This window comes from Papio anubis, chromosome X, assembly GCF_008728515.1.
Source record: "Papio anubis isolate 15944 chromosome X, Panubis1.0, whole genome shotgun sequence".
NCBI lineage: Eukaryota > Metazoa > Chordata > Mammalia > Primates > Cercopithecidae > Papio > Papio anubis.
Genome location: NC_044996.1, coordinates 73,977,357 through 74,115,678, shown reverse-complemented (window position 1 = coordinate 74,115,678; position 138,322 = coordinate 73,977,357). Strand labels below are relative to the sequence as shown.

General features: G+C 38.5%; 1 protein-coding gene across 5 annotated transcripts; it reads right to left on the bottom strand.

Annotated features, from left to right (window-relative positions):
* Positions 1 to 46,348: 46,348 nt before the first annotated feature.
* CYSLTR1 (cysteinyl leukotriene receptor 1) lies at positions 46,349 to 117,353 on the bottom strand. Of its 5 annotated transcripts, none has more exons than XM_031660739.1 (4): positions 116,840 to 117,353; positions 58,591 to 58,896; positions 56,780 to 56,866; positions 46,349 to 49,957 (listed from the first exon to the last, which is right to left on the bottom strand). In XM_031660739.1, exon 4 carries the CDS (start codon positions 49,928 to 49,930, stop codon positions 48,917 to 48,919), a length of 1,014 nt encoding a protein of 337 aa, XP_031516599.1. In that variant the 5' UTR covers positions 49,931 to 49,957; positions 56,780 to 56,866; positions 58,591 to 58,896; positions 116,840 to 117,353; the 3' UTR covers positions 46,349 to 48,916. The 5 variants fall into 5 exon arrangements, with proteins under 5 accessions (XP_031516599.1, XP_031516600.1, XP_031516601.1 ...); XM_031660740.1 differs by having other exon boundaries at positions 58,612 to 58,896; XM_031660741.1 differs by lacking the exon at positions 58,591 to 58,896 and adding an exon at positions 50,113 to 50,210.
* Positions 117,354 to 138,322: the final 20,969 nt, after the last annotated feature.

Below are 138,322 nucleotides of genomic sequence, written 5' to 3'. Positions count from 1 at the left end.
CCCCTGGCTAGGAAAAGGGATTCCCTTCCCCCTTGCGCTTCCCAGGTGAGGCGATGCCTCGCCCTGCTTCAGCTCTCGCTGGTCGGGCTGCAGCAGCTGACCAGCACCGATCGTCCGGCACTCCCCAGTGGGATGAACCCAGTACCTCAGTTGAAAATGCAGAAATCACCGGTCTTCTGTGTCGCTGGCGCTGGGAGTTGGAGACTGGAGCTGTTCCTATTCGGCCATCTTCTAGATTATTTTCCTATAGAGTTGTTTGACCTCCTTATATTGTCTGGTTATTAATCCCTTGTCAGATGGGTAGTTTGCAAATATTTTCTCCTATTCTGTGGGTAGTCTCTTCACTTTGTTGCATCATTTGCTGTACAGGAGCTTTTTAACTTGATGTGATCTCATTTGCCTATTTTTGCTTTGGTTGCTTGTGCTTGTGGGGTATTACGCAAGAAATCTTTGCCAAGATTGATGGCTTTTGGAGTTTCTCCAATGTTTTGTTTCAGTAGTTTCATAGTTTCAGGTCTTAGATTTAGGTATTTAATCCGTTTTGATTTGATTTTTGTATATGGCAAGAGATGTATGAGTCTAGTTTCATTCTTCTGCATATGGATATTCAGTTTTCCCAGCATCATTTATTGAAGAGAGTGTCTTTTTCCCAGTGTATGTTCTTGGCACCTTTGTCAACAATGAGTTCACTGTATTTGTGTGGATTTGTTTCTGGGTTTTATATTTTGTTCCATTGGTCTATGTGTCTGTTTTAATGCCACTACCAGGCTGTTTTGGTAACTGTAGCTCTGTAATATAATTTGAGGTCAGGTAATGTGATTCCTCTAATTTTGTTCTTATTGCTTAGGACAGCATTGGCTATTCTGGAGTTTTATTGGTTCTATAAACATTTTAAGATTTTTTTTTCTGTTTCTGTGAAGAACGTCCTTGGTATACTGATGGAAATTTTATTGAATCTGTAGATTGCTTGTACCTTACAGATCTCCTGGCCGATAAGGTTTTCTCTGAAAAGTTTCGTGCCACATGTATTGCAGCTCCATTGTATGTTATTTGTTTCTTTCCTCTTGCTGCTTTTATGATCCTTTGTTTGTCCTTGACCTTTGGGGTTCTGATGATTAAATGCCTTGACATAGTCTTCTTTGGGTAGTGATATGGTTTGGCTGTGTCCCCAACCAAATCTCATCTTGAATTGTAACTCCCACATTTCCCACGTGTCATGGGAGGAACCTTGTGGGAGGTGATTGAATTATGGGGGTGGGTCTTTCCTGCACTGTTCTTGTGAGAGTGAATGAGTTTTATGAGATCTGAATGTTTTAAAAATCTAGGGTTTTTCTGCACAAGGTCTTTCTTTTTCCCTGCTGCCATCCATGTAAGATGTGACTTGCTCCTCCTTGCCTTCTGCCATGATTGTGAGGTCTCCCCAGCCACGTGGAACTGAGTCCAAATAAACCTCTTTCTTTTGTAAACTGCCCAGTCTCGGGTATGTCTTTATCAGCAGTGTGAAAATGGACTAATACAATAAATTGGTACCAGAAATGAGGTGCTGCTGAAAAGATACCCAAAAATGTGGAAGTGACTTTGGAACTGGGTAACAAGCTGAGGTTGGAACAGTTTGGAGGGCTCAGAAGAAGACAGAAAAAATGTGGGAAAGTTTGAAACTCCCTAGGGATTTGTTTAATGGCTTTGCCCAAAATGCTGATAGCAATCTGGATGAGAAAGTCCAGGCTGAGGTGGTCTCAGATGGAAATGAGGAACTTGTTGGGAACTGGAGCAGAGGTGACTCTTGTTATGTTTTAGCAAAGAGACTTGGTGTAATTTTGCCCCTGCCTTAGAGATTTGTGGAACTTTGAACTTGAGAGAGATGATTTAGGGTATCTGGCAGAAGAAATTTCTAAGCAGCAAAGCATTCAAGAGATGACTTGGGTGCTGTTAAAGGCATTCAGTTTTATATGGGAAGAAAAGCATAAAACTTTGGAAAATTTGCAGCCTTACAATGCCATAGAAGAGAAAATCCCATTTTCTGAGGATAAATTTAAGCCCACTGAAAAAATCTGCATAAATAACAAGGGGCTGAATGTTAATCCTCAAGACAATGGGGAAAATGTATCCAGGGCATGTCAGAGGTCTTCAGGGCAGGCCCTCCATCACAGGCCCAGAGGCCTAGGAGGAAAAAGTAGTTTTGTGGGCCAGGTCCAGGGTCCCAGTGCTGTGTTCAGCCTAGGGACTTGGTGCCCAACATCCCAGCCACTCCAGCCATGGGTGAAAGGGGTCAATGTAGAGCTTGGGCTGTGGCTTTAGAGGGTTCAAGCCTCAAGCCTTGCCACATGGTATTGAGACTGCAAGAGCACAGAAGTCAAGAATTGAGGTTTGGGAACCTCTGCCTAGATCTCAGAGGATGTATGGAAATGCCTGGATCCCCAGGCAGAAGTTTGCTGCAGGTGCAGAGCTGTCATGGAGAATCTCTGCTAGGGCAGTGTGGAAGGGAAATGTGGCATTGGAGCCTTCTCATGGAGAACCTCTTGCTAGAGCAGTATGGGAGGGAAATGTGGGGTCAGAGCCCCCACAAAGAGTTCCTACTGGGGCACCACCTGGTGGAGCTGTGAGATGAGGGCTACTGTCCTCCAGACCCCAGAATGGTAGATCCACTGACAACTTGTACTGTGTGCCTGGAAAAGCTGCAGACACTCACTGCCAGCCTGTGAAGGCAGTTGGGAGGGAGGCTATACCCTGCAAAGTCACAGGGCTAGAGCTACCCGCTACCCAAGACCATGGCAACTCATCTTTTGCATCAGTGTGACCTGGATGTGAGACATAGAGTCAAAGGAGATCATTTTGGACCTTTAAGATTTGTCTGCCCTGCTGGATTTTGGATTTGCATGGGGTCTATAGCCCCTTTCTTTTGGCCAATTTCTCCCATTTAGAATGGCTGTATTTACCCAATGCCTGTACCTCCATTGTATCTAGGAAGTTAGTAGCTTGCTTTTTATTTTTCAGGCTCATAGGCAGAAGGGACTTGCCTTGTCTCAGTTGAGTCTTTGGACTGTGGACTTTTGAGTTAATGCTGAAATGAGGTAAGACTTTGGGGGACTGTTGGGAAAGCATGATTGGCTTTGAAATGTGAGGATATGAGATTTGGAAGGGGCCAGGGTTGGAATGATATGGTTTGGCTGTGTCCCCACCCAAATCTCATCTTGAGTTGTAACTGCCACAATTCCCACGTATTGTGCGTGGGACCCAGTGGGAGGTAATTGAATCATGGGGGCTGGTCTTTCCCCTGCTGTTCTCACAATAGTGAATAAGTCTCAGGAGATCCGATGGTTTTATCAAGAGGAGTTCCCCTGCACAATCTCTGTCTTTGCTTGCTGCCATCCATGTAAGACATGACTTGCTCCTTCTTGCCTTCCACCTTGATTGTTAGGCCTCTGCAGCCACGTGGAACCATAAGTCTATTAAACCCCTTTCTTTTGTAAATTGCCCAGTCTCGGGTATGTCTTTATCAGTGGTGTGAAAATGACTAATAGACCTTCTTAAGTTAATTTTTAGGTATTTAAATTTATTTGTGGCAATTTTAAATAGGATTACTTTTTTTGTTTATTTCTTATTCACATTGTTTACTGTTGGTATATAGAAATGCTACTGATTTTTGTGTGTTGATTTTGTATTATACAACTTTACTGAATTTGTCAGTTCTGATGGTTTTTTGATGGAATCTTTAGATTTTTCCAAATATAGGATTATATCATCTGCAAACAAGGATAATTTGACTTCTTCCTTTTCAATTTGGATGCCCTGTATTTCTTTCTCTTCTCTGATTGCTCTAGCAAGCACTTCCAGTACTATGGTGAATAACAGTAGTGAAAGTGGGCATCCTTATCCTGTTCCATATCTTAGAGGAAGGGCTTTAAGTTATTCCCCATTTAGTATGATACTATCTATGGATCTGTCATATATGGCTTTTATTATGTTGAGGTATGTTCCTTCTATACCCAGTTTTCTGATGGTTTTTGTCCTGAAGGGATGTTGAATTTTATCAAATGCTTTTTCACCATCAATTGAAATAATCATATAGTTTTCATTCTTTATTTTGTTGCTAAGATCTATCACATTGATTGATTTGTGTTTGTTGAACCAGTTTTTCATCCCAGGGATAAATCCCACTTGATCGTGATGAATTATCTTCTTAATGTTTTGTTTAACTTGGTTTGCTAGTATTTTGTTGAGGATTTATGCATGAATATTCATCAAAGATATTGGCCTGTAGTTTTCTTTTTTTGAAGTGTCTTTGTCTGGTTTTGGTATCAGAGTAATACTGGCCTCGTAGAAAAGAGTTTGATGGTGTTCTATCCTCCTCTGTTTTTTGAGAATAGTTTTAATAGAATTGGTATTAGTTCTTTAAATATTTCATAGAATTAATCAGTAAAGCCATCAGGTCCTGGGCTTTTCTTTTGTGGGAGAGTTTTTATTATATCTTTGATCTCATTAGACTAATATTCTAAGTGAAGTAACTTAGGAATGGAAAACCAAACATCATATGGCCTTTAATTATCATTGACCTTAAAGACTGCTTTTTTTTTTCATTTTCCTTTAGACAAGTCAGACTGTGAAAAATTTGCTTTAACTGTAACTTCCATTAACAATTCAGCTCCTGCAGCTAGATATCAATGGAAAGTTTTACCTTAAGGAATGATTAACAGTCCTACTATTTGTAAGTTGTTTGTCGGTACTGTGTTACAACCTATCCAACAGACTTTTAAAAATAATTACATTCTTCATTATATGGATGATATACTGATTGCTGCCCCCACTAAAGATGAATTAATTCAATGTTTTACTTCTTTAAAATTAGCTGTTGCCAATGCAGGACTCCACATCGCTCCTAATAAAATTCAACAAGCCACTACTTTTCTGTACTTAGGAATGCAGCTAGAAGCTCACTCCATTAAGCCCCCAAAAGTCCAACTTTGTACTGACAATTTAAACACCTTAAATTATTTTCAAAAATTACTAGTGACATCAACTATCTCAGACCAACCCTAGGCATCCCTACTTATGCATTATCTCATCTATTTGCTACTTTATCAGGAGATACAGATTTAAACAGTCCTCACTGTCTATCTGAACCAGCAAAACAAGAGTTGTCTTTTGTAGAACAAAGAGTGAGAGAGGCACAAGTCTCTCGTATTGACCCAAATTTGCCTTTACAATTTTTAGTTTTTCCTTCCATGCACTTTCCTACGGGACTTACAGTACGAGATGATTCTCTAGTCGAAAGGGTATTTCCTCCTAATTCGGCCTCTAAAACTCTTTCATTATATCTTGATCAAACGGCCACTTTGATTGGGTTAGGATGTAAACATATCACTAAAATTTCTGGCTTTGATCCAAACATTATTGTGGTCCATTTGTCAAAAAATGAAGTTAAAACTGCCTTTTCTACATCTTTGTGCTGGCAGACTAATCTGGCTGACTTCACTGGCACTATTGATAATCATTTGCCTAAGTAAAAATTCTTTCAATTTCTGTGAAACACTTCCTGAGTTCTACCAAAACTTACTAGTTCATCACCACTAGAGGCAGCTGTTACAATTTTTACTGATGGATCCAGTAATGGAAAGGCAGGGTATGTAGGACCAAAAGATAAAGTCGTTTCTACTCCATTCACTTCTGCTCAAAAAGCCGAGTTGTTTGCTGTTATCTCTGCATTACAGGATTTTGATCAGCCTCTTAATATTGTCTCTGACTCAGCTTATGTAGTCCATGCCACTAAGGCAATAGAAACAGCTACCACCAAAAGTATTACTGATACTAATCCATTTTCCTTGTTCCCTTTGTTACAAAAAAAGTCAGAAACTGAAATCACCCTTTTTTCATCACTCACATTTGATTTCATACTAATTTGCCTGGACCTTTATCCAGTGGTAATCATAACGTTGATACTATAGTTTCTCTAGCCATTATAGATGCAGAACAATTTCATCAACTAACCCATACTAATGCCTCAGGTCTTAAACATAAATATTCTCTCATTTGGAAATAAGCTAAACAAATTGTACAACACTGTTCTCAGTGTCAGGTTCTTATCTTACCCACATAATCTCCCGGAGTTAATCCCCAAGGCCTTTCTCGTAATGCTATTTGGCAAATGGATGTTACTCATGTTCCTTCTTTTGGAAAATTAGCTTATGTGCATGTCGCAGTTGACACCTTTTCCAGTTTCATCTGGGCTACCTGTCAAACTGGAGAAGCCACTTCTCACATTAAAAAACATGTTTTCATGTTTTGTGGTTATGGCAATTACTAGTGAGCTCAAAATAGACAATGGTCCAGCCTATTGCAGTAAAGCTTTTAAAAATTGTCTTGATCAGTGGCATATTAAACATATTACTGGTATCCCTTGTAACCCACAGAGCCAAGCTATTGTAGAAAGAACTAACAAAACTTTAAAATTACAATTACTGAAACAAAAAGAGGGGAATAAGGAGTTGTCTATCCCTCACATACAACTAAACTTGGAATTGCTCACATTAAATTTTCTTAATATTCCTAAATCTAGTTCTGTTACTGCTGCTGAAAAACATTTCTCTGGTAACTGTCCCACGGTAAACCAAGGAAGGGAAGTATGGTGGAAAGATGTTCAATCTAATATGTGGTCAAAAGGTTCTATTTTAACGTGGGGAAGAGGCTATGCTTGTGTTTCCCCATGTGAACATTAATCTCCTGTTTGGATTCCTGCTAGACACCTGAAATTGTGTCCTGAAGATGCATGCAACAACAAGACAGAGAAATTTGCTGAAAAAAAATGCCACAGCAGGAAACAACTAACACATCCAATCGTCAAAAAGAAGAAAATGACCACGCTAACTCCTTTACAACAGACAATCCAGTCAGTCATCCTGAACAACTTGTCTGCAGCGATCCAGGTCTGGCTCAACCTCTGCCTCCTCCTGATGACACTGATCCTTCTACCATCTGTCACCGCACAGACTGTTGAAAACCATACATATTGAGCCTGTATTCCTTTTCCTCTTCTTATTCGAGCCATGACATGGATGGACGCCCCTATCGAGGTCTATGTTAATGATAGTATTTGGATGCCTGGTTCTGTAGATGATCATTGTCCTGCCCAACCTTCAGAATAAAGAACCCCTTTCAATATCACTTTAAGTTTTAGGTATCCACCTTGTGCCTGGGACCCACTAATGGATGTCTCTCATTAGATATTCAAATTTGGGCAGTTACACTACCATCTAGTCACTCTGTCCCTCCTTTAGGACACTTGGTATCAGGGCTCTCATTAAAACCTCTAAGACGGATCAAAATAAGAATCACTGATTATATTCACACATCCCAATATGAGCCTTTAGGACCTGCGTGTCCCCTGAACTTGTCTTCAAATGCTGACAAATTAATATGGAAGGATTGTGTTAGTTCAGAAGGAACTGTTATTTAATTCTTCTCACTATACCATTGCTGATTGGGCTCCTAAAGGTCATATTACTAATGATTGCTCTCAAAGTCACAGAGATTATCAACATTTTCTCCATGATATTACTTATCAAAAAAGTAATGATAATCCTCCCCTATTATATCGTATGTTTAACTCCTTTTTTCCTTTTAAGTGGAAAGGGGCAGGGGTTGCCCCTCCAAAGCCAAGGCTCGTTGTTCCCCACTTAGGACCTGAACATTCAGAATTGTGGAGATTAACCATAGCTATGACTGGTATGAGACTTTGGGCTGGAGAAAGTGCTATAAGTAAATCCACCTTGTCACCTTGAAAACTAAGACAACAGATTGATTTACACTACTATTTACACACAGCCAAAAATATCACTATGGCAGTCATCAAAAGGTCAATTCAAAGATGGGACAGTAAAGATTATGAGAACTTCTACCCCCCTGTTGCTAATGTCCCCCCACCACCTCTCATTCAACCTATTCCCCCCACTCCACATTCACAAAAAAGAGTACCATCCCAAAATATATATACTCTCTATATGGAGTCCAATAAAACTATCCCACTTAAAAGTTGTGTTAAACCACCATATATGTTATTAGTACAAAAGATGCATATTATTTTTAAAAAAATTACCTGTGTTAATTGTTACTTGTATACTTGTATTGACTCATCCTTTAATCAATACCATAGTATTTTAATAGTCAGAGTCAGAGAAGGTATTTGGCTCCCTGTAGCCTTACATAGGCCTTGGGAATCTTCCCCTTCTATCCATGTTATTAACAATATTCTACAAAAATTTCCTAAAAGGAGTAAATGATTTATTTTTACATTAATTGCAGTAATAATGGGCTTGATTTCTGTTACTGCGACTGCTGCTACTGCTGGAGTTGCATTACATCAATCTATTCAAACTGTTCATTTTGTGGATAAATGGCAAACAAATTCTACTCAAATGTGGAATTTTCAGTCAGGTATTGATCAAAAATTGGCCAATCAAATTAAGGACCTAAGACAAGCTGTTATATGGATGGGAGATAGAATTATGAGTTTAGAACATAGATTAAAAATGCAATGTCATTGGAATACTTCTGGTTTTTGTATAACTCCATTTCAATATAATGAGTCTGTTCACAATTGGGAATTGGTAAAATGCCATTTACAAGGAAGTGAAGGTAATTTAAGTTTAGACATAAGCAAACTAAAAGAACAGATTTTTGAGGCCTCTCAAGCACACGTAACTGCTTTACCCAGTGCTGAAGTTTTAGACGGTATCTCTGAGGGGTTATCTAATCTCAACCCCATTCAATGGGTAAAATCTTTGGGAGGATCCACTATCGTTCATTTTGTTCTGTGTATAATTTGTGCTATTGGTTTATTGTTCATGTGTAAAATTGGAAAAAGTATTCTTCAATCTAGTCGTAATCATGCCAAGGTATGATTGCTATGGTTCATTTAAATCAGAGAAAAGGGGGAGATGTAGGGATACCCCCCTGAAACTATTGCTACGGAATAAAAGATGAAATGCTCCTGATTGTTGTAAATACAAAATTGAATGCAGGACTGTGTAAAGACAATGCCAGGTTGGACTGCCAGAATGAGCCAACAGCACATGATGTGCTTTCCCCTGCAGAGAGCCTGTGAACGGACGTGCAGTCAGGGAGGTTTCACATCACTAAGATTCCTATCCCAGAAAAGCAGATGTTCATAGCTCTGGGAATGGAATGTGACCCTTGTGGAGAGCTTATAAACACACGCATGAGAGGCACCTGTCCTTATGGATAAGCTAGGGCTATAAATGCCCTCATCTTGCCACGGCTCTTCTAGATCTCTTTAGGGTTAAGGCATACTCCCTTCTGAGAATTTCTGGTCTAAATGGTTGTCTAGCTTCACATCCTGTTGCTGTGGATTGTTTGTAACCAGCTTTTGCTGTAACTGTTACTGCTGATTAATATCTGGCTAATCATAGGTTATGGAAAGACTATGTTTCTGTTTTAAGTCTCTGTTAGAAATTATTGATGTACACACTATATTGTAAATTCTTATCTCTGTATACTTTACTTCTGCATACAGATGTTATGTTAAAGAATTACTTCATCCCCATGTGACCATCTAACCTCATAATCAAATGACCCTAAATCCCTCACTAACCTACCCCCGCCCTTACTGAATATAATAATAAATGCTGGTATATCCAGTGCATTGGTGGCACCATGGGACCAGAAGGCGGTGACCCCCCTGGACCCAGCTTTCACTATCTTGTGTGTGTCTATTATTTCTCGACCTGCCGATCCACCTGGGAACAAAGAAAGAGCCCCGTTGCATTGCAGGCTGCTGGCCAGATCCTGCAATATTTAGTCCCATCCAGGTTGCTGTGAATGCCATTAATTCATTCCTTTATGGCTGAGTAGTATTCGATCATATACATATATACCACAGTTTCTTTAACCACTTGTTGATTGTTGGGCATTTGGGCAGGTTCCATATTTTTGCAATTGTGAATTGTGCTGCTATAAACATACTGAAATTGAGTGTATTCAGACAATTTCACAGGCTGATAGTTAACTCTAAAAATAGAATATGGGCTCAAACAAATGTTAGTCCTCAATGGAATAAGTGAGGTTGAAACTCGGTCTAATGTATAAGGAAATTATACCATATGAATGACCTAGTGGTTTAAAATAATTAAAAAAAAAAATTTCCATAGGTTATTGGGAAGCAGGTGGTGTTTGGTTACATGAATAAGTTCTTTAGTGGTGATTTGTGAGATTTTGGTTTACCCATCACCGGAGCAGTATACACTGCACCCTATTTGCAGTTTATCCCTTTCCCCCTGAGTCCCCAAAGTCCATTGTGTCATTCTTATGCCTTTGCATCCTCATAGCTTAGCTCCCACTTATAAGTGAGAATATAAGATGTTTGGTTTTCCATTCCTCAGTTATTTTACTTAGTATAATAGTCTCTAATCTCATCCAGGCCTTGATATTGTTTTTTTTTTAGAAATATCCATACTGTTTTCCATAGTGGCTTTAATAATTTGTGTTTCTACCAGCAGTGTATGGAGTTTACTTTTCTTGAGAGACGGTGGATCATGGCAGATGAGAGGCAGGAATAGATTGCAGCTCTGGATACAGCAGCATTGTGGAGGCTTGCATTGTGAATTTTAGCTCCAGATCGACTACAAGGACAAAACAGCAATCCTGAGAGGACCCACATACCCTCTGAAGGAAGCAGACTGCTCCTGCAGGACCTGGGAGACACCCCAAATACTGTGAGTGCCCCAACTGTGGAACTGGGAAAGGGAGACCCTCCTTTCTGGAACACACACCCCCAGTGGAGAAGTTGAAGGTCTGTTAGTGAGAGACATTCCGGACTTTATCTGGAGGTGAGTCAAGTTAGCAGAGCCGAGTGAAATACAGGGTGGAGGAGGCAGCAGGGAGGCCCGGGGAGCTCATTGAATCCCCAAGCAGCCTATTCCTGCCTGACACCACAGGGATCTATCAGGAGGGAGGCCAGAGGAGCAGGGGGTAAAACCCCACCAGGGAGAAGGACTTCCCTAGCTGAACTCTGTAACAATTTGAATGTGGCAAGAGTTCTCCTAGCCAGAACTCAGGGGAGAGCGTGAATCTGGCTTACAGACTTCACAGACTAGGGGAAGAACTAAAGCCCTTTTCTTTGGCGGCTGGGAAGTCGAAAACCTCGGGCAAGCTTTCAAGCCTGCACTCCGCCTGGAAACAGACCTGGGGCTGTTGTGGGTGGCACGGTGGGGGTGAGACCGGCCTTTGGTTTGGGTGGGAGCTGGGTGAGGCCTGTGACTGCTGGCTTTTCCCCACTTCCCTGACAACCTGCATGACTCAGCAGAGGCAGCCATAATCCTCCTAGGTACACAACTCCAGTGACCTGGGAATCTTACCCCATCCCCACAGCAGCCACAGCAAGACCCGCCCAAGGAGAGTCTGAGCTCAGACACACCTAGCACTGCCCCCACCTGATGATCCTTCCCTACCCACCCTGGTAGTGGAAGACAAAGGATATGTAATCTTGGGAGTTCTAGGGCCCTGCCCACAGCCGGTCCTTTTCCACACTACTACAGCTAATGCTTTCTGGAAAGCATCACCTCCTGGCAGGAGGTCAACCAGCACAAAAATAGAACATTAAACCACTAAAGCTAAGAACACTCACGGAAGGTTCTTGCAACCTTCACCACCTCTACTGGCACAGGGGCTATTATCCACGGTTGAGAGACTCATAGATGGTTCACATCACAGGACCCTGTGCAGAAACCCCCAGAACCAGCCAGGAGCTGGGTAGACTCGCTGGGTGGCTAGACCCAGAAGAGAGACAATAATCACTGCAGTTCAGCTCACAGAAAGCCACAACCACAGGAAAAGGGGGCGAGTACTACATCAGGGGAATACCCTGTGAGACAAAAAAATCTGAACAACAGCCTTCAGCCCTAGACCTTCCCTCTGACAGAGCCTACCCAAATGGAAAGGAACCAGAAAAGCAGCCCTGGTAATATGACAAAACAAGGCTCGTTAACACCCCCCCAAAATCACACTAGTTCAACAGCAATGGATCCAAACCAAGAAGAAATCCCTGACTTACCTGAAAAAGAATTCAGGAAGTTAGTTATTAAGCTAATAAGGGAGGCACCAGAGAAAGCAAAGCCCAATGCAAGGAAATCCAAAAAATGATACAAGAAGTGAAGGGAGAAATATTCAATAAAATAGGTAGCTTAATTTAAAAACAAAAATTCAGGAGACTTTGGACACACTTTTAGAAATGCAAAATGCTCTGGGAAGTCTCAGCAATAGAATTGAACAAGTAGGAGAAAGAAATTCAGAGCTCGAAGACAAGGTCTTCAAATTAACCCAATCCAACAAAGACAAAGAAAAAAGAATAAGGAAATATGATCAAAGCCTCCAAGAAGTTTGAGATTATGTTAAATGACCAAACCTAAGAATAATTGGTATTCATTAGGAGGAAGACAATTCTAAAAGCTTGGAAAAACATTTTGGGGGGATAATCAAGGAAAACTTCCCCAACCTTGCTAGAGACCTAGATTTGCAAACATACAAAGCACAAAGAACACCTGGAAAATTCATCACAAAAACATCTTCACCTAGGCAAATTGTTATCAGGTTATTCAAACTTAAGACCAAGGAAAGAATCTTAAGAGCTGTGAGACAGAAGCACCAGGTAACCTATAAAGGAAAACCTATCAGATTAACAGTAGACTTCTCAGCAGAAAGCCTACAAGCTAGAAGAGATTGGGGCCCTATCTTTAACCTCCTCAAACAAAACAATCTTCAGCCAAGAATTTTGTGTCCAGCAAAACTAGGCATCCTATATGAAGAAAAGATATAATTGTTTTCAGATAAACAAATGCTGAGAGAATTTACCAAGCCACCACTACAAGAACTGCTAAAAGGAGCTCTAAATCTTGAAAGAATCCTGGAAACACATCAAAACAGAATCACTTTAAAGCATAAAGCACACAGGACCTATAAAACAAAAATTCAAGTTAAAAAGCAAAAACAATGTCCAGGCACGGTGGCTCATGCCTGTAATCCCAGCACTTTGCAAGGCTGAGATGGGCAGATCACGAGGTCAGGAGATCGAGACCATCTCCCTATAATAATAGAAACTTCCTGTCTCTTTAATTAAAAATATATAAAATAGCTGGCGTGGGAGGCCTGAACCAGCCATTAACGGATAGCTGAGGCAGGAGAATGGATGAACCTTGAGGTGAGTGGAGGATCTGCGGGCTTAATTGCACCCAGAGGCCTGGGCTTATGACCCGCAAAAAGCAAAAAACAAAACAAAGTACATAAGTAATAAAGAGCATGATGAATGATGAACGCAATGGCACTTCCACTTCATTATCTATGGAATGTATTCTAAAATGTTCTCGATTTAAAGATGAGGAACTGCAGAATGGATAAGAACTCACCAACCATCTGCTGCCTTCAGAAGACTCACCTAACACATAAGCACTCACATAAAGTTAAAGTAAAGGGGTGGAAAAAAGCATTTCATGCAAATGGACACCAAAATTAAGCAGGGGTAGCTATTCTTATATCAGACAAAACAAACTTTAAAGCAACAGTGGTTAAAAGAGACAAAGGGGGACATTATATAATGGTGGAAGGCCTTATCCACCAGGAAAATATCACAGTCTTAAACATATATGCACCTAACACTGGACCTCCCAAATTTATAAAACAATTAGTAATAGACCTAAGAAATGAGATAGACAGTAACACAATAATAGCGGGAGACTTCAGTACTCCACTGACAGTACTAGACAGGTCATCAAGACAGAAAGTCAACAAAGAAACAATGGATTTAAACTATACCTTGGAACAAATGGACCTAACAGATATCTACAGATCACTTCATCCAACAGCCACAGAATACACATTCTATTCAACAGCTCGTGGAACTTTCTCCAAGATAGACAATATGAAAGGCCATAAAATGAGCCTCAATAAATTAAAAAAAAATTGAAAGTATATCAAGCACTTTCTCAGACCACAGTGGAATAGAACTGGAAATCAACTCCAAAGGGAACCCTCAAAGCCATGCAAATACATGGAAATTAAATAACCTGCTCCCGAATGAGCATTGGGTCAAAAACGAAATCAAGATGAAAATTAAAAAAATTTTCAGGACAGGTGCGGTTGCTCATGCCTGTAATCCCAGCACTTTGGGAGGTAGAGGCGGATCACCTGGGGTCAGGAGTTCTCAAGACCAGCTTGACCAACATGGTAAAACCCCATCTCTACTAAAAATACAAAAATTAGCCAGGTGTGGTGGCAGGTGCCTGTATTCCCAGCTACTTGGGAGGCTGAGGCACGAGAATTGCTTGAACCTGGGAGTCGGAGGTTGCAGTGAGCCGAGATCGCACCACTGCACTACAGCCTGGGCAACAGAGTGAGACTCTCTCTTAAATTTTTTTTTTTTCACACTAAATGACAATAATTACACAACCTATCAAAACCTCTGGGATACAGCTAATATGGTGCTAAGAGAAAAGTTCATAGCCCTAAACACCTACATCAAAAGGTCTGAAAGAGCACAAACAGACAATCTAAGGTCACACCTCAAGGAACTAGAGAAACAAGAACAAACCAAAACCAGCAGAAGAAAGAAAATAACCAAGATCAGAGCAGAACTAAACGAAATTGAAACAAAAAAAAAGTATGAAAGATAAATGAAACAAAAGGCTGGTTCTTTGAAAAGACAAATAAGATTGATAGACCATTAGCAAGATTAACCAAGGAAAGAAGAGAGAAAATCTGAATAACTTCACTGAGAAACGAAACAGGAGATATTACAACTGACACTACCAAAATACAAAAGATCATTCAAGGCTACTATGAGCAGCTTTATGCACATAAACTAGAAAACCTACAAGAGATGGATAAATTCCTGGAAAAAATACAACCCTCCTAGTTTAAATCAGCAAGAGTTAGATAACCTGAACAGACCAATAACAAGCAGTGAGACTGAAATGGTAATTTAAAAATTACCAACAAAAAAAAGTCCAGGACCAGACGGACTCACAGCAGAATTTGACCAGACATTCAAAGAAGAATTGGTACCAATCCTTTTGACACTATTCCACATGATAGAGAAAGAAGGAACCCTCCCTAATTCATTTTATGAAGCCAGCATTACCCTAATACCAAAACCAGGAAAGGATACAACCAAAAAAGAAAACTATGTGCTGATATCCTTGATGAACATGGATGCTAAAATTCTTAACAAAGTACTAGCTAACCGAATCTGACAACATATCAAAAAGATAATCCACAATGATCAAGTGGGTTTCATACCAGGGATGCAGGGATGGTTTAATACACACAAGTCAATAAGTGTGATTCACCACATAAACAGAATTTAAAACAAACATCACATGATCATCACAATAGATGCAGAAAAAGCATTCAACAAAGTCCAGCATCACTTTATGATCAAAACTCTCAGCAAGATCGGCATACAAGGGGCATACCTTAATGTAATAAAAGCTATCTCTGACAAACCCACAGCCAACATGATACTGAATGGGGAAAAGTTGAAAGCATTCCCCCTGAGAACGGGAACAAGACAAGGATGCCCACTCTCACTACTCCTCTTCAACATAACACTGGAAGTCTTAGCCAGAGCAATCCAACAAAAGAGAGATAAAAGGCATCCTAATCAGTAAAGAGGAAGTCAAATTGTCCCTGTTTCCTGATGATATGATAGTTTACCTTGAAAACCCAAAGGACTCCTCCAGAAAGCTCTTAGAACTGATAAAAGAATTCAGCAGACTGCACGCGGTGGCTCATGCCTGTAATCCTAGCACTTCGGGTGGCCGAGGCAGGTGGATCACCTGAGCTCAGGAGTTCGAGACCAGCCTGGCCAACGTGGTGAAACCCTGTCTCTACTGAAAATACAAAAATTAGAAAAGGCGTGTTTGTGCACACTTGTAATCCCAGCTACTTGGGAGGCTGAGGCAGGAGAATCACTTGAACCTGGGAGGAGGAGGTTGCAGTGAGCTGAGATTGCACCACTGCACTCCAGCCTGGGAGACAAGACTGAAACTCTATCTCCAAAAAAAAAAAAAAAAAAAAAAAACCAGCAAAGTTTTTGGAAACAAAAAAAAAGAAAAAAAAACAGTAACCCTCCTATACACCAACAGTGACCACGCAGAGAATCAAATCAAGAACTCAACCCCTTTTACAATACCTGCAAAAAAAAAAAAAAAAGGAATATACCTAACAAAGGAGCCAAAAGACCTCTACATGGAAAACTACAAAACATTGCTAAAAGAATCAGATGACACAAACAAATGGAAACGCATCCCATACTCATGGATGGGTAGGATCAATATTGTGAAAATGACCATACTGCCAAAAGCAATCTACTAATTCAATGCAATCCCCATCAAAATACCACCATCATTCTTCACAGAGTTAGAAAAAGCAATTCTAAAATTCATATGGAACCAAAAAAGAGCCCGCATAGCCAAAGCAAGACTAAGCAAAAAGAACAAATCCAGAGGCATCACACACACTTACCTGATTTCTGCATATACCATAAGGCCGTAGTCACCAAAAACAGAAGATGATATTTGACGATTGATGGGTGAAGACATAGAGATATAATCTGCATACACACCCACATGTACCCCTGAACTTAAAAGATAATTAAAAATACACACATAGACCAATGGAACAGAATAGAGTCCAGAAATAAAGCCAAATTTTTAACGTGATGACATATTATACTTGTGGGTTGTAGGGTACATGCATAACATGCAGGTTTGTTAAAGACATATGCATTGTGCCATGTTAGTCTGCTGCACCCATCAACCTTGTCATTTACATCAGGTAGCACCCCAATGTAATCCCTCCCCCTCCCTCCCCCTTCTCCCCCTGATAGGCCCGTGTGTGTGATGTTCCCCTTCCTGAGTCCTAGATCTCAAGGCTGTTCAGTTCCCACCATGAGTGTGAGAAACATGTGTGCTTGGTTTTCTGTTCGTGATAGCTTACAAGAATGATGGGTTTCCTGGCCAGAATTCATAAACCCTGCCAGCATTCCAAACCTAACTCTTTTATGGCCGCATAGTATTCCATGGTGGTGCATATAAAAAGCCACATTTTCTTTAATCCAATCTGTATTACTGATGGACATTTGGGTTGATTCTAAGTCTTTACATATTAGGAATAGTGCTGCAATAACATAATGTGTGCATGTGTCTTTGGAGTAGCAGCATATCTATAATCCTTGTATATCCCCTCTCAGTAATGGGATGGCTGGGCCTATGGTACACTAGTTTCTAGATCCTTATGGGAGGAACGCCATAATTGCTTTCCATAATGGCTGAACTAGTTGTAATCCCACCAACAGTGTGTAAAAAGTGTTCCCATTTCTCCACATCCTCTCCAGCACCTGTTGTTTCCTGACTCCTTTAATGATCGCCAATTCTAACTGGTGTGTGAGATGGTATCTCATTGTGGCTTTTGATTTGTATTTCTGATGGCCAGTGATGATGAGCATTTTTCATGTCTACATGTATGAATGTCCTTTTGAGAAAATGTCTGTTCATATCCTTTGCCCACTTTTTGATGGGGTTGTTTGTTTTTCTTGTAATTTGTTGGAGTTCTTTTGTAGGGTTCTTGGAGACAGTCTTGTCAGATGAGTAGACGTAAAAATTTTTCTCCCACCAGAAGTTGCCCACCACTCTGATGGTGGGTTTCTTTTGGCTGTGCAGAAGCTCCTTTAGTTTAATTAGATCCCATTTCCACACTATGCTTTTTGCCGCTGTTTTTGGTAATGTTTTAGATGATGAAGTCTTTGGCCCATGCCTATGTCCTGAATGGTGCCTGCCTAGGTTTTCTCTCCCTAGGATTTTTATGGTATTAGGGTCTAACATAAGTCTCTAATCCATCTTGAATTAATTTTCGTGCTATGAGTAAGGAAAGGATCCAGCTTCAGCTTCTACTCTCTATGTACAAATAATTTTCCCAGCAGCACCATTTATTAAATAGGAATCCCTTTCCCCATTTTGTTTTTCCTTGTAGGTTTTGTCAAAGATCAGATGGCTGTAGATGTGTGGTATTATTTCAGAGGACTCTGTTCTGTTCCATTGTCTATATTCTCTGGTTTTTGTACCAGTACCATGCTGTTTTTGCTACTGTAGTCTTGTAGTATAGTTTGAAGTCAGTAGCTGCGATGCCTCCAGCTTTGTTCTTTTTGACTTAGGATTGTTGTCTTGGAGATGCGGCTCTTTTTGGTTCCATATGAACCTTGTAAAGCAGCTTTTTCCAATTCTGTGAAATAAAACTCATTGGTAGTTTGATGGGGATGGCATTGAATTCCATAATCATCTTTGGGCAGTATGGCCATTTTCAATGATATTGACTTCTTCCTATCCATGAGTATATATGAGTATATGTTCTTTCCATTTGTTTTGTGTCCCTTTTATTTCACTGAGCAGTGGTTTGTAGTTCTCCTGAAGAGGTCCTTTATACCCTTTGTAAGTTGGATTCCTGGGGTATTTTATTCTCTTGAAGCAATTGTGAATGGAAGTTCATTCATGATTTTGCCTTCTGTTTGTCTCTGTTATTGGTGTATAAGAATGCTTTTGGTATTTTTGCACATTAATTTGTATCCTGAGACCTTGCCAGTTGCTTATCAGCTTAAGCGTTGAGATACTTTTGGGCTGCAGAGGGACAATGTTTTCTAAACATACAATCATGTCATCTTGCAACAGGGACACAATTACTTGGACTTTTCCTAACTGAATACCCCTCTGAGTTTCTTTTCTCTCGCCTATAATTCCTCTGCCCCTAGCTGAAACTTCCAGGCAACACTATGTTTGAATAGGAGTGGTGAGAGAGGGCATCCCTGTTCCTGTTAGCTAAAGGAATTTTTCCAGTTTGCCCATTCAGTATGATATTGGCTGTGGTTTGGCCACAGCAAATAGCTCTTATTATTTTGAGGTAATGCCCATCATCACCTAATTTGGTTGAGCTGCTTAGTATGAAGGGCTGTTTGAATTTTGTCAAAAAGCCTTTTCTTACATCTATATATTGAGATAATCATGTGGTTCTTTGCCTTTGGTTCTGTTTATAAGTGCTGATTATGTCATTGATTTTAATGTTGAATCAGCCTTTGCATCCCAGGATGAAGCCCAATTTGATCATGGTGGATAAGCTTTTTGATGTGTTGTTGAACTGCTTGTCAGCATTTTATTGATAGACTTTTGGGATCAGTATGTTCATCAGGGATATTATCTAAAATTCTCTTTTTGTTGTGTTCAGGCTTTGGTATCAGGATGATGTTGGCCTCATAAATGAGTTAGGAGGATTCTCCTTTTTCTATTGATTGGAATAGTTTGCATGGAATGGTACCAACTCCTCCTTATACTTCTCTGGTAGAATTCAGCTGTGAATCATCTGGTCCTGACTTTTTGTTGGTAGGCTGGAGTTAATTATTGCCTCAATTTCAGAGCCTACTATTGGTCTATGATCAGGGATCTTGAACTTCTTCCCCGGTTTACACCAAAGAGTGTATGTCCAGGAAATTATCCATTTCTTTCTAGGTTTTTGGTAGTTTATTTGGCGTGAGGTGTTTATATATAGTATTCTCTGAGCAGGTTTGTATTTCTGTGGGGTCGGTGGTGATGTATTTCCCTTTACTTTAGACTATGCTGACATTCTTTTCTCTTTTTCTTTATTATCTTGTTAGTGGTCGTCAATTTTGTTGATCTTTCAAAAACCAACCCTGGGATTCATTGATTTTTGGAGTGGTTTTTGTGTCTCCCCCATTCCTTCAGTCTCACCATCTAGTTATTTCTCACTCCTCTTAAATAGCTTGGAATGTGTTTGCTCTTGCTTCTCTAGTTCTTTTTAATTTACATGTTAGAGTGTCAATTTTTGATCTTTCCTGCTTTCTCTCTCTTAGGCATTTAGTGCTATAACGCATTTTAAATGTGTCCCAGAGATTCTGGTATGTTGCATCTTTACTCCCCTTCATTGGTTTCAAAAAGAACATCTATTTCTGCCTCATTTCATTATGTACCCAGTAGTCATTCAGGAGCAGGTTGTTCAGTTTCCATGAAGTTGGATGGTTGATTGAGTTTCTTAGTCCTGAGTTCTAGTTTGATTGCACTGTGGTCTCTCTCTCTGAGAGACAGTTTACAGTGCAATTTCTGTTCTTGGTACATTATGAGGAAAGTGTTTATTTCCAATTATAAGGTGGTCAATTTTGGGAGTAAGGTACGATACATGGGGAAAGCTGAGAAGAATGTATATTCTGTTGATTTGGGGTGGAGAGTTCTATAGATGTCTATTAATCTGCTTGCTGCAGAGATGAAATACACCCCTGGACATCCTTGTTAACTTTCTTGTCTCAAGGATCTGTCTAATGTTGACAGAGTGTGAGTGTTGAAGTCTCCCTATTATTATTGTATGGAGTCTAAGTCTCTTTGTAAGTCTCTAAGGACTTTGCTTATGAATCTGGGTGCTCCCTTGTATTAGTATATATATTTAGGGGATAGTTAGCTCTTCCTGTTGAATTGATCCTCATCATTATGTAATGGCCTTCTTTGTCTCTTTTTGATCTTTGATATTAAAGTCTGTTTTATCAGAGACTAGATTGCAACCTCCCCCTGCTTTTTGTTCTCCATTTGCTTGGTAAATCTTCCCTCCATCCCTTTTATTTCTGAGCTCATGTATGTTCCTGCGTGTGTGAGATGCTGGGTCTCCTGAATACAGCAGACTGATGGGTCTGGCTTCTTTATCCAGTATGCCAGTCTGTGTCTTTTCATTGAGCATTTAGTCCATTTTACATTTCTATGTTAAGATTGTTATGTGAACTTGATCCTGCCATTATATGAGATATTAACTGGTTATTTTGCTCTGCTAGTTGATGCAGTTTCTTCCTAATATCGATGGACTTTACATTTGGGTATGTTTTTGCAATGTATGTGGTACCGGCTGTCTTTCCATGTTGAGAGGCTTCCTTTCAGGGTCTCTTGTAAGGCAGGTACCTATGGTGACAAAATTCTCTAAGATTATCTGTAAAGGATTTTATTTCTCCTCACTTATGAAACTTAGTTGCTCTATTGATAAGAAATTCTGGGTTTAAAATTTCTTTCTTTAAGAATGTTAAATATTGGCCCCCACTCTCTGGGTTGAGAGTTTCTCGCCGAGAGATCTAAGCTGTGAGTCTGATGGGCTTTTTGTAGGTAAACCATCTTTCTCTGGCTGCTCAAGAAATGTCTTTTTCCTCATTTCAACTTGGTGAATCTGGCAATTATGTGTACCTTTGAGTTCTTCTCTTGAGGAGTATCTCCTTGTATGCCTTCATTTCCTGATTTGGGAATGTTGGCCTGCCCTACTAGGTTGGGGGAGCCTCTGATGATATCCCATAAGTGTTTTCCAACTAATTCCATTTTTCTCCCCCATCTTTCAGGGCACCCCAATCAGACGTAGATTTGGTCTTTTTACATAATCCCATACTTTGCAGGTTTTGTCTATTTTTCTTCTTTTTCTTTTTGTTTCTCTTTCTCGCTTATTTATCTATTTGGATTAATCACGATACTCTTTCTTCCAGTTGAATTAGAAGCTCGTTACTGAAGTTTGTGCATTTGTCACGATTTCTCGTGTGGTCATGAGCCATCTCTTTCATTTCTGTTTATGACCTTCTCTGCATTAATTAGCCTAGTCATTAATTTTCCACTTTTTCAAGATTTTAGTTTCTTTGCTTGCACAATGAATTTCTCCTTTAGCTCTAAGAAATTTGATGGACTGAAGCCTTCTTCTCTCATCTGCCAAAAGTCATTTTCCGCCCAGCTTAATCTCATATACATGTATGTGAGGCCATGCCTTGGGTCGGGGAGATGTGCTCTTATTTTTGAATTTCCAGCTTTTCTGCCCTGCTTTTCCCCCATCTGTGGTTTCATCTGCCCCTGGTCTTTTGAGTTTATTGGTAGGATGTACTGATGGGGTTTTGATGTAGGTGTCCTTCCTGTTTGAGGCTTTTCCTTCCCTAACAGCTTCCGGGACCTCCTCAGCTGTGTGCAGGTCTTGTTGGAGTTTGCTTGAGGTCCACCCCAGCTGCTTGTTTGGGTATCAGCAGCAGAGGCCACACGCTGCAGAAGAGTGATAGAATATTTCCTGGGAACACAGTGTACCTTGTCTGATTCTTGCTTTGGCCTCTTAGGGGGTATACTCACCCCAGAGGTGTGGGGTGTCAGGACTGCCCCAGTGGGGGATGTCTCCAGTTACTACCAGGGGTCAGGAACTTAATTGGAGCAGGCAGTCTGTCCGCTCGTAGAGATCTCACAGCCTCCGTGTTGAAGATCCACTGCCTTCTTCAAAGCTGTCAGACAGAGTCAGCTTCAGCGCCTGCAGAGTTTTCGCTGCTTTGGTTGCTGTTGGGTGGTGGTGGTGTGGCTGTGCCCTGTCCCCTGAGGTGGAGCTCCACAGAGACATGGAGCTGCTGTGAGCCCACCCGCTGGAGCTTCCCTGGCAGCTTTGTTTACCTACTGCAAGCCTCACAGTGCCTCCCCCAGCCTGCTGCTGCTTGCCGGTAGATCACAGATCAAGCTGTGCTAAAGGCGAGAGGGAGGCTCCATGGACCCTCCCGGCCAGGTGTGGGATATGATTCCTGTGTGCCTGTTTGTCAGTGCTTAGCCAATATTATTGTGTGGGAGTTACCGATTTTCCAGGTGTTGTGTCTCAGTTCTGGCTAGAGCAGGGTGATTCCTTCCCCTTGGCGCCTTGTAGGTGAGCGATGTCACTCTCAAGGCTTCAGTTTCCCGCTGGTCGGGCCGCAGCAGCTGACCAGCACGATCGTCCGGCACTCCCCAGTGATGGAAGAACCCAGTACCTCAGTTGAAAATGCAGAAATCACCGGTTTCTGTGTCGCTGGCGCTGAGTTGGTGACTGGAGTCAATCTTATTCGGCCATCTTGTTCGTACGCTTCCTAAAGCCAAATTCTTAGCAGTCAACTGATTCTTGACAAAGCAACAAAAGCATAACGTGGGGAAAGAATCGCTTTTTCAACAAATGCTGGTTGAGATAATTACCATGGGGAGAATGAAACTGATCCTAGTTTCCACCTTTATACAAAAATCAACTAAGATGGATTAAGGATCAAACCTAAGACCTGAAACTATAACAATTCTACAGGATAACATTGGAAAAACCCTTCCAGACATTGGCTTAGGCAAGGATTTCATGACCAGAAACTTAAAAGCAATTGAAAAAAAAAAAAATAGCTGGGACCTAAGTAAACTAAAGAGCTTTTGCATGGCAAAAGGAACAGTCAGCAGAGCCCAGCCTGATTTTGAACTCCTGGGCTCAAGGAATCCTCCCACCTCAACCTCCCAAAGAGCTGGGATTACAGGCCTGAGCCATCAAGCCTGGCCTTCTTTGTCTTTTTAATGATAGCCTTCTGACTGGTTTAAGATGATATCTTATTGTGGTTTTGATTTGCTAATGTTGAGCATTTAAAAATATACCTGTTGGCCATTTGTATGTCTTCTTTCATCCCCTATCCTTTGGGCTATTGCAATGACATCCTAATTAATAAATATGTATTGTGAGAGCATTTTTTCCAACACAAAAAATAGTGACACCCAACAAATCTGACAAAGGATTTTTTTTTAAAAAGACAACTTTCAGTTATGAAAGGCAATCTGAGGGATAGACATTAGATATCAAGTATCAGTGTTCAGGTTATGAATCTTACAGTTCTAGTAGTTAAGAAGAGGAAGAGATCACTTCCATTTTGCTTATCAGGAAAACATTTATACAAGAGCTTGATTTTAAGGAACAAGATAGGCAGAGAGCACAGTATGAACAAATGCACATGGCATATTTGTTAGTGGTTATTGCCGAGTAGACTTGTTTGTTTGGAATGGAGAGTTCATGCAGTTTTTCCTAATTGATGATAATTATGACTTTGGGTGCTTGTTAAATATACGATTAGCAAACCTCTGGATTAGAAATTTTGATTCAATAGGTCTGAGTGAGGGTATAGGAGTCAGTGTTTTTAACAAGCATATCAGATGATTCTTAGGTTCAGGGAAATTTGGGAAACACAGAACTGTAGAGAGAATAATGGCAGATGAAGGTGGAATGGAAAGTAGGTGCTAGATAATGTGAGACTTTCAATGCCAGGTGCAGGAGCTCAGAATGTTGCCACTGAATATGAGCAATATCTAACATTTGGAAGTCTGTGACTATCTCCTGCTTTCCATATTGGAAATGCTGCCAGTATTATGACTGTGGATAGCATAGGTTATGAGCTGTTGTCTTGTTTACATTGGAGGAACTGTCAGGTTTCCTTGGACTCTGCAAAAATATGTAGTTGCAGGAATGAGACCTTTAACTTCATAGCTCAAGCAAGGGCTTGTGTCAATCAAGTGCACTGATTTTTCAATTTGTCCCCACTCTAGCCTGTGATCAGTGATTTCAGCACCATTGCATACAGGAATGTGAAAGATGCAACAGACACAGAAATTGAGTTCTTTCTCTAGGTAGTCACTATACTAGATACTGTCAAGAGTTACAGCATGATCCTTTCAGTGTCAAAGCTTATAATCTATTAAATGCTATGAGATACAGACAAGTGTAGAAATAATTAAGCATAAGGCAGTATACTATAATTAACATTAAAAGGCTCAAATAAAACTAAGAAAAAGGATCATCTAATTTTACATATTAGATGAATGCCTTTAAAAATGTATTAAAATTATTTTTAAGTGAGTTACTTAAAAAAGAGCAAACTTACATATACTAATGTTGCTTTATATTACTATTGGTTACTGGGATGAAACACAAACCCCAGTATTCTCTGGCCTTTATACAGTGATACAGTGATACAGTGATGTAATCATACCTGTCATCTATTATTAAGACACTAAGGCTTTTTGTTAATGCTACACATACCCTGCTAGAGTCTGGGAAAAAGGGAAGAAAATTTTAAAGATACTTACATGGCTGAATAATTAGGCCTCTTTATTTTATTTTATTTTATTTTATTTTATTTTTTTAGAGCTTAGTTTGAATGTGAAAATATTCACATGGATGTAAAAAAGTTATTTTCTGTTTTTTTTTTTTTGGATGGAGTTTCGTTCTTGTTGCCCAGGTTAGAGAGCAATGGCGCCATCTTGGTCCACCGCAACCTCTGCCTCCCGGGTGCAAGTGATTCAGTGATTCTCCTGCTTCAGCCTCCCGAGTAGCTGGGATTACAGGCATGCGCCACCACGCCTGGGTAATTTTGTATTTTTAGTAGAGACAGGGTTTCTCCATGTTGGTCAGGCTGTCTTGAACTCCTGACCTCAGGTGATCTGCCTGCCTCGGCCTCCTAAAGTGCTGGGATTACAGTTGTGAGCCACTGCGCCCAACCAAAAGTTTGTTTTTTTTAAAGCTTCATTATCTTATAGCCACATTTCTTATGTGTCATACTGTATAGTTACATGCAAGCAAACATGACCAGAGATTTCCCAATGACGCTTTAAAAAATGCTAAGTTCTATAAATTGATTTAACTTTATCTCTTATTTTAGTTTTAAAAATTAAATTAGTGACCTATTGATATTCTACTTGGTTTTCCAAATGTATTACTTTCCTCAAATATAGGCTCTGTAGAGCAGGATTAGCATTGCTATAGCCTTCCTAGTACCATTAGTATTACATCCTAGGTGTGTTCCAGAAACCATGATCCAAGATTTGTGGGATTCTAATTCTAAACTCTGACTTCTTAGGGAGTTCCAGAGTTTCCAAAAAAGGTTCTAAAAAAATTACTGTGCTTTTATAATAATCATAAATTAATAACAATAAATTGATAACATACTCCCCAACTAACAACAACACAGTTTGGACCCTTTCAGGTTAGTACAGGTATACCACATTGAGAAGGAGGGCCTGGGACTGATGCGGTTTCACACTTCATTGAAAGATCCAAACTACAAACAAACAAATAAGCAAACATACAAATGATTGTGCAGGCATGATCACTTCCCACCTTGACGGGATGTAGCAGCATATATCCATCCAAAGTGAAATGGACTACAAATGGGACAACGTAACAATATAACTTCTCTATCCCTATTTGCTGTTTTTAACTAGAAATTGTGTATTCTACAGGAATTTGTTTACTCAATCTGTATTTCACTTCAGAGCCAGGGTGCCCTTGTGTGTCATCGTGGTTACCGTTTGCTTTTTTCACACATACAAGTGCTTCAGGGTTTCCATTAGCAACAGAATTTTCTATTAAAATATACAAAATCAAATTTAAAGTATTTTGTAAATAGTTTTAAAGGTGCTTCTCTAAAATTATACAAAATAATTTGAGAAGACTGTTAAATCACTTAAAGTAACAGAAGACTCAAAATATAGTAATCGTGTCAATTAATTTTTAAATTTTATTTACAGACTTAAAAAAATTTGTGGTTGCAATTACTAAGTAAGAAACAACTAGCCAGGCTCTGTGGCTCCTGCCTGTAATCTCAGTGCTTTGGGAGGCTGAGGTGGGAGGATCACTTGAGGCCAGGAATTCATGACCAGCCTGGGCAACAAAGTGAGACCCTGTTTCTTCAAAAAATAAAAAATGTAGCTGGACATGACGGTGTATGCCTGTAGTCCCAGCTACTCGGGAGGCTGAAGAGGGAGGTTTGCTTGAGCCCAGGGGTTCAAGGCTGCAATGAGCTATGATTACTGTCAGTGCACTCCTGCTTGGGTGACAGAGTGAGACCCAGAATCTAAAAAATGAACAAAGTAAAAAAAGAAACAATTGGCTGACCAGTATTTGATTATATACTAAAAGAAAATCACTCTTTCTGCTTTAATATCATTTAATATATAAAAAATCAAAAGTTACAAAACAGGAAATATAGGCTTAGTCATACAAATCATACAAAGAAGCCTCACTGCATAGGACATTGGTTTCTCTGGATTTTGTCTTACCATTCAAGGGTGGAGGACAGCATGATGCAGGAGAAAGAGTAGGTGTTTGAATAGTCAATATATCTGAAGGCTAAGAGAAAGAAAAAATACGTTATGACTGTACTGAATTAAAGTTCAGTTTTGTAAAACATTTAGTAATATGATACAGCTCATTTCAGTCTTCAGTTTAAAATGTTTTCCTTTTTTCTTTTCTCACCTGTCTGGACTATAAGTGAGTTACAAAAGACTCTCAGTTTATATGCAGTACCAGGTTGCAGGTGATTATATAGAAATTCCCTTTTGTTGCCACTGTAAATTATGTTCCAGAGATTCACTGAAGGGATAAAAGCAAATTTATTCAATTTATTTATGGGTAGCTTATCATTTAAAAAAATTTTTTTGAGTGGAGTCTTGCTCTATCATCCAGGCTGGAGTGCAGTGGTGCAATCTTGTCTCACTGCAACCTCCACCTCCCGGGTTCAAGCGATTCTCATGCCTCAGCCTCCCAAGTAACTGGGATTACCAGCCTGTGCCACCAAACCTGGCTAATTTTTGTATTTTTAGTAGAGACGGAGTTTCACCATGTTGGCCAGGCTGGTCTTGAACTCCTGACCTCAAGTGATCCACCCGCCTTGGTCTCCTAAAGTGTTGGGATTACAGGCATGAACCACTATGTCCAGCTTGCTTATAAATGTTATCGGTTTCCGTGATATCTCATCTATATACTAAGAAATAACAACTTTGGAAACGAAGTTGGTCCAGTTATCTATTTCAATAGTAAAATAATATATGCCCCGTGAATTAACCATAAAATCATAAGATATCAGTCAGTAAACATGATTTATTACTAAAAACTGCAGAAACTCAAGTAATTTCTTGGGTTTAGGTGATAGTATTATCCCAATGCCAATTTCCTAGTTTTGATAATTGTACTATGGTTATGTAAAATATTAATCTTAGGAGAAGCTGAGTGAAGATTCAACATGGGAACCCTCTATACCTTTTTTTTTTTTTTTTGCAATTTCTAGTGAGTCTAAAATTATTTCAAAATAAAATATTTTAAAAAATCATGATGCCTTACCATCTGAATTTTCACTAACTTCTAAACTGTAACTTGAAATGTATGTTCCACCATTATCTTTGGATGGTTCTGCAAAGAGAAATAAAATCAAAATTATTCTTGAATAAACTTAAAAGTCTCCCACTTGAATGTTATCTCATGAGTTAACAAAAATTTTTCACAGAGGAAAAAATGTAAACATGAAACAATAGTGTATTAATAACCAGACATTAATAAAGATAATAAAAACATAATTCAAGTTACATGCTTGGAATGTTGGACATGAAGCATTTAAATAAATATTGTAAAGTTATTTGCAAGAGACTGAAAAGCTAAGTATATGTGCCATAAAGTTGATTTCTCTAGTTTGGAGAGAAAATAATTTGTATGAATATAATTTCTTAAGCTGACGTTTATCACTGATGTGGCCTTCTAATTGTGGCCTCCATATTAGATGTAATCTTACTTAAGGACACATAAAGCTCAACAATTTGTTCATGTGCAAATTAATGAGGTAGCAAGAGAGAACTAGAAAAATAATATAGTTTACAACTAAACCCATTTATATGGCAGAATATCTCACATATAAATGATTAAGAGAACATTTTATAAAGCTGAGGACAATGAGAGGAAGATTTCTTCTCAATAGTTAATATTAAGACAGAGGGAAAATTTTAAATGCAAAAACATTACTTATTCCATCCCATTTTTACACTGTGTGCATGGATCTTTCCCTTTATATATGGTTTTCTAGGGGATCCAGTTTTATCTGGACAGGTAGTATATTTTACTTCTCCACTGGAGTTGCTTCTTCCTTCCATATTGCAGGCAAAGATCTGTTTAAATAAAAGAGGATGATGTGGCTGACCATGCAAATGAATGTCTGATTTGAAAATGTTCAGTTTGCAAATATAAAGTAAGTTGAGTGAGCATTTCTAAGAACTAAATACAAAATAAGGTTTAATTTCAAATAAAATACACTCATTTGTCTGGTGAAAAGTATAATTTTATATTAAAATATGACACAAATTTATAAAGTATAGCCACATACCCTTGTATGTAGTACTTCTCTGAAGACTTCTTATAGTGCATGAAAAGTCTTCTCCATTGTATTTCGGCTTAAAATCTAAACCCTAGAAAGACAATGAACTTTGGAACTGGACAAGCATGCATTACAACTTCAATTTATTTTCCATCTGGGTGATTCTGAGCAGGTCCCTTAGTGTCTCTGAACTTCAGTTTCTCTGTATAAAAAATGGAGATAATTTCTACTTTGACAGGCTCATTCCTTTGGGGGGATTTAATGAGGTAATGAATGTGAAAGCACTTAGTACGTTACTTGCAGCATAGAACACTTCTCAAAATTTATCTACTTTATGTAAACTGTGGTAAAATATACATAATATAATTTACAGCTGCTTTACAAATTTACCAGCCTATTCAGTACAGACTTGAAAGTTCAGGATGGAATGAAATAGTTGCCTGCCCTTATCAGGAATCCAGTGATAGGAACAAAGGGTAGAAATATGTTGAGGTGCTGAAGATTTATGTGACTATGCAAGGTTGTCTGGTATAGGCCCAAAGTTAAAAACTAACACAATTCTCTGAGTCTCTATGCTATTGTTATGGCTGCTGCTGCTTCTAGCTAATTTGCAGGGACTTGAGTAGTTTTAGATCTTTCTGTGCAGCATTGCCTAACCCCAGCTCTGCGCTGGCCCCATCTAGAACACAGGAAGTCAGGAGTCATGCAATTCCTGACCCAACCTAGGCTCTGTATTGGCTCCCTGCAGAACACAGGGGACTCAGGAATCATGCAATTCCTGAATGAATTGACTGAGTAGAAAGCAAATTGATTAAATTAAAACTCTTCTCAAGTGTGGAATCCATGTAACAAATACCTAAAACTAAGGTTGAAGATTAAAGCATATGAAAGAAAAATGTACAGATCCTGCTTCCTCCATTTCTAGTACATAAGTAGGGGTGTCATTTGGGTTTGTGTTGGGGCACACCAGTCTAATGACAAATAACGGATTCTTGCTTCTTTTAGCTTAGGAGGCGGAGGTGTTGGAGGCATAGTTCCTGATGTATGGAAGACTGCTGTTTAACTGAAATCACTGAAAAATAGATTAAGATGGAAAATTAGTCTCAGATTCTTATTGAAGTATAGATTTAAATATTGTAAACATTTAAATATACTTCAAGCCAAAGTTATTTTTGGCAGCTAATCTGAATGAGTATTTTGTAGAAACACTCAGTCCAAGGATCTTGTGCTGTTTTATGATACTCATATAGCAACTTTTGAAGTCTTCACCTTTGCCTTTAATAATAGACACAAAATATTAGAATATCATAAAATGCTACAGTTAACAACAAAAATTCATCATAGCATTAATAATCATCCACAATCAAGTGCTTTTTAAAAATAAAACTGTATACTTCATCCCATTCCAAAAGGAAACTGTTTATTTTGGAACGATTATCATTGGAACCCTAAAAATATTTTTAAAAAGTTATGAGGGGCAGTTTTTACATGGAATACATATATATATGCTAAATACATATATGCATATGTATATACATTTAAAGTTATATAAGTTACTCTAAAATTAATCTGCTTATATTTTGTTTATGAAGCAATCCAGATTTTAAAGCTAAAATGCACTTTTTACACTCTGCAAGACATTCTTAGATTCTTTGTGTTGTTATGTTTTCCAAATTGTATACAATGAAAAAAATTGGAACTTAAGCAAATTGAGAGGTATATTTATTGGTAACTACAATTATAAATAAATAAGTTGTAGAAATTGATACTCCAACTTTGTTAATTATTGAAATTCTTACAAACATTTCTCAATTTTCCTTGATGCTTGGTATACATAGAAGTGAAAGATTATTATGAAGAATACAAAGTGCTAGGGAAATAAGTTGAACGAGGCATGCATCATTCTATACAATTTAGGACACTGTAGGAAGAGTATTTTTAAATTATAAAAACATGTTCAGGTGCTTTTGATAGTAAAATCCTTACTTTCCACTGTAAATTCAGGCTGCTCTTGGATCTGTTAATCAGTCTGGGTGCAAGTGGAGGGTCCGGTTTGCAACTTGGGGTTATGAAACTAACCACTTCAAACACAGTTGTGTGTTCTGAGCCTCTTATGGTTGTTACTCTAAAAATGTAATAACAATTGTAAACTTTCAAATATTTATCCTGACATACATGATAAATTGCAAACTTGGGTTTCAGACATATTTCCTATGAGCTAAGTATAAGAAATTTACTAATAAAAATTTTCTAATAAAGCAAAGTTGAGTCCTTGCAAATAATGATTCTCAAAGCACTCTCTTACCTGTTCCAAATGAAAAAAAGTGAACTAATGCTAGATTTGGAGGAGCCTATTTGGAAGCTTGAAGGCAGGGTCACTCTGTTGGCAAATAGTAAGGCAGACTGAAGGAATTATAAGTAGTGACCGATACAGATTAGAGAGTCTGACTGGATATGGGGTGGTGTAGTCTGTTTAGAATGAAGTTCTTACCTTAAAAACTAGGCCATGGATGATTGTAGATCAACTAGGGTAAAGGTAACTCCATCACCACTGTGAAGATAATCTTTGTTTACAGTGGATCTCACACATATTTAAAAGCTAAGTAAGCAGTGTTAATCATATATATTCAACTGACAGAAAAAGAGAAGCACAATTGAAATTTGGATAACTTTAATCCATTTTATGTGCATGCAAAATAGTGATTTAATAATTCATTACACTTTATTTGCATGCAAAATTAATACAGCTTTAAGAAATGAAATTTTACTATTTTACCATTGCATATTCTTCACACTGCAATAGTGCAGACTTCTCTTTAACTAGTTTATTTTAAATAGTATAGATATGAAAATCCTCAACGAAACCATGAATCATGAAATTTATTCATTCAGTCATCAAGAAAAATTTTCCTGGGGTGGGCACCTATCTGCTACAATGAATAGAGTGACTGCTCCCAAACTGATGCCTTCCTGAGCAAACAGTCACAAGTACCTAGGTGTGTTCTACCACCTTAAGAAACTCCGTCAGGCTACAGACTCTAAAATGTCCTCCAAAAAAAGGTAAAAAAATTGATGCTTCTAAGCACAGGCCACTCAGGGTGACCAGAGGTATCAGAAATAATATTTTCAATTAAAAATAATAATTTTTGTAAAGTGCATACTAGACAAATACCACCATGCAAATTCATACAAAAGTCATTTTTACAAAGAGCTTTTCATCACGTCACACCTTCCCATCCCCCTATCCAATATAGAAGGTTACATATTGTAAAATTTAGACTTAAAAAATTTAGCTGCTAGTTATAAAAGAAATAAAACTGATCATTCAATGCAAATCAAAACCACAATGAGACACCATCTCATACCAGTCAGAATGGCTATTATTTTATTGTTTTTGTTTCTTAAATTTTATTTTTCCATAAGTTATTGTGGTACAGGTGGTATTTGGTCACATGAGTAAAATTTTTGGTGGTGATTTGTGAGATTTTGGTGCATCCATCACCTAAGCAGTATACACTGTACCATATTTGTAGTCTTTTATCCCTTGGCCCTTCTCACTCTTCCCCCCAAGTCCCAAAGTCCATTGTATCATTCTTATGCCTTTGCATCCTCATAGCTTAATTCTCAGATATCAGTGAAAATGTACAATGTTTGGTTTTCCATTCCTGAGTAACTTCACTTAGAATAATAGTCTCCAATCTCATCTAGGTCACAGCAAATGCTGCTAATTCATTCCTTTTAATAGCTGAGTAGCATTCTATCATATATATATCTACCACAGTTCTTTTTTCCATTTTATTTATTTTATTTATTTATTTATTTATTTTATTTTTTATTACTATTATTATTATACTTTAAGTTCTATGGTACATGTGCATAACGTGCAGGTTTGTTACATATGTATACTTGTGCCATGTTGCTGTGCTGCACCCATCAACTTGTCAGCACCCATCAACTCGTCATTTACATCAGGTATAACTCCCAATGCAATCCCTTCCACCTCCCCCCTCCCCATGATAGGCCCCAGTGTATGATGTTCCCCTTCCCAAGTCCAAGTGATCTCATTGTTTGGTTCCCACCTATGAGTGAGAACATGCGGTGTTTGGTTTTCTGTTCTTGTGATAGTTTGCTGAGAATGATGGTTTCCAGCTGCATCCATGTCCCTACGAAGGACACAAACTCATCCTCTTTTATGGCTGCATAGTATTCCATGGTGTATATGTGCCACATTTCTTAATCCAGTCTGTCACTGATGGACATTTGGGTTGATTCCAAGTCTTTGCTGTTGTGAATAGTGCCACAATAAACATACATGTGCATGTGTCTTTATAGCAGCATGATTTATAATCCTTTGGGTATATCCCCAGTAAAAGGATGGCTGGGTCATATGGTACTTCTAGTTCCAGATCCTTGAGGAATCGCCATACTGTTTTCCATGATGGTTGAACTAGTTTATAATCCCACCAACAGTGTAAAAGTGTTCCTATTTCTCCACATCCTCCAGCACCTGTCTGTTTCCTGACCTTTAATGATTGCCATTCTAACTGGTGAGATGGTATCTCATTGTGGTTTTGATTTGCATTTGATGGCCAGATGATGAGCATTTTTTTCATGTGTCTGTTGGCTGTATGAATGTCTTCTTTGAGAACTGTCTGTTCATATCCTTTGCCCACTTTTGATGGGTTGTTTGTCTTTTTTCTTTGTAAATTTGTTTGAGTTCTTTGTGGTTCTTGGATATAGCCCTTTGTCAAATGAGTAGATTGCAAAATGTTCTCCCATTCTGTAGGTTGCCTTGTTCACTCTGATGGTAGTTTTCTTTTGCTGTGCAGAAGCTCTTTAGTTTAATTAGATCCCATTTGTCAATTCTGGCTTTGTTGCCTTTGCTTTTGGTGTTTTTTTTTTAATTTATTATTATTATTTTATTATTATTATACTTTAAGTTCTAGGGTACATGTGCATAACGTGCAGGTTTGTTACATATGGTTTCCTGTTAGCGTTGCTGTAAGTTGCACCTATCAACTTGTCAGCACCCATCAACTCACATTTACATCAGGTATAACTCCCAATGCAATCCCTCCCTCCCTCCCATGATAGGCCCCGTGTGTGATGTTCCCTTCCTGAGTCCAAGTGATTCATTGTTCAGTTCCCACCTATGAGTGAGAAATACGCGGTGTTTGGTTTTCTGTTCTTGTGATAGTTTGCTAAGAATGATGGTTTCCAGCTGCATCCATGTCCCTACAAAGGACACAAACTCATCCTTTTTATGGCTGCATAGTATTCCATGGTGGTGTATATGTGCCACATTTTCTTAATCCACCCACCGATGGACATTTGGGCTGATTCCAAGTCTCTTGCTATTAGAATAGTGCTGCAATACATACATGCATGTGTCTTTATAGCAGCATAACTTATAACTTTTGGGTATATCCCCAGTAATGGGATGGCTAATATATGGTACATCTAGTTCTAGATCCTTGAGGAATCGCCATACTGCTTTCCCATAATGGTTGAACTAGTTTACAATCCCACCAACAGTGTAAAAGTGTTCCTATTTCTCCACATCCTCTCCAGCACCTGTTGTTTTCCTTGACTTTTTAATGATCGGCCATTCTAACTGGTGTGAGATGGTATCTCATTGTGGTTTGATTTTGCATTTCTCTGATGGCCAGTGATGATGAGCATTTTTTCATATGTCTGTTGGCTGTATGAATGTCTCTTTTGAGAAATGTCTGTTCATATCCTTTGGCCCACTTTTTGATGAGGTTGTTTGTTTTTTCTGTAAATTTGTTTGAGTTCTTTGTAGGCTCTGGATATTAGCCCTTGTAAGATGAGTAGATTGCAAAAATTTTCTCCCATTCTGTAGGCTGCCTGTTCACTCTGATGGTAGTTTCTTTTGCTGTGCAGAAGCTCTTTAGTTTAATTAGATCCCATTTGTCAATTTTAGCTTTGCTGCCATGGTGTTTTAGACATGAAGTCTTTTACCAGTTTTAGTGTCCCTGAATGGTACTACCTAGGTTTTCTCTAGGATTTCGGTATTATTCACATTTAAGTCTCTTTAACCCATCTTGAATTAATTTTCGATAAGGAGTAAGGAAAGGATCCAGTTTCAGCTTTCTACTTATAAAGGCCAATTTTCCTAGCACTATTTATTAAATAGGGAATCCTTTTTCCCATTTCTTTGTTTTTTTCAGGTTTGGTCAAAGATCAGATGGCTGTAGATGTGTGGTATTATTTCTGAGGACTCTATTCTATTCCATTGGTCTATATCTCTGTTTTGTACCAGTGCCATGCTGTTTTAAGTTAATTTTCGTAGCCCCTTGTAGTATAGCTTCGTCAGGTAGCTGATGCTCTCCAGCTTTGTTCTTTTTGACTTAGGATTTGGTTCTATATGGCTCTTTTGGTTCCATATGAACTTTAAAGCAGTTTTTCCAATTCTGTGAAGAAACCTATTGGTAGCTTATGGGATGGCATTGAATCTATGTAAATTTACCTCTGTGCGGTATGGCCATTTTCATCATATTGATTCTTTCTCCTATCCATGAGCATGGTATGTCTCTTCCATTTGTTTCAGGCCCTCTTTATTTCCACTGAGCAGTGGTTTGTAGTTCTCCTTGAAGAGGTCCTCACATCCCTTTTGCAAGTTGGACCTCCTAGGTATTTGATTCTCTTTGAAGCAATTGTCAACAAAGCTCATTCATGATTTGGCTCTGTGTTTGTCTGTTATTGGGTGTATAAGAATGCTTGTGATTTTGCACACACCTTTTGTATCCTGAGACTTTGCTGAAGTTGCTTATCAGCTTAAGGAGTATTTCAGCCATATACTGGGGTTTCTAAATATATACAATCATGTCATCTGCAAACAGGGACAATGACTTTTTCCTAACTGAATACCCCTGATTTTCTCTTGCCTAATTGCTCCCAGCGAACTTCCAACACTATGTTGAATAGAGTGGTGAGAGAGGGCATCCCACCCTGCCAGTTTTCAAAGGAATTTTTCCAGTTTTGCCCATTCAGTATGATATTGGCTGTGGGTTTGTCATAAATAGCTCTATTTTGAGGTACATTCCATCAATACCTAATTCATTGAGCGTTTTGCAGGGAAGGGCTGTTGGAATTTTGTCAAAAAGCCTTTTCTGCATCTATTGAGATAATCATGTGGTTCTTGTCTTGGTTCTGTTTATAGTTGGATTATGTTTATTGATTTGTGAATGTTGAACCAGTCTTGTATCCCAGGGATAGCCCACTTGGATCATGGTGGATAAGCTTTTTGATGTGTTGTTGAACTGGGTTTGCCAGTATTTTATTGAGGATTTCGCAATGATGTTCAAGTGAGGGGAGGATACTGGTCTAAAAATTTCTTTTTGTTGTGTCTCTGCCAGGCTTGCATCAGGATGATGTTGGCTCTATCAAATGAGTTAGGGAGGACTTCTTTTTCTATTGATTGGAATAGTTTCTGTAGCGAATGGAACAACCTCCCTATATACCTCTGGTAGAATTCAGCTGTGAATCCATCTGGTCCTGGACTTTTTGGTTGGTAGGCTATTAATTATTGCCTCTACTTCAGAGCTCACTATTGGTCTATTCAGGGATTCAACTTCTTCCTGGTTTTGTCTGGAAGAGTGTAAGTGTCCAGGAAATTATCCATTTCTTCTAGGTTTTCCAGTTTATTCGCCAGAGAGGTGTTTACACAGTATTCCCTCTGATGGTAGTTTGTATTTCTGTGTGGCTCTGTGGTGATATCCCTTTATCATTTTAATTAAGGCCGACGATTCTTCTCTTTCTTTCTTTATTAGTCTTGCTAGTGGTCTGTCAATTTTGTTGATCTTTTTCAAAAACCAACTCCTGGATTCATTGATATTTGGAAGATTTTTTTGTGTCTCTATCTCCTCTTCAGTTCTGCTCATCTAGTTATCTCTCTGTCTCTGCTAGCTTTGGAATGTGTTTCTACTTTGTTTAGTTCTTTTTAATTGCTATGTTAGAGTGTCAATTTTAGATCTTTCCTGCTTTCTCTTGTGGGGCATTTAGTGCTATAAATTTCCCTCTACACACTGCTTTTAAATGTGTCCTTGTAGAGATTCTGTATGTTGTATCTTTGTTCTCATTGGTTTCAAAGAATATCTTTTATTTCTTGCCTTCATTTCCTTGATGTACCTGTGTAGTCATTCAGGAGCAGCTGTTCAGTTTCCATGTAGTTGAGCGGTTTTGATTGAGTTTCTTAGTCCTGAGTTCTAGTTTGATTGCACTGTGGTGTGAGAGACAGTTTGTTATAATTTCTGTTCTTTTGTACATTTGTTGAGGAGTGCTTTACTCCAATTATATGGTCAATTTTGGAGGCACGATGTGGTGCTGAGAAGAATTTATGTCTGTTGGATTTTGGTGAGAGTTCTATATTTGTCTATTAGGTCTGCTTGCTGCAGAGATGAGTTCAATTCCTGGATATCCTTGTTAACTTTCTGTCTTGTTGGATCTGTCTAATGTTGGACAGTGGAGGTTGAAGTCTCCCATTATTATTGTATGGGAGTCTAAGTCTCTTTGTAAGTCTCTAAGGACTTGCTTTTATGAATCTGGGTGCTCCTGTATTGGGTGCATATATATTTAGGAGAGTTAGCTCTTCCTGTTGAATTGATCCCTTTACCATTATGTGTAATGGCCTTCTTTGTCTCTTTTGATCTTTGATCGCTTAAAGTCTGTTTTGTCAGAGACTAGGATTGCAACCCTGCTTTTTGTTCTCCAATGTTTGCAATCTTCCATCCCTTTATTTTGAGCCTATGTATGTCTCTCATGCAGAGATGGGTCTCCTGAATACAGCAGGACCACGGGCCCTTGACTTTATCCAGTTGCCAGTCTGTGCTCCTTTTCATTGGAGCATTTATCCATTTACATTTAAGGTTAAGATTGTTATGTGTGAACTTGATCCTGCCATTGCGATATTAACTGTTATTTTGCTCGCTAGTTGATGCAGTTTCTTCCTAGCCTTGATGGCTTTACATTTTGGCATGTTTTGCAATGGCTGGAAACGCTGTTCTTTCCATGTTGAGTGCTTCCTTCAGGGTTCTTGTGGCAGGCCTAGTGGTTACAAAATCTCTAAGCATTTGCTTATCTGTAAAGGATTTTATTTCTCCTTCACTCTATGAAACTTAGTTTGCTGATATGAAATTCTGGGTTTAAAATTTTCTTTAAGAATGTTGAATCTTTGGCCCCCACTCTCTTCTGGCTTGAGAGTTTCTGCCGAGAGATTTCTATTAATCTGATGGGCTTCCCTTTGTGGGTAACCCGACCTTTCTCTATTCTTAAGATTTTTCCTCCATTTCAACTTTGGTGAATCTGGCAATTATGTGGTCTTGAGTTGCTCTTTTCCTCGAGGAGCATTCAGGCGCTCTCTGTATTTCCTGGATTTGAATGCTATCTGCCCTACTGTTGTAGTTCTCCTGATGATATCCTGAAGAGGTTTTCCAACTTGGTTCCATTTTCCCTCACCTTCTTGTGGCACCCCATCGAGACGAGGATTTGGCCTTTTTACATAATCCCATACTTTGCAGGCTTTGTTCTATTTCTTTTTCTTTTTTTTCTTTTTGGTTTCTCTTTTCCGCTTCATTTCCTCGCTCTATTTGATCCCTCAATCGCTGATACTCTTTTCTTCCAGTTGATCGAGTCAGTTACTGAAGCTTTTGCATTTGTCATGATTTCGTGGTCAGGTTTTCATCTTTTCTATTTCGCTTATGACCTTTCTGCATTAATTACTTCCTAGCCGCCAATTCTTCCTTAATTTTTTTTTTCTGATTTTGAAGCTTTTATGCCAGTATGAATTTCCTTAGCTCGAGAAATTTGATGGACTGAAGCCTTCTCTCATCTCACAAGTCATTCTCCGCCCAGCTTTCATCCTGTTGTGCCATGCATGAGCTGCGCCTCCTTTGCCGGGGAGATGTGCTCTTATTTTGAATTTCCAGCTTTTCTGCTCCGTTTTTCCCCATCTTTGTGGTTTGACGCCTCTGGCCTTTATCATGGGTGATGTACTGGATGGGGTTTTTAGGTAGGTGTCCTTCCTGCTTGATAGTGTTTTCCTTCTAACAGTCAGGACCCTGAGCTGTAGGTCTGTTGGAGATTGCTTTGAGGTCCACTCCAGACCCTGCTTGCTCAGACAGCAGCAGAGGCTGCAGGAAGATAGAATATTTTACCACAGTGTACCGTCTGATTCTTGCTTTGGCTTCCTCCTCAGGGGTGTACTCCACCCCTGTGACGCAGGGGTGTCAGACTGCCCCTGCGGGGATGTCTCCCAGTTAGGGCTACTCAGGGTCAGGAGACCCACTTGAGCAGTCTCTCCGCTTCCTCAGATCTCAGCCTCCCGTGGCTGGGAGACCTCACCGTTCTTTCAAAGCTGTCAGACAGAGTCATTTTAAGGCCTGCAGGAGGCCTCGCCGCTTTGTTGTTGTTGTTGTTGCTTGTTGTGTAGCTGTGCCCTGTCCCCCAGAGGTGGAGTCTTACAGAGACAGGCAGTTTTGAGCTGCTGTGAGCTCCACCCAGTTGAGCTTCCCAGCAGCTTTGTTTACCTACTTAAGCCTCAGCAATGGCGGGAGCCCCCAGCTCCTCGGCTAAGCTGCTCTTGCCGGTAGATCACAGACTGCTGTGTTAGCAATGAGGGAGCCCCAGCGCGGGACCCTCCCGCCAGGTGTGGGATATGATCTGCTGGTGTGCCTGTTTGCCAAAGCCAATATTGGGGTGGAGTTACCGATTTTCTCCAGGTGTTGTGTGTCTCAGTTCCCTGGTTAGAAAGGGATTCCTTCCCCTTGCGCCTCCCAGGTGAGGGTGGATGCCCCTGCTTCAGCCTTGGCTGGATCGCTGCAGCAGCTGACTGTAGCACCGATCGTCCGCACCCCTCTTCTGCGAGATGATCCCAGCACTTCAGCGCTGAAATGCAGAAATCACCGGTCTTCTGTGTCGCTGGCGCTGGAGCGGAGGACGGAGCTGTTCCTATTCGCCCACATCTATTTTATGCCAGCAGGATGCTGCTATAATTACCTCTAGCTTTGAAGCAATTTGGAGTCAGGCGAACGGCAGTAGTTATTTTTTCTTTTTTCCTTAGGATGCTTTTGGCTATTTGAGTTCTTTTTGGCTCCATATGAATTTCTGGATTTGTTTTTCCTAATTCTAAGGATAAATGACATTGATTTTTATAGATTACTGCATTGAATCTGTAGATTTCTTTAGGCAGTATGTTCATTTTACAATAGTAATTCTTCTGATCCAATTAATAAGAATATTTTTTCCATTTGTTTTTTCACCTATAATTTCTTTTATCAGTGTTTTGTAGTTTTATTGTATTTCTTCAACTCCCTGATTAAATATATTCCAAGTATTTTCTGTAGCTTTAGCAAGGGAGTGCCTTTGAGTTTTTCATTACGGCTTATCATTGTTAGTGTATAGAAATGCTACTGATTTTTGCACATTGATTTTGCATCCTGAAACTTCACTGAAGTGATATACAAATCTAAGATTTTTTATTTTTATTTTGGCAGAGTTGTTATTAGTTTTATTATAAATAATTCATCAATAAGTGCGAGGATGAGACCATCTGTCGAGGTCTCCTGATTCTGTTCATGTCATTACTATTGATATACGCTTCGGAACCAAACTTTACCCTGGAATAAAACACTGATGGCAATATTCCTTTGGAGGCGCCGTTGGGATTCAGTTTGCAGTAATTTTATTGATAATTTCACACACCTGCCACAGAGATATTGGCAATGCAGCCTTATTTTTCTGCATGTTCTGTTCGGTTTTGGCAATTATAAAGTGATACCAGGCTTTTATGGAGAATTCCTTTTTTTCCTTGTGATTTTCTGAATATTTTTGAGGATTGTTATATTTTTCTTTTCATACTTTGCCAGGAGTGGCAGCACAATGGCACGATTGTTACATGCAGGTTGCATGCTGGTGTGCCAAATCTCACCTCAACCGGCCATTACACCGAGGTATAACCCCAATGCAACCTCCCCCTTCGCGATAGGCCCCGCGTGATGTCTCCTCTCTGAGTTCATGATTCTCATTGAGTCTGTTCCTAATTTGAGGGAATAGCAGTGTTTGGTTTTCTGTTCTGGCGATAGTTTGCTGAGAATGATGGTTTAGCTGCATCCATGTCCCTACAAAGGACACAAACTCATCCTTTTTTATGGCTGCATAGTATTCCATGGTGTATATGTGCCACATTTTCTTAATCCAGTCTGTCACTGATGGCATTGGTTGATTCCTAAGTCTTTGCTATTGTGAATAGTGCCACAATAAACATACGGTGCATTTGTCTTTATAGCAGCATGCTTTATAATCCTTTTGCGGTATATAATCTGTAATGGGATGTATAGTCACACGGTAATTTCTAGTTCTAGATCCTTTTTTGAGGAATCGCACGTTTTCCGTATAATGGTTGTTCTTAGCTGGCAACTCACCAACAGTGTGCGGCCCTTACCACATCCTCCAGCAATTCCGTTTCCTGACTTTTTAAATGATCGCCATTTAAATCTGTGTGAGATGGCATCTCATTGTGGTTTTGATTTGTACTTCTGGATGGCCAGTGATGATGAGCATCTTTTCATGTGTCTGTTGGCTGTATGAATGTCCTCTTTTGAGAAATGTCTGTTCATATCTCAACCAATTTTTGATGGGGTTGTTTTGTTTTTTCTTGTAAATTTGTTTGAGTTATTTGTAGGTTCTGATATTAGCCCTTTGTCAGATGAGAGTATGGCAAAATTTTCTCCCATTCTGTAGGTTGCCTGTTCACTCTGATGGTAGTTTCTTTTGCTGTGCAGAAGCTTTTTAGTTTAATTAGGATCCCATTTGCTTCACCTTGGCTTTGTTGCCATTGCTTTTTGGTGTTTTAGACATGAAGTCCTGCCCATGCCTATGTCCTGAATGGTATTGCTAATGCTTTCTAGGGTTTTTCTGGTATTAGGTCTAACATTTAAGTCTCTAATCCATCTTGAATTACACTTTCTCATATAAGGAGTAAGGAAAGGGTCCGTTTCAGCTTACTTGCAGCTAGTCACTTTCCCAGCACTATTTATTAAATAGGGAATTCTTTCCCATTTCTTGTTTTCAGTTTGTCAAAGATCAGATGGCCAGATGTGTGGTATTATTTCTGAGGATTCTGTTCTGTTCCATTGGTCTATATCTCTGTTTTTGGTACCAAAGTACCATGCTGTTTTGGTTACTGTAGACTTGTAGTATAGTTTGAAGTCAGGTAGCTTGATGCCTCTAGCTTTGTTCTTTGACTTAGGATTGTCTTGGAGATGGCTCTTTTTTGGTTCCATATGAACTTTTAAAGCAGTTTTTTCCCAATTCTGTATGAAGTCATTGGTAGCTTGATGGGATGGCATTGAATCTGTAAATTACCTGGGCAGTATGTATTTTCAATGCATACTGGATTCTTCCTATCCATGAGCATGGTATGTTCTCTTTCCATTTGTTTGTGTCCTCTTTATTTCACTGAGCAGTGGTTTGTAGTTCTCCTTGAAGAGGTCCTTTTTCCCATCCCTTGTAAGTTGGATTCCTAAATATTTGATTCTTTGAAGCAATTCAGAATGGAAGTTCATTCATGATTTGTCTCTCTTGTTTGTCTGTTACTGGTGCTTTTACTTCCAATTATGTGGTCACTTGAATAAGTGTGATGGTACATGAGGCCAGCCAGTATATTCTGTTGATTTGGGGTGGAGAGTTCTGTAGATGTCTATTAGGTCTGCTTGCTGCAGAGATGAGTTCAATTCCTGGATATCCTTGCTAACTTTCTGTCTTGTTGATCTGTCTAATGCTGACAGTGGAGGGTTGAAGTTCCCATTATTGGCTGTATGGGAGTCTAAGTCTCTTTGTAAGTCTCTATGACTTGCTTTATGAATCTGGGTGCTCCTGTATTGTGCATATATATTTAGGAGAGTTATCTCTTCCTGTTGAATTTAATTTTACCATTATGTAATATTTCAGCCTTCTTTGGTCTCTTTTGATCTTTGATGGTTAAAAGTCTTTTTTATCAGAGACTACTATTGCAACCCCCTGCTTTCTTTTTTTTTTTTTTTTTTTTGTTCTCCATTTGCTTGGTAGATCTTCCTCCATCCCTTTATTTTGAGCCTATGTATGTCTCTGCATGTGAGATGGGTCTCTCCTGGAATACAGCAGACTGGATGGGTCTTGACTCTTTATCCAGTTTGCCAGTCTGTATCTTTAATTGGAGCATTTTGTCCATTTACATTTAAGGTTAATATTATGTGTGAACTTTGATCCTGCCATTATGATATTAACTGGTTATTTTGCTCTCGTTAGTTGATGCAGTTTCTTCTTTAGCCAATGATGGTCTCTACATTTTGGCATGTTTTTGCAATGGCTGGTACCGTTGTTCCTTTCTTCCATGTTTAATGCTCTTCAGGGTCTCTTGTGGGCAGGCCTGGTGGTGACAAAATCTCTCAACATTTGCTTATCTGTAAAGGATTTTATTTCTCCTTCAATTTATGAAACTTAGTTTGGCTGGATATGAAATTCTGGGTTTAAAATTTTTCTTTTAAGAATGTTGAATATTGGCCCCCACTCTTCTGGCTTGGAGAGTTTCTGCCGAGAGATTCACAGATTCTGATGGGCTTCCTTTGTGGGTAACCCGACCTTTCTCTGGCTGCCCTAAGATTTTTTCCTTCATTTCAACTTTGTGAATCTGGCACCATGTGTCTTGAGTTGTTCTTCTCGAGAGTATCTTTGTATGCTCTCTGTATTTCCTGATTTGAATGTTGGCCTGCCCTACTGTTAGAAGTTCTCCTGATGATATCCCCGAAGAGGTTTCCAACTTGGTTCCATTTTCCCCACTTTCAGGCACCCTGTATCGAGACGACGGTCTTTTACATAATCCCATACTCTTGCAGTATTTTGTTCATTTTTTCCTCCTTTTTCTTTAGGTTTCTCTTTCCTCGCTTCATATTTCGTTCATTTGATCCTCAATCGCTGATACTCTTTCTTCCAGTTGATCGAGTCGGTTACTGAAGCTTGTGTATTTGTCCCGTGTTTCTCGTGTCATGGTTTTCATCTCTGTCCTTCGTTTATGGCCTTCTCTGCAATAATTTTTCTAGTTATCAATTCTTCCACTTTTTTCCCCAAGATTTTTAGTTTCTTTGTGCTGGGTATGGAATTCCTCCTTTAACTCTGAGAAGTTTGATGGACTGAAGCCTTCTTCTCTCATCTCATCAAAGCCATTCTCCATCCAGCTTTGATCCGTTGCTGGCAATGAGCTGCGTTCCTTTGGAGGGAGAGATGCGCTCTTATTTTTTGAATTTCCAACTTTTCTGCCCTGCTTTTTCCCCATCTTTGTGGTTTTATCTCCCTCTGGTCTTTGATGATGGTGACGTATTGCTGGGGTTTTGGTGTGAGTGTCCTTCCTGTTTGTTAGTTTTCCTTCTAACCGTCATGACTGTCAGCTGTAGGTCTGTTGGAGATTGCTTGAGGTCCACTCCAGACCCTGTTTGCCTGGGTGTCAGCAGCAGAGGCTGCAGAAGATAGAATATTGCTGAACAGCGAGTGCACCTGTCTGATTCTTGCTATGGAAACTTCCTCTCAGGGGTGTACTCCACCATGTGAAGTGTGGGGTGTTGGTCTGCCCCGAGTGGGGGATGTCTCCCAGTTAGGCTACTCAGGGGTCAGGGACCCACTTGAGCAGGTGGTCTTTCCGTTCTCAGATCTCAACCTCCGTGTTGAGAGATCCACTGCTCACTTTGAAGCAGTCAGACAGAGTCGTTTGTGTCTGCAGAGGCTTCAGCTGCTTTTTGTTGTTGTTGTTGTTGTTGTTTAGCTGTGCCCTGTCCCCAGAGGTGGAGTCTACAGAGACAGGCAGGTTTCCTTGAGCTGCTGTGAGCTCCACCCAGTTCGAGCTTCCCAGTGGCTTTGTTTGTCTACTTAAGCCTCAGCAATGGCGGGCGCCCCTCCCCCAGCCTCGCTGCTGCCTTGAGGCGAGATCGCAGACTGCTGTGCTAGCAATGAGGGAGGCTCCGTAGGCGTGGGACCCTCCCAGCCTGGTGTGGGATATAGTCTCCTGGTGTGCCCGTTTGCTAAGATCGTTGGTAGAGCACAGTATTCGGGTGGGAGTTACCCGATTTTCCAGGTGTTGTGTGTCTCAGTTCCCCTGGCTAGTAAAAGGGATTCCGTTCCCCCTTGCGCTTCCCAGGTGAGGCGATGCCTCGCGCTGCTTCAGCTCTCGCTGGTCGGGCTGCAACAGCTGACCAGGACCGATTGTGCGGCACTCCCCAGTGAGATGAACCCAGTACCTCAGTTGATAATGCAGAAATCAACTGTCTTCTGTGTTGCTCATGCTGGGAGTTGGAGACTGGAGCTGTTCCTATTCGGCCATCTTGCTCCCCCCCCCCCGCCGAATTTTCTAACTTTGGAGTCACTAAAGTGTTAGTAAGAAGTAGATATTGAAATATATATTTAATTTTCTTAAAAGGACAATTAAAATGCAAAATTATGTCACTAAGGTGAAAGGCTAGGAGGTTTTGACAACCAAGAAAACCAAAGTTTACAGTCTGAGTACACAGAACCATTTATGTTTATTTTGTAGGAGAAAATGCAGAGTATTCTTTCAAGATTTGAAATTTTTTTTGATATACAGAAACCATATTGGCTGAACAAAATAAAAAACTAAGTATATAATGAGAGTTTAGATAGCTGATAATATTTGAAAGGACCGTTTACAACCAAAAGAATGTGTGTGAAGGCCATTAGGAATCACAAATGCGAAGCTCCTTTTAATGTCAATGTTCTAGGATATAATATTCTATTTTTTTTGAGACAGAGGACTGCTCTGTCACCCAGGCTAGAATGCAGTGGTGCGATCTTGGCTCACTGCAACCTCTACTTTCTGGGTTCAAGCAATTCTCCTGCCTCAGCCTCCCTAGTAGCTGGAATTGCAGGTGCATGCCACCACACCTAGCTAATTTTTGTATTTTTAGTGGAGACGGGTTTTCGCCATGTTGACCAGGCTGGTCTCAAACTCCTGACCTTGTGATCCACCTGCCTTTGTCTCCCAAAGTGGTGGGATTACAGGCGTAAGCCACCATGCTGGGCCAGGATATAATATTCTTAAGATGTTCTTCCAACTAAAATAATAGGCTTTAGGTCATGGTTCATGTGTTTATATAATTAAAAAACATAAGCCTGTAGTTTAATTAAACCTAGTTTTTAAAATAAATGAATAAATAATTTAAACATCATTAAAAAATAAACTTTAATTTTCTATATTTCTCTTTCTCTCTGTATTTGTATATCTTTTACTGTGGTAAAAGCACCTAAGGTGAAATATATTCTCTTAACCAACTTTTAAATATATAATATTGTACTGTTAACTATAGGCTCAACGTTGAAAAACACATCTGTAGAACCTATTTCTCTCTCACAGCTGAAGCTTTTTGCCTGAAAATGGTCCAGCAGGATATTATAGCAAATTAAGAACATGGGTTGTGAAATCACACTGCCTGGGTTTTAACCTTGGTTCCAGTGCTTACTAGCTGACTGACTGAGCAAGTTACATAACCTCACCTCAGTTTTTAATTCAGCGAAGCAGGCATAATAATGGTACATACCTTGCAGGGCAGTTGTAAGCATAAAATGAATTGATATGGGCAAAGCACTTAAAATAGAATATAGTATATAGTTAGAGTTTATTAAATGTTAGACACTACCACTTAAATACATAATTTTCAACCTCAAGGAATTTATAATTCCACAAAGTGATAACTCCACTTTGGGAGACAATATTAACACGTGGAAAAATTGGTGAAAACATTAAGTACTATGCAGTATGGTAGAGGCTATAAATACATAAGACATGAAAAAAAAAGCAAATTTATGGTGGGCTTGCAAGTAATTGAAGATTTTATGGTATGTTGCTGTATGGGAGGAAGTGGGACTATGATTGGAAATGACAACATAGACAAAAGCCTGGAAGAAATAAATAACCCACAAGATTCTTTGATGTGGAGTAGGATTTAACTATGGCTATTTTTTTGTTCAAATTCTTTCAAATCTGAGAATTTATGTAGTAAATATGACTCAGTAATTTTAAGTAACAGAAGTACCACTAAATACTTAAAAATTATATCTTGTTACATATTTTTAAAAACTTTAACATTCCTGATCTCATTTGAGTTTCACAAATGCCCTATAAAAATGCAAGATAACTATTATTATTACCATTTTACAAATGAGGAAGCTGAGGATTAGAGTTTATGTCATTTGCTTAGAATTACATAACTAGTAAGCAATAGAGACCAGGTTAGCATCCAGGTCTTCTGGATTCCAATCTAGTGCTCTTCTACCATACTATGCTACTTGCTGAATAGCAGAAGGCCCAGTAAATGAGAAATGAGGATTGAATTTTGTGATAAATATTATGTTTGATCTTTGTCTCCAGCAAGGGAAAAATAGTATAGGGTAAGAGTATAGGGATGGCCAGGTCACAGGTATATTAAAAGTAAGTGGGCACAAGCTATTACTATGCCTTAGAAGTCCTTTCTGTTTATGTTTTGTAATTTTTTCCCCAAGGGACTACAACATTAGAAATGAAATAGAAATAATGTACCCATGGCAGATTCAGGTAGAAAATTTTCCCAAAGCTTTCTTTTTTCTTTATAGTTATCATTTATTTCCTCTGAGGTAATGTACCTCTTGAAAGGCAAAGCTAAAGGACACACTACACTTCAGCAAAAACTTGTCCACGAATATTATATTTCAGCCCTAGATGAGTTGTTGTGACTGTTTAAAGATCAAAGCGTCCACTGTAATATAAAAGTCACTGTAAATATATCCATGATATTCCTGTCAACATACCAATAAAAAGTAATAAAACAATAATAAAACTTATAGTGAACTTTCAGCCATAATGCATATCATAGAGGAAAATCTCTTACATAAAGTTGTTGAATACATATACATAAATGTATGCACTTCTTAAAATAATTTGTAACATGAACATTCACAATTTTCTTCATCAATCCCTTGTAGTTTATTTTGATCCCAGCAATTGGCATATAGAAAAGTAGATTCCTTTTCCTTTCCTCTTCTTCAGATAAATTTTTAATTACTTCTGTTTATATAAGGGACTGCCAGTTGTCTGGCTTCTTAAGGAAGAATTTTATGTCATGGATGGAGAGAATTCTCTACAGGAACCTCACGGAGCAGCTAAAACTCCACTATTCAATTTTGGGAGCCTGAGGCAAAGGCAGAAGAAAACTGGAGACAAACTGGCTTTTGACCAGATTTCTCCTGTTTCCATATTGAACATTGTATGGTGTCTTTAGGACCATTTAGCTGAATACTAGTCTGTTCTAGCATTTTTACATTCTCTTTTGGAAGAAATGGCCCTAATTTGCCCAGCTAATCAGTACTACAAAGAAAGCTGACAGTACATTTTATTTAGCTTCTGAGTCATCTCCAGTTCTCATCCGATGGCATGCATGCAAAGGAATATGTTAGAATGATTGAAAACTCTTTGCCAATTTTATATGTATTTTTATATTTTGTAACTTTTAGCTTACATATATTTTATATTGACTAATTTTATGTATTTTATCCTTTGTAATGCTTTTATTTGAAAAGGAAAACTTTAATATAAGACATATTTTATAGTGCAAACATACAAATATTCTCCAAATTCTGGTAAGTGGTCAAAATTATTTATAATTTAGTTCATAGTTGTGGACTGAATTTTTAGCACTTAAAATATCTATAAATATCTAATCATGTGAATGCAAAAATGAGATAGATTTGTAAACCCAAATAGTTAAGTATTTGTAAAATATTAATGAAAAATTGTATTTTTTTGTAAATGATTTGGGAAAATATTTATTTGGGAAACTATTTTCATTGGATTGGACTGGAAATGGGTTTAAACTATACTTTACATATTTCTTCTCCTTTTTCTGGCAAAGAGACCTTCTTTCTGGGTACATAAGTCACGCTGGACAAAGAATGCTTTCTAAATGTAGACAGCCTTTTCCTAAAGTTACCTCCAGAAAAGAAATATAGGAGAGGGTCAAAGCAACAATTTGATGCAGCCAGAGACAAGGTTATGACCACGGACTTCTGCATTCTAAGGACAGAATCACAGGGTTTAGTTTCATTGTGTAAAAAATGAAGGTGAATGGTACGTTGAATATGATATGGCATGAAACTGACTAAAAAGGCAGTGGTCACGACCACGATCATTCCTACAGCCTTTTTACGACTTGGCAGATTTTTTTTCATTGATTTTTTTAGTAAGGTCAAAATGATCATTGTGTAACAGACAATTATAATAACAAAAGGGATGATAAAGCCAACAAACAATGACACATAATGCAAGACCAAAACATGATTTTTAGTTTGATTGTCTTGTGGGGGCTCAAAACACTTGGTATTATTTTTCTCATCTTTTTGTGGTTTAGCCATTAGAAATGGAGAACTGGTCAAAATCACAAAAATCCAAATACCTACACACACAAACCTGGCTTTTTTCTGAGTAACCAAATTAATGTTCTGGACTGGAAAAACAATTGCAATGCACCGGAAAAAGCTCATGGCTGTCATAAAGAAGATGCTACAATAGAGGTTGACATACAAAGCATAGGTGCTGAGGCGGCATAGGAAATCACCAAAGAACCAAATGCCTTTGTGAACATAGTAGACCACACGGAGAGGCAGTGTGCACACACAAAGTAGATCTGCTACTGCTAAATTAATCATGTATACTTGGAAGGCTGACTTCTCATGATAGGTTTTTATGAGGACATAGAGCACAAAGCCATTGCCAAAGAAGCCTACAACAGAGATCATAGAGTACAAGGTGGAATACACTTGATTGCGGAAGTCATCAATAGTGTCGTGGCATGTGGCAGAAGATACTGTCACATTTGCGGTTTCATCCATGTTTCTCTAGGAATGTCTGCTTTGTGCCTACAATAAATAAAAAAAAATTTGTCAATTTTAACTAGACCATAAATTACAGGAAGTACTAATGTTTCATTTCATAGTGTCACTATGTATACTTTTTGGCCACAGCAGCAAGCAAGAGTAGTGAGGCATTGAAGAGGGATTCAGCTGTATCTTACCCTCTGGAGAAGAGTTTGCATCCTACAGGCATCCAAAAACATTTTTTGTCCTTTCCTTCCCATGTTTTTCTGATGGACTTCCTCTAAATCTTCAAGACCTAGGTAAAACAGCCCTCCTGTATTTTTTTTTTTTTTTTTTTTTGAGACGGAGTCTAGGTCTGTCACCCAGGCTGGAGTGCAGTGGCCGGATCTCAGCTCACTGCAAGCTCCGCCTCCCAGGTTTACGCCATTCTCCTGCCTCAGCCTCCGGAGTAGCTGGGACTACAGGCGCCCGCCACCTCGCCCGGCTAGTTTTTTGAATTTTTAGTAGAGACGGGGTTTCACCGTGTTAGCCAGGATGGTCTCGATCTCCTGACCTCGTGATCCGCCCGTCTCGGCCTCCCAAAGTGCTGGGATTACAGGCTTGAGCCACCGCGCCCGGCCAGCCCTCCTGTATTTTAAATCATATTACTCTAGTTTAATTTGGTAGGTTATCCTTTCAAATGAACTTGTTTTTCTATTAGAGAAAAGCTTTAAGATAGCAGTTTCACATGTATGAATGTATCTATATCTATATCTATCTATTTATTGGAAAATCTCTGAAATATTTTAGAGAATAAAATCTGGATGAAAATGCTTGGTTCCCTCAGGAAGAGGACTTCCTTGGTAATATCTGTTGAGTGCCGCCCACACCTGTGGAAAATAATCTAATTTGCTGTTAATGAAACTCCCTCCCCTGGGGGAGAGTATTAATCTAGAACATGGTTGACTCCACCTATAACTGCAGAACTCCATGGCAAAAGAAACCTTAGAAGCCATATAGTTGTTTTAATGATGAGAAAAATGTTCCAGAGTGATAAAATACATTTCTAAAATCTGCACCAGTATTTAAATCTCTGAAGAAAGATGTAGTATAAGTAGTTGGAATATACTTGTCGGGTGAGAAAAATGTAGCCATTCATTCTTGTTCTCTTTCTAAACTTTATAGACTTTACTGTTTAGCAATATATAGTTATTTCTCTTATAGGAAGAATTTCTCTTGTAGTTGATACTTGCTCTAGTCTATTTCAGCTATGTCACTGAGGGCAGTCAATAAGTTCTGATCAGAGAAGGCTTGAGGTGAGATATTGTAGTGTAGAAGTAGTGATGTCTCTCATGTTTCTCTAGATTATCCTCTTTTATTCTTTACAAAGGTTGAAGGGACTCAATATGTAACATGTCAGATAATCTTTGATTGAAGTCTGATGTTGTCCTTTTACACAACTCCTGCTCCCTTGTAAGAGAGGTGTTGGGGTTTGTAAGGTGGGAAGCCTGCTTGAGTATGCAAAAACTGCCAGCCATGAAGGGGACTGATCTTTACTAGGGATACAGAAACAGATAGCTATGGTAGTTGTTGCAGGTAGGACATAACTTCCCAGGTTTACTACTGCTAACAATTATATTTGCTGTTGAGGATGCAGTGTCCATCCGTCTAGCCATCCCAGCAAGTTGTTCCATTTTTCCCCTTTCATTAAAAAATGCCATTTGTATTATTGTTACCAAGAACCTTTGGTATAAGATAAACATTGGATGGATTATCTGAGCCAAGATGGCCAATTATATGCAGTCAGAAAGAGCTTCTTCCACCAAAAGACCAGACTGTGAAGAAGATTGGCACACTCCAAATTGATCCTTGTAAAAAAGGCATTGAAAGTGGACAGATGGAGGATGGAGACCCTGGGCTGAAAGGGGAGGAAGCTGAGAACACTGCACAGGGGTACCAAGTACTAGGACTCATTCCTGGCCCAGAGCAGCTCCTGGGGAAGAGATGAGTGAAACAGGCATGGAGTGCCGCAAGGACATGCGGGCCATGGACATTTGGAATCTTAACTGCAGGAGACCCCATGTTCTCCATGGACATTTGAGCTAGCAGGGAGAACTGCTCAGAGAGTTGGCAGAGACAGAAATCCAGCCTTCACAGAGCCCAGAGTATTTGGCACCAGAATGACTATAGTGGAGCATGGCCATGGTTACACATACCCCAAGGATCGCCATACTCCTATAAGTAGCTTCATCCTTTGTTGACTGCCAGACCTGGACAGAGCAGGGCTATCTTGCTCAGAGGATAGCGGTAGTCTGATCTGAGGATACCCTTGTCTGCTGGACTCTCCCAGGGTCCCTGCCTGGCCACACCTGCTTGCAGCACAGCCTCAGCTGCCCAGCCAAATAACTTGCTAGCAGCCACCACCTTAGCTCTTTCACCAGATGACCCTGCATAACAGTCAGAGAGCTTTTGTAGATAGACTGCCACTAGCATGCAATTGCCTGCATCCTCTCCCCACCACTTCACCAGTACATGTGCAAAGACCCCACTGCCACCCTCCACCACCCTGAAGTGGTTTTGCTGGCAGTCCCTATTGACGTGTTGTTGTCAGTAGACTGGGAACACCTTGGTTCCTCCAGCACAGCAGGTCCTTAATCTTGAAGGACCAGCGAAAAACTGTGGACCTGGTGCCAGTCCACCAAGGTTAAAACACACAGCTCAGGAGGACGGGGCTGAAACTTGGACCCCTGAAATTATCCAGAAACAAAGTCAATTGACTAAACTTAAGTTATACCACAGTCAAACCCTCAAGGGCATCAAAGAATATAAAAGCAAAAAGCCGTATGCAAAGAAGAGCAACTTCAAACCTTAAAGGGACATCAGCCCACACAAATAAGAAAGAACCAGTGGGAGAGCTCTGACAATTCTAAAATCCAGAGTATCTTCTTATCTCCAAATGACCACACTGGCTCCTGAGGAATGACTCTTAACCAGATTGAAATAGTTGAAATGACAGACATAGAATTTAAAAATCTGTGTGGCAACAAAACTCATTGAAATTCAGGAGCAAGCTGCAACAGAATTCAAGCTAATGAATCCAATAAAATTATACAAGAGCTAAAAGATAAAATAGCCATTTTAAGAAAGAAACAAACTGATCTTCTAGAGCTGAAAAACTCTCTTTAGGAATGTCATAATGCAAATGGAAATATTAACAGCAGAACAGACCAAGGTGAGGAAAGAATCTCAGAGCTCAAAGATCAGTTCTCAGAAATAACTCAGTCAGACAAAAATAAAGAAAAAAATAAAGAAAGAACAAAACCTCTGAGAAATATGGGATTATGTAAATAGACTGAACCCATGACTCATTGGCATCCCAGAAAGACAGGGAGAGAGAGCAAGCAACATGGAAAACATCAGGAACACAAGTCCATTCACAATAGCCACAAAAAGAGTAAAATTCGTGGGAATACAGCTAGCAAGGGAGGTGGAAGATCTCTACAATGAGAATTACAAAACACTGCTCAAAGAAACCAGATATGACATAAACAAATAGAAATACATTTTGTGCTCCTGGAGGGGAAGAATCAATATTGTTAAAATGGCCATACTGCCCATTTACAGATTTAATGATATTCCTATGAAACTACCAACATCACTTTTCACAGAATTAAGAAAATCACTTCTAAAATTCATATGGCACTAGAAAAGAGCCTGAACACCCAAAGCAAACTAAGCAAAAAGAACAAAGCTGGAGGCATCACACTACTTTAAACTACAGTACAAAGCTAGAGTAACAAAACAGCATAATGCGGGTATAAAAATAGACACATAGACCAATGACACAGAATAGGGATTCCAGAAATAAATCTGCACACCTACAACCATCTGATATTCAACAAAGTCAATAATAACAAGCCATGGAGAAGGGACTTCCTATTCAAAAAATGGTGCTGTGATAACTGGCTAGTGCCATATGCAGAAGATTGAATCTGGACCACATCCTTTCACCATCTACAAAAATAAACTCAAGATGAATGAAAGACTTAAGCATAAGACCTAAAAGTATAAAAACCCTACAAGAAAACTTACGAAATACCATTCTTGACACAGTACCTAGCAAAGATTTCACGAAGAAAATATCAAAAGCAATTGCAGCAAAAGCAAAAATTAACAATTGGGATCTAATTTTACTAAAGAGCTTCCACACAGCAAAAGGAGCTATCAACAGAGCAAACAGACAACCTATAGAATGGGAGAAAATATTTGCAAACTATACATCCAACAAAGGTCTAATATCCAGAATCTATAAGAAAATTAAATCAACATTCTGAAAACAACCCTGTTAAAAAATGGGCAATGGACATGAACAGACACTTCTCAAAACAAGACATAGATGCAGCCAACAAACATATGAAAAAATGCTCAACGTAACTATTCAGAGAAATGCAAGTCAAAACCACAGTGAGATGGTAATCTCACACCAGTGAAAATGGCTGTTATTCAAAAGTAACAAAAGTAATAGATGTCGGTGAGGTTGCGAAAAGGGAACACTTACACATTGCTGGTGGGAATGTGAGTTAGTTCAGCTACTATGGAAAACAGTTTGGAGATTTCTGAAAAGACTTAAAACAGAACTACCATTTTACCCAAACAATCCCATTATTGGGTAAATACCCACAGGTATATAAATTGTTTTTCTATAAAGACGCATATACTCATGTGTTCATTGCAGCACAATTCACAATAGTAAAAACATGGAATCAACTCAGATGCTCATCCATGGTGGACTGATAAAGAAAATATGGTATGTATACACTATTTGATACTAGGCAGCCATAAAAAAGCATTAAATAATGTCCTTGGCTGCACATTTATGCAGTTGGAGGCCATTATCCTAAGAAAATTAATGCAGGACCAGAAAATCAAATACTGCATGTTCTCACTTGTAAATGGGAGCTAAACATTGGGTATATATGGACATAAAGATGGGAACGTATATATTGGAGACTATCATAGGAGGTAGGGTGGAAGGGAGAGGATTGTGGACTGAAAAACTACCTATTGGGCACTATACTCACTACCTCAGGCCAGGCATGGTGGCTGACACCTGTAATCCCAGCACTTTGGGAAACCAAGGCAGGCAAATCACCAGAGGTCAGGAGTTCAATACCAGCCTGGCCAACATGGTGAAATCTGGTCTCTACCAAAAAAATACAAAAATTAGCCGGGCGTGATGGCAAACTTTCAATCTACCTTGCTACAAACCCTTTCTGGAATAATTCTTTACGCATTGTAGCTTTCAATTATGACATGTCTTCCTTAAAATCTTCAGTGATTTAGAATGCCTTCAGAATAACATCTAGACTTCCTGGCCTGATATTTAAGGCTCTCTATAGTCTGGGTGCAATTTACCTTTCCAAGTTTCTCTCTCACTGCTCTCTTTTGTACACTGTATAGTTAGAAGAAACAACTATTTCAGTATACCAGTGACATGTGCCATAAGCTTACCCACCTGGCTGTCTTTTTTCACTGTCTTTTTTCTTCTTGAATGGCCTTTCCTCCTTCCTGAAATGCCCTTTCCTCCTTCTTTGCATATACAAAAACTACTCATCATTCAGCTCAAATTACACTTTCTTGACTAAGTCTTCCCTCAGCCTCTTTCTGAAGTAATTTCTATCTTTGATGAACTTCTAGAGGAACTTAAATCAATCTTGCAAATCAATGATTTGTATAAATATCTTATCTCCCAGACTATCTGGTTGATATATAAAAAAGCAGCCCACACAGGGCCTAGCACATATGTACCTTGCCCATAAGCGCTCAGTAAGTGTTGAGTGAATACTAAATTAATGATAGGGCAAGTTTAACATTTGAAAGTATTATTTGTCATTTAAAACCATTTGGAGTTATCTTCTCATTCCAATATAAATTAAAATCTTTCCAATGTCAGAGTCTGAAGTTGCTGTGTAAGTAAAGTTGCTTCCCAATATATCAAGGAAAGTACTAAGTCACAAGGCTAACCATAATGTTAAAAAGCACAGATAATGTCAGTTGTGGTGGCACATGCCTGTAATCCCGGCTACTCAAGAGGCTGAGGCAGGAGGATTGCTTGAGCTCAGGAGTTCGAGATAAGCCTGGGCAAAACAGTGAGACCTTGTATCTAAAAAGCAAAAAAATCCCACCCATATCATTGATATAGACTAATCATTTGTCCATTACATGTTATAATTAAGTTTGAAATTCTCACATCTTTGAAAGATGCTAAATAAAACTGATAAATAACTATAAAAATATACAAAGAAGCAGATGGTCTCTAGTCTCATTAATAACGTCCCAGTCCTTGCAGACCAAAATAAACTTTTCTAAAAATCTAAATATTTAGATTCAGTTGTCTATTTATAATGAAGTCAACAATTTGTATTAAGCCATAAAAAGAAGATTGTAAAACTTTCAAGCAAGTGGTGAATCCTAGAGTGGTAGAGATCATTTAGTACAAGCCACTCTTTTCACAGATTATGGCTTTACTTGGCTGAAACAGCATTTAATTTGCTTTTTAGAATTTACTGTGATCCCCCAATAATGTTACCCTCCACTAGATGAATACAGAGAGTTTCTTTGGAAATCTAAGATACTTTAGACCTCATCCCTGCCTTCAAGCAGCTCATATTCTAGTGGGGGATAGGAATGATAACTTAGAAGTGTGAAGAGGTTACAATACAGCATTGTAAAAGCCGTCTTAGCAGAAAACAAATGGGTTAATAAAAGCTAGCAACAAACATAAATAGAACTGATTTTATTTCCGTGAGAATAATGAAGTAAGTTACTTTGTTAAGATAATTGCAAGTTGAAAAAGCAAAGTTCATTTGGAAAATTCAGGTATACCTCTTTCTGGCACTGGAGTACCTTCACAAATGTTCCTTCTTATGGTGATCAATGCTTTTTATGGTGTAATATCAGAGGAAGCCCACGCTGAAATCATAAGATTGAAAAGGAAGTTAACAACTGTAGAAGCAGTCCGGAAGGGTCATGAGAACTTAGCAACCTTATTTATAGATCCAGAGTGTGTAATGGGGCATCAAAGCTTTACTGACAGATTTAGGGCTAGTCACTGAATTCTGTGTCTCCTTCTTTTTTCTCCATCTGTTTTTACATTCCCAGGGGGAAACTTGGAATACAGACAAGGGTTGGTCACAGATATTTGCTGCTGTGTGCTTGTAGCTTCTCTATCTAAAATGAACACACTATTATAAAATATTCCTCTCTCTATGAAACCAGGGTATTTCCTCTATCTTCTCTTCTAAACACTTGGTTATAAAGTTAAGAGGGGAAGTAATTTGGAACTTTACATCCAGGGATCTGGATTGCTACGAATAGGTGTTAGAACATTAAAAATATCAAGTGTATCTGTCTGGGATGGCTTAGAAATAGTTTTCCTTAAAGGACGAATGGCTTAAAGAACCTTGCACTCTTCTCCTTATAAACTATAATAGCATGTAGTGCTTACATCACTAATTTGGCATATATTATATACTTTTGGAGATCAACTTTTTATATAGTTAACTTTTCATAAGCATATATCACTTCTCTTCAATTAAATTATACTCAATAATCTAAGAAAGTATAACAAATCTCCAAGAAATGAGCAGAGATGGGCTTTCTTGAAGGAGGAGCAACCTGAATGCTTTTCTTCTAAGTTTTTCTTGTCCTATGGCAACTTTAATTCCTGCCTGCAAGGCCGCCAGAGCCTAGCTACTATTCCTTTATCCGTGGTCCAAGCGCTAACAAAATAAACACTTTCCTTCAGTTTGTTTGTTTGTTTATTTATTTATTTGAGACAGTCTCACTCTGCCCAGGCTGGAGTGACTGGAGTGCAGTGGCATGATCTCTGCTCACTCTAACGTCCGCCTCCCAGATTCAAGCAATTCTCCTGCCTCAGCCTCCTGAGTAGCTGGGATTGCAGGCATGCACCAACACACCCAGCTAATTTTTGTATTTTTAGTAGAGATGGGGTTTCACCATGTTGGCCAGGCTGGTCTCAAACTCCCGACCTCAGGTAATCTGCTCGCCTCAGCCTCCCAAAGTGCTGAGACTACAGGCATGAGCAACCACATCCGGCCCCTTCAGTTTATTCTTAATCAGTAGAAATAGACTGGAACTTTCTAAAGGAACTCTACTAAAAAAAAAGAAAATCAAAAGGAAAATAAAAGAAATGCAAAAATGAAAAATATAGTCTAGTTTTAAAAGTAGAAACCTGAACCTACTGCTGCAATATTGCCATTTGAACCCCCATTGTACTCAGATAATAATTTCTTAGATCTTCTCCACTTTCTTCTCCCTCTCCAAATTGTTCCTTCTTCTCTAGGTAAGAAGTTGACATATGTAACCTACTACACTCTGGGTAAAGTGTGTGTTGCTGGTGCAAAATTACTCAGAGTTGTCTTTTATATTTTGTCAATCAGGCAATAAACATATTTTTTAAGTTTGTTTAGCTTGTACTGGGTCTCCGTACATCAATAAAAATCTAGTGACTGAATGTTGAATGTATAAAAATCCTTTCTGATCCTGAAATTATATGACTCTACTCATCTGTGAAGAAAATTAACTTGGCTCTGTCCTGGTTTTGTGTTTAGACAAAGCTTTTTTTTCCCCTAGTGTGGGACAAGAAAGAAAGTTTATGAATTTCTAAGACCCACCTATGAGAAGTTTAATATTACCAGCTTAATGCACTATCTGGTTATCCATTTCCATAGTGACTGTGCAATTACAATTTAGTCCAATCTTCACATACACAAGTGAGTAAATGTCACATTGTCTGGGCAACAATGTAGTATTTTTCAAGTTCAGGATTCTGAAGGGTCTTCTATGGTTCCTTTATGAATTAGCCTTGCACGTAGTAGGCACTCAATACTTTCACTCCTTCCTTCTCTTTCCTTTTCAGTTCCTTGAGGACTCTTGTCTCTGACAGGAGCTCTGCCAATATTGGGCTCTACCATTGTTATCTGGGTGATAGGGAGGGTAAAGGTGAGTTAATGAAGTCAAAAGTGGTTGTATGATTTTGATTTTAATTGTTTAATTCAAGAGCTACTCAGATCTTTTATTCAGCTCATGTTAAGACCAATTCAGTTCAGGTTAACAAATATTTAAGGAGCCCCTATTTTTATAAGGAAGAGGATACGTTTTCTGCATCAGCCCTTAGCATCTATTGAACCTATAACCTGGTCAAGCTCTAGTGTACAAGGTAAATAAGAGAGCCCAGAGGTTTTCTAAGAATATCAGACCCCAGGTTAGTTGTGTAATCCTAGTGCTTCGGGAGGGTGAGATGGGAGGATTGCTTGAGGTCAGAAGTTCGAGACAAGCATGGGCAAAACAGCAAGACCACTCCTCTACAAAAAATAAAAAATTGTTGCTGAATAGGATTTCATTATATAGATATACAAATTGTTTATACGCTTACTCATTGATGGACATATGAGTTGCTTTCAGGTTTTGACTATTACAAATAAAACTGCCACAAACATTTATGTACAAGTCTCTATATGGGCATGTTTTCACTTTTTTTGGGTAGCTGGATTATAAGGTAGGTGTATGTTAAACTTTTTAAAAAACTGAAAACTGCTTTTTAAGGTGGGTAATGTGGGTATACTACTTGGTATCCCCTCCATATCACCATATGCTACCACTTGGTATGGTCAGTCTTTTAAATTATATCCATCTAATACGTGTGTTGTGATATCTCATTTTGATTTTGATTTGCATTTTTCTAATGATGAATGATATTGAGCACCTTTTCATGTGCTTATTTGCCATACATATATTTCCCTTGGTGAAATGTTTATTCAAATATTTCACACATTTTTCATTAGGATGTTTATTTTCTTATTATTGTGTATGAGAGTTCTTTATATGTTCTGGACACAATACCTATATCAAATAAATGCTTTGCAAATATTTGCTACTATTTTATGGGTTGCGTTTTTACTCTCTTAACAGTGCCTTCCAAACAACAGAAGTTTTCATTGTGATGACATCCAATTCATCAACTTTTCTTTTATAGATTGTGATTTTGGTGCCATAGCTAAGAAATTTTTTCTTTACTCAAAGTCATGAGGAAGTGCTGATACATGCTACAACATGGATCAACTCAAGAATATTTGCTAAATGGAAAAGCTATATGCAAAAGACCACATTTTGCTTATTCCATTTATCTGAAATATCCCAAAAAGACAAACCTATAGAGATAGGTGATAGCTGCCTGAATCCACACGTGGGAGCAGGGAGTGATTGCAACTGGACACAAAGGATCTTCTAGGGGGTGGTGAAAGTGTTCTAAAATTGCATTGTGGTGATGACTGCACACTTCTGGAAATTTACTATAAATAATTGAATTGTACACTTACAATAGGTGAATTTTATGATGTATAAATTATACCTTGAGTTTTCGCTAAAAATGAAGAAATTATTGAAACAGTCAACAATGTGGATGAATCTCAAAACAATTATACTGAGTGAAAGAAGCCAGACAAAAAAGAATCCATACTGTGTGATTCCATTTATATAAAATTCTAGATAAACTAGTGCATAGTGATGAAGAGTAAATCAGCAGATCCCTGGGAATAGGAACAGGGTAGGAAGGGGAGAGCCCATAACTAGAGACAGGAGGGAGAAATTACAAAGGGGACACTTTGGGGTGATGGATATATTCACTATGTTGATTATGATGATGGTTTCATAAGTATATACATGTGTGAAAACTCATCAAATTGTGCACTTTAAATGTGTGCAGATTACTTCATGTCAGTTCTACCTCAGTACAGCTGTTTTTAAGGGACATGAATGGTAAGATAATTTTAAAAAATTAGTTCTCTCAGAAAAAACAAAGAACAAAAAAAATATGATAAAATAATTAGCCAAGTATGGTGGCATAGTGCCTGTAGTCCTAGCTACTCAGAAGGCTCAGGGGGGAGAATTGCTTGAGCCCATGAGGTCAAGGCTGCAGTGAGTCATAATTGTACCAGTGCACTCCAGCCTGGTGACAGACCAAGAGCCTGTCTCTTAAAAAAAAAAAAAAAAAAAAAAGGTGCCAACACATATACCATACAACTATATTGTTGCTGCAATAGAATTGTATGAACAAGAATCAATTATATACTATTGTGTTAAGTGAGGTCCAGGAACAGCTAGTGATCCAAAAGTGTCCCCAGGTAGTCCCCAGACTGGTATCTTCTACTAAATGAAATTGTAATAATACTTCTTTTTTGTTCCTAGTGAAATAGTAAGCCATTATTGATCCTTTTAACCCAATTTTACATTTCTCTCCTTTGAAATGCTACAGTATTTTGTCTGTACCTTTCTTGATAATTCCATTCATTGCTTCTCTGTGGTCATTCAATTTATGTTTTAAATTTTTTTTAATTTTTCATTTCTGTGGGGACATAGTAGCTGTATATATTTATAGGGTACATGAAATGTTTTGATACAAGCATGCAATGCATAAAAATCATATCATGAAGAATAGGGTATCTTTCCCCTCACGCATTTGTCCTTTGTGTTACAAACAATCCAATTTTACTCTTTTTGGTTATTTAAAATGTACAAATAAGTTGTTATTCACTATAGTCACTCTGTTGTTCTGTCAAATACTGTGTCTTATTCATTCTCTCTAATTAATGTTTTTGTATCCATTAACCATCCCCACCTCCTCCCCACTACCCTTCCAAACCTCTGGTAACCACCCTTCAACTGTCTATATCCATGAATTAAATTGTTTTGGTTTTTATATCCCACAAATAAGTGAGAATATGCAATGTTTATCTTTTTTTAAATTATTCTTTAAGTTCTAGGGTACATGTGCACAACGTGCAGGTTTGTTACATAGGTATACATGTGCCATGTTGGTTCACTGCACCCATCAACTCGTCATTTACATTAGGTATTTCTCCTAATGCTATTCCTCCCCTCCCCCAGCTCCCCACCTCCTGACAGGCCCTGGTGTGTGATGTTCCCCACCCTGTGTCCAAGTGTTCAATTCCCACCTACAAGGGAGAACATGTGGTGTTTGGTTTTCTGTCCTTGTGATAGTTTGCTGAGAATGATGGTTTCTGGCTTCATTCATGTCCCTGCAAAGGACACGAACTCATCCTTTTTTATGGCTGCATAGTATTCCATGGTGTATATGTGCCACATTTTCGTAATCCAGTCTGTCACTGATGGACATTTGGGTTGATTCCAAGTCTTTGCTATTGTGAATAGTGCCACAATAAACATATGTGTGCATGTGGCTGAATATGAAATTCTTGATTGAAAATTCTTTGAGAATGTTGAATATTGGTCCCCACTCTCTTCTGGCTTGTAGGGTTTCTGCTGAGATCCGCTGTTAGTCTGAGGCTTCCCTTTGTGGTTAACCCGACCTTTCTCTCTGTCTGCCCTTAACATTTTTTCTTTCATTTCAACCTTGGTGAATCTGACAATTATGTGTCTTGGGGTTGCTCTTCTTGAGGAGTATCTTTGTGGTGTTCTCTGCATTTCCTGAATTTGAATGTTGGCCTGCCTTGCTAGGTTGGGGAAGTTCTCCTGGACAATATCCTTAAGAGTGTATTCCAACTTGGTTCCATTCTTCCTGTCACTTTCAGGTACACGAATCAAACGTAGATTAGGTTTTCTCACATAGTCCCATATTTCTTGGAGGCTTTGTACATTTCTTTTTACTCTTTTTTCTCTTAACTTGTCTTCTCACTTTATTTCATTAATTTGATCTTCAATCACTTATATCGTTTCTCTCACTTGATTGAATTGGCTACTGAAGCTTGTGCGTGCATCACGAAGTTCTCGTGCCAGGGTTTTCAGCTCCATCAGGTCATTTAAGTTCTTTTCTACACTATTTATTCTAGTTATCCATTCATCTAAACTTTTTTCAAGGTTTTTAGCTTCCTTGTGATGGGTTAGATCGTGTTCCTTTAGCTCGGAGAATTTTGTTATTACTGACCTTCTGAAGCCTACTTCTGTTAACTCGTCAAACTCATTCCCATCCAGCTTTGTTCAATTGCTGGCAAGGAGCTGCCTTCCTTTGGAGGAGAACAGCCCCTCTGGTTTTTAGAATTTTCAGCTTTTCTGCTCTGGTTTCTCCCCATCTTTGTGGTTGTATCTACCTTTGGTCTTTTCTTTTTTATTATACTTTAAGTTCTAGGGTACATGTGCACAATGTGCAGGTTTGTCACATATGTATACATGTGCCATGTTGGTGTGCTGCACCCATTAACTCATCATTTATATTAAGTATATCTCCGAATGCTATCCCTCCCACCTACCCCCACCCATGACAGACCCTGGTGTGTGATATTCCCCTTCCTGTGTCCAAGTGTTCTCATTTTTCAATTCCCACCTATGAGTGAGAACATGTGTTGTTTGGTTTTCTCTCCTTGCGATAGTTCTCTGAGAATGATGGTTTCCAGCTGCATCCATGTCCCTACAAAGGACATGAACTTATCCTTTTTTATGACTACATAATATTCCATGGTGTATATGTGCCACATTTTCTTAATCCAGTCTGTCATTGATGTACCTTGGGTTGGCCCAGTCTCTTTGCTGTTGTGTATAGTGCTGTACAAACATACGTACCATGTGTACTTATAGCAAGTACGATTTATAATCCTTTAGTATATACCCAGCAATGAGATGACTGGGTCAAATGGTATTTCTAGTTCTGAGATCCTTGAGGAATGGCTCACCGTCTTCCACAGTGGTTTAACTAGTTTACTCCACCAACAGTGAAACTGTTCCTATTTCTCCACATCTCCAGCACCTGTTGTTTCTTGAGTTTTTAATGATCACCTGTCTTAACTGGTGTGAGATGGTATGTCATTGTGGCTCTTTGATTTGCATTTCCTCTGACGGCCAGTGATGACAAGCATTTTTCATGTGTCTGTTGGTTGTACATGTCTCTTTGAGAAATGTCTGTTCATATCCTTTGCCTACTTTTTGATGGGGTTGTTTTTTTTCTTGTAAATTTGTTTGAGTTCTTGTGGGCCTTGGATATTAGTCTTTCAGATGGGTAGATTGCAAAAATTTTCTCCCATTCTGCAGGTTGCCTGTACACTCCACGTAGCTTCTTTTGCTGTGCAGAAGCTCTTTTAGTTTAATTAGATCCCATTCGTCAATTTTGGCTTTTGTTGCTATTGCTTTGGTGTTTTAGACATGAAGTCCTTTGCCCATGCCTATGTTCTGAATGTTATTTTCTAGGTTTCCTTTCTTCTAGGGGTTTTATAGGTTTTCTGTCTAAGATTTAAGTCTCTAATCCATGTTGAATTAATTTCTTTTAGCAAGGTATAAGGAAAGGATCCAATTTCAGCTTTCTACACACATGGTTGCTGCTTTCCCAGCACCATTTATTAAATAGGGAATCCTTTTCCCATTTCTTTGTTTTTTGTCATGTTTGTCAAAGATTAGATGGTTGTAGATGTGTGATTTTATTTCCTGAGGACTCTGTTCTGTTCCATTGGTCTATATATCTCTGTTTTGGTACCAGTACCATGCTGTTGTGGTTACTGTAGACTTGTAGTATAGTTTGAAGTCAGGTAGTGGATGCTCCAACTTTGTTCCTATTTAGGATTATTCCGGCAATGCAGGCTCTTTTTGGTTCCATATGAACTTTAAAGTCATTTTTTCCAATTCTGTGAAGAAAGTCTTTGGTAGCTTGATGGGGATAGCATTGAATCTATAAATTACCTTAAGGCATGGCCATTTTCATGATATTGATTCTTTCAGATCCATGAGCATGGCATGTCCTCCATTTGTTTGTGTCCCTTCTTTTATTTCTTTTTATTTTTGTTTTAAATTTTATTTTATTTTATTAATTTTTTATTATTATTATAATTCTAAGTTCTAGGTACATGTGCATAATGTGCAGGTTTGTTACATATGTATACTTGTGCCATGTTGGTGTGTTTTCGTAACCATCAACTCATCAGCACCCATCAACTCAAGTCATTTACATCAGGTATAACTCCCAATGCAATCCCTCCCCCTCCTGCTGATAGGCCCCAGGTGATGTCCCCAAGTCCAAGTGATCTCATTGTTCAGTTCCCACCTATGAGTGAGAACATGCGGGTGTTTGGTTTTCTGTTCTCTGATAGTTTGCTAAGAATGTTGTCGCTGCATCCATGTCCCTACAAAGGACACAAACTCATCCTTTTTATGGCTGCATAGTATTCCATGGTATGTGCCACATTTTCTAATCCAGTCTGTCACTGATGGACATTTGCTGATTCCAAAGCCTGCTTGAATAGTGATCTAATAAACATACTGTGTATGCAGTTCTTATAGCAGCATAGTTTATAACTTTGGGTATATATCCCCAGTAATAATGGTTGGGTCATATGGTACATCTAGTTCTAGATCCTTGAGGAATTACAATTGTTTTCCATAATGGTTGAACTAGTTTACAATCCCACCAACAGTGTAAAAGTGTTCTATTTCTCCAACATCCTCCAGCACCTGTTGTTTCTGACTTTTTAATGATCGCTTATTCTAAACTGGTGCATGGTATCTCATTGTGGTTTTGATTTACTTCTGATGTACAGTGATGATGAGCATTTTTTCATGTGTCTGTTGGCTGTATGAATGTCCCTCTTTGAGAAATGTCTGTTCATATCCTTTGGGTCGTCTTTTGATGGGGGTTGTTTGTTTTTTCTTGTAAATTTGTTTGAGTTCTTTGTAGGTTCTGGATATTAGCCTTTTGTAAGATGAGTAGATTGCAAAATTTTCTCCCATTCTGTAGGTTGCCTGTTGACTCTGATGGTAGTTTCTTTGCTGTGCAGAAGCCTAGTTACTGAGATCCCATTTGCCAATTCTTATTTCTTTGCTGCCGCTTGCTTGGTGTTTTAGACATGAAGTCTTTGCCCATGCCTGTCCTGAATGGTACTCACCTAGGTTTCCTCTAGGGTTTTATGGTATTAGGTCTACTATTTAAGTCTCTAATCCATCTTTAAATTAATTTTCTATATGGAGTAAGGGAAAGGATCCGTGTTTCAGCTTTCTACCTATACATAGCCAATTTTCACAGCACTATTTATTAAATAGGGAATCCTTTTCCATTTCTTGCTTTTCCTAAAGTTTGTCACACTAGATGGCTGTAGATGTGGTACATTCTGAGGACCTGTTCTGTTCCATTGGTCTATATCTCTGTTTTCTGCATTCAGTACCATGCTGTTTTGTCCCTGTAGCCTTGTAGTATAGGTTTGAAGTCAGGTAGCGTGATGCTCCAGCTTTGTTCTTTGACTTAGGGATTGTCTTGAGATGTGCCTTTTGGTTCCATATGAACTTAAAGCAGTTTTTCCACCCCTGTGAAGAAACTCGTTGGTAGCTTGATGGGATGGCATGGAATCTATAAATTACCTTGGGCAGTATGGCCATTTTCACGATATTGACTTTCCCTTCCATGAGTGTATACTCCTTCCATTTGTTTCTGTCCCTCTTTATTCACTGAGCAGTGGTTTGTAGCTCCTTGAAGAGTCCTTGCTATCCCTTGCTGCTGGATTCCTAGGTATTTTGGCCCTCTTTGAAGCAATTGTGAATGGGAAGTTCATTCACATCGGCTCTGTTTGTCTGTTACTGGTGCCCAGAATGCTTGTGATTTTGCACATTAATTTGTATCCTGAGACTTTGCTGAAGTTGCTTACTCAGCTTAAGGAGATTTGGGCTTAGACAATGGGATTTTCTAAATATACAATCATGTCATCTCGGTAAAGAGGACAATTTGACTTTTCTTTTACTCAACTGAATAATCTCTCTATTTCTTTCTCTTTGCCTGATTGCCCTTAGCCAGAACTTCCAACACTATGTTGAATAGGGTGGTGAGAGAGGGCATCCCTGTCTTGTGCCAGTTTTCAAAGGGAATTTTTCCAGTTTTGGCCCATTCAGTATGATATTGGCTGGTTTGTCATAAATAGCTCTTGGCTATTTTGAGGCACGCTCCATCACCAATTTATTGAGCGTTTTGTAGTAGGAAGGCTGTTGAATTTTGTCAAAAGCCTTTTCTGTACCTATTGAGATACTCATGTGGTTCTTGTCTTTGGTTCTGTTTATATGCTGGATTATGTTTATTGATTTTTAATGTTGAACCAGCCTTGAATCCTTAATGGATAGCTTCCACTTTGATCATGGTGGTGATGTTTTTTGATGTGTTGCTGAACTGGGTTTGCCAGTGTTTTATTGAGGATTGTTGCATCATGTTCATCAGGGATATTGGTCTAAAATTCTCTTTTTTTGTTGTGTCTCTGCCAGGCTTTTGGTATCAGGATGATGTTGGCTCCCATCAAATGAGTTAGGAGGATTCCCTCTTTTCTATTGATTGAATAGTTTCTCTAGAAGGAATGGTACCAGCTCCTCCTTGTACCTCTGGTAGAATTCAGCTGTGAATCCATCTGGTCTCGAATTTTTTATTGGTAGGCTATTAATTATGGCCTCACTCTCAGAGCCTGCTATTATCTATTCAGGGATTCAACTTCTTCCTGGGTTAGTCTTGGAAGAGTGTAGTGTCCAGGAAATTATCCATTTCTTCTAGATTTTCTAGTGTATTTGCGTAGAGGTGTTTATAGTATTCTCTGATGGTAGTTTGTATTTCGTGGGTCGGTGGTGATATTTCTTTATCATTTTTTTATTAAGGCTTCATTTGATTCTTCTTTCTTTCTTATTCGCCTTTGCTAGCGGCTCCGTCAATTTTGTTGATCTTTTCAAACCAACTCCTGGATCTATTGATTGGAGGGTTTTTGTGTCTCTATCTCCCAGTTCTGCTCTGATCTTTAGTTATTTATTGCCTTCTGCTAGCTTTTTGAACAAGTGTTTTCTCTTGTGTTTCTAGTTTTTAAATTATGATGTTAGAGTGCTCAATTTTAGATCTTTCCTGCTTCTTGTGGGCATTTAGTGCTATAGCCCTCACACACTGCTTTTAAATGTGTCCCAGAGATTCTAGTATGTTGTATCTTTGTTCTCAGTGGTTTTAAAGAACATCTTCTATTTTGCCTTCATTTCATTATGTACCCAGTAGTCATTCAGGAGCAGGTTGTCTAGTTTCCATGTAGTTGGAGCAGTTTTGATTGAGTTTCTTAGGTCCTGAGTTCTAGTTTGATTGCACCGTGGTCTGAGAGACAGTTTATTACAATTTCTCTATTGTTGTACATTTGCTGAGGAGAGCCACAGAATAAATGGCATTAGTATGTGTTTATGAAGAATGCATTCCTTGTTGATTTTGGGAGGAGTTCTATAGATGTCTATTAGGGTCTGCTTGCTGCAGAGATGAGTTCAATTCCTGGATATCCTTGTTAACTTCTGTCTGCTGATCTGTCTAATGTTGACAGGAGTGTTGAAGTCTCCCATTATTATTGTATGGGAGTTCAAGTCTCTTTGTAAGTCTCTAATTATCACTTTTATAAATCTGGGTGTCTCACAAAAGCATATATATTTAGGATAGTTAGCTCTTCCTGTTGAATTAATCCTTTACCATTATGTACTGGCCTCTTTTGTCTCTTCTTTTGACCTGGATGGTTTAAAGTCTGTTTTATCAGACCAGGGATTGCAACCCCTGCTTTTGCCTCCATTTGCTTGGTAAATCTTCCTCCATCCCTTTATTTGAGCCTATGTAAGGCTCTCTGTAGATGGGTCTCCTGGAATACAGCAGACTGAGGGTCTTGACTCTTTATCTAGTTTATTAGTCTGTGTCTTTTTAATTGGAGTGCATTTAGTCCATTTTACCATTTAAGGTTAATATCATATATGTAACCATCCGTCATTATGATATTAACTGGTTATTTTGGCTCGTTAGTTGATGCAGTTTCTTCCCAGCCTAAATGGTCTTTACCTTTTACGTTGTTTTGCAATGGCCTGCACTGCTGTTCCTTTCCATGCCAGAGTGCTTCCTCTTCAGGGCCTTGTATGCAGCCTAGTGTTAATAAAATCCTGTGCCATTTGTTACCCGTGCTGGGATTTTATTTCTCCCTTCACCTCATGGTGTCTTAGCCACATGCAGCCCTCGGCTTTAAAATTCTTTCTTTAAGAATGCTGGAATATCGGCCCCCACTTCCTTTCTGGCTTGTGTGAGTTTCTGCTGAGATCTTGCTGTTCGCCTGATGTGGCTTCCCTTTGTGAGTAACCTGACCTTTTCTCTGGCTGCTCCTTAAGATTTTTTCTCATTTCAAACTTCTAGAATCTTAAGTACTATGTGTCTTTGAGTTGCTCTTCTCGAGGAGTATCTTTCTGGCATTTCGTACTGAATTGAATGTTGGCCTGCCCTTCTAGGTTGGGGAAGTTCTCCTGGATGATATCCTGAAGAGTGTTTTCCAACTTGGTTCCATTTTCCCCCTCACTTTCAGGCACCCCAGTGAGACGTAGATTTGGTCTTTTTACATAATCCCATACTTCTTGCAGGCTTTGTTCATTTCTTTTTCTTCTTTTTTCTTTAGGTTTCTCTTCTCTCTTCATTTCATTCATTTGATCCTCAATCGCTGATACTCTTTCTTCCAGTTGATCGAGTCGGTTACTGAAGCTTGTGCATTTGTCACGTATTTCTCGTGTCATGGTTTTCATCTCTTTCATTTCGTTTTTGACCTTCTCTGCATTAATTACTCTAGCCATCAATTCTTCCACTTTTTTTTCAAGATTTTTTGTTTCTTTGCGCTGGGTACGTAATTCCTCCTTTAGCTCTGAGAAGTTTGATGGACTGAACCCTTCTTCTCTCATCTCGTCAAAGTCATTCTCCGTCCAGCTTTGATCTATTGCTGGCAATGAGCTGCGCTCCTTTGCCGGGGGAGATGCGCTCTTATTTTTTGAATTTCCAGCTTTTCTTTCCTGCTTTTTCCCCATCTTTGTGGTTTTATCTGCCTCTGGTCTTTGATGATGAACGTGACGTACTGATGGGGTTTTGGTGTAGGTGTCCTTCCTGTTTGATAGTTTTCCTTCTAACAGTCAAGACCCTCAGTTGTAGGTCTGTTGGAGATTGCTTGTGGTCCACTCCAGACCCTGTTTGCCTGGGTGTCAGCAGCAGAGGCTGCAGAAGATAGAATATTGCTGAACAGCGAGTGTACCTGTCTGATTCTTGCTTTGTAGGCTTCCTCTCAGGGGTGTACTCCACCCTGTGAGGTGTGGGGTGTCAGACTGCCCCTAGTGGGGGATGTCTCCCAGTTAGGCTACTGAGGGGTCAGGGACCCACTTGAGCAGGCAGTCTGTCCCTTCTCAGATCTCAACCTCCGTGTTGGGAGATCCACTGCTCTCTTCAAAGCTGTCAGACAGGGTCGTTTGCGTCTGCAGAGGTTTCTGCTGCTTTTGTGGTTGTTTACTATGCTCTGTCCCCAGAAGTGGAGTCTACAGAGACAGGCAGGTTTCCTTGAGCTGCTGTGAGCTCCACCCAGTTCGAGCTTCCCAGCGGCTTTGTTTATCTACTTAAGCCTCAGCAATGGTGGTCGCCCCTCCCCCAGCCTCGCTGCTGCCTTGCCACGAGATCACAGACTGCTGTGCTAGCAATGAGAGAGGCTCCGTGGGCGTGGGTCCCTCCCGGCCAGGTGTGGCGTATAATCTCCTGGTGTGCCTGTTTGCTTAAAGCGCAGTATTGGGGTGGGAGTTACCCAATTTTCCAGGTGTTGTGTGTCTCAGTCCCCCTGGCTAGGAAAAGGGATTCCCTTTCCCCTTGCGCTTCCCAGGTGAGGTGATGCCTCGCCCTGCTTCAGTTCTTGCTGGTCGGGCTGCAGCAGCTGACCAACACCGATTGTCCGGCACTCCCTAGTGAGATGAACCCAGTACCTCAGTTGAAAATGCAGAAATCACTGGTCTTCTGTGTCGCTCATGCTGGGAGTTGGAGACTGGAGCTGTTCCTATTTGGCCATCTTGCTCCACCCCCCCTCTTTTATTTCATTGTGCAGTGGTTTATAGTTATCCTAAAGAGGTCCTTTACATCCCTTGTAATTTGGATTCCTAGGTATTTTATTCTCTTTAAAGCAATTGTAATGGGAGTTCACTCATGGTTTGGCTCTCTGTTTGTGTGTTATTGGTGTATAGGAATGTTTGTGATTTTTACACATTGATTTTGTATCCTGAGACTTTACTGAAGCTGCTTATCAACTTAAGGGGATTTTTTGCTGAGATGATGGGGTTTACTAAATATACAATCATGTCATCTGTAAATGGGGATAATTTGACTCCCTCTTTTCCTAATCAGATACCCTTTATTTCAATCACCTGCCTGATTGCCCTGGCCAGAACTTCAAAAACTATGTTGAAGAGGAGTGATGAGAGAGGGTATCCTTGTCTTGTGCCATTTTTCAAAGGGAATCCTTCGAGTTTTTGCCCGTTCAGTATGATATTGGCCCTGGGTTTGTCATAAATACCTCTTATTATTTTGAGATACATTCCTTCCATACCGAATATATTGAGAGTTTTTAGCATGAAGGGTTGTGGAATTTTGTCAAAGACTTTTTCTGCATCTATTGTGATAATCATGTGGTTTTTGTCTTTGATTCTGTTTATATGCTGGATTATGTTTATTGATTTGCATATGTTGAACCAGCCTTGAATCCCAGGGGTGAGGCCCACTTGATCATGGTGGATAAGCTTTTTGATGTGCTGCTGGATTCGGTTTGTCAGTGTTTTATTGAGGATTTTTGCATCGATGTTCATCAGGGATATTGGTCTAAAATTCTCTTTTTTTGTTGTGTCTCTGCCAGGCTTTGGTATCAGGATGATGTTGGCCTCATCAAATGAGTTAGGGAGGATTCCCTCTTTTTCTATTGATTGGAATAGTTTCAGAAGGAATGGTACCAGCTCCTCCTTGTACCTCTGGTAGAATTGGGCTGTGAATCCGTCTGGTCCTGGACTTTTTTTGGTTGGTAGGCTATTAATTATTGCCTCAATTTCAGAACCTGTTACTGACCTATTCAGGGATTCAACTTTTTGCTGGTTTAGTTTTGGAATAGTATATCTGTCCAGGAATTTATCCATTTCTCCTAGGTTTTCTAGTTTATTTGCATGGAGGTGATTATAGTATTCTCTGATGGTAGTTTGTATTTCTGTGGGGTCAGTGGTGATATTCCCTTTATCACTTTTTATTGCATCTGATTCTTCTCTCTTTTCTTCTTTATTCGTCTTGCTAGTGGTCTATCAATTTTGTTGATTTTTTCAAAAAGCCAGCTCCTGGATTCATTGATTTTTTTTTGAAGGTTTTTTTTGTGTCTCCATCTCCTTCAGTTCTGCTCTGATCTTAGAAATTTCTTGCCTTCTGCTAGCTTTTGAATGCGTTTGCTCTTGCTTCTCTAGTTCTTTTAATTGTGATGTTAGAGTGTCAATTTTAGATCTTTCCTGCTTTCTCTTGTGGGCATTTAGTGCTGTAAATTTCCCTCTACACACTGCTTTAAATGTGTCCCAGAGATTCTGGTATGTTGTATCTTTGTTCTCATTGGTTCGAAAGAACATCTTTATTTCTGCCTTCATTTCGTTATGTACCCAGTAGTCATTCAGGAGCAGGTTGTTCAGTTTCCATGTATTTGAGCTGTTTTGAGTGAGTTTATTTATTTATTTATTTATTTATTTATTTATTTATTTTTTCATTCATTTACTTATTTATTTTTTTTGAGACGGAGTCTCGCTCTGTTTCCCGGGCTGGAGTGCAGTGGCTGGATCTCAGCTCACTGCAAGCTCTGCCTCCCGGGTTTACGCCATTCTCCTGCCTCAGCCTCCCCAGTAGCTGGGACTACAGGCGCCCGCCAACTCACCCAGCTAGTTTTTTGTATTTTTTAGTAGAGACGGGGTTTCACCATGTTAGCCAGGATGGTCTCGATCTCCTGACCTCGTGATCCACCTGTCTCGGCCTCCCAAAGTGCTGGGATTACAGGCTTGAGCCACCGCGCCCAGCCAAACCAGAGACTTGAGTGAATTTCTTAATCCTGAGCTCTAGTTTGATTGCACTGTGGTCTGAGAGACAGTTTGTTATAATTTCTGTTCTTGTACATTTGCTGAGGAGTGCTTTACTTCCAACTGTATTGTTCAATTTTGGAATAAGTGTTAAGTGGTGCTGAGAAGAATGTATATTCTGTTGATTTGGGGTGGAGAGTTCTGTACGTGTCTCCTAGTTCCACTTGGTGCAGAGTTGAGTTCAATTCCTGGATATCCTTGTTAAGTTTCTGTCTCATTGATCTGTCTAATGTTGACAGTGGAGTGCTAAAGTTTCCCATTATTATTGTGTGGGAGTGTAAGTCTCTTTGTAAGTCTCTAAGGACTTGCTTTATGAATCTGGGTGCTCCTGTATTGGGTGCGTATATATTTAGGATAGTTATCTCTTCTTGTTGAATTGATCCCTTTACCATTATGTGATGGCCTTCTTTGTTTCTGTTGATCTTTGTTGGTTTAAAGTCTGTTGTATCAGAAACTAGGATTGCAAGCCTGCTTTTTTTTTTGTTTTCCATTTGCCTGGTAGATCTTCCTCCCTTTATTTTGAGCCTATGTGTGTCTCTGCACGTGAGATGGGTCTCCTGAATACAGCATACTGATGGGTCTTGATTCTTTTTCCAATTTGCCAGTCTATGTCTTTTAATTGGAGCATTTAGCCCATTTACAATTAAGGTTAATGTTGTTATGTGTGAATTTGATCCTGTCATTATGAGGTTAGCTGGTTATTTTGCTCATTAGCTGATGCTGTTTCTTCCTAGTATCGATGGTCTTTACAAGTTGGCCTGTTTTCACAGTGGCTGTTACTGGTTTTTCCTTTCCATATTTAGTGCTTCCTTCAGGAGCTCTTGTAAGGCAGGCCTGGTGGTGAAAAAATCTCTCAGCATTTGCTTGTCTGCAAAGGATTTTATTTCTCCTTCACTTTTGAAGCTTAGCTTGGCTGGATATGAAATTCTGTGTTGAAATTCTTTTCTTTAAGAATGTTGAATATCGGCCCCCACTCTCTTTTGGCTTGTAGAGTTTCTGCTGAGAGATCTGCTGTTAGTCTGATGGGCTTCCCTTTGTGGGCAACCTGACCTTTCTCTCTGTCTGCTGTTAAGAGTTTTTCCTTCATTTCAACTTTGGTGAATCTGACAATTATATGTATCGGAGTTGCTGTTCTCAAGGAGTATCTATGTTGCATTCTCTGTATTTCCTGAAATTGAATGTTGGCTTGCCTTGCTAGGTTGGGGTAGTTCTCCTGGATTATATCCTGAAGAGTGTTTTCCAACTTGGTCCCATTCTCCCCGTCACTTTCAGTTACACCAATCAGACATAGATTTGGTCTTTTCACATAATTCCATATTGCTTGGAGGCTGTGTTCATTTCTTTTTACTGTTTTTTTTTTTTTTTCTCTAAACTTCTCTTCTCGCTTCATTTCATTCATTTAATCTTCAATCACTGATACCCTTTCTTCCAGTTGATTGAATCGGCTACTGAAGCTTGTGCATGTGTCATGTAGTTCTCGTGCCATGGTTTTCAGCTCCATCAGGTCATTTAAGTTCTTCTTTATGCTGTTTATTCTAGTTAGCCATTCGTCCAATCTTTTCCCAAAGTTTTTAGCTTCTTTGCGATTAGTTCGAACATCCTCCTTTAGCTCGGATAAGTTTGTTATTACTGATCTTCTGAAGCCATCTTCTCTCAACTCATCAAAGTTATTCTCCATCCAGCTTTGTTCTGTTGCTGGTGAGGAGCTGCCTTCCTTTGGAGGAGAGGAGGTGCTCTGATTTTTAGAATTTTCAGCGTTTCTGCTCTGATTTCTTCCCATCTTTGTGGTTTTGTCTTCCTTTGGTCTTTGATGATGGTGACGTACAGATGGGGTTTTGGTTTGGATGTCCTTTCTGTTTGTTAGTTTTCCTTCTAACAGTCAAGAACCCTCAGCTGCAGTTCTGTTGCAGTTTGCTGGAGGTCCACTCCAGACCCTGTTTGCCTGGGTATCACCAGCAGAGGCTGCAGAACCACAAATATTGCAGAATGACAAGTGTTGTTGCCTGATCGTTCCTCCGGAAACTTCGTCTCAGAGGGGCACCCAGTTGTATGAGGTTTCTGTCAGCCCCTACTGGGAGGTGCCTCCCAGTTAAGGTACTCGGGGGTCAGGGACCCACTTGAGGAGGCAGTCTGTCCATTCTCCGATCTCAAACTCCATCATGGGAGAACCACTACTCTCTTCAAAGCTGTCAGACAGGGATGTTTAAGTCTGCAGAAGTTTCTGCTGCCTTTTGTTCAGCTATGCCCTGCCCCTAGAGGTGCAGTCTACAGAGGCAGGCAGGCCTCCTTGAGCTGTGGTGGGCTTCACCCAGTTCGAGCTTCCTGACCACTTTGTTTACCTACTCAAGCCTCAGCAATGGCAGATGCCCTTTCCCCAGCCTTGTTGCCGCCTTGCAGTTCAATCTCAGACTGCTGTGCTAGCAGTGACGAAGGCTCTGTTGGCATGCGGCCCTCTGAGCCAGGTACAGGATATAATCTCCTGGTGTGCCTTTTGCTAAGGCCATTGGAAAAGCACAGTATTAGAGTGGGAGTGATCCGATTTTCCAGGTGCTGTCTGTCATGGCTTCCGTTGGATAGGAAAGGGAATTCCCTGACCCCTTGCACTTCCCAGGTGAGGCAATACCTCACCCTGCTTCAGCTCAGTCCATGGACTGCACCCACTATCCCGCACCCACTGTCTGACAAGCCCCAGTGAGATCAACCCGATATCTCAGTTGGAAATGCAGAAATCATCTGTCTTCTGCGTCACTCACATTGGGAGCTGTAGACTGGAGCTGTTCCTATTCGGCCATCTTGGAACCTCTCCTACCTTTGGTCTTTGATATTGGTACCTGCAGATGAGGTTTTGGTGTGGATGTCCTTTTTGTTGATGTTGATGCTCTTACTTTCTGTTTGTTAGTTTTCCTTCTAACAGGTCTCTCAGATACAGGTCTGTTGGACTTTGCTGGAGGTCCACTCCAGACCCTGTTTGCCTCGGTATTACCAGTGGAGGCTGCAGAACAGCAGATATTGCAGAACAGCAAATATTGCTGCCTGGTCCTTCCTCTGGAAGCTTCATCCCAGAGGGGCACCCTCCTGTATGAGGTGTCTGTCAGCCCCTACTGGGAGGTGACTCCCAGTTAGGCTACATGGGGGTCAGGGACCCACATAAGGAGGCAGTATGTCCAGTCTCAGAGCTCAAACTCCAAGCAGGGAGAACCACTGCTTTCATTGGGCCTGTCAGACAGGGACATTTAGGTTTGCAGAAGTTGTCTGCTGCCTTTTGTTCAGCTATGCCCTGTCCACAGAGGTGGAGTCTATAGAGGCAGTAGGCCTTGCTAAGCTGTGGTGGGCTCCACCCAGTTTGAGCTTCCCAGCCACGTGGTTTACCTACTGAAGCCTCAGCAATGGTGGCTGCCCCTCCATCCACCAGGTGGAAGCCTCACAGTTCAATCTCAGACTGCTGTGCTGGCAGTGAGCAAGGCTTTGTGTGCGTGTGACCCACCGATCCAGGCATGTCAGAGAATCTCCCGGTCTGCCAGTTGCTAAGACTGTGGGAAAAGCACAGTATTTGGGCAGGAGTGTACTGATTTTCCAAGTACAGTCTGTCACAGCTTCCCTTGACTAGGAAAGGGAAATCCCCTGACCCCTTGAAATTCACAGGTGAGGTGATGCCCACCCCACTTTGGCTCGCCCTTGGTGGGCTGCACCCACTGTCCAACCGGTGCCAGTGAGATGAAACAGGTACTTCGATGGAAATGCTGAAATCACCCATCTTCTTTGTTGATCATGCTGGGAGCTGCAGACCAGAGTTGTTCCTATTTGGCCATCTTGGAATAGAACCAATGTTTATCTTTTTGTGCCTGGCTTATGTCACTTAAAATAATGATCTTCTGTTCCATTCATGTTGTTGCAAATGACAGGATTAAATTCTTTATTTTACGGCCGAATAGTACGCCATTGTGTATATGTACCGTCTTTTGCTTTATCCATTCATCTATTGATGGGCCCTTAGGTTGTTCCCAAATATTGGCTATTGTGATGGTGCTGTTACAAACAGAAGTGCAGATATCTCTTTGATATACTGATTCCTTTTTTTTTTTTCCAGCAGGTTGAGGGAGGCGGTAGTGTATATATCCAGCAGTGGGAGTGCTGGATCATATGGGAGTTCTATTTTTAGTTTTTTGAGGAACCTCCAAACTGTTCTCCATAGTGGTTGTACTAATTTACATTCTCATCAACAGTGTGTAAGACATTCCTTTTCTTCACATTCTCACCAGCATTTTTACTGCCTGTCTTTTGTATATAAACAATTTTAACTGGGGTGAGATGATATCTCATTGCAGTTTTGATTTGTATTTCTCTGATGATAAATGATGTTGAACCCCTTTCATATGCCTATTTACCATTTGTATGTCTTCTTCTGAGAAATGTCTTTTCAAATTTTTGCCCATTTTTGATTAAGTTATTAGATTTCTTTTCCTATACAATTGTTTGAATTCCTTATATATTATGGTTATAAATCTCTCGTTAGATGGGTAGTTTGCAAATATTTTCTCCCAATCTGTGGGTTTTCTGTTCACTTTGTTGATTGTTTCCTTTGCCATGTAGAAGATTTTTAACTTGATAGTATCCCACTTGTCCATTTTTTGCTCTGGTTGCCTGTGCTTGTAGGGTATTACTCAATAATTTTTTTTTTTTTTTGCCCAGAACAATGTCCTGGAGAGTTTCCCTAATGTTTTTTTGTAGTAGTTTCAAGCTTGAGGTCTTAGATTTAAGTCTTTAATCCATTTTGATTTGATTTTTGTATATGGTAAGAGATGGGGGTCACGTTTTTTTCTTCTGCATATGAATATTTATTTTTACCAGCACCATTCACTGAAGAGTGTGTCTTTTCCCCAGTGTATGTTCTTGGAAACTTTGTTGAAAATGAGTTCACTGTAGGTGAGTGGTTGTGTTTCTGGGTTCTCTATTCTGTTCCATTGATCTACCTGCCTGTTTTTACACCAGTACCATGCTGTTTGGGTTACTATGGTTTAATAGTATAATTTCAAGTTAGGTAATGTGATTCCTCCAGTTTTCTTATTTTGCTTAACAGCTTTGGCTATTCTGGGTCTCTTGTGTTTCCGTATAAATTTTAGCATTGTTTTTTCTATTTCTGTGAAGAATGTCATTGATATTTTGATAGAAATTGCATTGAATCTATAGATTGCTTTGGGTAGTATGGACATTTTAACATTATTGATTATTCCAAAACATGAAAATGAAATTTCTTTCTATTTTTTGGTATCCTCTTCAATTTCTTTCACCAGTATGTTATAGTTTTCTTATAGAAATCTTTCACTTCTTTGGTTAATTCCTAGGTATTTAATTTTATTTGTGGTTCTTGTAATAGGATTACTTTCAAAATTTCTTTTTCACATTGTTCACAGTTGGCTTATAGAAATGCTACTGATTTTTGTATGTTGATTTTGTGTCTTGCAACTTTATGGAATTTATTTATCAGTTCTATTGATTTTTTGGTGGAATCTTTAGGTTTTTCTAACTATAAGATTATATCATCTACAAACAAGGATAAGTTGACTTACTCCTTTTTAACTTACATACTCTTTATTTCTTTTTCTTTTTTGATTGCTCTAGCTAGGATTTCCAGTACTATGTTGAATAATTGTGGTGAAAATGGGCATCCTTGTTGTGTTCCAAATCTTAGAGGAAACACTTTTAGTTTTTAGTTTTTCCTCATTCAATAAAATTCTAGCTGTGAGTCTGTTGTAATAGGGCTTTTATTACTTGAGGCATGTTTCTTCTATACTTAGTTTTTTGAGAGTTTTGATCATGAAAGGATATTGAATTCTATAAAAAAATTTTCCAGCATAAAATTAAAATGATTGTATGTTTTCTGTCTTTTATTCTGTTTACATGATGTAGCACATTGATTGATTTGCATATGTTGAACCATGAATTCCAGGGATAAATCCCACTTGGTCAAGATGAATGATCTTTCTAATGTATTGGTCAAATTTGGTTTGCTAGTATTTTATTGATAATTTTTGCATGAATATTCATCAGAGACAGTGGTTTGTAGTTTTCTTTTTTGATGTGTGTTTGTTTGGTTTGGTATCAAGATAATACTGGCCTTTTAGGATAAGTTTGGAAGTGTTCTATCCTCCTCTATTTTTTGGAATAGTTTGAAGAAGATTGGTATGAGTTCTTTTGAAATGTTTGGTAGAATTAATCAGTAATGACTTCAGGTCTCAGGCTTTTCTTTACTGGTAAACTTTTTATTATAACTTCAAACTTGTTATTGATCTGTTCAGGTTTTGGGTTTCTTCCTGGTTCAATCTTGGTAGGTTTCGTGTGTCTAGCAATTTGTCCATTACTTCTGGATTTTCCAATTTCATGGCATATACTTGTTCGTAGTAGTCACTAATAATCCTTTGAATTTCTGCAGTATCAGTTATAATGTCTCCTTTTTCATTTGTGATTTTATTTATTTGGATCTCTCTCTTTTCTTAGTCTAGCTCAAGGATTATTAATTTTGTTTAACTTTTCAAAAAACCGATTTTTTTTGTTTTATTGATCTTTCATATTGTTTTTTCATTTCAATTTCATTTATTTCTGATCTGATCTTTATTATTCTTTTTCTTCTGCTAATTTTGGGTTTGCTTTGCTCTTCCTTTTCTAGTTGTTTAAGATGCATTGTTAGATTGCTCATTTGAAGTTTTCCTTTTTTATAATGTAGGCACTGGTAGCTATAAACCTCCCTCTTAGTATCAATTTTGCTATATCCCCTAGGTTTTGATATGTTGTGTTTCCATTATCGTTTGTTTCAAAAATTTTCTCAATTTCCTTCTTAATTGTTTCCTTGACAGACTGGTCACTCAGGAGCATATTGCTTAATTTCTATGTGTTTGTATAGTTTCCAAAATTCCTCCTGTTATGAATGTCCAGTTTTATTCCATTGTGGACAGAGAATATTCTTGATATTATTTCAATTTTTTGAATGTTTTAAGATTTGTTTTGTGGCTTAACATATGGTTTATCCATTAGAATAATCTACGTACTGAGGAAAATAATGTGTGTTCTGCAGCTCTTGGATGAAATATTCTGTGAATATCAGTTAGATCCTTTTAGTCTGTAGTGCAGATTAAGTCTGATTTTCTTTGTTGATCTTCTGTTTGGAGCATCTGTCTAATGCTGAAAGTGGGGTGCTGAAGTCTCCAACAATTATTGTACTGGGGCCTATCTCTCTTTTTATCTCTAATGATATTTACTTTATATATCTGGATGCTCCCTTGTTGGATGCATATATATTTAAAATTGCTATATCCTCTTGCTGAATTTACCCCTTTATGATAATATAGTGACTTTGTTTGTCTCTTATATTTTTAGGTTGAAATCTATTTTGTCTGATGTAAGTATAGTGACTCCTGCTCCTTTTGTTTTTTTATTAGCACGGAATGTCTTTTTTCCATTCTTTTATTTTCTGTCCATGTGTGCCTTTATAAGCGAAGTGTATTTCTTGTAAGCATCAGATCTTGTTTGTTCATCCATTCAGCCAGTCTATGTCTTTTGATTGGAGAGTTTAGTTCATATACATTCAATGTTATTATTAATAAGTAAGGAGTTAATCCTGCCATCTTGTTATTTGTTTTCTGGTTGTTTTATGTTCTTCTCTTCCTTCTTTTTTTCCTTCCTGTTTTTAGTGCAGGTGATTTTTGCTGGTGATATGATTGCTTCTTGCTTTTTGTTTTTTGTGTATCCATTGTATGTTGTTTGGTTTGAGGTTACCACAAGGCCTGTAAATACTATCTTATAATTTATTATTTCAACCTGATAAAAACTTAACACTATTTGCATAAACAAATAAAAAAGCAAGAATAATATTTATAAAAACTCTATGCCTTAACTTTATCCCCCAACTTTTTAACATTTTGTTGTTTGTATTAATATCTTATTGTACTGACTATGTCTTGAAAAATTGTTGTAGTTATTATTTTTGATTGGTTCATTGTTTAATTTTCTGCTTAGTATATGAGTAGTTCACACACTGAGTTACAATATTATAATATTATGTGTTTTTCTGTGTGCTTACTATTACCAGTAAGTTTTGTACATTCAAATGATTATTTATTGTTCACTAATGTCCTTTTTTCATAATTGAGGTAATCCCTTTAACACTTCTTGTAGGACAGGTCTGATAATAATAAAATTTCTCAGCTTTTCTTTTTGTCTGGAAAGTCTTTATTTCTCCTTCATGTTTGAGGGATATTTTCACCAGGTACACTATTTTATGGTAGATTTTTTCTCCTTCAGCACTTTAAATATGTAATGCCACTCTCTCCTGCCCTGTAAGATTTTCACTGAAAAGTATGCTGCCAGAGGTATTGGAGCTTCATTGTATGTTATTTGTTACTTTTCTCTTATTGTTTTTCATATCCTTTCTCTATTTTTTACCTTTGAAAATTTTGATTATTAAATGTCATTAGGTAGTCTTATTTGGGTTAAATCTGCTTGGTGTTCTATAACTTTCTTGTACTTGGATATTTATATTTTTCTCTAGATGTAGTAAGTTCTCTGATGCTACCCCTTTGAACATGGTTTCTAACTCTATTTCTTTCTCTACCTCTTCTTTAAAGCTAATCACTCTTAAATTTGCCCTTTTGAGGCTATTTTTTAGATCCTGTAGGCATGCTTCATTGTTTTTTATTCTTTTTTCATTTGTTTCCTCTGGTTATATATTTTCAAATAACCTGTCTTGAAGTTTACTAATCCTTTCCTTGGATCAATTCTGCTATTAAAAGACTCTGATGCATTCTTCAATATATCTATTTCATTTTTCAGCTCCCGGATTTCTACTTGATTCTTTTAAATCATTTTAATCTTGGTTAAATTTGTCCAGTAGAATTCTGAATTTCTTCTCTGTGTTATATTGAATTTCTTTGAGTTTCCTCAACAAAGCTATTTTGAATTCTCTGTGTGAATGGTCACATATCTCTGTTGCTCCAATATTCGTCCCTGGAAACTTATTTAGTTCATTTGGCAAAGTCATGATCTCCTGGATGGTTTTTTTTTTTTTTTTTTTTTTTTTTTTCCTGCCAACAAGCTGAGCTTTATTGAATAAATTAATTGTGACAGAAGTAGGGCTAATTAGGATCAAACATAATTACGAAAAAAAAAATCCACTGGGCACGGTGGCTCACGCTTGTAATCCCCAGCACTTTGGGAGGCCAAGGCAGACAGATCACTTGAGGTTAGGAGTTCGAGGCCAGCCTGGCCAACATGGTGAAACCCCATCTCTACTAAAAATACCAAAATTAGCCAGGCATGGTGGCGCATGCCTGTAATCCCAGCTACTGGGGAGGCTGAGGCAGGAGAATCGCTTGAATCCAGGAGGTGGAGGTTGCAGTGAGCCGAGATCGTGCCACTGCACTCCAGCGTGGGCCAGACAGAGTGAGATTCTTGTCTCAAAAAAACAAAAAAAAACAAAACAAAAAAAAACAAAAAAAAAAACAAAAAAAAAAACAAAAAGAAAAGAAAAGAAAAAAAATTCCCTTTATTTCCCCACAAAAGGAGCCTGCTTTATTTGAGCCAAACAGATATTAGCAGAATCTAGTTTAATCAGCACATAAATGGAGAATTGGAAAACGATGAGAGGGCATGTCATGTTGATAAAATGTTGTGCTATTTTCCTCTTGATTAGAAGGAAGAAGAGTGCCAGAAGAGATTGCGAGAGAATTCTCAGGAGTCAGTTGTGACAGAATATGGATTGCAGAGGGATGTTTTAAGAGTGAAGTAATTTCATGATCTCTTTCTTTCTGAATATGGTATCAACTAATCTACGCTGAGATTTCCTCTGTATCACTTGGTGCTTTGCTAGTGCCTAGGGTATTTTATTTCTGGAATTCTCATTTTACTGCAATCCATTCTTACTGCTATCCATTTTAAAGCTAAGACAGTTCTAGAGAATTAAGTATCAACTCATAAAAAAAAAATCCACATTTTAAATCATGTAAATACTTTTTTGTTTTATCATTTGCCAATGACTATAATTTAAATCTTTTTCCTGGATGGTCTTGATACCTGTGGATGTTCATCTATCTGTGTCAGGGCATTGAAAAATTAGGCATTTATTTCAGCATTTTCAGTTTGGGCTTGTTTTTACCTGCCCTTCTTGGGAAGGCTTTCCAGATATTTGAAAGTACTTGGGTGTTGAAATCTAAACTGTATCTGCTTTAGGAGGCACCCTAAGCCCAGCAATGTTTTGATTCTTTCAGACACATAGAGGTTCCTTGTAATGATCTTGTGCAAGATCCAGGAGAATTCTCTAGATTACCAGAGACTCTTGTTCTCTTCCTTTACTTTCTTCCAAACAAACAGTGATATAGTTTGGCTGTGTCGCCACCCAAATCTCATCTTGAATTGTAGCTCCCATAATTCCCATGTGTCGTGAAAGGGACCTGGTGAGAGGTAATTGAATCATGAGGGCAGGTCTATCCCATGCTGTTCTCATGATAGTGAATAAGTCTCATGAAATCTGATGGTTTTCTAAATTCGAGTTCCCCTGTACAAGCTCTTACAACCAGAGGTTCTTCATGAGGGCCCTGCCCCTGCAGCAAATTTCTGCCTGTACATCTAGGCATTTCCATACATCATCTGAAATATAACTGGAGGTTTCTAAACCTCAATTCTTGACTTCTGCCCACCCACAGGCTCAACACCACATGGAAGCTGCCAAGGCTTGGGGCTTGCACCCTGTGAAGCCACAGCCTAAGCTGTACCTTGGCTCGTTTTAGCCATGGCGAGAGTGGCTGGAATGCAGGACACCAAGTCTCTAGGCTTCACAAAGCAGGGGGTTCCTAAGCCTGGTCCATGAAACCATTTTTTTCTCCTAAGCCTCTGGGCCTGTGATGGAAAGGGCTGCTGCAAAGGTCTCTGACATGCTCTGGAGACATTTTCCCCACTGTCTTGGTGATTAACATTTGGCTTCTCATTACTTATTCAAATTTCTGCAGCTGACTTGAATTTGTTCTCAGAAAATGGGTTTTTCTTTACTACTGCATCATCAGGCTGCAAATTTTCTGACCCTTTATGCTCTGTTTCCCTTTTAAAACTGAATGCTTTTAACAGCACCCAAGTAACTTCTTGAATGCTTTGCTGCTTAGAAATTTCTTCTACCAGATACCCTAAATTATCTCCTTCAAGTTCAGAGTTTCACAAATCCCTAGGGCAGGGGCAAAATGCCACCAGTCTCTTTGCTAAAACATAGCAATGTGCTGGCAATTCAAGACTGTTTTTTCTGCCTCTTCTGTGCCTCTTTCAGCATTACAAAGTTAAAATCAGGTACTGTGAGTGCTCACCTGATGTTTGGTTCTTACAAAGGTGGTTTTTTTGTATGTAGATAATTGTTAAATTGATGTCCTTGTGAGGTGTGGTGGGGACAATCAGTGGAGCCTTCTATTTTACCATCTTGCTCCACCTCCAGTCCCTGGTCATTCAATGTAAACTTCCCCATTAATCCTACCCCAGTCCCACTAGACAGTCAAAGCAATGAATAAGTCATTCTTTTGGTATATCCTGCTGTATGTAGTACAGTGCCTTTAAAATATTAATTTATTTGAGTTAATCCATTTTCTGTATCATTTAATTGATGTCTTATCAAAATCAGTGATAATTCTTGCATGCAGAAAGACAATGAACATGGTGGAAAATTCATAGGACTGTTAGGCTGAAGATTTGGATTATACCTCAGGCTTCAGTGGATGATTAATTGAGTGATCTTGGGCAAATCACTTCTTTTTTGTGATCTTTTCACTTATCTATAATACAATAGGGTTTGAATTATATGATCTCTGATGTCCCTTCTAGTCTACCATACTATAAATATGTGAATCAGGGTATTTCTGTTTTTTGAGAGCTGTAGGATAAGAGATTTATAGCTTCCATGAAGAGAAACATGGACATAAGTTGTTTGTGATCTTGACTTACGACTACTAGATGTTCCCTGAACTTCTTCCAGGTGATATCTGAGGGAAAGACTCAATTCTTTGAGTGTATTAGCTGTGCTCAGAATACAGGCTTGGCCAGGCACTGTAAAGGCAGTACAGTTGTTCTAGATTTGAAAGTGATTTCTAAACAAAGTGCTAAATTTATGATTTAAAGTTTTCTCACTTGTCAAATCCCACAGGTCTTTCTCCCTGGACTTATCCTTTTTGTTTTACAAGTTATGCCACCTCTGGTTCTTACTATAGGACTACCATTCTTCAGGTCTTCTAAGAGAGAAACTCCTGAAATCATATTTGATAGCTCATTTTTATCATTTGTTTTATGAGAAGCCCATCCTGCCCTATCGTGTTGTGGCATGCCAGGTTTCACTAACACAGGCCTCCATAATAACTGTTTCAGTACTGACCGAGTGGTTAAGTTAAATATTAAAAGCCAGTGCCCTTATGTGAAGGCTGGAATTTAACAAAGAGTCCACCAAGGGTTTTGCCTAGGCTTTTCCTGGGCCTTAAACATGACAAAATAATGAAGGAATTCTTAACAGGACTCATTTAGGATTAAACAAACTTTACTGGGGGTTTGAAGAAACTCCCCAGGCCTCCACAAACAAGTTTATTGGGATCTAAAGGAGCCCCCCAAACCTCCATGATTTAGCAGGAGACAAGATGAGGGTAATCACCCCAGCACCTAGACCCATTTAGATTAAGAAACTCCCCAGGCCTCCACAAACAAGTTTATTGGGATCTAAACTCTGCAGAGTTTCTAACAGGCTTTGATTCCTAGGAAAGTACATCACTTCCTTAATGTGGACCATTTTGGTTCTTGGGCCCTTAATAACCTAAACAAATGAGTCCTCTTTGCCCCAAGTAAAAATGTTTGTAATTTTTTTTACTCCAACAAAGTGCAATAAATTAAACCTTTGACTTTAGTAAGACAGCTGTTCTTTTTTGTATATTTTTCGAAATTTTCTCATAGTCTTCTGGGAACCAAATTCCAGAATTAAGGCAATCTCTTGAGATTGTTTTAGAGTCCAAATGCCTAAAAGCAAACAAACTACCACCCTCACCATACTGATTGAAGTTGTCCTGACAGCTCCCCTGATTAGGGTTGGTGGAGACATCAGATATACTTGAGTACCTTCCAAGATATTACTTATAAGGAAAAAAAGTTACTTTTTTCTAGATTGGATAAATAGCAACATCAAAATGGATATTTCATTGCTTAGAAGATAATCCTAAGATTTATTCATCTTGCTTCACTGAAATTTTATGCCCATTCCTCACTTTCCCAGCAGCCCCTGGCAAGTGCCATTCTAGTTTCTGATTCTATACATTTGACTATTTTAGATATTTCATTTAAGTGGAATAAGTGCAGTATTTATCTTTTGGTGATTGGCTTATTTTGCTTAGCATAACATCCTCAAGGCTCATCCATGCAGTTGCATATTACAGAATTTCCTTTTTTTTTTTTAAGGCTGGATTATATTCAATTTTATGCATATACCACCTTTTCTTTGCCTATTCATCAGGACAATTGGCAGAACTATTTACAATAGCTAAGATTTGGAAGCAACCTAAGTGTTCATCAACAGATGAATGGATAAATGGATAAAGGAAATGTGGTACATATATGCAGTGGAATACTATTTGGCCATAAAATTAGATCCAGTAATTTGCAACAACATATATAGAACTAGAGATCATTACGTTAAGTGAAAAGTGAAATAAGCCAGGAACAGAAAGACAAACTATCACATATTTCTCTCACTCCTTTCCTGAACCGTCATTAGGGAATCCTTCCTTCTTCCTTCCTTCCCTTCCTTCCCTTCCTTCCCTTCCTTCCTTCCTTCCTTCCTTCCTTCCTTCCTTCCCTCCCTCCCTCCCTCCCTCCTCCCTCATGCTCTTTTCTTTTTCTTTTTCTTTCTTTCTCTTTCTTTCTTTCTTTCTTTCTTTCTTTCTTTCTTTCTTTCTTTCTTTCTTTTCTTTCTTTCTTTCTTTCTTTCTTTCTTTCTTTCTTTCTTTCTTTCTTTCTTTCTTTCTTTTCTTTTCTTTCTTTTCATTCTTTTTCCTCCTTCCTTCCTTCATATTCCTTCATTTTATTCTTCAGCACTTTGGGGATCTCCTCATCTTTCATCACCCCAGATGGGTGTAGTAGATTGTGGAATCGGCTCCTGCAGCCTCCACACTCCCATGTTCAAACAATTCTTCTGCCTCAGCCTCCCGAGTAGCTGGGATTACAGGTGCCTGCCACCATACCTGGCTAATTTTTGTATTTTTAGTAGAGACCGTGTTTCACCATGTTGGCCAGGTTGGTCTCGAACTCCTGACCTCAGGTGATCTGTCTGCCTCAGTTTCCCAAAGTGCTGGGATTACAGGCATGAGCCACTACAGCCAGCCTCCATTGAGGGTTTCTAGTTTTATTCTATGCCATCTCTTATTTATGGTAAGTGCCCTGTTTTATAAATAAAGACTTCTTTTTAGTTATACTAAATCACTTCTCCTTTAAGAAAGGAGAAAAATTAGTTTAATTTTCTAATGAAGCAAAGACAATATGGGTAAAGCAGCTATAACACAATAGTCTTTGTCCAAGAATGATCTGAGTTTGAATCATTGTTTCTTCACTTAGCTGTGTAACCTTGGGCAAGTTACTTAACTTCTCTGATACTGTTTCTTCATCTGGAAAATGAAGATAATAAAGGAGAAAAGACAGCAAAAGGGTATCAGAGAGGAAAAAAAATGAAAAATGTGTAGTATTGTAGAATCCAAAGGAGTGGTTTTTAAGAAAGAATGTGGTCATTGGTTTGAAATGTTCCAAAAGACCAAAGAGAATGAGGTTTGTAAAATGGCAATTGGACTTGGTAATTAGGAGGCCTGTGGTGATTTTCTAAGGAGGAAAATGTGGTCTAAAGCCAAGCTATAAAAATCCTTAACAGTGGCAGCAGCAGAAGTGTGGACTTGTAAACAAAAATGTTTGAGTGATTAGTCAAGGTGCTTCAGGTGAATATTTACTTATCTCAGACATATTTTTGGCAAGGTGGGAGTGAAACAGTGTAGAGTCTGCATGTAAATGCTCCAAACAGAAAGAGTTTATCAGGGATCTGTGGCCTGAGTCCAGGTGAGGTTTCTATGCCAAAGTATAGTAAAATCTGGGGAAGCAGTTGAGGTTTCCCAGGTAAAGGCAGGTTTTTGTAGTGCTGAAAGAAGCTCTTGAAAAAAAAAAGCACACGGTACCATTAAGGAAGGAGTCAATGGGGAAACAAAACTGTCCAGTTGCCTGATATTGGGTATTCTTGGTGTGGAGGAACAGACTGTACCTTATTTCCCCAAGTGTTGCAGAAAACAGTAATGTAGTTACATTCCTCTTAAAAATACATAGCCATGTATCCATTCTTAGTGAGTAGAATGAAAGGGAGGTGACCTTATAACTGTGTAGGTAAATGGTACATGAAAAGTTATTAATTGAATTAAATTGAATTGAATTAAATGGATTTTGATTATATGATTAATAGTTTATGGTTTTGTCATATATAAAATGAAATGTCTGCTGAGCCTTGTTTACCTGAGCCTTAATTACCCCAAACTATTAATTTAATTAATTCAGCTAAATTTACTGATGTTCAAGTGAAAGTTTAAATAATAGGACTGGAAATGGAGCCTCTAAGTTTAATTTTTATATCTAGGAAGATTTTGGTAAAGATACTGACAAGATCAGCTTATATTAAATATTAAGATGTACTAAGAAGAAATCAAACTGGAATTGTAAAGAGCCCACCAGCCTGATTTGAAACTTTAAATTCTATTCTTCATAACAAAACAGAAAAAAATGGTCTAACCATAGAACTTACTACTTTCTGCCTAGTATTATATTATATGCATTCATTCAAAAATATTTTTCTAAGCCTCTATTTTATCCGTTTATGTACTTGGCTTAACACTTCTTAAATGAAACTCCTTAGGACAGGGAGCAGGTTTCACTCATCTTTGTCCTCTCTTAGAGCTTAACCCAGGGCTTGGCACATAGTAAGCCCTCACTAGATGTTACTGCTTGGCATTGAATTGGTGGCAGGGATTATGTGTGAGGATGACACCTGATCTGTGTTTCCCTGGGAGAGATATAGCTATATTTCACAGGATTGGCCTTTGTCTATCACTGCGTTATTAATATCCTCAATTATAGGCAAGGAAAGAGAGTCATTATTTTATGCAGATGTTGTCAACTGGTGGATGGGAGTTAAAAATCTGAATAACTTTGAAAAGTTGAGGTATAACTAAGGTGAATGCCAAGTAAATTTTTGTAGTTTATCAAATACCAGTCAAAAAATGTACTGTTTAGTTGCAAGTAGAGTTAGAGAGAGAAGGCGGGAGAGAGAGAACAAAAATTGGTGTTAAGTGTGAAAAGTATATCAGCAATGAAGAGGTAGTCCTGATTGAACACCACATTGATCACACCTTCTCCCTTTTTAGAAGCTCCTTGTTGTTTACAGGAAAGGGGATAATTCCTGTCCCATTAGATGGTATTGAATGACTTCTCAGGACCCCTTCTGTTACTATAAACCTATTAGCATAATATGAAATTTGATTCTCTAAGGTGTATTCAGTTCTTTGAAAACTTCTTCCAGTAATTCCTGGGCACCCTTTAGAATAAGAAATGGTATGACAAAGAGTAACTTATCAGTGTCCTGGTGTTCAGACTTTCATGAGGATTTGAGACCAAATATGATCACAAAGTGAGTAATATGAAAAGAGATGACAGCTATGTTCCCACACAACTGTGAGGTGAACCAAGTCACTTTGAACAGGTAATAAAAGGAGTATGTGTCAGGTTACTCAAAACAATTATCAAGCGGAGTTACTCAGTGAAAGGAAGCTACCATAAGAGGCTATAAAAATCTCTGTTTGGGATTGAATGACTTAGTTTTATAGAATGTTAGGATGGAAGAGCACTTGGAGAACATCTAATACCCTCCCTTCATGACCCAGAAAGTTAAAATGACTGCCGGAAGTAACAGACAGAATTAGTGGCAGTGTAAAGACACCTCACTCACAGTCCAGTGCTATTTTCACTAAAGCATATAATTAAGTTTCAGATTCCACAAAGCCTTTCAATAGACACTGGCACAAGATAAATTCATATACTGCTACAAATCATGACAGTTAAATAAACTGTTGTGCAAAGGACTGCACAAAAGGCAAGGATTGATCCATTATTTTTGCTCTTTGTTTACAATATGCGAATATTGTTTGCTGAATTTACAAATCACAAATTTCTTTTTTTCTTATTTATCTTCTGTTCAATCTGTCCTTATCACTTATGCTGAATTATTCTTAAAGTACAGTTTTAATCATGTCCTTTCCCTCTCAAAGGTCTCCAGTGGCCTATTAATTAAGCTCAAAGAACTATTCAAGACTACAATAATATTCCCTCCTGACTGCAAAGAGTTACTTTCCTGTTGTTTACCATATGTGTATCATGCAAATGATGCTATGAACAGCTCCATCTCTCGTTTTGTCTCTTTTTCTTTGCTCAGGGCATTTTAAGGATGGCAAAAATGCTGTTTTGTTTTGCCATTTATAAAATGCCCTTTGTCCTCATCACTATTATATGTAATTCTAACCATCATTAAGACAATCTCTTATATCCCCTCTTCCCTAAAAACTTTCTAGATGCTCTGTATTACTTTGAAATAGTAGTTATATTAAAGGGGATGGATTAGCCACTTAATATGTATCAATTCTGTGCTAGATATTTGGAAAACAAGACATAGACCTTGCCCACTAAGGGCTTACAGTCTACTAGAGGGAGACACAGATATGTTAACAAATAAATGCACTGCATTATTGCAGCTGCTGTGATAGAAGTTGATAAAGGACACAGAGCATAAAAGTAGTAAATGGGTGCATGCATTTGTAGAAAAGGCTTTATAAAAGAGAGAAGGGTGGGGCATATGGGGAACAGTATCCTAAGTAGGGGGAGAAAGTAGAATGAGCAAGGAATGGAGGTGCAAAGTAGCCTGACATATTTAAGGAACATCTAACATTTTGATATGGCTAAAATACAAGATGAAAGTTGTATGTGTGTGCATGTGTGTGTGTTTGGGTGTGTGTGTGTCTGTGTGTGATTGGACTTCAGGGCTTAAAAGTGAGAAATTAGGTATAAAAGAAATGCAGAAAGTAGATCATAAAGGGTGTTATATACCATTCTAGATAATTTGAGTTTGTCTTCTAGGGAATTGCAAGTTACTAGAAGATGCAGAGTGAGAAAAGAATACTGATATATAAGGGAAAGAGGAAGTAGGACTGTAAATATAGTTTGTCCATCCCTGAGTGGTTTAATTTTCTTGATAAAATAAGAGGCAATATTATCTGCTGAGAAAAAAATGGGCTGCAGTAGGGTTCAGCTCATTGAAAGATTGGTGGAGGTTGGAATAATTGACTCTGGAGAATGGGAGAGAAATATGACCAAGAAGGGACTGACAGCCCAATTGAGGTTTGAGAATGTGAATTTTTAACAGCCCCAGTCTGCATGATTGTGTGATTTATTCCAGTAGTGCTCAGCAAGCACCCTGGGTGTAGGAGAGAAAATATACAAATGTTTCAATTGATCTAAAACTGGGGGCCACAGGGCAAATGTTATGAAAGGACAATGGAGTAAGGAAGTTAAGGATGCTACCAAAGAAGTTCTAGCCCAAGCAATTAGGCAAGGCAAAGAAATAAAAGGCATTCAAATAGGAAAAGAAGTCAAACTATCTCACTGCTGCTGATGATTATATACATAGAAAACCTTAAAGACACTGCAAAACAAACCTCCCAGAACTAATAAAAAAATTCAGTAAAGTTTCAGAATATAAAATCAATGTACAAAAATCAGTTGCATTTGTATACACCAAAAACATTTTAGCTAAGAACCAAATCAAGAACACAATTCCATTTACAATAGCCACAAATGTTGAAATAGCTAGAAATTTATCTAATCAAGAAGATTAAAGATCTATACAAAGAGAATAACAAAATGCTGCTAAAAGAAATCAGAGATGATACAAATAAATGGAAATATATTCCATGCTCATAGAATGGAAGAATCAATATTGTTAAAATGGCCATACTGTCCAAAGCCATTTATGGATTTAATGTTATCCCATCAAAATACCAATGTCATTTTTCACAGTTAGAAAAATGAATTCTAAAAATTTATGGGAAACCAAAGAAAGCCTGATTTACCAAAGCAATTGTAAGCAAAAGGAACAAAACTTGAGTCATCACATTACTCAACATCAAACCATACTATGAGGCTACAGTAACCAAAATAGCATGATACTGGTACAAAAACAGACACATACCAGTGGAACACAATATAGAACCCAGAAATAAATGTACACACCTACAACCATCTGATCTTTGACAAAACTGACAAAAATAAGCAATGGGGAAAGGACTCCCTATTCAATAAATGATGCTGGGATAACTGGCTAGCCATATGCAAAAGAATGGACCCTATACCTCTCACTATATACAAAAATTAACTGAAGATGAATTAAAGTTTTAAATGGAAAACCTCAAACTTTAAAAATATTAGTAGCAAACCTAGGAAATACCCTTCTTAACACTGACTTTGGCAAATTAATTTATGGCTAAGTCCCAAAAATCAATTCAAACAAAAACAAAAATAGACAAGTAGAACTTAATTTAATTAAAGAATTTCCGCAAAGCAAAATAAACTACCAACAGAGTAAATGTGCAGCTTACAGAATGGGAGCAAATATTTGCAAACTGTACACCTGACAAAGGTCTAATATCCAGAATCTATAAGGAACATAAATCAACAAGCACAAAATAATCCAATTTAAAAATGGGCAAAGAACAGGAACAGACCCTACCCAAAAGATTATAAATCATGCTGCTATAAAGACACATGCACACGTATGTTTATTGCAGCACTATTCACAATAGCAAAGACTTGGAATCAACCCAAATGTCCATCAGTGACAGACTGGATTAAGAAAATGTGGCACATATACACCATGGAATACTATGCAGCCATCAAAAAGGATGAGTTTGTGTCCTTTGTAGGGACATGGATGCAGCTGGAAACCATCATTCTTAGCAAACTATCACAAGAACAGAAAACCAAACACCGCATGTTCTCACTCATAGGTGGGAACTGAACAATGAGATCACTTGGACTCGGGAAGGGGAACATCACACACCGGGGCCTATCATGGGGAGGGGGGAGGGGGGAAGGATTGCATTGGGAGTTATACCTGATGTAAATGACGAGTTGATGGGTGCTGACGAGTTGATGGGTGCAGCACAGCAACATGGCACAAGTATACATATGTAACAAACCTGCATGTTATGCACATGTACCCTAGAACTTAAAGTATAATAATAATAATAATAATAAATAAATAAAAAAGAAAAAAAAATAGATCCACAAAAAAAAAGAAGTTGTACAAATGACCATCAAACATAAAAAATACCCAACATCACTAATCACCAGAGAAATGCAAATTAAAACCACAGTAATATACCGTCTCACAACAGTCAAAATGGCAATTAGTAAAAAGTTAAAAATAAAAGATGCTGGTGAGGCTGTGGAGAAAAGAGAGTGCTTATACACTGCTAGTGGGAATGCAAACTAGCTCAGTCGCTATGGAAAGCAGTTTGGAGATTTGTTGAAAAACTTTAAATGGAACTCTATTTGACCCAGCAACCTCACTAGTGGCTATATAGCCAAGGGAAAATAATTCAGTCTATCAAAAAACACATCCATGCACATGTTCATCAAACTGCTATTCACAATGCAAAGACATGGAATCAACCTAAATGGTCATCAATGATAGATTGGTTAAAGAAAATGTGGTACATATATACCATGAAATACTATGCAGCTATATAAAAAACAAACCAACATGGATGGAGCTGGAGGCAATTATCCTAAGCAATTAACATAGGAACCAAAAACCAAATACCACACTTCCTTGCTTACAAGTGGCAGCTGAATATTGAATACATATAGACATAAAGATTAGAACAATGGACACTGTGGACTACCTGATGGGGGAGGAAGGGAAGTGGGCATGGGCTGAAAAACTACCTATTGGGTACTGTGTTCCCTACCTGGGTGTTGAGATCATTTGTACCCCAAACCTCAGCATTATGCAGTATACTAATGTAACAAAGTGCACAATGTACCCCTTAATCTAAATAAAAGTTGAAACTATAAAAAATAAAACTAGCAACAATAGAATGCAACCAAAATAATAGTTAAAAGTAAAATTATGAAGAAGTTTAATAGATTGGCAGAAAAGGGAGGGCACAAAAGACTTGAAGACTCACTGAGATGTATGAACTGGTGTAGTGGTAAAAGGGATGTGAGAGATCTGAAATCCTATGGGCTTTAGTCAGAGTGTTGTACACCGGAGTTCCAAATTTCAATTCTGTGGTGATAAATAAGGCCCTGGGCATGAGCATGGAATGAGTAACCAAGGTGGAATATGAATGGACATTGTTTCAGATAAGGTGGTAAAAATTGAAGTCAGCTTGTTGGGTTGGTTGTTACATGGAAGATGAAGTTACCAGTGTGATCATAGAATTTAGGGGGTAGAAAGGAGAACTGTCTAGGAGGTTGACAGATGATGTGAATAGGAAAGATTAGAGGATGACATAGATGAATGTCTTTTTGCATTATGGTAGAAAAGTAATGATTTAGAGTAGCATCAGCAAGCCAAGAGACAGCTGATAGACTCTGGCTCACAGTATATGGGATGTAGAAAAATAAGCAGCATACTTTTGATGAGAAAGACCAAGGTTAGCTTAAGGCAAGGACATGGTGAGAGAATTCTCTGTAGAGGTTTAGGACATAGGATAACTTACTCATAATGGAAAGTGTGTTCCAGAAGGCACAGTAAATAAAGGGTTAGAAAGGTCAGATGTGGAAGAATTAGAAGGAAGGAAGTACAGTGTATTCTCACGATGTTAGAACCTTGGAGAACAGTTGACTAGAGAGTTGATGGTTCAACCACAGAATTCAAATTTCTGTTTTTACTTAATTTGTCTCTAGCTCTTCTTTGTACTTTTTAAAAATAGTAATTGTATCAGAGGATGGAGCAAGAAGGCAGAATGGAAAGTTCCACCAATTGTCTTCCCTGCAGGGACATCACTTTAACAACCAGCTACAAAAATACAAAAAATCACCCTTCATAAGAACCAAAAATTAGGTGAGTACTCATAGTACCTGGTTTTAAGTTCATATTGCAGATAGAGGCACTAAAAAGGTAGAAACAACAGCTTTGAATTACCAATGCCACTACTCTCCTATTCCCTAGCAGTGAGTAGGAGTGACAGTGTGGTGGGAAGAGTGTTTCTGTGTGCCAGAGAGGGAGAGTGCAGCAATCGTGAGACATCGAACTCAGTGCTGTCCTATTAGAGCAGAAAGAAAAACTGGATGAGACTCAGCTAACACCTGCCCACAGAGAGAGCATTTAAACCAACCTTAGTCAGGGGAGAATTACTAACTCCAGCAGTCAGAACTTGAGTTCCTGCATGTCTTGCCACCAGGGGTAAAGTGCCCTGGGGCTCTAAATAACCTTAAAAGGCAGCCTAGGCTGCAAGGACTGCAACTTCTAGGAAAGTCCTAGTTCTAAACTGTGCCCAGATACAGTGGACTAGAGGGACATGTGATCTACTGAGACACCAACCAGGCCAAGGGAGTGCTCATATCATCCTTCTTCTTATCCCAGCCTGCACAGCTTGCAAGTCCAAAATAGATGCCTTCCTCCTGCTTGAAGAGACAAAAGAGAAAAGTGGGGAGGACTTTATCTTGCATCTTGGATGCCACCTCATCCATAGCAGGATAGGGCACCTGTTAGAGCAATGAGGCTCCCTTTCCAGGCCCTAACTCCTGAATGACATTTCTTATTTATTTATTTATTTATTTATTTTATTATTATACTTTGAGTTCTAGGGTACATGTGCATAACGTGCAGGTTTGTTACATATGTATACTTGTGCCATGTTGGTGTGCTGAATGACATTTCCAGACATCCTTGAAGGGAAGGACCCAGTCCTGGCAACACTCATCACCGGCCAACTGAAGAGCCCTTGGGCCCTGAATAACCTGAAATGATATCCAGGTACATTGCTGATGGTTTTTGGTGACACTGAGAGCTGCTGGCTTCCGGTGAAACTCAGCATATTCCAAGCTCTAGTGGTTGAGGCAAGATTCCTTCTGCTTCTGAAGGGAAAGAAAAAGGTGAGGGGGATTTGGTCTTATACCTTATATATCAGCTTGGCCACAGGGAGGCAGACCACCAAATGACCTCTCAGGGTCCTCAAATCAATAATATGGCTCTTGTATGGCATTTCTGTATGTTTCTTGGGCTGGAAGGGAACCTACCGTTCTGTAGGTGAGTCCCATGTTGGGCAGCATTGACTACAAGCTGACTAAAGGGAACTTGGCATTTAAGGGAACATTGGTAGTAGTCTGACAGTAGTCTCCATGGGCCTATGGTTATGGTGGTCATGGGATGAGGCTTCTCTGCTTTGGAAAGGGGAGGGAAGAGTGGGAAGGACTGCATTTTGTAATTTGAGTGCCAACTCAGGTGCAGTGCAATAGCACACCAGGTAGACACCTAAGGATTTTGATTCTAGTCCCTGACTCCTGAATGGCACCACAGGACCCACACAAAGAATGGGGAAACTTGCTACTATTAAGAAAGGGACACAAGCCTGGCTGGGTTTACCACCTGCTGATTATAGATTCCCCAGGGCCTTGAGTAAACATAGACAGTAGCCAGGGAGTGGTTACAGCAGGCCTGGGGTCACAGTGGTGGTAGCCACAGGGATGCTTGTGTCACTCTACCCTCAGCTCTAGGTGGTTCACAATGGAGAGAGGGAGAGACTACATCTGTTTGGAAGAAAGTAAGGGAAGAGAACAAGAATCTCTGCCTGGCAATCTGTAGAATTTTCCCACATCTTATCCAAGACCACCAAGGTGGAACTTCTATGAGTCTGCAAGAGTCACAGCATTACTGGGCATGTGGTGCCCCAAGATTCAGATACAGCTTAGATCACACACCCACATCCTTTTGAATATCTAGAAAGCCTTCCCCAGAAGGACAGATACAAATAAGCCCAGACTGCAAAGACTACAATGAATACCAAATTCTTCAATTCGCAGACACAGATGAACATCTACAAATATCAAGATCATCCAGGAAAACATTACCTCACCAAATGAAATAAATAAGTCACCGGGGACAAATGCTTTAGCAACAGAAATATGTGACCTTTCAGACAAAGAATTCAAACTAGCTGTTTTGAGGAAACCAAAAAAAAAAAAAAAAGGAAAAAGCAATCTAATACAGAGAAAGAATTCAGAATTGTATCAGATAAACTTAATGAAGAGATTGAAATACATAAAAATAATCAAGCAGAAATTCTGGAGCTGCAATTTAGTATGACAACTGCAAAAAATGCAGTTGGTATACTAAAATTTGCATCAGAGTCTTTTAATAGCAGAATTTATCAAGGAGAAGAAAGAATTAGTGAGCTTGAGGACAGGCTATTTAAAACTACACAGTCACAGGAGACAAAGGAAAAGAGAACAGAAAGCAATGAAGCAGGCTTACTAGAAAAATAGCCTCAAAAGGGCAAATCTAAGAGTTATTATTGGCCTTAAAAAGAAGGTAGCAAAACACATAAGGGTAGAAATTTTATTCAAAGGGATAATAACAGAGAACTTTCCAAACCTAGAGAAAGATATCCATATCCAAAAAGAATAAGTGTATAGAACACTAAGCAGATTTAACTCAAAAAGACTACCTTAAGGGTTTTAATAATCAAACCCTGAAGAATCAAAGATAAAGAAAATATCCTAAAATCATCAAGAGAAAATAAGCAAATAATATGCAGTGGAGTTCCAATAAATCTGGCAGTAGACTTTTCACTGGATACCTTACAGGCCAGGAGATAGTGGCATAACATATTTAAGGTGCTGAAGAAAAAAATGACTTTTTTTCATTGTCCAAAATACAAATTTTATCCACTAAAATGAAAACAGAAAAAACAACTACTGCAATGTAAATAATATAACAACAAAAATAACAAAATATCATAATATACAAGGCCAAATCACATCATATACACTCACTACACCCACTCTACCCTACCTTAGCCCATAATCAAAGGGACAGGGGAATAAAACAAATGTAGCAGGAAAGGCAATATAAAGCCATTAATTAAATAACTGGAATTTAGTTTGTAAATGCTAAAACCATTTCTCAAAAATTAAGACAATGCTTTTGATCAGCAGACTAAATTACTACAAATAAAGATAAGTACTTATTACAAAACAACTTGAATCTTTGCATGGCTAAAATGTAAAATAAGTGGTGACTTGAAATCCTAGAGTGAACTTTATATAGGAAAGGAATGTCTACCTGTAGACACTGAGAACTCTTGGGAGGGGGAAAAGATTTGGATGTAGTTATAGTTTTGACTTTGCAGATGATCATTTTTGCAGAATTAGATGGAAAAGATCCAGTGCTTTTTATAGTTCAAACACAGACAAATGCTGGTAAGTCTCCTAAAATTTGATTAAAAGTTGGAGTGCTGTGTGATTTTAAGAACCTGAAGCAACAGCATTTCTAAACAATTCTTAAAATAAACTTGTTAGCACATCAGTGTTGTGCATTAAATTTCACAACTCACAGAGAAGAAAAAAAATGTCTTTCTTAACTCTAAACACACAAGTTTTAGAAGAAAAATTTTAATAAACTGCTGCTCCCAGAACAGGAAAAGCCTTATGCTAAAACAATTTATTCCTGGAGTCCTTAACTAACAACTAGATTGAACTACCTACCTGATTTGGAGCTGATGTGTCCTGGAAAACATATTTTAAAAATTTTAACACTTTTCTCCCCTTGCAGAACACTTTAAATTTAAACTTAAAGTCTAGACTATACAGATCAAATTCAAGTTAATGACTGTATAACCAAACTAAGTGACAGACAGTACAAAGGTGAAGAACTGAGGATTTACATACTAAAACATAAGCAGGGCAGTCATTATTTAATTTTTAAAACCCTGATTTAAATTTGCAACATTCTGGCTGGGTGCACAGTGGCTCAAGGCTGTAATCCCAGCACTTTGGGAGGCCAAGGTGGGCAGATCTCTTGAGGTCAGGAGTTTGAGACCAGCCTGGGCAATATGGTAAAATCCCATCTACTAAAAATACAAAAATTAGCCAGGCATGGTGGTGTTCGCCTGTAATCCCAGCTACTCAGGAAGCTGAGGCAGGAGAATCTGTTGAACCTGGGAGGCAGAGGTTGCAGTGAGCCAAGATCAAGCCACTGCTCTTCAGCCTGGGCAACAGAGCAAGACTCCATCTCAAAAAGAAAAATAAATAAATAAAATAAATTTGCAATGTTTTAAATGAATACCACTTAAAGTAGTGATCAACCGAAGATAGGTGAACACAACAACACTCTTTCTCTTAGAAAGTACAACAAAAATATAATTTTTTACAGTTTTACTCTCAAACTTTTCTCTGTAGTAACATGCCTTCCTCACCTCTACAATAGGTTTGTTGTGAGAATCTTGTAATGTAAACCCTGGATGTTCTATGAAGCATTTTTAAACTTCTAGCTTATACTCTACTGACTCTTATTCAAGTGTCTTTTAAAAAATATTTAAACAACTATTCTTTTCTTGCCAATATTTTTATAATTTCCAAGAGGTTTTAAGAATTTTGAGAGAATATTTATTTCATAAGTATCTACTACTATTACTAGTCAAGAAAACAAATGTAGGTAGAGGAAAGACTTAACATTTTGTCCTATATACATCTTAATCATCCTAACATTAAAAACTCACGTGAAGCTTTAAGATACAAGATGATATGAGACTTTTTTTTTTTTCGTACTAAAGTGCTATTTTATTTTATTTTATTTTACTTTATTTTTTTAAATTTATTTATTATTATTATACTTTAAGTTGTAGGGTACATGTGCATAATGTGCAGGTTTGTTACATATGTATACTTGTGCCATGTTGGTGTGCTGCACCCATCAACTCGTCATTTACATCAGGTATAACTCCCAATGCAATCCCTCCCCCCCCTCCCCATGATAGGCCCTGTGTGATGTTCTCCTGAGTCCAAGTGATTCATTGATCAGTTCCCACCTAAGGAGTGAGAGAACATGTGTTTGGTTTTCGTTCTGTGGATAGTTTGCTAAGAATGATGGTTTCCAGCTGCATCCATGTCCCTACAGCGACACAAACTCATCCTTTGATGGCTGCATAAGTATTCCATGGTGTATATGTGCCACATTTTCTTAATCCAATCTGTCACTGAAGGACATTTGGGTTGATTCCAAGTCTTTGTTATTGTGAATAGTGCTGCAAATAAACATAATGCAGTGCATGTGTCTTTATAGCAGCATGATTTCATAATCCTTTGGGTATATACCCAGTAATGGGATGGTTTTACCATGTGGTACATCTATAGTTCTAGATCCTGAGGAATTGCCATACTGTTTTCCATAATGGTTGAACTAGTTTACAATCCCACCAACAGTGTAAAAGTGTTCCTATTTCTCCACATCCCTCCAGCACCTGTTGTTTCCTGACTTTTAATGATCGCCATTCTAACTGGTGTGAGATGGTATGGCCATTTTCACGATATTACCCTTCCTATCCATGAGCATGGAATGTTCTTCCCACTTGTTTGTGTCCTCTTTTATTTCACTGAGCAGTGGTTTGTGCCCTCCTTGAAGAGGTCCTTAGACTCTCTGTGTTGGATTCCCAGGTATTTTATCTTCTTGAAGCAATTCAGAATGCAGTTCATTCATGATTTCATCTCACCAAAAGCCACTATGTGTCGTGATTTTTGCAGTACTTAATTCCTTTTGTATCCTTGAGGATTCCTTGCTTTAGTTGCCAGTCATTAAGGAGATTTTGGGCTGAGACAATAGGTTTTCTAAATATACAATCATGTCATCTGCAAAGAGGGACAATTTGACTCTTCTTTCCTAATTGAATACCCTTGATTTCTTTCTCTGCCTGATTGCCCTAGCCAGAACTTCCAACACTGTACACAGAGTGGTGAGAGAGGGCATCCCTGTCTTGTGCCAAGCCAAAGGGAATGTGTTTCCAGTTTTTGCCCATTCAGTGCTGGAGGCCAGCTGGCCAAGAAGTTTTATTATTTTATAACTGCCCATCTAATTAGTATGTACAACTGCAGAACTTAGGGAAGGAACATTATACTGAAAGCCAAAGAAAATGGTGTTTAATCAGATCTAACTCATATCATCACATTACTAGACATATATGTCATTTATTATATTATTTTCTTTTCTTCTTTGTGTAATTTGAAAAGTAAGAGAATCGTTTTTTCAATGGCTCTCACCAAAATTAATGAGCACAACTTCATACACAAGATCGAAATTTCAGCTGTTTGTTCCTCATCCAATTGCTATAGCTAGTGTCTAAAAGCTGAATTATGATTTACTGGGAATCAAGCTGAAAGTAAGGCCAGTAGGTTCAACTAGATTGCAAATACCTTGTAAGGAGGAATTTTGTCTTCACATCTCTCATCCAAGTATTTTACTTCCCTTACACTTTCTCATTTTCCTCAGCTTTGCATAGTAATTTGCATGCACAGCAGGAAAACAATAAATAGACTAGTGAGATTCTAAGGTCTTTCTTTATGGAACATTATATTTTTAACTGTACGCACATGCCACTTAAGGTCAAGGATAGCTGCTAGTTTGTTTGCAAGAGACCTTTGAGATCTTGTACCAATAGACTTTAACATGTGAAAAAGCAAAGATTCAAAACCTGCATAGATTGTAGTGGTGTTTAATTTCTTTAAGAGCACATAGCTAGGGCTGGGAGTAGAACCCAGGCATTATGGCCTCAGAATCAGTTCTAATACTATACTGCCACCCCTTATTCTCACTCCCTCTTCCTTTGATTTCCTTCATTAATGACACATTTTTCAGAGAGAGTCAATTGAGTGCAATTCCAGATTAAAAACTAAAAAGGTCAAGAGTTGGTCCTCAGTTATTTGCTTCATCTTCCTTTGGAAATACACTAACCTTCCTGGTTTTAAAAGATAACTTTTGAAATGAAGAATGATAGAAAAATGAGCCAATGTACATATCTCTAATTTGGATGACAGAAGAAAGTGTAATGGCACTGCTACCAAACTCAAGCCCAAGAATCACCAGAGGTTATACTGGGAAAACCAGAATACCCACACACATCCTTGGAAGGAACTGGCATGCCACCAGCGTGGAGTTAGGTGAAAACTGTGAGTTCTCAAAGTGTGATTGGGTGAAAACCTGCCTCTGAACAGACATCCCCACTGGGGAATCTGAAAGTCCAGATCACAAGAGGATTTAACCTTACCTAGAACTGAATCGGATTTAGGGGTGCCATGTGAAAATACAAAAAGTAAAAAGCAGTAGTGGGAAGAGCCTATAGGCACCCCATTATCCAGTTTTGAGCCCAGTGAAGCCATCCCTGATCATAGTCTCACAGGGCCTTTGGGAAAGGCACCCAGTGGAATTAGGAGAGTCACAGGGTGCAGCTCAAGTCCTGAATTGTGCAACAACCTGGCACTCCACCTCTGAACAGCTTATGGAGCAAATGGGGTTCTGAAGGACAGAAACTTACACATTGTGGGCAGATAGGAGGGGTAACTTGAACAAAGCCTTTCTCTGTTTGCTCAGTGGGAAGCTTATGGTCTTGGGACAAGTTCTGAGTTCCCGCACAAGTGTTTGCCTGGATCTAAGCTTGGCACCATTAGTGGAGCACCATGGGAGTGAGGCTGGCCTTCTGCCAACTGTGTGTGGGAGAGTGTGGTGAGGCCTTCACCACCAACCATCCCCACCCCTTTAGCAACATGGCACAATCAAAGCAGCTATAATCCTCTGGAACATATAATCCTGTTGGCCTGAGAACCACATTCCCATTCCTCTGGAGGGCTTTGGCAAGCTCCTGCCCATGGAGGAGCCCGAGCCACACCCACCCAGCCTACCCCCAGCTGATGATATTTCTCTACCTGCCCTGGTAGATGAACACAAAGCATACACACCCAGCCATATGGATCCGCCCATCACCTGAGTAACGAGAATACTTCCCACAGCCAACATAGCAGTTTTATATCCCACTGCTAATGCTACAGCTGGTGCCTCGTAAGCACCACCCTCCTGGCTGGAGGCCAACCAATTCAGGCTAATAAGGAACACGTGGCAGAATAACCCTGCTCCTGGGAAGAAGAAACAACAGAAAATATCACCACCTTGCAATGTCCCGGCAACCAGAGGTCTTGGGTCTGTTCACTGTACAACTTCACTGCTAGCATAACCAGCATTTGAGAAAGCCAGCACACCAATCATATCTACACCAAGGACTCCTCACAGAGTTCCACCCACTCCCCTACACCAAATCCACAGCAGGTGCTGGTATCCATGGTTGTATGAAAATCACAGGATCTTTGCAGATATTTCCTTAGCACCACCCTAGAGCTTGGTATCTCACTGGGTGGATAGACCCAGAAGAGCAGTAACAATCTCTGCAGTTTGGCTCTCTAAAGCCCCATTCCTAGGGGAAGGGAGAGAACACACATCAATGGATCACCTTGTAGTGCAAAAAGAATCTGAACAGTAGGACTTGAGTTCAGATCTTTCCACTGGTGGGTAAGCCACAGCAGAGTGCACAATTGCAGTGCTGGGTGCAGTAGGGGAAGTTCCCGCACTTATACCCCAACAAGCTGGTAATCTCTGTGATCATGAAGGGACTTGAGAAGGGGTCTTGTCTCTCTACTCCACTGCAGACACAGCTGGGGCTTCTCCCACAGGAATGCAGTGTGGAGTCACCTATAGACAACCTTCTGGAAAAATCCAGGGTGGGCACAGCCCCACAGAAGGAGCAGCACACTCCAGACCAGGCCTGCACAAGAGTAGCCGCAATTCCCTTCCTACTTGAAATATCAACATTTATATAGATGAAAGGAAATGCCTGTCTGATCTGGAATAACTGAAACACTAGAACAGGAGTGAGATGCAGGTGAATAGCTTCCTGAAGACCCAGCAGAAGAGGTAAGGCAGAGTTCCCACTCCTTCATCATGATAAAACCTTAGCACATCTAATTGGTGAGCCCCAGACACCTTCATCAAGGCTGAGACCTTGGCCCACTGTTGGATGTTACATCTACCTGCTGCCTTAGCTACAACTGGTGCCTACCCAGGCCACCTCCCCTGACTGGCCTGAAACCTGAATCATCAACCCAGTAAATAAAACACGTAGAAAAAATTAAATGAATAAACAAAGTGTATATCATGAGAGAATGTGATAAGCTTTTGAGAGATCCCTGCCATTTTAACCCAGGAGAGCAGTAGTATAGACTCACACCCAAGAATCTAACTATTGGCAACCACATTGGGAAAAGCCAATGCACAAACACAATGGCACTTATGACCACAGAGTGAGCATCAAAGCAAATTAGAAACATTGAAGTCAGATCCCAGAGGACAAACCCCAAAAATCCAAAACCACAGTTCAATAAAAAATAAATTCAATAACAATTTTAAGAAACAGTCTATCCAGATGAGAAGAACAAAAGTATCTTGGTAATATGACAAAAACAGAGTCTCTATAAACACCCCAAAAGTTCACACACACTCCACGTGTTAACAGGATCCAGTGCTAAAAGAAGAAATCCTCTGTAACTAGATAAAGAATTCGTTCAGAAGATTCATTATTAAGCCATGCAAAGAGATTAATGAGAGAAAAGTGAAAATCAACTTAAATTAAAAAAAACAGGATATGAATAAAACATTCTCCAGAGAAATAGATATCTTAAAGAAAATACAATCACAATTTTGGAAATGAAAGACACATTTAGAGAAATACAAAATGCAGTGGAAAGCCTAAACAATATGCTAGAACAAGTAGAAGAAAGAACTCTCAGAACTCGAAGACACAGCTTTGAATTAATGAACTGTGACTCAAGACAAAGAAAAAAGAATAAAAATGAATGCAAAGCCTCCAATGAAATTTGAGGTTATGTTCCTGAGGAAGAAGAGAAATCTAAATGTTTGGAAATCCATTTGAGGATATATAACTGAGGAAATTTCCTGGTCTTAAGTAGAGATCTAGATCTCCAAATACATGAGCCTAAAGAACTCCTGGAAGTTAATTGCAAAAGATCATCACATTAGTAACCTATGAAGGAAACCTATCAGATTAACAGCATTTCTCAGCATAAACCTTTTATAAATCCACAAAGGATTGGGGTCCTATCTTTAGCTCCTTTGAGAAAAGTATTTTCAGCCATAAATTTTGTATCCAGTAAACCTAAACTTCACAAATGAAGGAGATATACAGTGGTTTTCTAGAAAAGAAATGCTGAGAGAACTCTCCACTACTAAGCACTACAAGAAACGCTGAAAGAAGTTCTAAATGTTAAAACAAAAACCTCAAAAATACATCAAAAAATAGAACCTCCTTAAAGCATAAATTTCCAAAGGCCTATAAAACACTAACAAAATGAAACAAAACAAAACAAAACAAGGTATTTAGGCAACAGGTTAGCATGATGAATGGAACAGTACCTCACATCTCCATATTAATATTGAATGTAAAAGGCATAAATGTTCCAGTTAAAGATACAGAATGGCAGAATGATAAAAGTCCACCAACTAAGTGTATGCTGTCTTCAAGATACTCATCTAACGCCTAAATATTACTCACATAAACTTAAGGTAAAGGAGTGGAAAAATATTCCATGCAATGGAAACCAAAGTTTATGCCAGCCCTACACAAACGGGATTTAAATCAATAACAGTAAAAAAAAAAAAAAGGCAAGAGGGACCATATAATGATGATAAATAGTGCAACAGAAAAAATATCACAATCATAAATATATATATATGTTCTAACATTGGAGCCCCAACCCTCATAAAACAGTTACCAGTAGGACCTAAGAGATGAGATGGATGGCAACATAATAATAGTGGGGACTCTCAATACCCACTGACAGCACTAGACATGTCATTAAGACAGAAAAGTCAACACAGAAACAATGGACTTGAATTATACACCATGAACAAATAGACTTAAGAAATATTTACAGAACATTCTACTCAACAACTGCAGAATATACATTCTTATCAACAGTACATGAAAAACATTTTCCAAGAGAGACCATATTATAGGCTACAAACAAGTCTCAAAAAAATTTTAAGAAAAATCAAAACATATCAAGTATCCTCAGACCACAGTAGAATAAAACTGAAAATTAACTCCAAGAGGAACCTTCCAAACTATACAAACATATGGAAATTAAATAATCTGCTGTTGAAGAATCTTTGGGTAAACAATGGAACTATTAAACAAAAATTATTTGAACAGAATAATAGTGCCATAACTTATCAGAGCTTTGCAGATACAGAAAAGTGCTGGTGAGGAAAGCCATGGCATTAACAAATGCTTACATAAAATATCTGAAAGAGCACAAAGAGACAATCTAAGATCAAGGTTATGTCAAGGAACTAGGTGAAACAAGAACAAACCAAAACCCAAACCCAGCAGAAGAAAAGAAATAAATAAAGATTAGAGCAGAACTAAATAAAATTGAAACAAAACCCCAAAAAGATCAATTAAATAAAAAGCTGGTTCTTCACAAAGATAAACAAAATTAAATATACATTAGCAAGATTAACCATGAAAAGTAGAGAGAAGATCCAAATAAACCCAACTAAAAATGAAATGGGAGATATTACAAACCAATACCACAGAAATGCAAAAAAAAAAAAAAAAAAAATACAGTTTTACTGTGAACACATTTATACATACAAACTAGAAAATCTTAGAGGGATATAGGATACATTTCTGAAATATGCAAACCTCCTAGATTACATCAGAAAGAAATAGAAACTCTGAACAGACCACAACAAGTAGGAGATTGAAACAGTAATAAAAATATTGGCTAACAAAAATTGTCCAGAACCAGATGGATTCCACAGATGAATTCTACCAGAGACTCTAAGAAATTGCCATCAATCCTGCTGAAACGATTCTTAAAGATAGAGAAAGAGAAAGTCCTCCCCTAAATCATTCTCCTAATGAAGCCAGTATCATTCTGCTATCAAAACCAGGAAAGGACATAATAAGAAAAGAAAAACTACAGACCAATATCCCTAATGAACATACACATGCAAAAAATCCCTCAACAAAATAATACTAGCTAACTGGAATCCAACAGCATAACAAAAAGAAAATACAGCATGACTGCTGAGTGCCTCTATATCAGGGGTGCAGGGATGATTTCACACACACAAATCAATAAATGTGATATATCATATAAACAGAATTCAAAAACAAAATCATATAATTATCTCAATAGATGCAGAAAACATTTGACAAAAATCCAGCATTCATTTAGGAATGAAAACCCTTAGCAAAATTGGCAATACACGAAGATAATAAAAGCTACCTATGACAAACCCACAGCCAACATTATAATTGAATGGCAAAATTTGAAAGCATCCCTGAGAACTGGAACAAGAAAAAGGATGCCTACTTTCACCACTTCATTCAACAGAGTAATCAGGAAGTCCCAGACAGAGCAATCAGACAAGAGAAAGAAATAAAGACATCCAAAACTGGTAAAAGAGGAAATAAAGTGTCACTGCTAACTGATGATATTATTGTATACCCAGGAAACCCTAAAGACTCATCCAAAAAGTTCCTAGATCTGATAAACGAATTCAGGAAGTTTCAGGCCAAGCAAAATCAATGTAACACAAATCAGTAGTGCTGCTATTCACCAACAATGACCAAGCTGAGAATCAAATCAAGAGCTCAATCTCTTGCAACAGCAGCAAAATTAAATACTTAGGAAATCTACTCAAATTAAGGAGGTGAAGGATCTCTATAAGGAAAACTACAAAACACTGCTGAGAGAGAAATCATAGATAACAGACAAATGGAAACACATCCCATGCTTATGGATGGTAGAATCAATATTGTAATGACCACAGTGCCAAAAGTAATCTACAGATATAACACAATTCCTGTCAAAGTACCATAATCATTATTCACAGAACTAGAAAAAGAATCCAAAAATTTATATGTAACCAAAAAGAACCAGCATAGCCAAAGCAAGACTGTGAAAGGAGAAATCTAAGGCATTACATTGCCCAAATTCAAACAATACTTGCAAGACTATAGTTACCAAAACAGCATGGCAATTGGTATAAAATAAACACATAAACCAACGGAACAGAATACAGGACCCCAAAATAAAGCCAAATATTTGCATTCAACTGATCTTCACAAAGCAAACAAAAACATAAGCTGGGAAAGATACCCCCATTCAGCAAATGGTGCTGAAATAATTGGCAAGCCACATGTAGAAGAATGAAACTGATCCTCATGGTCTTTCACTTCTACACAAAAAATCAACTGAAGATGGATCAAAGATTTAAATCTAAGACCTGAAACCATAAAACTCTAGAAAATAACATTGAAAAATTCTTCTAGATGGTGGCTAAGGCAGACTTCATGACCAAGAACCAAAATGCAACAAAACAAAAATAAATAGATAAGACCCAATTAAACTAAAACACTTGGCAGAGCAAAAGCATAATTAGGCAGAGTAAATAGACAACCCACAGAATGGGAGAAAATATTTGTGAACGCGCATCTGACAAACAATCCAATATACAGAGTCTACAACAACTCAAATAAATCAGCAAGAAAAAAAACCAAATAATCCCATCACAAAGTGGAAAAGGGACATACATAGACAAATTCTCAAAAAGAAGATATAAAATACCAAAGAACATATGACAAAACATCAACATCACTAATTATCTGGGAAATGCAAATTGAAACCACAATGAGATAGTACCTACTCCTACAAGAATTACCTGCAACAAAAAAATAGATGTTGGCATGGGTGTGTGAAAGGAACACTTTTATGCTGCTGGAGAAATGTAAACTAATTACAACTACTATGGCAAACAGTATGGAGATTGTAAGGAACTAAAAGTAGAACTGTCATTTGATCAGCAATACTACTATTGGGTTTCTACCAGGAAAAGAAGTCATTATGAAAAGACACATGCACATGCATGTTTATCGCAAAACTTTAACTCAAATTACAAAACATATGAATATTTCAGGCCCATCAGATATTGACTACATATAAAATGTATATCTACACCATGGAATACTACTCAATACATACAAATAAGCGAAATTATGGCATTTTGCATCCAATCTGGATAGAGTTAGAAGACCATTATTCTAAATTGAACTAGCTCAGGAATGGAAAACCAAACATTTATATATTCTCACTTGCCATGTGGGAGCTAAGCTATGAGGATGCAAAAGGCAATGGAATGACATAATGGACTTTGGGGACTCAGGCAAGGTGGGAAGGGAGTGAGGGATAAAAGACTACACACTGGGTACAGTGTACACTGTTTGAGTGAGGAGCACTGAAATGTCAGAAATCATCACCAAATAACTTACAATGTAACCAGAAACCACCTGTTCCTATGCAAGGTGAATTAAAAGACCTAGAGACGATACCATTCAACCCAGTAGCCCCATTACTGGGTATATACCCTGAAGGAATGTAAATTTTCTATTATAAAGACACATGCATACATATATGTTCACTGCAGCACTATTCACTGCTTGAGATGTGGAATGCTTCATGCCCATCAATAGTAGATTGGAATGAAAAGAAAATCTATGACATATACACCACTTTCGAATACTATGAAATAATACAAAAGGAATAGAGGTTATATATCCTTTGGGACATGGATGGAACTAGACCCCTGATCGCCGCCAGCTAAATGCAGACAAGAAATGAAATACATGTTCTCACTTATAAGTGGGGCTAAACAGTGAGAACTCATGGACATATATATAGGGAACAACACACACTGGGGCCTGTTGGGTGGGAGGTGGGCAGAGGAAGGATCAGGAAAATAACTAGGGATGTGGAAGCAGCCTACCTTGGTGACAAATCTGTACAACGAACCCCATGACACATTTACCCTGCTGTAACAAGCTGCATCCTGCACATGTACTAGACTTAAGAGTTAAAAATAAAAGAAAACTCATACAGATGATTCAGGCTCATCCACTACAGCCTAGGTGACTTACCTAAACTTTAGTCTCTCATTTTCAGCTGCTTATTAGATTGCTCTACTTGATATCTTGTCTTTAAAATTTCAAACATATTTTCAGACAAATGCAACCTTCTCTTCAACATTAGCCCCATCTTATGTTTCTAACAACTGGCAAGTATAGTCTTGATCAGTCAGGCTGGGACCTAGAATCCTCCAGCTCCATGCTTATTTTATCCCTGTCTAGTCCTGTTGATTCACTGTTTTTGCAGTGCCTCTGACCCTTTCCTTCTTTCTTTCTCTTTCTTTCTTTCTTTCTTTCTTTCTTTCTTTCTTTCTTTCTTTCTTTCTTTCTTTCTTTCCTTCCATTCCATTCCCTCCATTCCATTCCATTCATTCCTCCTGTGACCTCCATGTCCCTCAGATTTCGTTTATTCTGGTCACTATAATTCTATTTTTACTTATACCTGTCCACCATTTAGACAGTAAACTCATAAACTCATTCTTGATCAAGATTGCTTTATTCATTTTGCTCTTTTCCTCCGGATGGGCAGAAACTGAAAGAATGCTTCTATTGGTTTAGGCTATTGTAGGAGTAATGGGGAGTATGTGATTTTCCAGGGTGGATGTCTAGGATCAGAGGAAGGAGCATGTTTCTCTCTCTCTCTCTCTCTGTGTGTGTGTGTCTGTGTGTCTGTGTGTGTGTAAGCACAGGTGCTGTTATGCAAGAATCTAAATAATGATGTAAAGTGATAGTAAAATGTGGATACATCGAGCGGGGTAGAATCTATTTAAAAGAAACCTGAAAATTCGCAGAGTGCAGGGGACCATGGCTCATGGATGGACACTTTACAAATCACCAGAGAAGAAAGGAAAGAGGGTGGAGCAGATTGAATCTACACATTTCGGCAGAAAGGGAGGCAAAGATCTTAAAACAAAGAAGGCATAGCAGTGGCTCATGCCTGTAATCCCAGCACTTTGGGTGACCAAGGTGGGTGGATCACCTGAGGCCGGGAGTTTGAGACCAGCCTGACCAACATGGAGAAACCCTGTCTCTACTAAAAATACAAAATTAGCCGGGCATGGTGGCACATGCCTATAATCCCAGCTTCTCAGGAGGCTGAGGCAGGAGAATCTCTTGAATCAAGGAGGTAGAGGCTGCGGTGAGCCGAGATTTTGCCATTGCACTCCAGCTTGGGCAACAAGAGTGACACTCTGTCTCAAAAAAAAAAACAAAAAACAAAACAAAAAAAACCATAAATGGTCTGGTGGGGCTGGAGGAGAGTTCAAAAGTGCCATAGGTCAGAGACTAATGGAAATCCAAAGACTCAAGGATATGTTTGATTATAGGGTTTGAATGAGACTGATGGGTATTTTTGGATTGAACCAACAGCAGAGACAATATGATTAAATCAGTATCTGGATGTACTTTTATGATTCTATTAAGTTATATGCCTGCCAAGATTTCCTTTACCTTTCTAGTAAATACTAGCATGCACCAGATAGTCTGTATGTGTTGGAGGACTGCCAACAGGAGTGGGGTGATGAAGGCAGGGCCAAAGCAGAAGAGGAAGTGGGGAGGCTGGGACTCAGGGTTCCTAAAACTGATACTTCCTCTTCTGGTGCTGAGCAGTGGCAGGATGCAGAAAACATATTTTAAGAGGGTGCAGCTCAGTGGAGCACTGTTTTTATTTGACCAACTCCCCAGTGCCCTCTTTCCTCCTCTCCATGTAGCCTATTACTGTCAAATGAAAAAAAGTTGGTTGTGCCATCCTGTAAGTCTGAGCTCAGGGAGGTTAGGGACAATGCTGTATTAATCTTTTGATACAGTAGGCACTCATTAATGTTTGTTGAATCAATATCTGAATGAATAGGAGAGTCAACAAATATGAGTGTTTTGTAAATTACAAAGCTCTTTAAAATTTAAATTTTTATTACTCTCTTTCTTATTCATATAAGGCTCACCTACTTTGACCACACCACCCCACAGTCATATCTCTCTTTGCACATAGGAAAATGTGGAATTGATGTTTATTGAGTGATTGTTTATTGATTGACTAGAGTAAAGCTACTCATTCTCTATGGAGACTTAATCTACAAACCATCAGGCTATACTAATGATCCCAGTGACTTTCTTCCATCGTAGTGAAGGATTTGGGGGAAGAGGGCAGAATGACCCTTCTGTCTGTGATCACTTTAGCCCTATCATTACAATAAGTAGCTTTCTTACTTTATATTTCCAGGGATGTGTTGCTCACAGGGATATGCTTTTTGGGAATACATTTCCAAGGATATGTATTCTCATTGGTATTTAAAACTATGGGGGGACTGATACTTCGTTGCTGACAGTTCTCAGGTGTTTCTTCTGTAGTCTCTTATTCTCCTTAAGAGGAGAACGTCAAACCCATCAATTCAGGCCATTCTGTTGTCAGACAGTTGGAATCTAAACTTTATATGACACTGTCAAACCAAAAAGGACCTTGGACTGTGGCATTCAGAACTAGTGACAGTGTGTCTCCTTCCATTGTACTGTGCCAAAAATGCTTTATCCTGTGTAACCAGATTAAAAGGATGCATAAGACCAGACCTTAAGGGAAATGAAAGTTACCAAAAGGCAATAGAGATCTTGAGGAGTGCATGAGTGCGTGCGACAGTGTATAGTGCAGGATACTTTCACCCCTAGTTTGGATGATAAAAATGTGTTGCAACTTACATACATACTTTTGAACTTCTTGTAAAGCACTAACTAGAGGGCCTTTTTCCAGGAATACCTCTATAACTCTCTACCTAATTCCTAGCAGCTTGGAATCCTCTGATGTTCTGAGGTCATTGCTCTCAGCTAACTCTGAGGCCTGCTTCTATCATCTTGGCATTTAGATGTCTGGTTCTTGCCAAATAATTGTTCTCTATGAGATTGCTTTTTATTTAAGGCCCTTTGTCTTAAGTAAGAATTCAAATTCAGATCAACCACAAATGGTAACCAATTTGGAATGAAAAGAAGCTTTATTACCTTCTGAGGCCTGAACATTTTCTAGGAACTTTGGAATAAGTATGTAAGACACATCTGAGATGTTTGAGTGTTGTTATTATTAGCTCAATTCCACTGAGCTTGTTGAATCCATGACAACACAAAGACAACCATTTCTAGAAACAAACACTGTTAATGTGAAATTTATGAGAAATCTTAACAAGTCTTATACTTTAGACATCTTGAAATGCTATTCAAAATTGGATTTTTCTTTCCCTTTTAGGGAAAAGGGATTGATGAAAAATAAAACAATATCCAAATATCTCCTATTTTTTCTTTAGCTCAAGGACCCTAAGTCTAGATCTGAACTCCTGTTTCTTTTCTATCAGTTACATTTAAGTAGAGCTCAAATGTCTGGGTTATATTGATTCTGAAAGCACTCTAAACAAGATAATGACATTTTATTCATCAAAAGGAAAATCAACTATGTGTTAAATGTCCAAGGGCTTATGTTTACTCTTCTGTCTCTTTTCCTCTATTTCTATAAGGACCTCTTCCTAACTTATCCCCCAAATTTAAAATATTTTTTCTTTCTCTTTTCTTCCCTATGTACCCCCCACCCCTAGTCTAGAAGAAGGACTGTGGGGCACAAAGAAAGGAGAGGTCATGTCATGATGAGATGGAGTGGGATGAGACAGAATGAAGCAGCAGTATAGAAGAATTTATACAGTGGCCTTTTCTACTAATCCATAAAGAATTCTTAATTAAAGGCAAAAGTAATTGTCATCTGATGGTGTTTTAGCACCTTGATTGTAACATGAATTAATGGACCTAAGATGTCTGGATTTATCTAATCAAATTAGGTAAAAGGAATGACTTTATTGCCTTTTCTGTAAGGATGAGGATATGTACTTCTTGCTATGAGTCTATCAGGCTTCCTTCTAGTTTTTTTTTTTTTTAGACGGAGTCTCACTGTGTCGCTAGGCTCCAGTACAGTGGCTCTATCTTGGCTCACTGCAACCTCTGCCACCCGGGTTCAGGTGATGCTCCTGCCTCAGCCTCCTAAGTAGCTGGTACTACAGGCAGGTACCACCACGCCCAGGTAATTTTTGTATTTTTAGTAGAGATGGGGTTTCACCATATTGGCCAGGATGGTCTCAATCTCTTGGCTTTGTGATCCACCCACCTCAGCCTCCCAAAGTGCTGGAATTACAGGTGTGAGCCACCACACCCAGTCAACAGTTTTATTTCTGCACTGCAAAGCAACAAATTGACATACTGACTAATCTATCTTTTGTAGGGTTGACTGATATAAATATATCTTTCAACAGTTTGTTCATATCTGATTGAACTGGGAAAACTTTTCTCACTGACCCTGAAATCATACCACATAGGTGTTCATGTGGCCTGAAATGCAAATAACACTGGAGTGAGAGATAAAAGTGACTTTAGGTCTTTTTATTTTAGACACACACACACACACACACACACAACTACACATACATATTTTAAAAACATGATTTGTATTATAACCAAATCTGTGATTGAACTAGTGGTTTTATGAAAGAGTAGTGGGATATTGTGTTGCATTCAAAACTTGGTGCAAAAAACTATTTTAATCCTTAGCATATAATCCTAAGAATCAATGGGCTTGGTTAAAGTAGTAACAACAAAAAGTGGATAGTGCTTTCACAGAAATACTTCTTAAATACTACTCTTAAATAGTTTTACTCCTTTTAGAGTTCACATTGAGGGTGTGCATAAGTATTGTAGGGCTAGTGACAACTATAATCCAGAGTGTTTGATGCTACTGACAGGTCCTAAGAGTAGGATGAAGTTGCTGAGACTTAGAGTGATGTCCCTGACCTAGAAATACAGTGTAGGGAGTAGAAAGTATCTAGCTCTACTCTCTCCCCATGCAATCAGTTTTGTTATGTGTTTTATCCTACTGGAATGAATGGAATTTAAACAAAATCCTTCTGATGGTGGTTTGTGTTTTCAAATTGCTTTCAGATTTTATATTTATCATTTTAAGAGATTTAGAAAATATTCCTATTAGCTCATTACTGCATTAGATACACAAAAGAACCAAGAAATACTAATGGCCATTAACTTGCCAGAGAACACCCAGCTGTTTACATGTCAAAGCTAGGGTGAACTCCCAGTGATCCCAGTTACCCAGTTTATCTCCCATTGAAATCCATGCAGCAAGATAGTTTAGAGCAGCCACTGTTAGGTGTTAAGAACATGAGAACAACAAAATGGACCAAAGTAGAGGTCCATACTGGGCAATGTTATTTGGGAGATTATGATAGTTACCATTCACAGTATCGAATTCACCAGGTTGGGTATGTACCTTAAGAATCAGCACCTTCCCTTTATTATTGGCCAATTATACTGAAAATACAAACTTATAATTTTCTATACTGTGGAAGAATCTTGCTTTTATGATAGATAAATAGTTTCTAAATGCATCAAAATTTCATTAAGGGAAGGTAGTGGAAAATGAGAGTTGATGATTCTGGGTTAGGAATACACTAACATGCTAAATTAAGTCTAAAAGCAAATTGCAAACTTTTCTTAACCTACCATTATCTGTGTGCTTACTGGCTCCCAAACTGACTTATTTTATTAGGAGGAACCCTGATTGGCTGGTGTAGTCAATACTTAGGGGAACAGGGGAACAATTTTTTATTAAAAATAAATAATTTTTATTTATTTATGGATGAATGTAAATATAGCACTTGAGGTTGTTTATGATGTAAAAACAGATAGCTTTTAGTTCTAATTAAGCCATTAATAGTAAAACAACAACAGAAACCATTTTTGAATGATTAAGACTTCTTGCAATAAAGTTAAAATTGTCTAGGAACAAATTTTCCTAATGTATTTCAAATGTAATGCAGTCCTTTGTATTTTGTAATGCATTGTAAAAATACATTTTTTTTGTATTTAAAATAGTGTACAGTCTAGTTCAGATTTAGTTACAGTTTCTTTTAAAATAATCATTTGTTAGATGTATGGTATCATAGCTTCTCTCTAGGTTTCAAAATAATCAGAATACTGGAAAGCAGAACCACTGAATTCAGTAGGTGGAGCTCACCAACCCATTTGTTTCCTCTTGAAAACAGCTTTTTTGCCGCTAAGTAGAAAAATGTTACTGGCTAAAGATTTTATTAAAATGTATGAATTTTTGGCTCTGTGTAAACTTAGTCTACGCCAGATGAGTCTAAGTTGCTAAATAGATCGTGCAATTTTCTTCTATTCAGTTATAGTTGAGAGAGCTTTATTTTTACAGTCTCTGGCCAGAACTGGCTACTTTCTAGTTGTACGGTGTGTTTCAAGAATTTTTTTTAGCCTCTCTCAGTCTATTTTCTCTTTCATAAACACGGACAGTAACACCTACCTTGTCTAAATTATAGGGTGTTGAAAGGTTCGGGGGGGATAATAAATGTGAAACTACCTTATGAAAATTTTACTCTCCACTGGTTTACCTTCAGTAATCACTACATATTTATTTTCCATATTGAAGGAAAATATCACTACATTAGAGAAACTCCACTGAACCCTCAAAATGGGATTTGAAAACATATCTCACATTTCTGGCTTAATTGCAAAGGTGCTAGAGGCTTGCAGAGTGTGTCTCCTCTGTATATTGCCACATCGAGCCCTAGAAGAAGCACTGAGCAATATTTGTTGACAGACTGATCATATAATCAGATCTCTGGCTAAGAAATAAAGCAGAAAGAATTCATACTAGCACCCAAACTTAAAGCAAGCAAGGCAGATAACTTATCCCCAAACTCCTGGGAATTTGCTAAAATTTACCATCAGTAACGTTTTACTACATACTGTTCTGGTCTCAGTACTGAATACTGAGTTTCCTTACCTGCTAACTTCAAGGTCCACAGTTTACTGTCCTTTGCGTTTTTTCTCAGAAGCAAGCTCCAAGTCTTCAGTAAATTCGATCTACCAGTCCTTGCAACTAATCCTTGTTGGTGAGCTGCACAGTATCTGGATACCCTGTAGGGTCATAAAAGCACAGTCCATTCACAGAGTGCCTGCTCTATAGGCAAGCTTCTTTGCAAAGATGGGTTGCTGCTATTTTTAAGAGGAGAGAGGGCAGGGCACATTTGCTAGCCAATATATACAGATATACAGATTCTTCTTCCTCTTTCAGATTAGCCTTCAAACTGTTAAAGCACTCCCGGAGTCTGACTTCTCTGGTGCAAAGTGGGGGAGGGGAAGGGTCAGAGAGGAAGGAAGAATAGAAACTGGAGACTTGCAGGTTGCGTGTATGTATAAATAAGCTTTTCTTCCTAGCTTCAGGAATAGAATTCTCAGGAAATTATTCTGCTGCTTTAAGATGGGAAGCAGAGGGGAGTGTTCTCTCTTCAGCTTAGTTCTCTCTGATTTCTATGACTGGGAGGTCATTAGACTATTTGTAAGTGGGGAAAGATAATCATGCCAGTATATGCTAATATAACTGGCATTATGTGAAACTTGATCTTAAGCAACGTAAATTTCATCTCTCTGTTTCTCACTCTCTCTCCTTAATGACACATGTGGCTCTATCCACATTCTAAAATGCCTTTTCCTTTCTGGTTACTTTTTGAGCTTTGTTTCCTGAAGTCTTCATAATAAATTGGCTCCATTGGATTAAAACTGTTTTTTTTTCTTTTTTTGTCTCACTGAAGATGATCTGGAATGACTGGGCTTGCTGTCAGTGGTCCTGTGTTGGAAATTTGGGGGATCAGGCAAGTGTTCTTGGCCTTTGGCTAGGCTCTGAGGTGTTAGAGCTCTGGGGTGCTCAGTATGGCTTCTGGACAATAGGGACATAGCAGTCTGGTATGTGCTGATTGAAGCCTGGGTAAGCACTTCATTGTTAAAAACCAAATTGAGAAGACCCTGATGTGAATTTGTTACATCAATTATCTTGAGTTATATTAAGAAGATTCTATATGGAGATGGGCATAAATATGTTGATTTTAACACTTTGTAAACATGCCCCATAACTAACAACTAGTTTTATGTACTTGTAAAATATGAGCCCAGCAGTAGCCTTCTGGCTTGCTACCTGCTGTAGGGACAAAGTCATTTGCTCAAACTTTGTATCTTTAGGTACAAGAATTACCTCACAACCAACCTGGGGCAATCACTCTAAGGCCCCTTGAATCTTTATCTCTTTTCACAGAGTTCTGGATTGTGGTGGTGATGGTGATAGTTGGAGGAAAAGGCTATCCAACCACATTAGAAGGGATGATAACATTTGGATTCAAGACTAGACTTTCTAATCCTCCCCTAGGGAGTTTTAGTAACTAAACTGACATTCAAACTAGTATTTCTTCAACTGAGTTTGGATCCCCAAAGATCTATAGGAAAGTTTATAAGTGAGACAAAGAGTGAATTATCACTTTTCCTCCAGTCTGAAATGTTATAGCCATTTTGAGCTACAGTGGAAGGGCAATTCATACTTAAGAAATGAAGAAAAGAGAAAGGGACTAGATCCTTTGTGGGGATAAGAAAGAGAGATCAGATTGCTACTGTGTCTATGTCAAAAAAGAAGACATAAGAAATTCCATTTTGATCTGTACCAAGAAAAATTGTTTCTGCTTTGAGATGCTGTTAACCTGTAATTTTAGCTCCAACCCTGTGTTCACAGAAACATGTGCTGTATTGAATCAAAGTTTAATGGATTTAGGGCTGTGCAGGATGTGCCTTGTTAACAATATGTTTGCAGGCAGTATGCTTGGTAAAAGTCATCACCATTCTCCATTCTCGATTAACCAGGGACACAATACATTGCAGAAAGCCGCAGGGACCTCTGCCCAAGGAAGCCTGAGTATTGTCCAAGATTTCCCCACACTGAGGCAGCCTGAGTTATGGCCTCGTGAGAAAGGAAAGACCTTACCATCCCCCAGCCCGACCCATAAAGGGTCTCTGCTGAAGAGTGGTAGTGAAAGAAGGAGGCCTGTTTGCAGTTGAGATAAGAGGAAGGCTTCTGTCTCCTGCTCCTCCCTGGGAATGGAATGTCTCGGTGTAAAGTCAACCATTCCCGTTGGTTCTATTCTGAGATAGGAGAAAACCACCCTGTGGCTGGAGGCGAGATATGCTGGCAGCAATACTACTCGGTTACTCTTTGCTACACTGAGGTGTTTGTGTAAAGTGCAACATAAATCTGGCCTACGTGCACATCCAGGCACAGTACCTTTCCTTAAACTTATTCATGATACAGATTCCTTTGCTCACATGTTTTCCTGCTGACCTTCTCCCCACCTGTTGCCCTGCTACACTCCCCTCACCAAGATAGTAAAAATAATGATCAATAAATACTGAGGGAACTCAGAGACCAGCGCCGGTGCAGGTCCTCGCATGCTGAGTGTGCCTGTCCCCTGGGCCCACTGTTCTTTCTCTATACTTTTTCTCTGTGTCTTATTTCTTTTCTCAGTCTCTCATCCCACCTGACGAGAAATACCCACAGGTGTGGAGGGGCGGGCCCCCTTCAATCCTTGAGCTTCAAGTTGGCACCAAAATAGCTGTGGCAGAGAGGGTGTTTCTTGTGGTTCTTCTTTGTGCTCCCCTACTTGTTTCTTTCATTAGCTAATTCTGTGTTCCTGAGCAATGGGAAATGCAGTGATGCACCCATTCCCAAATGGGTCTTTGCCTTGTACAGCTGGATCAATTTACACCACATTTGCTATAAATGACATCAGACTCCTTGTATCCTTTCTTCATCTTTTTATCTTTTCTCTTCCCATCCATCCATCTTCATTACATATCTACTCTCACATTCTCTTTCACTTTAGGAAAGGTTGAAGTGCCCAGAATGATACCTATCTGCTGCTCTCTCTCTACTCTTGCTCATTTTCCCAGACTCCTTCAGTTCTTACTTTCTTATTGAGATAGGGAAGACCAAATAGGGAGTGGTGAGGGAGAGTGGGGATAACACGTATTTGGATGGGAAATCTGTCTCAATGAACTAAGACTTGGGTAGAAGGATAAATAATTTTCAGTCGCAACAGTATTCACACATAAGTGACAGGATCCATAGCTTATGTGGAGTCAGAGCTGAAAGAGGTAATGAAAAATCATCATCTGGTTCAGACTTTATATTAAATTGAATTCCTGAGGGTATGACATGTCTGATTCATTATCGTGTCCTCAGCTGTTAGCTCATTGCCTTGTTTGGTTTGTTGAGTAAATAAATCTAGTCCAACTCTTTCATATTATAGATGAAAAAACAGGCTAGAAAGAGGCTCTCTCAAGATGCCATTATTTTACCACAAAATCAAAAAGAGTAATTTTTCTTTCTCCAGGATTGAAATTTTTTCACAGCCAATACGAATTGCACTTTGGAAGGGTAAAGAGCATGACTATACTCAAAGCCCAGCTCTATACAGACATATATGCTTGTTAAATTAATTTTAGTCTGAAGGTGTCTTCTGGAAATACTTTAAGTTCAGCCTAAAGGTTTCTCCGTACATAGTGAACTACAACCTAACTTGAAGTATAAACAGACTGTAACCTACTCTTGTGTCAATCATTAAGGTTGACCAAACGAAGGTAATCAACTGTTCCAACCATGTTCAAATAAGGAAAACGTCAAGCTGTAACCAATCCAACTGTTTGTGTATTTCACTTTGACTTGCTGTACGTCACTTTCCTTTTCCTATCTATAAATGTTCAACCATACCTCAGTGCTGGAGCCTCTCTGAACCTTTTCTGGTTCGGAGATGGCCTGATTCACAAATTGTTCTTTGCTCAATTAAACTCTGTTAACTTTAATTTGTCTAAGGCTTTTCTTTTATCACACTCATTCACAGAGACTAGGATAGCCATGATTCACCTTTCAGTTCCAGCTTATAGAAACATGGAGACAATGAAAAAAAAAAAATCAGGCTGGCTGTGGAAATATGGCTATTACAACTTTCCTTTTTCCTGCCCCAGGGCCTATTCCATGGGTATAAAACAACCCTGGATTGTCATTTTTAGTGAGGCAAGGGCCCTCTAACTGAGAGTGCTGGATGAGGTTGAATGAACCCTGTGAACAAAATAGCATAGACTACCTAGGAGAGATGGTACAGATCATCTAAGTAATGTTACATTACCCCGTACATTATTCTGTGCTGTCACCACTAGCCGTGTGGTAACCACTAGCCACACCCGGTTACTTAGATTTAAATGTAAATTATTACAATAAATAAATAATTCTGTATTTTAATTACACTAGCCACATTTCAGACACTCAGTAGTAGAGCCACATGTGAATGTGGCTCTGCATTGAACAGCACAAAGTTAGGACAGATGTTAAAATTAATACCTAGCTTGGGGTAAAGAATATCAGTACAAGTTCATATAACTAAGTGTCAAAGTCGGGAGAAGAACCCAGGTTTTTTGGTGTCTAATGAAGAGGAAGCAGATTTATTTCTACCTCTATATATTTATTTATATTCAGTGTGGATCTCTGAGCATGGTTCAAGCACATTGAGTGTGTGTGACTCTATTTGTGGGCTTTAAAGTGTTTTTTTTGGGGGGGGGTCAGACCTGGTTAGCATGGATGAGGGAGCTCCTTTACATAAATTTTTGCAGTTCTTGCCTTTCTTTCCTGACAGGACCAAAAGAGAAAATATACATAAAGGTTCAATGAAAAAAAACAAAAAAACAAAAAAGTTATACAAATGAGAGGTGTCATGATTATGATGAGCTCCAGCTTTACTTCCTGCTGCTTAGTGTTTGCCCCTGAGTTCAGCTGGAGATGGCTATGGATGGGGAGGTGGGCTGGGTTGGAGGAAATTTTGGCAGATGAGGTGACAGAGAGTCTTCTGGGTGTGTGTGGTCAGGAAACCTGCTTCATGGTCTCCAAGCCTAGGAATTGGAGCCAGTTAGACTGGAGCCAGTTACTCTTACCTCAACTTTTGCTACAAGAGAGGACCAGTAATGGAGAAAGTAGGCAAAGACCTTCAGTGAGAGCTAGGCCTTTCCTTAATTAGGGAGATTGTCTACAATGACTTAGAAATGTGTCAAGTTTAGAAATAATGCATGTTCTCACTTATAAGTGAGAGTTAAACATTGAATACACATGGACATAAAGATAGGAACAATAGACACTGGATACTACTTGAGCGGGGAGTTTGGGAGGGGACAAGGGTCAAAAAACTACTTACCAGGTGCTATGCTTACTACCCGGGTGACAAAATCATTTGTACACCAAGCCTCAGCAACACATGATTTACCCATGTAACAAACTTGTACATGTACCCCTGAACCTAAATATAAAAGTAAAAATAAAAAAAATTCTGAAAAAATTCAGATTCATTAAAGAGAAGTGGCCCAAAGACTGACTGTCATAGGAGAGGTCATCCACTATCGATGGGGAGAATTGGATGTGAAAAACATACCATGGATTATACAATGAGAAGATGGAGGTAATGGTGACTTTAATGCCCTGGGTTGGTGGGCATGGGAAGGATACAGAGAAGATGTTTAGAGTCAACACATTATAGAGTCAACCCCCAACTCTTACTCACAAGGCAGGCTTGGGAGACAGAGAGCCTGGGCCAAATTTCAGCTTGCCCTGCAAATCTGGGTGAGTTCTAGAGTCCTGCAGATTCTATTTCCATAGAATGTTAGAGCTGAAGAGAACCAGGGAGAGCATCCATGTCTTCCTCTTATTCTACACATGAGGAAACATGATGCAAATTAGTTGTAGTGATGCTTTGTTTGATTTGTTGAATAAATAAATCTAGTCCCACCCTTTCATATTATAGATGAGGAAACTGAATCCAGAGAGGATCCCTCAAAAGCCTTAAGGCTATCTCAAGATGATTTTTTTTCCATCCTTGGATAGATTATTCCATCATTCTGAGTCTTAGTGTTCTTATTAGAAAAAATGATCACAATAATCTCAGCTCTGTTTATTTCACAGAATTTAAAAATCAAATAATATGAAAGACATGAAAGGGCTTTATAAACTATAAGGTATTATTCAGATAAAATTATTTTATTGCCTATGTGTTCATCCTCCTCTCCTACCCAATGCCTTCTCTCACCCAAAATACTGCATGCCTTCTTATAAATATTTTCTTGGAGAGACATATTTGGGTAACTTTGAGATAACTTGGGGTCTTGGAGGGTGTTATACTACCAGGGCAGGAAATTATTGCCATTGAGTATCTAGTTGCAAAGGACCACTTTAACATATGGAGCCATGTTTACCACAACGGCAGCATCTGCCAGGTGTTATTTGTATGTATTTCCTGCTTGTTTTTGTGTGTTAGGGAGTGGTGTAAGAATAAGGCTTAGGGACAACTGAAGTACTATTTGTAAAACTGCCTTAGCTATTGGAGTTCTCTGAAAGTAAACGGAAAACATTCATTTGGCTTGAAATTGGAATCCCAAGACCTAGGTTTATTTTGGCTCCATCACTTTTAGTATGACCTGGGGCAGAGCAAGTCACTTAAACCTTGTGAGTCTCAGTTTTCTCATTTGTAATTAATAAGACTAAAGGGATAATGCTCTCCACCCTGTACTGCACTGGGAACAGTGAGCTAATGCACATGAAAGTGCTTATGAACTGTAAATAGCTGTAAAAACAACCTCTTGGTTGTTTCCTTGTAACAGGGGAAATTCCCCAGAGACATGCTCTGAAGTTGTCTTTGGCATATTTCCTTTACTTCAGCAGGGACCAGCTAACCCTCCAGCCAAGGGAAATCGATTTAAATATTTGATTTTAGGGCCCAGCCCTTAACCTAGCTTCACCTCTCTTGCTGAAACATCCTGGTTTTCAAAAAATACCAACAGTACTAGCTTGGGGCAAAATTTTTGAAGCAAATCAAATATATTTTCACCTACTCCCTCTTTTTGTTTTTTCATTTCAGCATCCCCTCCCCTAGAGGAGGTAGAGTGCTGCAGAAGAAACAGAATTCTGAGAGGTTGTATGTCCTAGTTGTTAATAGCTTATGCTTGGGAGGTAAATAGATTTGGGCTGAATCTTTGTTTCACCATTTACTGGTTGTGATTTTGGACAAGTTATGCAACTTTCAGCTCTTGATTCCCCAGATTCCTTGTCTGTAAAATGGGGCCAATAATTTGACTACCTTATGGGGTGGTTAAAAGCCTTAAATGTAGCAGTGCCTGGCACAAATTATGTTTCCAGTAAATGTAGCTTTATTTTTATTTACACTATGGTTTTGTTCTCTCAGAGTTATTTATATTTTAAAGTTGCCAGGCTGGAATTAGACACTGTCTGAAAGAATGATTTCCAGTTTGTAGCATTAAGAACTTTCCTACATCTTAACTCTGCTGACTTGGTAGTTTGTACAGGTGAGTCTTCAGGGAATATTGGTTACAAATTTGAATACAAAATATAATCTTGATGTTTTGGGGGGGATAATATTTCCACAGGCCTTTCGCTTTATATTTTTTTGGTGATTTTTCTTTTGGTTTTGCTTACAGATGATCAGAAGTGCTTTTCCTGATGTTGATTATTTCCTAATAAATATGTGCATCCCTGTTCTGTTCAGGAGCTCCTCACAACTGGCCAGTTGGAGCCTGTATTGCCTGATCAAGGCTTTGACCTTGACTAAAACAAACAAAAATGAAGATATTTTTTCCTGGACTTCAGAGAACACACAAAAAATATGTGTCTCATAGGGCTGAGATGAATCCCTGGAAGTATAATAGCTATGGTTATGGAACAAGGGCTCAGCTTGTTTATTTTCATCATTTCTGATTTGGGTCATGCATCTGTGAATCAGCCTCAAATTCATTTTGTCAGTTTATAAATTGCCTTTTGTTCCGTGAAGTTGTGCCTAACAATTTATTTCTCACCCATACAGAAAAACTGTGAGCCAAGTTGTGTGTTGTGTACTGGTCGGGGGGCAAATATGTGGTTACTGGTTGGTTGAACATTTTCCTTTACAGAAATAATAGAACCAGGAGAATAGGAAAACACACTTAACAGGATGAGGAGTGAAGGATTATGGTGTTCAGGCACTCAAACTGATAACTTTTGTCACATCTCTTAACATAGAACCTCAACTATTGCTTTTATGTTTCTCACTATTGATGAAATGAGGTCTGTGAAAGCACTTTGAAAATGGGAATGCAGTATAAAATTCTAAGATTATTATTTATCAGCTTAGTGTCGGTTATGGAATGCTCTTGTTAGATAACATTGAACTTTTTTTTTTTTTTGCAGCAAGATATTATTGGCATCTTTTCTCCTCTGAAATGGTTCTAACATTGATTTCTAAATGAAGCACGTTCTGGAATCTGACAATTATTCAATCTCCAGGATGTCTTGAGTCCAATATAAGTTAAACAAACTAACAAACAAGCTGCAGTCATGAGTAGTCAAAATGGTAGCTGTAAGAGTCTGTCTTTTTGTTCCTGAGATTAAAAGGCCTCATTTTACTCATTTTGGGTTTATAACTGCCAGTTCTTCTCTTCCTTCCTGTTTTAAGCAGGAAGTGCTGGTAGCATTCTACATAAATAAGTACTCCATGTTGCATAACGGTTATCTCCTTTCAGACTTTGAAGAGTGCCTCAGATAGTCTTGTTGCACGTAATAGGTTTTCACAAGAGTCAGTCAGAAGTGTTTTGTAAATGCAGAAAAAGGGCTCGAAATATCTCCTCCACCCTGTGTATGTCTTCTTGAAAGTATGGTTTGTCTGCTAAATGTGTGACACTAACTGTAAACTTGTCAGTCCAACAGGGCCCACCCTGAAGAAAATTAGAAAATAATTGAAATGAGTTCTTCCTGACTTCTCTTTTATTAATAGCTATTTTTCTCCCTTTTATATCTTCTGCTGCCCAGGCATCCAGTGCTTCTGCTCATTTTCTATTTGTCTTTTTGTATTAGTCAGGGTTCTCTAAAGGGACAGAACTAATAGGCTAGATGTGTATATGAAAGGGAGTTTATTAAGGAATATCGACTCACAGGATCACTGATGTGGTGAAGTCCCACAACAGGCATCTGTAAGCTGAGGAGCAGGGAAGCCAGTGTGAGTCCCCAAACCTCAAAAGTAGAGAAGCAGACAGTGCAGTCTTCAGTCTGTGGCCAAAGGCCTAAGAGCCCCTGGCAAACCATTGGTGTAAGTCCAAGAGTCCAAAAGCTGCAGAACTAGGGGTCTGATGTTAGAGGGCAGGGAGCATCCTGCATGGGAGAAAGATTAAGGTCGCAAAACCCAGCAAGTGAAGTCCTTCCACGTTCTTCCTTCTGCTTTATTCTAGCCACGCTGGCAACTGACTAGATGGTGCCCACCCAAATTGAAGATGGGTTTGCCTCTCCCAGTCCACTGACTTAAATGTTAATTTCCTTTGGCAACACCCTCACAGACACACCTAAGAACACTACTTTGTATCTTTCAATCAAATCGACACTCAATATTAACCATCACACTCTTTCGGTATGAGATACTTATCACAACATCACTTTTAGTGCTTGCTTTACACATACTGAGGTAAAAAAATGATTTCTCCAATACTTTTAATTGATTAATCACATTATACTTCATTCATGCATATTTTCTACTTTTTAATTGGAAACTTATTTTGGTATACCAACAAAAATACATTCGTTAACTTCAATCTGGGAAATTTATTTTCTTTAGAAAATTAATACTATATCTGATCTCTGTGATGATTATTTAAATGTTCATTACAGTTAATGTTTCTAGAATCTATACTATATCCATTTCTTTAAAATATAATCTTTTGTACAGCTGCATATGAAGTACTGAAAATATCATCTAGAATTACTGATCACCTGGTGGCTTTACATCCTCCAAATGCAAATCAAAAAGAATATGAGGCAATCAGGTAAAGATTATTTTAGTTAAAAGAAAATGTCTAGTCTACAAACTGAAAAGTACAGTTGTTTACTTAATTATGTTTACTATACATGCACCTGAGAATAATTCTGCCTTATAGTCGTTATTTTAGATGTCATGTCATACTCTTTAAATTATAACTAAAAATATACCCTACATAAATAAAATATGCTTTGATTTATCCATTTAAAATATCATCATTGTAAACATTTTTATGAAATACAATAAAATGAAACTAAGAAAAAATTCTAAGTCCACTTTACTTTCTTGATTTAAGTTATTGTGCTATTTCTATCCATACTATGTTTCTAAAATAACAGGCCACTATAATTCTTCAAAACCTGGACCAACATTGCTTTTATTTTGTTCTGTGCATGATATGCTTCATAACAGCCATATGTTTAATTTTCAAAAGATGAACTTCATACCTTTCAACAAACTTGTCCTATTTTTATAACCAGTGCTTCTATTCTTATGCTGACTGAGATTCAACTGAAGGAAGTGGATTTGAGAAGTCACTAATGATTCGGTGTAAATAAATTTTTTTCTAAAATGACTTTATTTTATTTTAGTTACAAGAAATTACAAAATATCACTAAGTGAAAATAAAATCAATAAAAATTATCCATGATACCATCCATTCTTAAAGTTTATGTGTATAGCCTTTTATTCTTTATTTCTTCAAATATATACGTAAAATATTCATCAAAATGAGATTTTTATATATATTGTTTTGCAACCTTTTTTTTTTTTTTTTTGAGACGGAGATTCACTCTTGTTGCCCAGGCTGGAGTGCAATGATCTCAGCTCACCAAAATCTCCGACTCACGGGTTCAAGAAGTTCTCCTGCCTCAACCTCACGAGTAGCTGGGATTACAGGCATACACCACCACACTTGGCTAATTTTGTATTTTTAGTAGAGACGGGGTTTCTCCATGTTGATCAGGCTGGTCTTAAACTCCTGAGCACAGGTGATACACCTGCCTTGGCCTTCCAAAGTGCTGGAATTACAGGCATGAGCCACCGGGGCCGGCCTGCAACCTATTTTTATTTAACAATACATTATAAATTGATTTCTATAACATTAAATAAATTCTCTCTGTCTCAGTTTCTTCTAAAATTTTAAAAATTAAAATGTTATGTTGAGATAATCGAAGATTCTTATGCAGTTTTAAGCAATAATACAGAGAGATGCTGTGTGCCCTTTACCAAGTTTCCCTTAATGATAACATCTTGTAACACTACAGCACAATAAGACAACCAGGTTATTGACATTGATGTAATCAGATACAGAAGATTTTCAACACTACACGGATCCATGTTGCCCTTGTAAAGCCACATCCACTTGTGTCTCACCCTATCCCTCCTTAATTCTGGGCAACCATTAATCTCTTCTCTGCTTTGATAATTTTATCATTTCAAGAATGTCATATAAATGGAATAATATGGTATACAACCTTTTGGGATTGTCTTTTTTTTTTCCCACTCAGCATAATTCCCTGGAACTTCAAGTCATGTGGATCAACAGTTTGATTCTTTTTATTTATGAGTACTACTCCATGATACTGATATGCCAGTTTGTTTAATTATTCAGCCATTGAAGAACGTTTTGGTTGTCACTAGTTTGGGGTTATTATAAACAAGTCTGTATGAACACTTGTGTACAGATTTTTGTGTGGACATAAGCTTTCATTTCTCTGAGATAAATGCCCAAGAGTCTAGTTGTTTGGTTGTATACCAGTTGCATGTTTAGATTTGTAAGAAATTGCCAAAGTGCTTTCCAGAGTGGTTATATCATTTTACATTACCACCAGCAATATTTCTGTGCATCCTCACCGGCATTTGGTGTTGTCACTATTTTTATATTAGCTATTCTGACAGGTGTTTAGTGACATTTTATTGTTTAAATTTGCATTTTCCTAAAGGCTAATAAAGTTGAACATCTTATGTGCTTATTTGTCATCTGTATGTCTTCTTTAGTGCAATATCTGTTCATCTCCTTTGCTCATTTTCTTTTTTCTTTTTTTATTTTAAAGTATTTAATTGACAAATAAAGATTGTATATATCCAATGTATACAACACGATGATTTAACTTAAATTGTGTATATGCATTACACAATGCATATGTATTATATAATGATTATTGTAATCAAATTAATTAACACGGCCATCATCATTCATGCAGTACATTAGGTCCCCAGAACTTGTTCTTCTTATAACTGAAAGTTTGTATCATTTGATTAACATTTCCCTATTTCCCTCACCCTCCCAGTCCCTGGCAACCACCCTTCTACTCTGTATACGTTCTACTGTTTTAGATGGCAAACACAAGTGAGATCATACATTATGTACCTTTCTTTGTCTGGATTATTTCAGTAGCATGATGTCCTCCAGGTTCATCCATGTTGTTGCAAATGACAAGATATCCTTCTTTTTATGGCTGAATAGTATCCCATTGTGTGTGTGTGTGTGTGTGTGTGTGTACACTGTATACTATATAGCATATATAGTATAGTATATAGCATATACTACATAGTATATAGTATAGTATATAGCATATACTACGTAGTATATAGTTTAGTATATAGCATATATACTATGTATATTATGGTATATATACTCACACTATATATATATGGATAAATATATCATATATACATATATTGCATTTTCTTTATCCAGTGTGGATAACATTTAGGTTGTTTCCATATTTTGGCTACTGTGAATAGTGCTGCAATGAAAATGGGGGCAGGTAGGTATCTCTTTGAGATACTGATTTTATTTCCTTTGGATATATCCCTAGAAGTAGAATTGCTGGATTATATAATAGTTCTATCTTTAATGTTTTGAGGAACACCCATAATGTTTTACATAATGGCTGTACCAATTTACATTCCCAGCGACAGTGTACAAGGGTTTGCTTATCTCTGCATCCTCACCAACACTTATTATCTCTTGTCTTTTCAATAATCGCCATCCTAATAACTGTGACATGATATTTCATTATGGTTTTGATTTGTACTTCTCTAATGATTAGTGATGTTGAGTACCTTGTCATATACCTGGAGGCCATTTTATGTCTTAGGAAAAATGTTTATTCAGGCTCTCTGCCCATATTTTAGTCAAGTTATTTGTTTTTTTGCTATTGAGTTGTATGACTTCATTTTATAATTTGGACATTAATCCCTTTTTGGATATATGGTTTGCACGTATTTTCTCCCATTTTCTAGGCTGCCTTTTCCTTTTGTTGATTGTTTCCTTTCCAGTGCAGAAATGTTTTCATTTGTTGTAGTTTCACTCATTTATTTTTGCTTTTGTTACCTGTGCTTTTTGTGTCATATTTAAAAAATAATTCATAAGACCAATGTTTTCTTCTAGGATTTTTACAGTTTCAGGGTCTTACATTTACGTCTGTGGTTCATTTTGAATTAATTTTGGTATATGATGTAAGACAAGGGTCCAATTTAATTATTTTGCATGTGGGTGTCCAGTTTTTCAAGCACTACGTATTGAAGAGAATTTATTTTCCCTTTTGTGTAGTCATAGCAACATTGTCAAAAATTAGTTGACTTTATATGCTTGGATTTATTTCTGGGCACTCTATTTTGTTCCATTGGTCTATGTGTCTGTTTTGGTGCCCATATTATATTGTTTGGATTATTATAGCTTTGTAATATAGTCTGAAATTAGGAAGTGGAATCTTTCCAGCCCTTTTCTTCTTTCTCAGGATGTGGCTATTAGGGCTCTTTTGTGGTTCCATAGAAATTTTAGAATTAAAAATTTTTTTTTTGTGGATATACCATTGAGATTTTGATAGGGATTGCACTGAATCTGTAGATCACTTGGGTATTATGGATATTTTCACAATATTAATTCTTTCAATCCATGAAAATAGGCTATCTTTCTATTTAATTGTCTTTTTGATTTCTTTCATCAATGTTGTATAGATTTTCACTATACAGATCTTTCACCTCCTTTGTTAAATCTATTCCTTAGTATTTTATTTTTTCGATGCTGTCATGAACAGGATAGTTTTCTTAATTTCTTTTTCAGAGGGTTCATTGTTAGTATGTAGAAATACAACTGATTTTTGTATGTTGATTTTATATTCTACAACTTTACTGAATTTGTTTATTTTAACAGTTTTTTCATGGACTCTTTATGGTTTCCTTTTCAAAAATTTTCTTTTATTTTTAACTTTAATTTTGGTTCAGGGGTACATTTGCGGGTTTGTTATATAGGTAAATTATGTGTCATGGGGATTTGATGTACACATTATTTCATCACTCAGGTAATATGCATGGTACCAGATAGGTTGTTTTATGATCTTCTGCCTCCTCCCACCCTCCACAGTCATGGAGGCCCCAGTGTCTGTTGTTCTCTTCTTTGTGTCTATGTGTATTCAATTTTTAACTCCCACTTATAAGTGAGAATATGCAGTATTTCGTATTCTGTTTTTGCCTTAGTTCACTTAGGATTATGACCTCCAGGTCCAGCCTTATTGCTGCAAAGGACATGATCTCATTCTTCTTTACAGCTGCCATGGCATATATGCACCATGTTTTTGTTATCCAGTTTACTGTTGATGGGCATTTACATTGATTCCATGACTCTGCTATTGTGACTAGTACTGTGATGAACACAGGCATGCCTATGTGTATGGAAGAATGGTTTATATTCTTTATGGAAGAATGGTTTACATTCCTTTGGGTATGTACCCAGTAATGGGATTGCTGGGTCACATGGTAGTTCTGTTTTAAGTTCTTTGGGAAATCTCTACATTGCTTTCCACAATGGCTAAACTAATTTTTATTCCCACCAACAGCATATAAACATTCCCCTTTCCCCACAACCTCACCAACATCTGTTATTTTTTGACTTTTTAAAGACAGCCGTTCTGATTGGTGTGAAATGGTATTCCATTGTAGTTTTGATTTGCATTTCTCTGATGATTAGTGATATTGAGCATTTTTTCATATGCTCGTTGGTCATATATAAGTCTTCTTTTGAAATGTCTACACATTTAATTTGACCACTTTTTAATGAAGTTGCTTGTTTTTTGCTTGTAAATTCGTTTGAGTTTCTCATACATTCTGGATGTTAGACCTTTGTTGAATGCATATTTTCTCCCTTTCTGTAGACTGGCTGTTTACTCTGTTGATAGTTCCTTTTCCTTTTGTCGTATAGGAGCTCTTTAGTTTAATTAGGTCCCGTTTGTCTGTTTGTTGTTGTTGTTGCAATTACTTTCGGCATCTTCATCATGAAATTTTTGCCAGGCCTATGTCCAGAATGGTATTTCCTAGGTATCTTTCAGGGCTTTTATAGTTTTAGGTCTTATGTTTAAGTCTTTAATCCATATTGAGTTGCTTTTTGTATATGGATTAAGGAAGGAATCCAGATTCATTCTTCTGCATATGGGTAGCAAGTTATCCCAGCACAATTTGTTGGATAGGGACTCCTTCTCCCATTGCTTGTTTTTCTTGACTTTGTTGAAGATCAGATAGTTGTAGGTCTGTGGCTTTATTTCTGGGCTCTCTTTTTCTGTTCCATTGTTCTATGTGTCTATTTTTGTACCAGTACCATCCTCTTTTGGTTACTTGTAGTATAGTTTGAAGTTGGTAATCTGATGCCTCCAGCTTTGTGCTTCTTGCCTAGGATTACCTTGGGTTTTGGGCTCTGTTTTGTTTCAATATGAATTTTAAAATGTTTTTTTCTTAATTTTGTGAAGACTGCCACTGGGAATTTGATATGGATAGCATTGAAACTGTAAATTGCTTTGGGCAGTATTGTCATTTTAACAGTATTGATTCTTTTTATCCATGAGCATGAAATGTTTTTCCATTTGTGTCATCTCTGATTTCTTTCAGCAGTGTTTTGTAATTCTCATTGTAGAGATCTTTCATCTTCCTTGTTAGCTTTTTTCCTAGGTATTTTATTCTTTTTGTGGCTATTGTAAATGGGATTGCATTCTGATTTGACTCTCAGCTTGGATGTTGCTGATGTATAGAAATGGTACTGATTTTTGTACATTGATTTTGTATCCTGAGACTTTCCTGAAGTTTGTTTATCAGAGCTAGGAGCTGTGGGGGAGAGACTATAGGGTTTTCTTGGTATAAAATTATATAATCTGTAAAGAGAGGTAGCTTGACTTCTTCCTTTCCTATTTGGTTACCTTTTATTCCTTTCTCTTGCCTGATTGCTCTGTCCAGGACTTCCAGTATTATGTTGAATAGGAGAGGTAACAGTGGGTATCCTTGTCTTGTGCTGGTTCTCAAAGGGAATGCTTCTAGGTTTTGCCCATTTGGTATGATGTTGGCTATGGGTTTGTCATAGTTGGTTCTTATTATTTTGAGATATGTTTCTTCAATGCCTCCTTTGTAGAGGGTTTTTAACATGAAGGGATGTTGAATTTTATCAAAAGCTTTTTCTGCATCTATTGATATGATAATGTGGTTTTTGTTTTTCATTCTGTTTATGTGGTGAATCACTATTTTTGATTTGTGTATGGTGAACCAATCTTGCATCCAGGGAGAAAACCTATTTGGTCATGTTGGACTAGCTTTTTGATGTGCTGGTGGATTTAGTTTCCTAGAATTTTTTTTTTATTTTTTTTAATTTTAGTATTTTTACATATATGTTCACCAAGAATATTGGCCTGAAGTTTTCTTTTGTTGTTTTGTCTGTGCCAGGTTTTGGTATCAGGATGATGCTGGCCTCACAGGATGAATTAAGACAGGAATCCCTCCTTCTCAACTTTTTGGAATAATTCCAGTAGGAATGGTACCAACTCTTCTTTATATATCTGGCAGAATTCAGCTGTAAATCCACATGGTCCTGGGCATTTTCTGGTTGGCAGGTTTTTTATTACTGACTCAGTTTTAGAACTCATTTTTGGTCTGTTCAGGTATATAATTTCCTCCTGGTTCAATCTTGAGATCTTGTATCTTTTGAAGAATTTATCCATTTCTTCTAGGTTTTCTATTTGTGTGTATAGAAGTGTTTGCAGTAGTTTCTGAGGGTTTTCCATATTATTGTAGGGTTGGTGATAATGTCCCTTTTGTCATTTCTGATTATGTTTATTTAGATCTTCTCTCTTTATACTTTATTAATCTAACTAGTGTTCTGTAATCTAAAAATCTTAATTGTTTCAAGGAAGCAACCCCTGGATTCATTGATCTTTTAAATTTGTTTTTTGTTTTCATTTTAATTTCCTTCAGTTCAACTCTGATTTTGGTTATTTCTTGTCTTCTTCTAGCTTTGGGGTTGGTTTGCTCTTGCTTTCTTGGTTCTTCTATGTGTGATGTTAGGTTGTTAATTTGAGATATTTCTAACTTTTTGATGTGAGCATTTAGTGCTATAAAGTTCCCTCTTACTGTTTTGTCTGTGTCACAGAGATTCTGATGTATTATGTATTTGTTCTCATTAATTTCAAAGAATGTCTTGATTTCTGTCTTAATTTCATTGTTTACCCCAAAATCATTCTGGAGTAGGTCATTTAATTTTTATGTAATTGTATGGTTTTGAATAATTTTCTTATTATTGATTTCTATTTTTATTGCACTGTGGTACAAGAATGTGTTTGGTATGATTTTGTTTTGTTTTGTCTTGTTTTTTGAATTTGCTGAGGATTGTTTTATGGCCAATTGTGTGGTCAGTTTTAGAGTCAATGCCCTGTGCAGACGAAGAGAATGTATATTCTGTTGTTTTGAGGTAGAGAGTTCTGTAGAAGTCTACTTGGTCTGTTCTGTAGATGTTCATTTGGTCAAATGTTGAGTTCAGATCTTTAATATCTTTGTTAGTTTTCTGCCTCAATGATCTAATACCATCAGTGGGGTGTTCACATCTCCCACAGTTATTGTATGGCTAGCTAAGTGTCTTTGTTGGTCACTAAGAACTTGCTTAATGAATCTGGGTGCTCTCGTATTGGGTGCATATATATTTAAGAAAGTTGGGTGTTCTTATTCAATTGAAACCTTTATCATTATGTAATGCCCTTGTTTTTTTAGATCATTGTTGGTCTTAAGTATGACTTGTTTGAAGTTAGAATAGGAACTCCAGCTGTTTTCTGTTTTCAATTAGCTTGGTAGAATTTTCTCCATCCCTTTACTTTGAGGCTATGGATGTCACTGCACGTGAGATAGGTCTCTTGTAGATAACATACAGTTGGATCTTGCCTCTTTATTCAGCTTGCCACTCTGTGCCTTTTAATTGGGATATTTAGCCCATTTAAATTCAAGGTTAATATTTATATGTGTAGGTTTGATCCTGTTATTGTATTGTTAGTTGATTATTAAACAGACTTGATTGTGTGGTTGCTTTATAGTGTCCATTGTCTTCATACTTAAGCATATTTTTGTGGTGGCAAGTAGCAGTGTTTCCTTTCCATATTTAGCACTCCTTGAAGGACTTCTTATAAGGCAGGTCTGATGATAATGAATGCATTTAGCATTTGCTTGTCTGAAAAGGATCTTACTTCTCCTTCACTTTTGATTCTTATTTTGGTTTGATAGAAAATTCTTGATTGGAATTTCTTTTCTTTAAGAATGCTGAATATAGGCCCCAAATCTCTTCTGGCTTATAGCGTTTCTGATGAGAAGTCCACTGTTAACCTGATAAGTTTCCCTTTGTAGGTAACCTGCTCCTTCTCTCTAGCTGCTTTTAATATTTTTTCTTTCATATTGACCTTGGAGAACCTGATGACTTTGTGTCTTGGGAATGGTTATCTTGTATAGTATCTTGATAGGGTTCTCTGCATTTCCTAGATTTAAATGTTGGCCTCCCTAGTGAGGTTGGGGAAATTTTTGTGGATGGTATCCTTGGGTATATTTCCCAAGTTGCTTGGTTTCTCTCCCTCTCTTTCAGAGATGCCAGTGAGTCATAGATTTTTTCTCTCTACATAATCCCATGTTTCTTATATGTTCTCTTTATTATTCTTTTTGGTTTTTCTTTATTTCTGTCTGATTGAGTTTATTTGAAAAATTGTTCTCCAAGTTCTGAGATTGTTTCCTTGGCTTGATTGAGTCTCCTTGGCTTAATTGAGTCACCTGTTAATACTTGCTATTATATCATAAAATTACTGAAGTGAATGTTTCATCTCTATCATCTGTTTTTTTTTTTTTTTCTTAAAATGATCATCTCAACTTTTATCTCTAGTGTTTGTTTTTATTTCTTAAGTTCTTTGGATTGGGTTTCAACTTTCTCCTGAATGTCAATTATATTTGTTCCTATCCATATTATGAATTATATTTCTGACATTTCAGCCATGTCAGCCTGGATAAGAACCATCGCTGGGAAACTAGTGCAGTTGCTTGGAGGTTAGAAGACACTGTAGCTTCTTGAGTTGCCAAAATTCTTGCATATTTTGTTTTCCTCATCTGTGTGGGCTTATATTCCTTGTTTTCAAAGTTTCTGCCTTTTGAGATTTTTTTCTTTTATCATTTTTGATTTCATTGGGGGTTTGATTGTTGGTTGATAAGGTGGGTTCAGTCACCTGGCTTTAATTTTAGTCCACACCGGGGTCTTAGAGGATACGCTCTGATTATTGTCTCTGTGCTCGCATTTCTTTTGCTGGGTGTTCTAGTCTATGGGGCTTTATCTGGTAGGGGATACAATTGGTAGACAGATTATGTCCTTGCTGGGTCAGTTCTAGTCTGCTGTCTGAGTGCTTCCTGAGGGATCATGAGGTTGTGCCTGCCTGCAAAGTTCAGGCAGAAGCAGGACCATTGTGCTGAAGGCTCTAGTGGGTGTGATCCTTCTGGCTATGAGAGGAGGGTGGAGTTGCCTTCCCAGCTGTCTTGGTGTTTCCAGGGCAACAGGAGGCTGTGCCCACTGGCAACTTCAGGCAGAGGTAGAACCACTGGGGTGGAAGCTGTAGCAGGCATGGTTCAACTGCCTATTAGAGACAGGGGGTGGAGGGTGGAATTACCTGCCCTGTTTTCTGGGTGCTTCCTGGGACAAAAGGAGGAGGCTGTGCCCACTGGCTGAGTCCACACAGAAGTGGGACTGCTGGGTTAGAAGCTCTAGCAGGTATTGCCTGCCTGGCTATAAGTGGCAGGGGTAGGTGGAGTCACCCACCCTGTCATCTGCATGCTTTTCAGGACAACAGAAGGCTGTGCCCACTTGCTGAATTCAAACAGAAGTGGGATTCCTGGACTAGAAGTTCCAGCAGGCATTGCCTGACTGGCTACCAGTGGTGGATATAGGTGGTATTTCCCACTCTGCTGTCCAGGTCCTTCCCAGAACAACAGGAAGCTGTGACTGCTGGCTGAGTACATGCAGAAGTGGTACTGTTGGGCTGAAAGCAAGCACCGAGTCTTGTCTGGTGAGGGGGCTAGAGCTCCTACTGCTCCCACGTACCATGACTGTGGCCTCTACTGGCGCTATGGCACTGGTGCTGGTCTGCTCCAAACCCAGGGCTTGTAGAAGTCCCCTTGGACTCAAGGGTTGACTACACAGAAAATCCAGGTGGCTTTTTTTCTCCGTCCAGAAGTACAATGGAAAGTGTGGGGTGTATGAAGGGGGCCATGGAGATTCTGTCATTCCCAGTCTTGCACAGGTTCTTGTGGTGAGTGTGAATGCCTTGGGTTGGGGGGTCTCACTCACTCAACCTTTCCCATGTTGGGGAGGGTCTCCTGGCTCCTGGCTCTGCACTGTGCTCAAACAGGCTTTACTCCTCTCTCCTCTGTGTTTCCCACTGCTTCTTTGATGGATCTTGACTTGGTTTCTGAGGTTATTGGCCTGCAAGGTCAGTGTTCACTAGCCCTTTTGTTTCCTCTCTGTGAGGGTGGTGTACATGAGCTGCTTCTAGTCCACTATCTTGGCTTCTGCTGTTTTTTTTTGTATATATAAGATCATGTCATCTGCAAAGAGAGACAATTTATCTTCTTTCTTTCCAATTTGGATGCCTTTTATTTCTCTTTCTTGCCTAAATGCTCTGGCTAGGACTTCCAACACTATGTTGAATAGAAGTGGCAAGAAAGGCATCCTTGTCTTGTTTCTGATCTTTTTTCACCATTGTGTATTATCTTAGTTGTGGGCTTGTCATATATGGCTTTTATTGTGTTGAGAGACGTTCCTTCTATACCTATTTTATTAAGAGGTTTGATCATGAAAAGATGTTAAGTTTTGTCATTTTTTTGTATCTGTTGAAATTATTATATAATTTTTATCTTTCATTCTGTTAATGTGATGTATCATATTTACTGAGTTGCATGTGTTAAATCATCTTTGCATCCCAGGGAAAATCCCACTTGATCATGGTGTATAAATCGTTCAGAGCTGTTGAATTTGAATTGCTGGTATTTTATTGAAAATTTTCGCATCTATGTTAATCAGGGATATTGGCCTGTAATTTTCTCTTCTTGTGGCGTTCTTTTTTTTAATTTTCTTTTTTATTATTATTATTAAACTTTAAGTTCTAGGGTACATGTGCATAACGTACAGGTTTGTTACATATGTATACTTGTGTCATGTTGCTGTGCTGCACCCATCAACTCGTCAGCACCCATCAACTCGTCATTTACATCAGGTATAACTCCCA

Bases quoted from the DNA above. Each gene is read 5' to 3' on its own strand.
- CYSLTR1 (XM_031660739.1), bottom strand. From the start codon at position 49,930: ATGGATGAAACCGCAAATGTGACAGTATCTTCTGCCACATGCCACGAC.